Below are 121896 nucleotides of genomic sequence, written 5' to 3'. Positions count from 1 at the left end.
ACACCATTTCCCTTGTGAGTGAGGAGTCAGCACTACATGTCATTTGCTGTGTCTTCTTCCCTCAGAGTAGAGAGAGGGTTGGGTCACAAAGGCCACCTCATAATGTTGGATTAGTCTGAGTTCGCAGGACTTCTTGACCTCCAGCAAAAGCACTGATCCAAACCACATGAATATAAAGAATGTACAATATGCAGGAGTTTTAGCTTGGTGTGCCACAAATACAATTCACAGACAATTCACACTAGATACCAGTCTTTGAGGCAATCCAGTTTCGATACTGAGTCACTTTTGTGTAGACCCCAGGTTTTTTGGGAAGGGCACATGATTGTCCCCAACTTACTATACCAATAAGGTACCAGATGTCATGATTATCATAAACCAGAGGTCCACCAGAATCACCCTGGAGAAAAAACAAAAGCATATTTAACATTTTTTACTCTAATTCAGTTGGAAGGTCATTGCAATTATCTCTCTTCCGCAGGGAAAAAAGAAAATTGGTACAAAGAACATGCTAAACTTTAAAGTACGTTGCTTTCTAGAAAGACTAACATTCATTTGGAGTGGCTGCATTATTTCTGGTTCAGCATCCTTGTATTTTTTTTTGCTAGTTTGGTTAGATACTTTATGCATGGCTTAGTAAGCATGTATATAAAGTGTTTAATATGAGGTGAGTACTTGTGCATAGGTAAGGGATAAGGAATGTTGGAATGGCTTCTAGTCTTCTGCTTGTCTAACAGAATGAAAGGGGATGCCGTTCATAGAATATAAAACACAGGCAGAAATCAGGTGGAGAGGGAAATAAGAGCATAACCAGGTGCACTATTTTGAATGAGATGCCTTTGAAATATCCAACTGGAGTAAAATCTATAGGGGTGGGCAAAAGTAGGTATTGTTTAAGTATCTACCTTTACTGGTCATTGGTTAAATTACCTAAAAGATAAATCATAAGTAAGGATATGAAATAATAAGTATAAGACAAATAATACAAATAAATAATACGATAATTAATAAATAAATAATAATACAAGAATAAACTCTTTCACATACTCCCAACTGGAAACCTACTTTTGCTCACCCCTGCATAAGTCTGGAGATCAAAGGGGAGGTTGGGGGCCTAAAAGTATAAATTTATGAATCATCTACAAAAAGATGATAGTGGAGCTATGGAAGAGAAATGGATCCTTTGTGGAGAAAGTATAGAGTAAAAAGAGGAACAGGCATAGGATAGACCAAAATTTAATGTCTGGGATTAACAGAATGATCCTAAAAAGGAGACAGAGAAGGGGAAGACAGAGATGTAGGATGAAAATCATTACAAGCCAAGGGAAGACAATATTTCAGGAAAGAGGGAACGGTAAGCATTGTTAAATGCTGTTAAGAGGTTAAAAAAAAAAGACCAAAAATTATCTGTTGGAGGTCATTGGTGCATCATTGAAAACATCAGAGAGAGCTGTTTTTTGTAAATTGATAGAACAGAAAGCATATAGAAATGATTTAGGGAATTAGTGGAGGTTTGGGGGAGAAGATTGAAACAATGAGCACAGATAGTTTCCAAAACATTTGCTGGTAAAGAGGAGACAGGATGCTAGCTGAAGGCATTCTGGGTCAAGAAAAGGTTATTTGTTTTGTTTTGTTTTTTCCTAACTTGAGAGTTCTGAATGGGGAAGGATCTAGTTAGAAAAGAAACATGGACTATGAAAAGAGTGAGAGGAGATAATTGCTAGTGAAAACTTTCCCAAAATGTCAACAAGAAGAGAGACCTGAGCAGAGAGGTGATCAGCCTTAGAGAAGAGGCAGCTGCTCTGTTGTGGCCTAAACTGAAGGTGGGTCAAATGGGTCCAGACAAAGGCAGGTCTGCAGGCCTGGTGCTGGGGAAATGGGGGACTTCCCCTCTTATGACTATTAGTTTTCTTTGAAAATTGGGAAACAAAATTATCAGTTGAGAATAAAGGGGTGGAAACAAACAAACAAACAAAACAACCCAGAAGCTGAGGAATGTGGAAAATGTTGGGAGAATTCAGAGAATGGTAGATTTGGAAAAAAAGAAACAAAAATAGTAAGATTGTCAGTTTTATCATCTGGAGCCTTTAGTGGAACCTATGTGTTGTTATATTTTTTTTCCAAGAACATTGGACTTCCTAGGTTCAGACAGAAAGAGTGTGGATAGTTGAGTAATTCCAGGCTTGGGACTTTGTCAGGCAGAAACACTGGAAACAGAGAGCAACAAATGAGCTTGGGGTATTAACAAAAGTGTTTAAAAAATGATAGATATAAAATAAAGATAAAAATGAGAGACAGTGAAATCTAAGCTGGACAAATGGATGATGGAAGAAAGGAAAGAATTAATGGAATGTAAGAAAGTAGAGAAGCAATGGTCTATAGGTCTCTATAAAGTTGAAGAAAATCAATATTTTGTTCAGCTAACAAATATTTGTACCAGGCACTGTTTTAGGTGTTGGTAATACAGCAGTAAACAAAACAGAACCCCCAAAATCTGTGCCTTCATGGAGCTTATATTCTAGTTTGATGGGAGAGACACAATAAGCCAGCTACATATAATATATTGTGTATTGGATGGTGATAAGAGCTAAAGATGAAAATAAAACAGAGAAGGAACACACAGAACATATGTGTAGGTTGTGTGTGTTTGGCGTAAGGGTTGGTAGGTTGGGGTGTAACACGGAGAGTGTGGCCAAGGGGCAGGAGTCATTGAAAGGCAGGCAGAGAAGATTGGGGAGGGTGTTAAATAGGAAGATACTGAGAATCAGTGTTTATGTAGTTGGAACAGTGTTTGGTGACAGGGTTCAAGATGTGGCTGAATAGGGGTGAAAATCACTGGAAATGGGAAGATCTAGGAACTAAGAATTGGGCATTCAAATGGGTTAGTGTTAATACTACAGGGCTTGGCATGGAGATGAAAACTGCTTCAGTGCCAAACCCGCTGGAGTGGGAGACAGGAGAGACACTCGGAGGCGGGTGAAACAGGGTGTGTAGGAAATGAGGACACAGCTGAATGGAGTGGTCTTCAGGGGCAGGTTGCTGTGTCTTCCTGTTTTCAATTTTGTTTAAGAAAATAACTAGACAATAAGAGTAATTGTGTGAGCCAGAAATAGAAGCAACAGACTTCAATTTCCTAATTTGTAATATAATTATAGTACTGCTTTGATCTCATATTAAATAAAATAATGTATAAAATGTGCTCAGTACTTTGCTTGGCACACAGTAAACTTTCAACATCATAATTTTTGTTATTATGATTATTAAGTAAACTGAGTCCCTGGTGAAATAGGTGCCATTTTTTTTTCCTACCAAGTGAAATATATGCCAAATTTAGAAATAGCTAACGGAAACTTTCCTTTTGATGTTTTGACCTTGACTTTGGACTTACCTTACATGCGTCTATTTTTCCTTCCATGAATCCAGCACACAGCATTCCTGAAGTGATCAGGCCATCGTACACATCCTTTCTGTTACACACATCAGTGCTTATGGTTTCCACCCTGGCTTGCCGAAGTCTATTTTGTGTAGGTCCTATTACACAAACAAACAAAAAGCACATTCTTCAAATACAGTTGTATCTAAGACATGGAAGACACATAAACTGTATATTCCTAGGAGCAAAAGCACAATATTATTTTATTAACATTAATTGTTTCCTAATCTTATTTTCTGTTTTATAAATGTTTACATTCAAGGAACCATAAACATATACAACCCAACATTATATCATTGGATCTTCAGAAGCTATTGGAACCCTTACAACTACATGCAATATATACATATGTATATATGTGTGTGTGTGTGTGTGGATACTTTTTTTTCATGAGGAGAGGGTCCATCACGCTGATCTTGTCCAAATGGCACATTTTTCCATATTAAAGACCTTAAGGCTCAGGGAAGTTGACTGATTTTGCAAAAGCTATTCAAGTAGAGACCGAGATAGGAGCTGCACAGAGCTATTTGCCCTACTCTCTGCTGTAGTGTGTTATTTAGGGGCATCCTGAAGCATGGGAAACAGAACAGATATCCAGTATATGAAAATGATCGACATTAGCACAGTGGGCCAGGAGTTAGGAGGGAAAAATACTGCACACTGAGCACAGGAAGGGAGGAGAAGGCAAGTAGCACAGGGCTCCTGGTGAAGCTGTCACTGAGTAGCCCTGAGCTAGCAGGAAGGGTAGGGAAGACGGAAGGAGACTTACAACCTCTCACAAAGTCAAGTTGGAGATGCATGGGGCATTTGGGAAATCTTACATATAATCAAGTTCTGTCAAAAAATAATAATAAAAGCCAGATTAAGATATATTAGCATTTGTCTCCTAGTTTCTCCAGGATATCTTTGATAAAACCTTAAACATTTCTTATTTCCCACTTTGAAATATTTAATTAATCTCTCTCTTTAAAGTGGAATGAACTAGTACCTAGAGATCTTAAGTTCTGGACTTCAGTTTATCAAGTTTTAGATTTGATGTCTTTTAAACCCCCTAGGAAGTGGGACATAGGAAAACAAATACAGATTCTATTATTTAACCAAAATGAAAATCCACAGAGCACTTTCATGTGTATGGTCACCATAAATCTTCATTAACACAGGAAAAATTTAGACCAAAAAGAAAAAGAAAAAGAAAAGCATATCATAAGATTGTGGCTTAAAGTATATGTTAAACAGTAGTGTTTACATATAGGAAATGTACAATTTAGAATCAACTACTCCTTTGTATTCCCATAGCATTCTATCTCTTCCGATAGCACATAAAAGTCTGTTCTTTTCTTCTGTTATCCTCTCCCCCTTTCTTACCACTGCTTTGATTAATTGTGAACCCCTCAAGGATAGGGACCTGATTCCTCTTACTTTTTTAACCCACAGCCCCCTGATCTCCTTGGAGCCATCAACATTATTGGAAGCATCAACATTATTTTTAGGAAAAATCCAAAGGGGGATTCCCTAAGCCATCTTGTCAGAATTTAAGACATACTTATACTGGTAAATCATGTTGAACGACTCACCATCATCTACAATGGATCCAAACCCTGTGACGAATACACTCGTTTTAGGTGGCAACTTTACCGATGAATCTGGGAGGCAAACTCTCTGGACTACATTTGAAAACTCAACTCGAGTAGTAAGCTGAACCAAAGCAATGTCGTTGTCATTTGTTTCTCTACGGTAATTTTCGTGAACGATAATTTTCCCCACATTTCGTTCCACTGAAGGTGGTTTTATAGTTGTACCAAAAGTAGCAATCCATTGACGTGGGTCTTTATTTCTGTAAAACATTAAAGGGTAAAGTTTATGATGCTTACTGTTACATTTTTAAAAAGACTGAGGCTGTATTTCTCCACAACTATTGGGATTATAAACCTGAAGGGTCCCTGTGATGAGAGAATTTGCAAGTAAAGACCTAATTGAAAAAAAGGTTAAACAAGCTGATAATATAAGTGAGAGTATGAAAGCTTTTAAATATTTTACATCTTCTAAAGTTAAAAAGAGCACAGCAACTAAATGGAATTTCAATGCTTCATTTGGGTTATTAACAGTAATGGGTACCATACAATTGGTTTTCAATCTTTTAATTTTTTTATTAGAAATTCTTTAGATTCTCTGTCTTCTATAATTTCAATGAAATGTATGGATATTATTTTTTGTTTGCTTGTTTAGGATATTATACATGCTCAGAGGCATCTTCCCTCTGTATCAGACACTCCATCCGTTCTTATTTGATGACTCACTTCTTCTCGGCTCTTGTTTACTGGGTCTTACTGTTATCCTTGAGACAAAGCGTAATTTGTCTCTTGTGTATACAAACTCTTAAGTGTACACAGGATTGTTTTTCCACCTGCACCCAGACTCTGTCAGGATATTTAAGGACTAAGCAGTCCTGACTCAATATCATGCTGTTAGAGCTCTCACCGCCCTTTGATCTGGCCTGGTCAGTCCCTCTTACTGTTTTTGAGGCTCTCCCTTCACACAGATGCTTTACTCTTCCACAAAGTTACATTACAAGCAACTTTTATGTAGTATTACCATCTCCTCATCTTCCTATTCTTCCCCAAAGCCCAGTTCCCTCTTTTTCTAATTATTCCCATCAAGAATGACTAGAAATATATTACCTTAAATATATAGAAACTTGAAATTCTCTTTGTAGAGGAAAATTATATAGAAGGAAATTCCACAGAGGAGAATTCAAAAAGGGGATTTCCTTGTTCATGTGGGATTACTGTGTTGGTGAATCATAAATGTTTCAGTGTAATGAAAACCTGAAGGATAAGCGGTTTTCAAAGTAGTAGGCACTGCCCCAGGGATGAACTGCCAGAGCCCAGGGGTGGGGACTGAGAGTTGCAGAGGGCTCCTCTCTCAGCTGTTTTACTTTTTTTACACTTTAAAGGAAGTTTTTATTCAAAGCTGAAATCTTATGGCTGAAGAATTCATTTGAAAAGTAGAATTTTGGGAGACATAAGACATATGTGACTTCAGCCCTCAAGGAGCTTGTAAACTAACTGAGTAGATAAAACAAAGTACCTCATCTCTCCCTCCATCATCAACCAGAAGAAAAGCCTTATGTAACAGGCCCTGTTCAACATGCTTGTGGATAATGACACTGAGACTCAGAAGTTAAATGGCTAGCCTAGGTGAGGGATACATCCAGATGGTTAGTGTCAGAGAGAGATGGCCCAGGTTTCATGCTATCCTGTCAAAACCTTTTTCCCAACCCACACTATTTCACGAAGATTGGAATCCATTTTTGTGGACATAAGGGTACTAACATCTATTTTAAACACGATTTTTAAAAATATAATGTTTCCATAGGGAAAAAAACATAAAAATTTAAAAACACTTAGGATACTTGTAACCTGTATTTTTCCTTCACAACAGTGTATGTCGTCGTGCAACTACATGAAATTATTATCACCCGCCAAATTGAACCCTTACCAGGATCATTCCATTTCCCAACTCTTTTAGATTGTTATTATCAGCATAAAATATGCCATCATTCATATTTTAAGAAATACTTCCTGTGAGTCCATAACCATCATCACCTGTCAAATTTCTCTGTTGCCATTTATTTAAAAATTCCTTGAGAGTGGCATCTAGACTCACTAATCCTCCTGTTCTCTCTTCAGTTCATTCCCATCCCCATCATATCACCATGATTTCTCTTATCAAGGTTACCAGTTATCTCTTTTTTACCAAACTTAATAGCCAATTCCCATTTGGGCCTTTTAGCACAGAGACTACACTGGGCCTGCCGAAACATATATCTCAAGCACTATAGCTTATGTTCTTCACTAAGTATTAATAAATTGGCATCTCTTTTCTCTTCTCTCATGAGAGAGTGACAGACAATCACCTGAACTTCATTAGGTCATTCCCATTACACATCTACCCCACAAAAAAGGTGTAGGTACTTTGGTACCATTTGGGCATTTCCCTTAGAAGGACGGTCAAGAGCGCCTAGGCTCACCGAAGACAGCTGTCTTAAAAGGAGGTGTGAACAGGGCCACTGGCAGGGCCTCCTTCAGAGCTTTTATCTCTTGAGAGTTTCAAAGGAAAAACTTTCTATACCCTGATAGTGAATCCTCAGGGAAGAAAGAAGGTGTGTCCCTGGCCACCTGGGGCAATAGGGTGCCTCTGTATATCCATCTACATGAACCGACATAGCCAAGCTTTAAGAGCTACAGCTGTGAAAGCTCAAGCAGACTGCTCCTGTTGGGTCCTAAATGACCAGTCTTCCATACTGTGAGGGCAGAGAGACAGCATGGCAGGTCTCTCCCGTCATCTGCACACCTCTCTGGTCCCCACAACTCACAGGGGTTCTTGGACGATGCAGTTGGGACAGCTTCAAGAATGATACCTTTGATTTTGTCTTATTTATAAAGTGATAGTGGATGTTGATTATGGGAGCATAGAGGGATTAATTGGGAAAAAAATTTCTCCTTGCATATGTGGAAAAGTTTAAGCTTGTTACATGTTTAATAATCAGTCTTTAAAATAATTTATGATATAGTAGAAAAGATAACACTAATGTCATGATAATACAGGAAAATATATGGTGAGAACCATGAGAGTGATATAAACCAAACAGCCTAGATATTTGGAGCAGGGAAAGGAGATGGACACGATCAGGGCATGGAACAAGCATAATGCACTTTAGGGGACAGAGGAGGGCCCACCCCTAATGGAGCAGAGGATAAGCTGGTGAGATTAGACTCTTCCCAAGCACTGAATGCATTGATGGTAACTGATAACTAAATGAAGAAGACTCACACGGTCCTGGTGAACTTACTTGCGGAAGCAGTGAGCTGCCGTGAGCAGCCACGTGTTACTGATGAGGCTGGCTCCACACTGATGGCCCGCCCCTCTGAGCTGGAGGCTGGCCTGCCACGGCCACTCCCCTTCCATAGCTGTTTCGCTTCCTTGGACAATCCTTTCTTTAGAACTGTATGCTGGGAATGGCATGTTTGCAGATGTCATCCTTATTCCACAACCTGTCACAGAAGTATACATTAGCTTGTTTTCATGAAAAGGAGCGGAGAAAAGCATATTCTGACTTGCACTGAATGCTGGTGCTTAAACAACCCATTGCACCTGCTACTTTAACCCATTCCTAGCACTCAGCCTCTGAGGTTATCTGTAGGGGTCCTACCGATCTTATTGAGGTTCAGAAGAAATATCTACTAATATTTCAAGGCATCCAATCCAGGAATCAACTTCTGTCCCTCTATATAAAGCATATAGAGATGAATAAATAGATAGGTGGATAATTTATTGAGCATCAAAGATGTATAGATCCTGCATGGTGACTACCCGAAGGAAAAGGGGATGGAAGGGAATAGAAGAGGGTGTAGTGGGGGATAAATGGTGATGGAAGGAGACTTGACTTGGGCTGGTGAACACACGATGCAATATACAGGTGATGTATTATCAAATTGTGTAAATGAAACTTATATAATTTTATTAACCAATGTCACCCCAGTAAGTTAAAGTTAAAAAAGTATAGATCCTCTGCTGAGAGTTTTAGACACCTTTACAGCAAACCAGTTTTCAGATGAGAAAACTCACCCTTGGAGATAGGACATAAATTGCTGGAGGCCATCCAACTGGTAAGTGACAGAGTTGGATATAAAATTAGGAGGATCCACATCAAAGTTTGTATTTTTACTACTAAGAGAGACCCCATCAATGTAGGTCATGATTCTCCCTTGACATGAATCTATATGTTGTGTTTTCAAAACCCTGAATGTAAACAATAACGACCATTTTTAGTTTTCTAACCATCGAAAGACTAGTTTTTTCTTTTTCCTGGGGTGCCATTGGTTAGTAGCATTAAATGGGTTTTAAGCGTACAACTCTACACTACATCTGAACATTGCACGGTGCTCGCCCAGTCTCGCCTCCTCTGTCACCGTAACGCTGACCCGCCTTATCCTCTCCACCTTCCTCCGCCCTGCTTTCTCTACTGACTGCTTTTCTGTTGTCTGCGTCTATCAGTTCGTTTGTTTAGGTTGTTAATTTGTTGCTTTCTGTTTTATTATATCCCACGTATGAGTGAAATCATGTGGTTCTTGCCCTTTTTTCTTTTTTTAAAAATTGAATTTATTGGGATGACGTTGGCCAGTAAAATTATATAGGTTTCAGGTGTCCAATTCTGTAACACATCATCGGTGTTGTATTGTGTGCTCACCACCCCAAGTCGAATGCCTTTCATCACCATTATCCCCTTTTACCCTCTTCTAACCCCCCCCCTCCTTTCCCCTCTGGTCATCACCCTGCTGTTGTCTACGCCTATCAGCTTTTTGTTTTTGTTTTTTGACTTAATCTATTCACCTTTTTCACCCAGTCCCGCAACACCCCTCCGCTCTGACAGCAGTCAGTCTGTTCTTTATTTATGAGTCTGTTTCTCTTTGGTTTGTTAGTTTTTTGTTCATTAGATTCCAAATATAAGTAAAGTCATAGGGCACTTGTCTTTTTCTCATAGGCTTATTTCATTGAACATAATGCTCTCCAGGTCCATCCATGCTGTGACAAAGTGTAAGATTTCCTTCTTTTTTACAGCCAACAAGTACTCCATGGTGTAAATGTACCACAGCTTTTTTATCCACTCATCTGCTGATGGGCACTTGGCTGCTTCCAAATCTTGCCTATTTTAAATAACACTGCAGTGTACATAGTGGTGCATATATTCTTTTCAATTGCTGTTTCAGGTTTCTTCAAATATATTCCCAGAAATGGAATTGCTGGGTCAAGTCAGTTTCATTTTTAATTTTTTTGAGGTAACTCCATATTGCTTTCCATAGTGGCTGCACCAGTCTGCATTCCCACCAAAGTTCACAAGTTCCCTTTACTCCACACCCTCACCAACACTGGTTTGTTGATTTATTGATGGAACCATTCTGACAGGTGTGAGGTAACATCTTATTGTGGTTTTAATTTGCATTTCTCTAATGACTAGTGACACTGAGCATCTTTTAATATGTCTATTGGCTATTTGTATGTTCTTTTTGGAAAACTATTCAGGTCTTTGCCCTTTTTTAATTGGATTGTCATGTTTGTTTGTTTGTTGTTGTTTGTGGGGGTTTTTGGTGTTGAGTTTTATAAGTTCTTTAACCCCTTATCAGATGCATCATTGGCAAATGTGTTCTCCCATTCAATGGGTTGTCTCTTCATTTTGTTGATGGTTTCCTTTGCTGTGCAAAAACTTTTTAGTTTGATGTAGTCCCATTTGTTTATTTTGTCTTTTTTCCCCACCTTGCTCAAGGCATGTCGGAGAAAACATTGCTTCAAAAAATGTCTGAGATCTTACTGCCTATGTTTTCTTCTAGGATTTTTATGGTTTCAAGTCTAATATTTAAGTTTTTAATCCATTCTGAGTTTATTCTTATGTTTATTCTTATGGTGTAAGTTGGTGGTCTAGTTTTATTTTTTAATGTATTTCTGCATCCGGTTTGCTAATATTTTGTTGAGGATTTTACCGTCTATGTTCATCAAGTATACCCTATAATTTTCTTTCTTTGTAGTGCTGTAGTTCTTAGAGTAATGCTGGCTTCATAAAATGAGCCTAGAAGTCTTTCCTCCTCTTGAGTTTTTTTGAGTAGTTTTAGGATGTTAGCTTTTCTTTGAATGTTTAATAAAATTCACCTGTAAGGCCATCCATTCCAGGACTTTTGTTTGTTGGGAGCTTTTTAAGTATTGCTTCAGTTTCACTAGTTATAATCCATCCCTTCAAATTCTCTGATTCTTCCTGATAAAGTTTTGGAAGATTGTATGTTTCTAGGAATTTATCTTTTTCATATTGATTGTCGAATTTGTTGGCATACAGTTGTTTGTAATATTTTCTTACAATCCCTTGCACTTCTTTGGTGTTAGTTGTTACTTCTTCCTTTTCATTTCTGACTTTATTTATCTAGGTTCTCTCTCTTTTTTTCTTGATGAGTATGGTTAAAGTTTTGTCAATTTTGTTTATTTTTCCAAAGAACCAGCTCTTGGTTTCACTGATCTTTTTTATTGTCCTTTGTTTGTTTGTTTGTTTGTTTAGACTTTATTTCTGCTCTGATCTTCGGTTCTTATCCTTTTTCTAAAACAAGTTTTGATTTTTTTTATAACAAACCCTCAATTGATTAGGGGTTGATCTCAAATCAACCTTAAGATTCAAAAGTATATTAATGTGCTTTTTAAAAGTACTTTTTAATTATTTCTATTTTTATGAAGAATACAAGTATTTTTCAAAAAGTAATTTTATTCAGAAACGGGTAAAAAGTAGTTGCCTGAAATCAGATTTACAAGTCCATCATAATTCCCTCATGGTTAAATAACCTCAGCTTAAGGTGAGCCTAAAATTTAACAAATAGTGTTTCTAGGTTAATATGGTGCCATATCAGTAGTGTCTAATACTTCCTCTCCCAACTTCCCCTTAAAATATAGGCATGAAGGTAATAATTAAATAATATCTACTGGTTATGAGCCAGGCCCTGTACATATATTCTCCCTAATTTTCACATTTCTTTATGGTAAGTATTATTTTCATATTGAAGATGAAAAAATTAAGTATATGGTATTTTTCAAAGGTAAAAGGAGTAAAATTATAAAAATTAAAGAAAGATAAGAAAAAATTACAAATTTTGGTAGAAATTTTTGATAACTGCAATATTCAGTGGGTTGGTTTGAGAAGCAACTTCTTGGACTACCCACTCTCTATCCTGAGAGCTAGAACTGGGTGGAGAACCACAGGAAGTTTGACAAAGCCAGTGGCTCACTGTTGTGATTTTCCCAGCCCAAGGAATGACGCAGCACTGCACTCTACCCAGCCAAGCAGAAATTATAGTTCAAACCATCCCACTGTGACCCATCTTTGCTTTATGTGTGTATTCAGAAGCCACAATTCCCGGTGCCCTATACTATCTAGGGGGAAAAAAGGAGAAGAGGGAAGAGAAGAGAAGAGAAGAGAAGAGGAGAGGAGAGGAGAGGAGAGGAGAGGAGAGGAGAGGAGAGGAGAGGAGAGGAGAGGAGAGGAGAGGAGAGGGGAGGGGAGGGGAGGGGAGGGGAGGGGAGGGGAGGGGAGGGGAGGGGAGGGGAGGGGAGGGGAGGGGAGGGGAGGGGAGGGGAGGGGAGGGGAGGGGAGGGGAGGGGAGAAAGGAGAAGAAGGTCTATGAAAATGTCATTACATCATGCAATGGTCAGAATGTGTGTCCCCAAAATTTACATAATTAAACTCTAATCCTTAAAGGTGATGATATTAGCAGGTGGGGACTTTAGGAGACGGCTTAAGTCATGATGGTAAAGTCCTCATGAATGAAATTAGTGCCTTATAAAAGAGGCTCCGGAGAGATCAGTAGTTCCTTTTGCCTTGTGATAATACAACAAGAAGTCTAGGACTCAGAAAAGGGCCCTCACCCGTCTATGCTGGCACCCTGGTCTTGGACTTCCTCCAGAACTGTGAGCAATACATGTCTGCTGTTTATAAGCCATCTAGTATGTGATATTTTGTTATTGCACTGAAAGCAGACTAAGACATCTCATTAAAAGCAATTTAAACAGAAAAAGATCACTGGCATCAGTGAATAATGAAGCTGGTGGTACAGAAGTGCGGCTGGTGTCATTTTCATATACTCTACTTGTAAAGTCAGAACTTAAGCCTGCATCTAACTGTACAGGATGATTAGGAACCCCCCCCCCATCATATAATATAAAATCTCAGAAAACATATATCACTGCAAGTTATTTTCTACAAAAACTTTTGGGACACATGTGCTGGATATCAGCAAAGATATGCAAGAAAATGTAACCTTAATATAACAAAAGCAGACAACCATAAGGAAAAAATATGCTGTGATAAGACCACATATAACAACATTGCTATCTGTAATTAAATAAAATTCAAGAAATCATACAAATGTTATAACAGATGTAAAATCCACATGGAAGAAGTAAAGAGAAAAAAATGCCAGCAGACAACTGAGATAAGTGGTTTCAGAAGCATACAATTGGTAAAATCTTCTAGAATGCAAGGGAAAGTAACCAGAGCTGGAACTATAAATAATAATTGATATGAAAGGCAGAAAATGGACATTCAAGTAATAAATAATTTGTATTCCTGAAGAAGAAAAAATAGCACACGAAACAGAAACAATCATCAAATTTAGTCAAAGAACATTTTTCCTGAACAAGAAAAAAAATAAGTATCCACATTGAAAACACTTAGTGTTCTAGTCAAAATTTAGTGCAAAATGCAACAACATATGGATCTCTTGCCAAACAAATTATAGAATCAAGATTTCCTACATTTACCCAGAAACAAAAAAGATAACCTACACAATAATAAAAATCACACCAGCCTTATATTTCTGTTCTATAGCAAAAACACTAGAAGAAAACAGAATATCCTGTATAAAATTATTTGGGAAAGAATAATCTTTTAAGACATTGGGATAAAGAAAATGGAAAGAAATTCTTATATATACAAGTACTCAGAAAATATACCATTTATATAATTTTCTTATTTGAAATGACTTGAAGATACAGTTTAGCAGGCAAAAGGTAACTCTAGATCAATACTCAAGAATGGGAAATAGTAAAATATAACAGGAGGCTTTAGTGATGGGTAAATAATTGTAACTATGGGGATAAAATATATCATAATGTTTAAAAAAGAATATTGATCAAGTATTTAAAGATTAAGTGATAAGTAAAATTGTGAAGTTATTTATCAAAGACTGGAAAGTCAGTAGCAGTTGAGGAGAGGAATTTAGGCTATAAGTTTTTCCTTATGCATAATTCTTACTTCATCCTTAAGTTTGATAACTAAAAAATGTTCATGTGTGGATTTAACAAACATAACAGTAAGCAAGAAAATTAAAACAACACGTGTTTATAGAAAAAGGCAGAACACAATGGCAGAAAAATATTTACCAAATACCAGAAAACATGGATTAGAACAAATATATGAGTATTGACAATATTTGGAAATATGTTAAATGTCACATGTTACACATAGTGAATATTTATTGTTTTTTAATGTCCTAACAACATTTTTAATGGACATATGCTTGCCCATAAAATACCATAAATACATACCAATGTGGGGCCTGGGGAGGCAAAAAATGATCATACCAGATATTTCAACATAAAGAAAACAGAGAAATTTTAACAGGAAGAAACCTAACTAGTTACAATTTTAAAACAGTCTCTGAACTGTGATAGTATATTAAAAATAATTTATTTAAATAAAATATTAGAATGTTAGAAATATAGTTATATATGTTATAATATCAAAAATACTATGTATTTTTTTACCATATTTTGTAAGCCACAAAATTTTAAATTGTATTTGGTGTAAATTTACAAATTTAAATGTCTTAATAATATACAATAATAAAAAGCTAAATGTTCAGTTTACAAAACATAAAATGAACAGAAATGCTTGCTATTATCATGGTGATTATTTTGCAATACATATGAATATCAAATCCTTATGTTGCACACCTGAAACTAATATGATGTTATGTTAATTATACCTCAATGAAAAAAAATCCTTGGTAAATTTTACTAACATTTTTATGGCTTTTATTCATTATCTTTGCTATGAAAGAGGCAGTTAATTGTGGGTGTTGGAACTTACGGCTGTTGAGAAGATTCCTCATCTTTTTGTTGTCAATAGCTGAAATAAATAAAATATGAATTAGCAGAGAGAAGAGTATGTTCCTATTGTCAGGTAATTTTGTTCAAATGGACACTATAAGAAATGCTTATTATCCAAAGCATGTATATTTCAAGAGAGCATGAGGTGTTTTTTTATAACCAAGTTATAAATAATCCTCTACTCTGATTTAATCCAAAATGTATAATTTTATTTTATTTTTAAAAAGAGAACATTTTGGTTTTGATTTTTGCTGAGAAATTAGAAACTAAAGTTAGAAAATTAGGAAAGAATGGTAAAGTTCAGTGTCCCTGATTGCTTTCTTTGAGAGCTCCAGTGTAACTCAAGGAAGCCATCTCCAATTCTTATCACAATTGGTGTTCACTGTATCAGGTGCACTGGCCTGTGTGTGTAGTAGGCCAGGGGCGGTTGTGCTGAAAGGGCAGCTCCAGATAGCTGAAGGCATCACAGGCCCCCCACAGCCCAATTTTCAGGCCCTGGCTTGTAAAGAGTGGGAATTACTTAATGCAGGTGGGTGGCTTTTGCAGACTGGGGATTCTCCCTCGTGGTGATTCTGGGGGGAGGCTGAAGCTCTCTCACATAGAGCCAGTCCAGGGGCCCACCCATACCATGGTCTCCTCCACTTTATGCCTCCCTCGATGAAATCTTTTTCCTTCAAATGCATCTTAGTGTTCATTTAAGCTCCTGTCACTCAAATTTTGGTGACTAGGTGTTTGTTTTGGTTGGGTTGTTAGAGAAAAGATGGAGAAGTATATAAGTATATAAGTTGCACAGGGACGTTGACTTTCCCAAAAGAAGGATGCAAGTCCCAAATTCTATTAGTGGTTTCTTGGACATGTCACTTCTCTTTATTTAACAAGAGATATGTATATGGCAGAAAAAATACATGCAATAGAATTCTGGTTATTGAGTATGGTCATAAATATAGTAATTTTGACATTAAAGCAACCTGTATAATAACAATTCAGTATACATAACCAAGAAGGCTGGAAAAAAAATTTAATTGTAAAATGAGAAACTCTACACTTTAACATCTGTTCTATGGTAGATATTTTACTTTAGCATACATGATCATGCACTAGGAGCAATTATATTATCAGAAATTTAGATTTAGTTTGAGATTGCCATTTATAGTGTCCTGGAAAATAGCATGTTTTAATTTGGAATATAATTGATTGATAATAACGGTAGATACCATACTCTTCATCATTTCTAATTACTCCTTGAAAAAGTTGTCATGATTGTGTGTAGGGATTCCATCTCAAAATGTATTTCAGGGAGCTTCCCAATTTCTAACAACACAGAAGTTAACTGTAGACTCCCTATTGCTTAAATTCATGGCTGCTGGGAGGGGAAATATTTTTAGGTCTAAAGGGCAAGCCTTATTTTTTGGTATTAAATCATAAGTAACTGACCTTGGAAATACTTAAGCAAAAGCAATGAACAGAGCTGGGACACCTATGGTATATGAGACATATGCTAGAGTTTGGGGGGAAGGATAAGAAAATAAAAAGACAAAGTTCCTGATGCTGACACATACAATCTTATTTAAAACACATCATTTTGCTTTCTCTGATTATGTATTGGCATAATAAAATAGAAATGCCTCGCAAGCAGGATGCCAACTACCTTTGAGGTAGGTTTAGTTTAAGTTTCATAACTTTTTTGGACTGAATTGTCTTCCACTTTTTGGGGGAAAACAAAAACAATAACTTTCCTAATTTTGTTCTGTTAGGAATCAATGAAGATATAAATTTTGATACTTGTTTTAAATTGGAAATAAGGTAGAGAACCTCTTCACAATTCATGTGAAAGTTTCTTTCTACAGGGGTAAACCGTCATAAAGATGTCCATCGCTTTGATACTACAGAAGCTAACCCCCAGAACTGGCCTGTGAAGACCTCTGGGAGTTAGAATACCTGTGTCAGGTCTGGCCCCAAGGCTGGCTCATCCCATGTCTTACATCTTCCTTGAGTCTCAGTCTCTTTAAAATGATAAAAATAATCCCCATTCTTTTATGCTTTTGAAAAGATCTAACATGATAATACATGGGGTTAATTTAGAAAATATAGCCAAGGCTCAAATCAAATGTAAAACAAATATTCATAAAACTAAACTGCGACTCATAGTAAATTTTTATTTTACTTTTATTCCACACTGATATGTGTATATCAGTGGTGAATTCTTAAAATGAGAGAATACATTAACCTAAATTCTTAGGAGAGGATTGCAAGGGAAGGGGGTCACAAAGATGGTAAAAGGACTTACATGTGAGTGTAAACGATGGTTTGTTTATAGTCAAAGGCAAGTCTTTTGTCTTCAGACTTTGGTATAAAATCCTCTCAATTTTTTTCCTGATTTGCTCAGCACTAGCAGTAGATGGGTATCGAAACATGAGCACCACAAGAATGTTCACACCGCTTTCATCTGGACTGAAGAGCAAAAATAAGCAGATAAATAGAGATAATAAGAAAGCTAGTTTTCTAATTGTTAATTATTATTTTTTTTAATGTATCTTTATTGATTTCAGAGAGAGAAGGCAGAGGGAGAGAGAGAGAGAGAAACATCAATGATGAGAGAGTCGTTGATAGGCTGGCTGCCTCTTGCATGCCCCCTACTGGGGACTGAGTCGCCATCCAGGCATGTGCCCTAAGGATCGAATCACAATCTCCTGGATCATAGGTCAATGCTCAACCACTGCGCTATGCTGGGCCTGGTCGTTAATTATTTTTAGGCATTAAAATTCACACTAAATTTAAAGAAACACAATGGATGGCATATGTGTATATCAGATTTCTACCTAATTTCTAGAAATACTGGTTAAGATATATAGTTGGAAAAAAAAATGTTGCGTGCTCTTACTTAGCTCTCAGTCTGGAGGGGTTGTAGGAGGAGATGTTTATAAAATCATGCTTTATGTTCACTTAAAGGATTTGCTTTTTAAGGTATTTTGAACCAAAGTTGTAACCATCATTATTCTTCAGGGGTGGTGTGGCAGAGACAATGCTTTGTGTTCACCAAACCCAGTTGCCTTCGCCTCCTGAGCATAGATCTAGGTTTCATTTCCTAGCCCCCCTTGCATTTTATTAAAACTCTCTAGTGAATTCTAAATAATGGAATATGGGTAGAAATGATGTACCCGCTTCTAGGCCCAGTACCTGGAAAACTCTCCTACTATCTTCCATGCCTTCACTCTTCCTTTATTTGCCAACCAGATGCAGAAAACCCAGGGGGCAATTTCACCATCCTGCCAGCACCCACACCCCCTGCTGCCACTTCTGACTCTTTGAAATGAACCACTGAAATGAAATCAAACTTTATTGTCTTAAACCATTGGTATCTGGGGGATTATTGGTCAGTTAATACATGTTTGATAAGTAGATGATTAGAGAAAGCAGTTATAAAAGGAAATCTTTTGATAAGGGTTTCAAATGTATTAACTTATACTGTAATGCACAGATAGAGAAAGCCTCTGTCACCTTTTGAGGTTGAATTTAATTGGAAATATAAAGAATAAAGGAAAGAAGAGAGGGAAGGAGGAAGAAAAGTGAGAAAGGCACAATGTATGGAGGGGGAGAAGGGAAGAAAGGGTTAGTTACTTTACCATCAAGAAGTAAAGCAGACAAATAACTATTACAAATACATATATTTATATATCAAATAATATCCATAGAATAAATTTAATAACTTTCATCCCAATGTATAGAAAAGATATATTATTCTAATAAATGTCAAGCCTTCAGACATAATATCAGAAGTGCATTCAGGATGGATTCTAGTAATTTATTTTAGCCTCTAACAAGTTTATGTTCAATTTATGGACATTGCCTTTCATCAAAATATAGAAATGAAAGCATTAAAATAAAAAATAATAGAAATGCAATGTCATTTTAAAAAAACAACCTTATTGCAGAAAAAGTCATTGGCTGATTGTTGGGTAGGCTTAAAATGAGGACAGTCAAAAAGAGCTGGACTAAGTTCTACCAAAGCTCTCGCTTAAGGAGCAGGGTGTGTTAGCTGCACCATCCCTCCTCTTCCTGTATTTTTTTCTCTTGGGGAGTACCTTTATTTTTAATGGAATACATGACATTGCCTCTCGTCATAGAGCACTCTGCATCTTTCTGTTGTGACTGGGACATGGCTGCGCAGCATAGCCGGGCTGCTCAGGAGTCGTGACGTCTTTGTGCCCCTGCAAACGTTTGCTCAGGGGAACTTAGCAATTGTGCTTATCCAGTGCCTCTTACTGTGCTGGTCTGAGGTTGCAAGCCGAGTTTACCTACCTTATTTTGATAACATGAGATTTGATAAACCGACTTGCTCCAGCAGAACGTCGAAATATCCTAGACATCTGATTAGAAAAAATATAAAAAGCATTAATCTTAAGAAAAATGTTACTCCTTGTCTTATCTAGAGACTTGAGGCAATGACAAGGATTTCAGTTTATTCTCAGATATGCGAACAGCCTATCCATAGTGGTGAGACTAAACCAGGCTCTAACACTTACAGAACTGAACAACTTTAACAAAACTGTTCAATTTTGCTAAGCCTCTGTAAAATGGGATTATAACAATATCTACCTCAGAGTTGTTTTGAAGATTAAATGAAATAATGTATATCACACATTTTATACCTTGCCTAGCATATTGTAAACTATTGATAATGTTCATTTTGGTTATTGTCAAATGAATTAAAATATCTGTGCTATTTTTTAAGGCAGCATCCCCACTTTTAAGAAAAACCACCATAAGTTTGCCTTGTTCTCGAATATGGCATCTAGACCATTGCTGATACTAATTTGTTGATTTCTTAAATGATTATCCCACTGCTACAGCATTTGACATAATACATAACAGCATCTATTGTGTGCCTCTGACACCCTCACTTGTTAGTCATCTCTCTGGCAGGCAGGCTTTCACAACTGATACTGGATTTAGAAGTAAGTTTCACCACACTCCACGCTGTCAGCATTTTATTACTCAGCTTTTCCGGTCTGAACCATGGAAAGACTTTGAGTGTTCAGTGAACTGATTTCCTAAAGAATTCTGATTCCAAAAAGACTGTTAAGGTGCTGCCTTAAGACAAAAAAAGCACTGGACTGAGGCTCAGAAATGACACGTCCACGTAAGTTTAGGTAGGCCCACATCCATGGTAAATCTTGCCCCTCAATTACTATGTGCTCTGGGAAGAGGGAACACTGCCTTCTTCCCTATAAGGTTCTTCTCTCACCCTGAGCCCTCTAAACTAGTAACACTGCGCAGTGGATTTTACCTCCTATCTCCTTTCCTTGAATCCACTGCTATGGTCTAAAATCAGCTCCCTCGAAACTTGTGCCTTTGCAGCAGTCCCCTCGCTGTCACGTTTCTGTGGTCCTGCTCTCTTTCCTCCCCTCCGTTTCCCCCACAATGCTAGCACCGGAATATCTCTAAGTGCAAATCTGAATGTTATGCTCCTGCTTCAAGCCCAACGCCCCCTTCAGTGTGACCCCACAACCTTACCCTTTCACTGGCCCTTGCCCCGTCCCTATCTGCACAGCCTATTCCCTTATCTACTGCATGACCTGTTCTTCCCTAAACCCACTAAACTGGTTCACACCTCTATGAATTCACACGTTCATTTCCCTCTTCCTACAATACGCTTTTTTTTTCAGGCAAACTTCTTCAGTGACAATTCTGTCATTCCTTAGAAACTCCAGTGACATCTAAGCTGTCTCCGACGCACCCTACTCAGGGTGGAACGCTCCTTTGTTTGGGCCACCGCAGCACCTCGCACGTGACCATTACAGCAGCTACCCTGCGGGTTTGCAGGTGTGTCTCCTGCGCTAGGCTGTGAGCTGCGTGACAGCTGGGAGTGCCTCTGGTTCACTCCTGCTTGGCCCGCAGGAAACACTCAGTGCATGTGTGGTGAATAAATCAGTGAGTGGATACAGGAGTAAATGAATGGAGAATCCACGCTAGGAGGAGGGAGTTAATAGCGCATTGTTTTGTTTCATCAGCAAATCACGGTGCCAAATGTAAGGAGAAGCCTACAGGAAACTAAAATAAGGTGGGAGCCGAGACCCCAGTGGTGACCTTCAGATGGATGGTCATTCCAGGGCTTTGACTCAGTTCTGAGTTATATCGCTTATGATTTCACTAGGCTTCTCTGAGCTCATTTTATTTCCATTTCTCAAGGAACAGGGAGAAAATCTGATTTTAAGGTCTCTAGCATTTTATATAAAGGTCCTCTGAAATGTTGAACTGTGTACATAATGGCACTTTAAAAAAGATCAAGATTTTGTGTTATCATGGTATAAAAAAATTACCAATAGCATAAAAAATAGTCCCTTGAGGTGTCAGCCTCTATTCCAATACAGTACAGTATTGATTGGTGTGACCACTAAGAACAGCTCACATGTATTAACATACTACATACGAGGCATTGGACTGATTCCTTTGTTCAAACCTCACACTACCTTATGAAGAACGTATTTTATTTATCCTCAACAGCCCCATTTTATAGATAGACACTGAGGCTCAGGACACTTAAGTCAACTTGTCCAAAGCAGCATAGAAAGCAGTGGTTCTGCACTATGCTATACACCTTAAACTAATATAACATTGAATGCTAACTGTAATTAAAAAATAAAATGAAAATTTAATGAAAAAAACATACAAACAAAAATGCACGTATATGTGGAGTATTAGAAAAACATAACTAATTCTGAGGTTGCGACGGCAATGTGGTTAAGCACATTGTCAATTTCTGGATCTGTCTCCTATTAGGTGATTTTAGAAATATCATTTGTTATCTCTGTGCCTGGGCACGCTTACTTGTAAAAGGGAAATTATACAGCAGTTACCTCGTAAAGTTGTTGTCAAGTTATAAAGCATGAGGAACAGCAACAACAGAAAGTAGTGGTTCTTTCGCATGAACCCAGGGAATCTGGCTCTAGGTTTTGTGTTCTTGAGTCCATTATGTGACACTGACAATCCTGTGTTACTTATATACTTGATAATAGGTGTTTGGGTGGGTGGGGGTGCAGAGGTCCCAGGGCAGGAAACCCTTAAATGATTTTATTTCCTGACTCTAAATCTCATAAAAGATAACCTCTTGGGAGGTTTCTCTTTTCTGCTTCTGTGTTTAACAAGGCTAAGAAAACTGCTCCTCTCCCCACACCTACTTATTATACGCAGTTTCTGGAGATGTTTAATTTATGTTTATAGTTTTCTAATAAGAACTCACTAGTATTACATTTAGTCCAAATTACAAAAATTAATTGTATTTTTCCCCCTTTTATGGTCCAAACCATAAAGAACAGATTAATTTATTTGAAATTATTCTATTTAAAACAAAAGTGTATAGCTCATAGTAAAATACAAAAGTTCTCCTTAAAATCAGATACCAATTGTAGACCTCGGTTTGAACTCCAGCATTAGAAAACTGTAACATGTTTGAAACAATAGCGCAGCTCTGACACCAGTTACTGTCTCTGGCAAGACTGAGCTTGCGCCATCCCTTCTGGCTGGGCACTACATGCAGATTAAGTCTTCATGGAAGATCACTAGTTACTGGAATCCAACTAGGGAATCCCTTTCCGGGTCCACCTGTGAAAATCAGTAAGGAAAATTCTGCAGATTTCCTGTTACCGTCAGGGAAACACGTACCAGCAGAGGGCAAATACCAAGGAAATGAATTCCATCTCCCTTTCTTCTCCAAAAAAGCTTCCTACTAGCTCAAAGGGATTTTTCTTTCCTCTGAACTCCTAAAATACCGATCATTTGGGTCGTATATGTGACCATTATATTCTGCACTGTGGCAGCTCTCACAGTGAGCAGGAGGAGATTGTAATAAAAGTTGGAGGAATAGTTAGAGCCAAAGCATTCAGGTCCTTGGAGGCCTTCATGAGGAACTTAGATTCTTTTTTTTTTTTTTAAGAGAATTTTTTTTCATTATTTGTCAATTACAGTTGACATTCAATATTATTTTATATTAGTTTCAGATGTACAGGATAGTGGCTAGACATTTATATAATTTATGAAGTGACCCCACCATAAGTCTAGTACTCACCTGGCCATAAAAAAGAATGAAATCTTACCATCTGTGACAACATGGACAAACCTAGAGGGGATTATGCTAAGTAATGTAAGTCAGAGAAAGACAAGTACCATATGATTTCACTTATAATGGGAATCTAAAGAATAAAATGAATGAACAAACAAAACAGAAGCAGACTCATAGATACAAAGAAGCTGAATTTTATACTAAGAACATTCAGAAGCCACTTATGAAAATTTAAGCAAAATAATAGCATAATATGTTTTTAAAAGATTATTCTGGTTGTTATGTAGCCAAGATATCAGAGGGAGCCTGAAGTGGAAGCAGTGATAACTGTGAGCTGCCTATATGAAAAAACACATTAGTTAGGTCTAGGATAGAGTTAGTGAATTGGTAGTAGAAACATGACTTGTGAATGGATTAGACATGAGGATAAAGGAAATGTAGGTATTCTAGCAACTAGACGAACAGTGTCATTTGTTGAGTGGGGAAGAATAGGAATAAGAGAATGGAATGGGGAAGCAACTTTCAAGAATTGGACTTAGATATAACTTTGAGGTGCCTGTGAGAGTTCCAGGTGGAAATGTCACATAGACAATGGGCCTTACAAGTCTAGGGTTCAAAAATTCTGGGTTAGTAATTAAAATTTTGGAATTAGAGCTACTGTATACCTATCAGTACTTCCCTTTTTTCCTGCTAAGAGGACCCCTCTTTCCTATAGAGAACTCATTCTATATCATTCAAATGGAGCTAAAGTTACCCCCTCTTCCCATCTCCCAAAACAGTGGTACAATTTTATTTTTAATCGAAATGATTATTGTAGGGATGGGCAGGTATTCCAAATTGGCCAACTAGATTGGTTCTCCATACTTTCTTCCAAGGACTATTAAGGACAATTGTCTTTTCCTGTTTCAGTTAATAACCAGGAAAAGTGTAGCTATTAGCTCTCTTATCTGCCACAGGCTCAATACATTTTTTAAAAAAATTAAAAACTGAGGACATTGTTTGAGCCTCTAAATCAGCCATTTTTGAAGTCAAATGAATCTCTAGATTTTCTCGTCTTTCCTCCCTTCCTTCCTTCCTTCCTTCCTTCCTTCCTTCCTTCCTTCCTTCCTTCCTTCCTTCCTTCCTTCCTTCCTTCCTTCCTTCCTTTTCTTCCCTTCCTCCCTCCCTGCCTACCTTTCTTTCATTCTTTTTTTCTTTGACTCATTAATTGGGTTTCTGTTATTTTCTGCCCAAAGCAGCCTATTTGTCTTGGGAAAGGATGAGATCATTTATAGAGCAATAGAAGAAAGAAGCAAAAGACGGATCATGCCTTGGGTGATCTGGAGGGCTAGGTCAGTGGGACCTTCACTGTCTATGATCAAGTATAAGCTAATGAAGTTTTTTTTCTTAAGTTATTTCTTAAGAAGCTGAGTTTATTTAAATGATGATGAATTGTGATGCAAGAGGAATTGCAGCAGATATTTGTCCCCTTTCCAGCTCCTATGAGTCTTGATTGTACAAGATTTGTAGCCCACACCTGTGCTGCTCCTGAAGCCTGCCCTGCCTGACCGAGCTCACTTCTCAGGGACGTCTGGTTGCTCGTGCTTACCCTCCCCGGGCAGCCCTGTTGTCATACCACAGACAGCTCAGCCCTCTTGTCTCTGTGCAGAACCACCTCTGTGATGTAATTTAGGCTCCAGATGTCCCTCAGAAATCAGTCTGAGGCTGCACTTATGAAACCACATCTTTGTCTAGCTTCTTACTCTGTCCTATTCTGTTGCCTGACTTCCTTACAGGGTTTTCCTGAAAGCTTTTGGTTAGTGAATCACTTAACCAAGAATCTTCATCACAGACTGTGCTTTTGGGGATCCAACCAGGGATAAATTAAGTTGGAGCTAGAGAATGCTCTGCTATGCATCTGTTTCAATGTGTCCATTGTTTCGAATATAGGTGCCCACACATCTTCAATTTTCAGGTGAGATTTTTAGCTTGTAACCAGGAAAAGACTTAATGAATTTACTTAAATGGAAAAGTGTTTTTAGAGATAATATTGTGTTACTTCTTTAAAATAGAAAAAAAAAAGAAAAACGTTTAAAGATTCAAGCTTAGTTGTAGTTTCAGAACATACAGAGCACAATAAAGGGGGTTCTAGTGGAAAGCTATTTTTTTTTTAAAATCTTCACCTGAGGATATGTTTAGAGAGAGAAAGAGAGAGAGGGGAACATTGATGCAACCTTTTTGGTGTAGGGGACAATGCTCCAACCAACTGAGCTACCCAGCCAGAGTGGCAGGCTATTTTTAAGACATGAGGTTAAAAAGTTATAGAGCCAACATCAGTAGCCTTTTGATATTGAAAATTCTGTGCAGTAAATGGAAGTCCTCCTCCTGTCCAACTAATAATTATCATATCATTTATGGTATTAGCTCTGGATTATTCTGAGCATTGATTTCCAAAGTGAAGCCAATGTTTCTTAGAGGGTGTGGAAAATATCTGAACTTATATTTATTTTTATGTAAACAAACAAGTTTTTAGAGCACTGGCCCTGAGGTTTAGAGTAATACCAGGAGTGCACTAACTACCTGATGTCCCCAAGGAGAATGTGGAAGTCATTTTAAGGGGTGGAGTGGAGGGGGTCAAGGAATGGGATTGAGGATGGGCAAAATAGGTGAAAGTAGTCAAATGGTGCAAACTTTCATTTATAAAATAAATGTTATGGGGATACAATGTACAGCATGGTGACTATAGGTAATAATACTGTATTGTACAATAAGTTTTCATTTAGCATTTTTGATAGGTTTTGTGACTTTAAGGGAAGCCAATTTTACCACAGGATAATTGATATAAATAAGAGTTAAGTTCCTGTGGCATCTCATCAACCTTATAACGAAATGACATTATTGAAGGACCTTCTCTATATTTGCAAGTTGCCAAGAGAGTAGATCTTAAAAGTTCTCATCATGATTTTTTAAAAAATTATAACTATGTGTGATGTTAAGTAGACTTACATTGGTGATCATTTTGCAATAAATACAAATATCAAATCATTATTTTATACACCTGAAACTAATATAATGTTATATATCAATTATGCTTTAATAAAAAATAAAATAATCTGAACATAATTCTGAGTAAACTCACCAACCAATAAAGTGAGAAAAAAAATAATTTTGACACCATAATTATAAAAAACAGTTACATTTAGTGACAAACACTAAATAGCTATGAAAAGGAAAATACTAATTATTGACTTTCAACATTTAAAATCAACCTATATAAAAATAACTGAATAAAATGCAAATACTTTCCTACATTGTTAATCATTCAGAAAAACATAACTGCAATGAGTGAAGTGCTGGAGGGCTAAATACTCATCTTTTAATTAAGAAATAGTGTCTATAGCTAATCATAGACACATTACTTTTCTATAGACAAAGTACTTCTTTTTTTATGAGACCAAAAATGGAAGACTATTCTATTTGACTTTCTGCTGTGATAGGTAAAGATTTAGCTTGCCTACTGTATTTTTTAAAACTAGAACTGCCTTGATAAATGCATAAATTTTCAAAGGCAACTAAGATATTTCAGGGCCATTATTAATTTTGAGGTTGCTATCAAGAATTAAAGACACATATCCTTGTATGTGACGCTTTAGGTACTTTTAAAAGCAAAATAAACAAAATGATAAGACAAATACGGCCATCCTAATTCTAATGTTATAAAAATGATTAAGGAAAATGAATCAAGAAAGAAAATCAAGTTAAAAGTAGGAAAAACATTTGTTTCAACCAACAATCTCCTCAGGTGTTAATTAGTTGCCTGCTCTAATCTACATACCTTTAATGGTACAGAATATAATTTTAAATCTTTTACATACATTAAGTTATTTAATCTTCCTAATCATATAACCTAGATACTATATTATCCTCATTTCACAGAAAAAAGAAATTGAAGGGTGGAGAGGCTAAGCACCTACAACAACCACATTCAAAGTGAAACAGAAAAACACATTTATAAACTTTAAAAATTTCTATTGGGCTTACCATTCTCTCAATCTGATGACTCTTTTGTGTAAACTCTTTTGAGGTTTTTATTCCATAATTTTCTCTGTATTTTATGTTTGTAACTTGAAAAGAGGCAAGGTAATAAAATGACTTATCATCTGAAAGGAAAAAATCAAATATCCATGCTTAAGCATATCAGTTCCTTATCCCCAACCCCAAAATAGCTTGCTATAACGTACATTATATATTCTTAAAACAAAAGTTATTGTGAACATTTTTCAAATATTTTGTTATTTCATCATTGTGCCCAACTAAAAATAAAAATTCAGGCCTCAAATTATACTTTCAAAGTAGCTCATTTACAGTGTTTATGCATATCAAAAGTTTCATACAATTTGACATTCAATGAAAAATGGAAAATAAATTTTAAAAGAAATTGTGGAAAGTCATATAAAAAACATCAATGTTCAAAAAAATTATCAATGTTCTCAAAGAATTGTAATATAGGTATGTCATAGCTAAGCTGTATTATGAAGATACATTGAACAGCTATCATTTTTGTCTATACTACTGATAAGCTTACTTAAGTAGAAGCCTATATTTATTGTTTTCACTTTCTTCTTGCCCATTCAGTTCGCAATTCTCTGTATCTACCAGCACACCACTGAAACTGCCATTGTCAAGGACCACAGCTGTAATATCAAATGGCCAGCTTTGTTTTCTTTCTTTTTTTCTTCTTAATTTCTTTGCAGCCTTAACCATGTTCCTTGTAACTCCATTTTTAGCATTATGAAGCCATCTAATATTCTTCCTTTCTCCCTGGCCATTCCTTCTCAGTTACCTTGGAGAACTCTTTATTCCTACTTCTATCCTGAGCCACCCAATGTTCTATGCTTGGCCTAGTCATGTTAAATAACTCCTTCTGGGTGATCTTAAGCAGGAGGGCTCAACCATCAATTATCTTTTTATGTCAAAAGATAAACCAGGGCATATTTAAATTTTCAAGTTTATTTGTGCAAACACCAATTCCAATGGGGCAGTGCCAAATCATAAGTTGTTAGGAGCACTCCTACAGGAACTAGGGGGGATTTTTATAGAGAAGATGCAGAAGCAAAGCATCTGGACTACTACTATCACCTAAGCCTTCGTATCATCCCTTTAAACATAAACAATTTCAGAGAACATCAACATTAGATAAGGCCACTCTTGACCATATAGAAGATGACAAAAATAAGACCATTCCACAGCTAGGTTAAGCTCAAACAAAAACACTGTCCAAACAAATAAGACAGGACATTTCCCTATCCTGACTGTTGTGAGCCACTGCTGCTTCTCTAACAATTACATCTTTAGCCTCACTTCATTGTGTTTGCTTTCTAGATAAGATGTACTGAGATATGGAATCACAGCATTAGTCCAGCATCCTGACAGCATCCAATCTAAAAAAAAACCCTGCCCCAAATTGGTGACCACAAGTCAAAATCTTATAATACATCCTTGCTAATAGTGACTGACTAACCCATCCCAAGTTTCTCCACAGCATGTGCTTTCCTTCCCTGCAACATGCAATAAACCCACTATAGATGTGTTCCTGGTGATCACTGTTTGGAGGGTATTGACAAAGCATTCATATTCTAAAAGTCATTGTATTACTTGATAATCTTTATTTTAAATTTTCTTATATATCAGAGAGTAAATAATTGGTCAGAATTATATACAGTGAAAACTAATCATTCTTTTTGAGATCCTTAGGATAAAAATAACTCCATCAAATACATTTCAATCCTGGTGATGCAAATTTTATCAAGTCTGCCAGAATCCTTACTTCTGTTTCAATTATTTCCCATACTTCATTATTTTTACTCTCCTTCTTTATTTCTACTCTTTAGAATTACTATTTTAAAATTAATTTTCTTCTTCTTGGCGTTATCTTGGTTACTACAATGTGATTTTCTTCACTGACTTGGTTTTCTTTCCTTATGCTGTAAAATGTGTAAATTACTTTTTGAATGTGTGTCATCTTAGATCCTTTATTTTATCTCCTTCAACTTGTTTATCCTTTGTCATAGACTGTTTTCTCCTTTGTTTTATAACTTTCCATCTATAATCAGGCAACTCAGAATTGACCTCATGGAGGGCCCATGTGATGGATTTCTCAAACGCTTAGGTGTTAACCTCTGTATTGGTTTCCTATTGCTGCTGTAACAAATTTGCACAAATTCAGTGCCTTGAAACAACACACATTTATCCTCTTACAGTTCTAGAAGTCAGAAGTCTGAAATGAGTTTTACAGGGCTAAGGCCAGCGTGTTGGCAGAGCTGGCTCCTTCTGGAGGTTCTAAGGGGAGCATCTGTTTCCTTGCCCTTTTGGCTTTCAGAGGCTATCTTCATTCCTTGGCTCGTGGTCACACACCACACTGTCTCCTCCCCCAGCTTCTGTTGCCACGTGGCCTTCTGCCCTCTTTGTGCTTCTTGACTCTTTCTTATAAAAACATTTGGGTTACATTTGTAGCTCCTCTGAAAAATCCAGAATAATCTCTCTCTCTCTCAGAATCCTCAATTTAATCACATCAGCAAAGTTCCTTTTGCTATATAAGGTAACATCCACAAGTTGTAAGGATTAAGACATGAATTGAGAGAGGGGCCTTGTTCAGCCTACCACAACCTCTGTGATATTTTGTAAAATACTTTTTTGCTATTATTTTTATTATCCCCTCACTTTTTTTTGAACACCTGCCATATTGTAGATGGAGGACATTTTAAAAACAAAACTAGTTCACTACATTTTAACCGAAAGAAGATATTAACAGCAAAGACACAATTGCTAGGGTAACTTGGTTTATCCCTTTATGACAGTCTAAGAAATGGATATTATCAATCCCCCAATAAAGTGGGTAGGAAATTAAGCTGGGCATGTTGGACAGTGTTCATGTCTTCCTGGGAGGTTTTTCAAGTATGGTTTATTGTTGTAAGTCATATGATTCTGTAAAATTTTAGGAAATGTCTCAGTCACATGTGATTATAAATACATATATCAAATGAATCTTGGTTGATTGTCATTTGGTTTAACTGTGGTAATAACTATCCATTTTTGCACATAAAGTACAATTATTGCTGTTTTCTCTTCTTCCTCCAGGCATGAAACAATCTCTTTTTCCTTCAAAAATAGTGTTTGAACTTTAACCCTTTAAAAATATTTTTAGGTAACTTTTCTCACATCATCAGCTTTTCTTGGGGCAACTCAACATATTGATTTTGAGAAAAGTATATTAAACTCAGCACGTGATGTCATTGCCTTTATTCTAAAGATAATCTTTCATGTTTTTTAAAAAAATATGTATATCTTTTACATGTGTATATCCATATTTCAAGTTTCACTGGCTGGAAATATGTAACACAGAGCTCAATACTGGAGCAAACTATAATTTAACATTAGAAAAAGATTAGTAATTAAAATGTTAATATCATGCAAATGACATTTTTTATACAACAGAGAATTTCAAGATATTAAGTCATAGAGCACTTAGGCAATAGAAATGTGACCTGGATACTTACCCTCAACAACATAATGACTAACAATACCAATCGTAATTCCTATGATTGCGACAATTACCAATGTGAAAAGAGCTAGACGAATAGGGTCCCAGAATTGAAATTGCTGTCTTCTTTGAAATTCAACTCGTGGGTAATCATCAGCTTTTGAAAATTGAACTGGTCTGTGATAATGGAAAGAAGTAAACAGTAAGACAAAAACATATTCATTTTGGCTTTACTCTATGTCCACTTACTTTATTACTCTATGAAAACAGTTTATACTGCTAAATAACAATAGGATACTTAGACATTGAAAAGAACACAAGGTTTTAATTTGTATAGCCTCCCCCAACATCTCATTCACAATGTAAGTTTTGGTGAAAGCTCTACTGGGGTTGACATTCAAGTGAGAATATCTTCCTACTGCATTCTGTCTGATGTATTGGCAGTTTGAAATTTGGATTATATCATCAGTTGTATTTGATTAAAGATAAAAGATCTTAATAAGAATACTTTTTAAATTTCTTAATGGCTTGTTTTAAAAGTAGCAAAATTTTTTTGAAGATCTGATCATGGTTCTTCACATTTTATTAGCACCTCCCTGTGAAATAACAAATTGTGAATTGTATTTGATAAGGCTCTAGTCTCCATGAATACTCTTTTTTCCTCTTGCCTCTTACCTGTTCCAGCTACTCACTATCTGCCCACCCCAAAATATCTTTTTATTATTATTATTTTTTAAATATATCTTTATTGATTTCAGAGAGAGGAAAGGAGATGGAGAGAGAGAGATAGAAACATCAATGATGAGAGAGTCATTGATCGGCTGCAGCCTGCAACCCGGGCATGTGCCCTGACCGGGAATCGAACCCTGATCGCCTGGATCCCAGGTCGACGCTCAACCGCTGAGCCACGCCCGGCCAGGCCCAAAATATCTTAAGCCACTTAAATTTTCTCCAACTTGAAAGTTGGCATTATTTACTTTATTTTCTGAACCCCCAAATGGGATTCAATATTTAATATCTTGCAAGTGAATTTTTTTGTAAGCATTATTGGTTTTAATTTTATCTAACAAATATTTATTTAAACTTTATTCATTTAATGAGATAATAGAAAATCCTTAGAATAGTACCTACAGCGTTATAATGATGTTTCAGAAAGTGTTCTAGAGCCCTATAGATATACAGATTTTAAGATATACTCTTCGCCAATAGGACATCCACACTTTAAAAAGAGATACTGCCCTGGCCAGGTAGCTCAGTTGGTTAGTGTGTCATCCTAAAATGCCAAGGCTGTCGGTTTGATCCCTGGTCAAGGCACACACAGGAAGCAACCAATGAATGCAAAAATAAGTGGAACAGCAAATTGATGTCTCTCTCTCCCTAAAAATCAGTAAGTAATAAAAAATGTAAAAATAAATAAATGAAAAGAGATACAGACGCAGAAACAAGTATTTAATGCATAGTATGAACTTTGCCAAAATAAAACTGTAAAAGAAAACAATTTTTTGGAGGGCTGCAAGTGTTGGAAGATTTTATCAAGAAGGCAACATAATTAAAACTGAATGATAAAAGTTTTTCAGGTATAAAAAAGGAAAAAAGAGGAAAAAAAATAGCATGTGAAAATACAAAAAAACCCACTAAACCAAAAACAAAATTAAAAACTGGTGATACGAAACAGTATTTGTTACTAATAATTAGCACTGGAACTAAAAATACAAAAATATGGCTTTTACCCTCAAAGAATATATGGCCTCCCAAACTATGTCGATAATTGTGAGCCTTTCAAAACACTGCTGGGCTAGAACTAGGATATGGTAAGGTGGGTGGGCTGGGCCAGGTCATGGGCAATCTCATAACCCAAAATAAAGAGCTTGAAATTGACTCTGCGGGAGATGGGAGCCAACAAAAGTTTTAATCAGACTGATAACAGAATAATCACAGAGGTATGGGCACTGGAGCCAAAGTGCAGGTAGGAAGACCGGTTTAGAGGTCATTCTGAAGGTCCAGGGGGGAGGGGGAGGACCTGAGCTGAGGCTGAGGCAGGAGGATGGAGATGAGATAGACTTAGTGCCAACGCTTGGGTTTCGTTGTCCGATTGCGTAGCTGTGTGACAAGAAAAGGGTTAATGGCTCCCTTTTAATGTTTCAATATCCACGTAAGTGATTGTGCTCTAAGCAAGACGAGGAAGGTTAAGTGAGCAAAAGGGCTGCCAATGTGGCATCAGTGTTGTTACTAATGAGCGATGTGGTGTCCTTACCCTTGAGTCTGAGCCAAATAGAAAATATCCATTTTATGCCCTTTGTCCTTGACTCATTTTATTTTAGTTGTGTCTCTGACACCTGTTTGCATGCCTCTCATAAAAGTAACTGTTAAGGCTACTGCCACACAACCCAAGAAAACCAAAAACATTTCTTATGTCCCCATGTTCAATGTCTTCCTTCTCACCTAAGTGATGCATATTACTATTTCCAAAATCTATGGCATTGTGTTTTCTTGATTATTTAGTGTGTGAATATTTTGGTTGCTGCAATTTTTTTTTTAATTCTGACTTTCTTTTTTCCTAACTTTTGTCGATCTGATTGCTGTAACCTGAGCCTTCAAGAACCAAAAAATGAGAAAAATAAATTTCTGTCAAATTTATGGGGGTAATAACCATGTATTAACTCATGATAACACTGCACCAGAGTAAAGGAGATGTTATCATGGTCATATTTAATATTAAAATGAGTTTTACCTGCTGATCAGCTATTCTCAGTTTGATATACTGAAATGTTGACTTTTGTTTTATGTGGAACTTGAAATAAGTTTTACCAAGTACTCATTTCAGTGTTTTGAAGTAGAGCTGCCAGGGGCCATATGCAGATACCAGCTAATTGCAAAGGAAGTGGAGTTCACCCTAAATAAACAAAAATTCAGGGCAGTCTTAAAGGTGCAATAAACTTTCAGAACTTGGCTATAGTGAGTTAGAAATATATATATGTATATATTTTATTTAAAATATTACAGATGTGCCTTTTTCTCCCCAATGACCCGTTCCACCCAGTCCCATCCCCCTCCCCAGTCCCTCTCCCCACCATTGTCCGTGTCCTTGGGTTGTGCATATATGCACATAAATTCTTTGGTTACTCTCTCCCCCTCCACCCACCCGCCCTCCTCCATCCCTCTGACCTTCGTCAGTCTCATCTATGCTTCCATGTCATTGAATCTATTCTGTTCATCAGTTTATTAAGTTCTTTAGATTCCACGTATAAGGGAGATCATGTGGTGTTTGTGATGTTTCTCTGCCTGGCTTATAAATATATATTTTTTAAATGTGCAACTGGTTCAAACTCTAAACAATATTTTTTTATTTTGATGACATTTAAAAACCCTTTATATAGTCCTATATATAATTGCACATGACATTTATTCATTTATTCTGAATACAAGTCTAATCTAAATGGAACTTTTTAATGGTGACCTGTATTGCATCTATTTAAAGGGGAGCATTAAGCATAAGTTTGTTGTTTAGTGTTTAGTTTTTTGTGGGGAGGGTTGTTTGTTTTGCCTTGTTTTAGTTTCTTCCTGATAAAGTAAAATGAAAATAAAAATGGGGAAACATATAAATGGAGAAGGAAAAGGCAACTTAAACTTTCTCTCCACTAAAGCAACCTTTGTAAGGTTAAATAAAAAATATTGGTATGTGTTTGGAAGTTGTGACTGCTTTTTCATGACAGAAATAAGCACAGATCAAGTGGGTTTAATCCTGGTTTTGCTGATATCAGCATGTTAGTTAAATTCTGGGTTTAATCCTCTCTTCTGTAAAATGAGGAATAGAAACCTTTTACAGCTTTGTTAGGATCCAAAATAGTACAAATAAATAATGCAAGTAAAGAACCAGAGGATAGTCTGTTTATTTCATTCACAGGAGCTAACAGCTTTGTTTTGCTCTACTCTGTTCTGTTTTGGGTCTTTTCTTTAAATATAATTCTTTACAGCAAATTGGTAGTTACAAAATAGTCACAGTGTTGTAAAGTCCAGCACAGGGAATATAGTCAGTAATACTGTAATAGCTGTGCATGGTGCCAGGTGGGCACTAGATTTATGGGGGATCACTTCATAAATTATATAACTGTCTAACCACTATGCTGTACTAACTTACAATAATAGTGAATGTCAACTGTAACTTAAAAATATAAATGTAATTCTTCAGATGATCTGACAGTTTATAGTAAAGTATATTTATATATTTTCTCCAGAGTTATCTGTAATTCAGCACAATTACTTTCAAAGTTACTCATGTATTTTTCTTTATAATTTTATGAAAATCATTGTTCCTGGATTTCCAAAATTAATAATAAACTGATCTCTAACTGCATAAACATCAAGGACAAAACCAATTTTTTTTCAGTGCAAAAAAATGCTCAGATTAGTTCAATTGGTCCCACATACTAACCACTCAGCAGAATTAAAATATAAGCGTGATCCTCAATCTGAGCATAAGAAATCCAAAATATTTAAAATAAAGTCCACACCTTTTTTCTAACAACCTCTGGGATAATGCCTTATTCTTTAATGTTTCAGTGTGGACATCAAATAAAAATGGCATTACTATGAGATCACATTTGTGTAGTGATTACAAAATAACTACCAATGTTTGGAAGTTCATTTCATTCTAAAAAAAAAATCCACCCATTTAAATAAACAAAACACAGGAACTAAAACCTTTTGGTATTTGATATAAATGAAACAATGGTTATAGTAATGAAATACACATGAAAAGAATATTAGAAAAAGCATGAAATTCATCATCAGAAATCTAAGGGCTCACACCTTGTTTAGTCACATATTGACCCTGGTATCTTGATGTCTCTGATTCTAAGAATCCCTTGTGTGTTAAATTAAGGTGATAATAGCCCTCACTTCTGAAGGTTGTTATGAGGATTTTTTAAAATTATGTAGAGATAATTCATAATTTCAGAAGAACTATAGGAATAGAAATTTTCAGAAAACATACCATTGAGAAAAGTAACAATTATACTACTTTTTATGTAACCCTAATATCTAGAATAATTCCTTACATGAATTTTGCTACTCTTTGAATAAATGAATGAGTGATAAATGAAAGAAAGGCTGTTTAGATCCTAGATCTGGAAAAATCATTTGCATACAAAACCTAAAGAATTCTAAAACATAAGTGTTACTGTTAAATACTCAACAAACAATTGTTTCGTAAACACCCACCCTGCTTTAGACACTAGGTACATGGTGAATAGAATGCAAATGCATGATCCTTGCTGTCACAGTGTATAAGGGGAGACAGATAAAAGAGAGATCCTTGTGAGCGGTGGTGAGAGCTAGGAAGGAGATGAGTAAGATGTCCACGATCGAAAGTAAGAAGGTCTGGGTGGCGTGGGGACAGGAGACTGCTTGGAAAGGTGAGTAAGAAAGGCCTCCTGGGAAGGTAACATTTTTGCTGAGACATGCAGGATAAGAAGAGATCTGCCATGTGTAGGATGGTGGCAAGTCTGTTTCTGCCCTAAGGAAAGTGTGTGAAGTATTTGCACTGAAAAATAACTTTTGATGGATGAACTGGCTATTGAAAAAAAATATTATGGAGAAGCAGCTGTAAACCAGTGAACATTCCATGGCTTAATATTTTGTTCAGAGGAGAAGCATTTCAGGTTCTTTAGCAAAAAAAAAAAAAAGTCCTTTCTATATTCCTACAGAGGTAGCTCCTGCTTACATTTTTCCTGGGCCTAAGATGCTATTTCATTCTTACAACTTAACTCAGCTACATATAGCAGACTAACTACATTATCACAGACCAGAAAAAAGTACATAAAAAAAGCTCAGTCGTATACCTTTCTCTCTACACAGCCTCCGATATTCTGTTCAAGAGAGCAAACATAATCGGTAATACTGCCTCTCCAAAATGTCACCTGGCTGATTATCGATTAAGCCTGAGTTATTTCATCTTTCAGAGGCAGCACCTTTGATGATAAGCACTGTAATGACACCTAAATAATAGGTGAGAAAGCCTGGCCCCTCCCAATAACTATCGCCAGCTGTAATGAGCTATGATTAGTATATTGGTATATCAGATATAGCTGGTCATTGAACATATGACAATTGCTTATTAGAGAGAAGCTATAGCTAGTTCATTCTTGAACTTTTAAGAAGTTTATTTGAGCAGTTGGAATAGAGTTGGTTTTCTACTTTGTTTTTATACTTTTCTTAGAATGGAGGTTTTTATGACAAATTAATTAGACTTCTAACTAGTGTAGTTTAAGTAGAAGTGTGCAGAAGTAGGCTACCTTCCTCATATATTTGTTAATTAAATGGTATGAGTGTCATTTATGTTAGGCACAATGGAGGGATTGTTATATGATTAAGATATGTCCCAGTCCCTCAAACCTCAACCTACATATATTTTACATATATTTTAGATTATTAATCTTAATATGAGAATCCGTGGGCCAAAGGTATTAAAAATCCAATTAAATATAAATATACATGAAAAAAATCATAGTATTTTTTACCAGATTAAAGAATAATGAATTACAAATAAGTCATGATAATGAAAATAGCCTATTCATGCCTAAATGAGTCTTACTCCAGAATTCTCAGAGTTAATCTATTTTTACCCTTTTAAAGAGTTAAATTAAAATATATTCGTATAGTATATAAATATATAAAATATAATATATAGACATGCCCCAGTCCCTGAAGACTCAACATAGGTATATTTTTTATATTGTTAATCTTCATGTGAGAATTCAGAAAATAAATCTATTCATACATATATTATATATGCGTATATATGTATATATATAATAGAGCCATTTAATAATACATATCATTAAAATGGCCATATTTTATTTGTTATTGCAGAGGCAAAGCTTGATATAAGCCTCTATAAACTTGGGTATCATCTACTTTCTCTGAACTCCAAACAGATTAGAAGTTTTTCCAGTAATTTTTCTCTATCACAGTCTTACTATGTGACTTCTGAGTTCATGGTCAAAGGTCCCAAGACTACATATTAATGTTATGGCAATTGGTTTATTCATGTAAACATATCATTTCTAGACAAAGCTCAGCTAGCACTGAACTTGGAACATTCCCAGAGCCACATTGACATGTGATTTGGGCAGCAAGATTGTTATATGTCCTTTTCATATATTCAATTCTATGTAAGAACATTTTATTATGTGCCAAATATTTTCTAAACACTAGGGATACAAAACAATTTTTAAAACCACAAAAAAACACACAAAATGGCATAGGCTTTGTATTAATAGGGCTTATGGTAAAGTAAAAAGATATAAAATAATAAAATCAATATACTGTCATAGGGAAAATAATAGATTTACCAAGTACTGTCATAAAATATGGAGGACTGAGTAATAAAGCTGTTTGGGAAAGGGACAGAAATGGGTACAGGAAAGACTTCTCAAACCGGGCACATGATACTGGTTAAGTACATCCTGTACCTATGACTTATTGCTCACAAGCACAACTTCTCATTATCATAACAGGAATAAGACCATGAATTTATTTGGAGGTCAAAGAAAACTCATTGATTAATAGCATTTTTCAGTACCACTCAATAGAAAAAATTATAAAGTAGACAAAAGGAAACAATTTACATATTTTAGATAAAGAATGAGAAGTAATAAGAGTTAAAGAGAATTTGGAAAACTGTGTTAATGGTTTACACAATCTAATTTAGTTCAGCTGATAACAGTGCAGTTCTTTTTGAGAGATCTCTTTCTGTGGGAAGACTTTGGCAATTCTTGAACACATGAATCAGAGACATTGGCAAACGATGGATTGTAATAGGAGCTGAGTGTGTTGTTGCAACATTTAAAATGCTACAGCTATCTAGTAATAATGACACTGGTATTTTTATGATGGGGCAAATTCTGTTTAGGACTCGATAAGAATTCAAAGACTAGGAACAAATCAAATGACTCTGGCAAGAAATATCCTTGGTTTTGTTCAATAGGGATATGAGGGCGTATTCTATAAATTAGCATAAGTGACGATAGAAGAATAAAGAACTCGAACAGTGGTGGGGAACGGGGGGAATTTCAAATATGAGTCAGTCATTGAAATTAGCTCCCCGTCGGCTGGCCGGGACTGTTTGGCAGGCAGTGGGAAGGACGCAGTTGCAGCGTGGGCAGAAACTGCCCAGCATCCTGCTCCTCCAATGGAATGTGTGACAGCTCTCTACATTGGAGAGGGAATATTAGTCCTATTAAATCCTATTTAAATAGTGCATTAGAATAGTGAAAAGCATATAGGACATTTCAGAATATCAGAGATAAAAATGTCATGGTTTTTGAAAATCCCTTTAAAAAATATTTTTAGACCTCTGAGTTCTATATCCAGCACGAGATCTATCTTCCTTTATACCTGACCTTTAAAATCAGGATTACCGTCTTGTAAGCACCCAGAAGCAACCTCATCCCAGGCTATATTATCAGCAACATAAGCTCCACTTCTGAAAGCAGCTACACAAGCAACAATATGTAGTAATTTAACTTATTTCTTACAAGTAGGAGTAACATTTCTATAGTTTCCCCATGTTTTTCAAAAATGTTCTTACAATTATATTTTTAAAAATTCCAAGGAATAAATTTAACTAAGGATGTAAAAGACTGGTACTCAGAAAATTATAAGACACTGAAAAAAGAAATTAAAAAGATACAAATAATTGGAAGCATGTATTGCATTCATGGATAGGAAGAATTAGCATCATTAAAATGTCCATACTACCCAAAGCAACCTATAGATTGAACATAGTTCCTATTAAAATACCAATGATGTATTTCACAGAACTAGAACAAATAATCCAAAAATGTATATGGAACCACAAAAGACCCCAAATAGCCACAGCAATCTTGAGAAAGAAGAATAAAGTTGGAGGAATCACACTACCTGATATCTAACTATACTACAAGGCCATAGAAATCATACCAGCATGGTTCTGGCATAGAAAACAGACATATAGATCAATGGGACAGAAAAGAGAGCCCAGAAATAAACTCATGCCTATAAGGTCAATTAACACTTGACAAAGGAGGCAAGAACATACACTGGGGTAAAGACAGTCTATTCAATAAATGGTGCTGGAAAAACTAGACAGATACATGCCAAAAAGTTATACTAGACCACCCACTTATACCACACACAAGAATAAACTCAAAATAAATTAAAGACTTTAATGTAAGACTTGAAACCATAAAAATCTAGAAAAAAACATAGGCAGTAAAATCTCAGACTTTTCTCTTAGCAATATCTTATCTGATATATCTCCTCAGGCGAGGGAAACAACAGCAACAAAAAACAAATGGGACTATATCAAACTAAAAAGGTTTTGCACAGCTAAGGAAACCATCAACAAAATGAAAAGGATACCTACTGAAAGGGTGAACATATTCACTAATGATACATCTGATAAGGGACTAATGTACAAAATTTATAAAGAACTCATACAACTCAACACCAAAAAACACAATTAAAAATTGGACAGAGGACCTGCATAGACACTTCTCTAAAGAGGACATACAGGTGGTCAATAGACATATAAGATGCTCAACATCATTAATCATCAGAGAAATGCAAATTAAAACCATAATGAGATATCACCTCACATCTGTCAAAGTGGCTCCATCAATAAATCAACAAATATCAAGTGTTGGGCAGGATGTGGAGAAAAAGGAACCCTCGTGCACTGTTGGTGGGAATACAGACAGGTGCAGCCACTAAGGGAAAACAGTATGGAGTTTCCCCTAAAATATTAAAAATGAAACTGCCTTCTGACCCAGCAATTCCACTTCTGGGTATATATCCAAAGAAACCCGAAACACTAATTCAAAAGGATATATGCACCCCTATATTCACTGCAGCATTGTTTACAATAGCCAAGCCTGGGGAGCAACCCAAGTGCCCATCAATAAATGAGTCGATAAAAAAGCAGTGGTACATATAAATAATGGAGTATTATTCAGCCATAAAAAAGAACAAAATCTTTTCATTTGCAATAGCATGGGTGGACCTTGAGGGTATTATGCTAAGTGAAATAAGTCAGTCAGAGAAAGACAAATACTATATGACTTCACTTATATGTGGAATCTAAAAAGCAAAATAGAAACAGACATAGATACAGACAACAGACTGATGGTTGTCAGAGGGAGAGGCTTGGGGGGGGACTGGGTGAAAATGGTGAATGAATTGAGAAGCACAGATTGGTAGTTGCAAAATAGCCCTGGGGAGGAAAAGTACAGCATAGGGAATACAGTCAATAATATAGTAATAACTATTTATGGTGCCAGGTGGAAATATCAGGGGGAACACTTTGTAAAGTATTGTCTAACCACTATGCTGTACACCTGAAACTAATACAAAATAACATTGAATGTAAACTATGATTAAAAAGGGAAAAAAAATAAATTATAAAATGTAAAATTCTAAAACATACACATACAATGTACCAGGCTCTTCAAAATCTTCTGCCTCACGAAGACTTTGTGGTTACCATGACTGCCAAGCATACTGTTAATAAGACACTTTTAATTTTATTCATTCAATATATGTTCATTGAGGACCTACTTGTTTCAGGCACTATTTTAGGCGGTAGAAATATAGCAAGACTGAGAATATCTTCTCTGACATTACATCTTCTGGTTGAGAAGACAGTGAGCAATAAAGAAATCTATGCATAAATGTAAAGTGCTGGGTAAGGTGATAGAGAATGAGTGGGGGTGAGGTAGGGTTAAGATAACCAGGAGAGACCCCTCTGCAAAGGTGACATCTAAGCAGAGACATGAACAAAGTGAAGACTGGAGTCATACAAATATTTGAGGGCAAAGTATTAAAAGCAAAGGGAAATGTAAATCCAAGTGTCCTGAAATGGGAGCAGACTTGGTGTGTTTGCAAAAGAGCGAGCAGGTCGATGTGGGCATGTGCAGGGAGCAAGCAGAAGTGGAAAGAAGATGAGGCGAGAGTCATGAACCGGATCATAACCTGTCAGGTGACAGTGAGGACCTTTGATGTTATTGTGTGTGAAAAGGGAAGCCATTATGGAGTTTTGATCAGTGGGATGGAATGGCACCGTCAAAAGCTCACTCTGGAGAACACGCTGTGGTGAGGGCGAGGTCAGTATGAAAGGCAGCAGAGGCAGGGAAACGGGGGAGGGGACCATGGCAGTAACAGCTCGGTGAGATCAAATGGCCGCTTGGGCTAGGATGGTAACAGTGAGGACATTAAAGTATATAATTGCATTCAGAATATATTCTGAGGGCAGAACGAACAGACTTTGCTGATGAATTGGTTGCAGAATGTGAGCAAGAGAAGAGGTAAGAAGAATTCCAAGGTGTTTAACTGGAGCAAGAGAAAGAGACATTTTGAGGTGGTGACACTCTTTTCTCAAATTAATACTTATAAGGAACTCTAATGCATAAACCGCTTTACAGCAGAGCTGATCTGGGATGGAGAGGATGTGTAGAACCCTGCCAGTATATAATCACCCCACTGAGGCACATTTGCAAGAATTAACGCTGAATGTTGGCATAACCTCAAGGCCCTCACGGCGCAGCCCCAGCAGCCTGATCTGCCGCACAACCTCTACTGGTCTCTCACATGCCGTCCCTCAGCCTCTACCCGCCATGTACCCAAGGAGCACTTTTTCATCTTTCAAGTGTCACCCCTATAAAGCCTAGTCTCCATAGGAAACTCCTAGGCAGACTTTGGTCTGTAAGTAAGGAACCAGCAGGAAGGCGGTAGATATAGACACGAGCCATTTATTCCCTCTCTCTCCCAGAGCCTCAGAATAGGTAGGAAAGGCTGAAATCTAGAGAAGATAGTCTGACAAAGGGGACTCTTTCCTCTGAGGTTGGTAGCAGATACCAATGTATTTGTAAGCATGGGGGTAGGAATTTGAAGACTCCTTTCTTGATTTTACCCAGAAACCCATATAGAATCTCAGAATTCATAAACATAATTTATAATTAATCCCTTTCAATCACCAATGGCAAAATCCCATTCATTATATCATGTTGGCCAGTGTATTCTTAAAACCTTTTCTTCCTAGCTTCCCGAGGAAACTTCTCTCACCTTTGAATAACCTGACAGTAGTTTTTAGGAACGCATTCCTAAAGTTTACACCCACTACACTAGTTATATTTCTTTAGGATCATACAAAATGAATCCAACCCTTCTGTCACATGTAATTCATTCAACAAGTTTTATTGAGCATCTCCTGGGTGCCCAGCACTATTATAGGCACTTTGTACTTGCTGATGAACAAACCTAGGTATACCTGTTGTCACAATAAATTAAAATCAGGTGAACTGATTTAATTCCAGTTCCTTCCACCAGTTAGCCAAATCCCCTTACTGCCTTGGGAAAACAGTCAGGAACATGTTAAGAAAGCATTTTCTATACATCTTCCAAGAACTGAATAATTTTAGTAGGAATTACATGGAAGGTGACTATAAATGATGATAGCACATCTCCACGAGAACTTTATGCCTGCTGTTTTCATTCAGAATTTAAGGGTATGGCTTTGTTTTCAAATCAGTCAACTAAGTGATGCCTCTCAAAATTAGAAACAGAAAGCCAAAAATTATGCTTAATAAGGTTATATTTTATTCTGACTCAGCAACACACACACAAAAAGAATGAGTTGGCCAAGGGTTTAAAGTACAAAAGAGAAGTCATTTTGTGAGGACTCTACAAATATCTTTTAATAATTGTGACCAATATTATTAAAATAAAAAAGGGGACATCTGTAATGCTTTCAACAATAAAGATAAATTTTTTTAAAACATTTTGTATCACGCTCACATGACTTCCTCATTGGGAATATGTCTGTGCTTGCTCTTAATGCCATTGAGATGTTATGAGGAAACCCTGTACAATTCATTTGAAGTGGGTGAAGTGAATCCATCAGATAAATGGGGCCATCAAGATGAGAATTCAAATACCTGGTTATCCTTGGTACTAAAGAAATGTAAATAACCATGCTTAGGGTAAATGAGGTATAATCCATGTGTAGCATAAATATTCATGCACTAATCAGGTGTTCTCCAGGAAGGAACCCTGAGGGGAAATTCTTTTTATCTCTTACACATGTCTTAACATATTTATATTCAACCTGAAGGACAGATACACATTAGATATTCAGTTTGGGCATAGTTTTCTCTACTTCTTGCCAACAAGCCTTCATTTCTGGGAATGCCTGTGATTAGTAATACCTTCTTAATTACATTGGTTAACTGAGGTTAACAACCTTCCTGAAAACAAATACACACGTAGTGACACACACATGCCAATGGAGACAAGTAGCAACAGAAAACAAATACAACATTCATTTTAAATGCAATTTTGAATGCCCAAAGGAACCTTTGAACCTCAGCAATAGTAAAACTGTCACTAGCTGGATGGTTCAAGGAGGGTTAGACCATCCCATTTCCACAGACTCAATTATAACAAGGAGAGAGAAAAGTCGTAAAAATATACTTTACTTAAATCTTGTACTATGGCATGAAAACTTTTCATTGCTTATTACTTTGAAGTGTCTGTTTTAGAGAGTAGAGGAAACCTATCATTTTCCCAAATGGAGATTAGAAGTTTGTAATTAGGAATCTTTATTTTTCTTCAGTATCAGATGGGAAGAAGTTACTCTCAAGGGAAAAGAAATACGTAGTATTCAAATCATGTTCACAGACTAAACGAAGTCAAATGTCTTTTCGTATTCATCCCCTAACATGGTAGTGGGTAAAGGTAACTTCTTGAAACTTTGCACAGGTTTTGCAATAATAAAAAGAGAAAGATATCACCAAAAAGAAATCTGAGCGCCTGTAGGGGAATTCACTTTAGAGATTTAATATGGCTCCAGCAGTCAAGGCATCTGGGAAATGTTGGACTCTGTTTAACTCCCTGTGACTGTTTAACTCTCTGTAGCCTCAGGTGTAGCTGAGTACCAGAAAGCCAGAATGCGCCCAAAGTTGAACATCAGGCCCAGGAAGGAGGTTAATGAACGTATAGAGTGTGAATAAGTGCCTAATGTTATCTGTTAACTTAGAAATGCATTGTTCTTTCTGGTGGTCTACATGACTACCACCATATGGTTTTACTATTAACCCCATGTGAAAAAGAGACCCTGACCTGGGAGGGATGTGGGTTTCTTCCTGGCTAGCCACAACCAGAAGCAAGCAGCTGCTTTGCCCAAGTACTTAAGTTTCTCCTATTAAAGCTCTTATGAATTTGAATAAGGCTACCTGTCCGTTTTTCAGAATCCATCCTGAATTTAGACTTTTGGGGCTTTCCCCCAACAGCACCTAATAAAGTAATAACCAATTTATTATTTAGTGTTATCTTGAATAGGAAGTTGGACACCTTAATTGAAAAACGTTTCTGGCTAGTTTTGCCTCTGCCTCTTAGAGTTCTCAATCATCAATTAACTTAATTATAAAAAGAACTATTATCATTGCTACATGCGCAAAAATTTTATTAAATCACATCCCTACATCTATGTAGCCCCCCAGGTTATTAGTGTTAGTTAATCCTGATAGTTCCATCTCCTTAGCCAATGGTTGTTCAAAAATGGACATGCATTCAGTTCTGGCCACGGATGATATGTGAGGGGAAGTTAGTTGGGAAAACTTCTAGGAAAGACTTCTTTTCTTCTAAAATAGGTTAAACTAAGAGGTGGCTCCTTTTCTTTTCTTCTGGACACTGTGTGTCAATGTGACCCCTGGGACTGCTCTAGCCACCTTGCAACTCTGAAAGGAGCCAACCAAGAAAAACACTGACTTACTAACAACAGCAAAGTAGAGACTTGGGTCTCATACAATATGTATGAGCTACTATATCAAACAGCACTGAGACTAGCCATGCCTTTGGGTTTCCTGTTATATTAAGTAATATTTTTTTCTTATTTAAGCAAGTTGGAGGCTGAGTTTTTAATTCACTGCAATTAAAAACATTAAATCAATACCCATATTTAAATGTTAATTATACAGCCTCAGATATCTTCCAAGAATATGAAAAAGTTTCTTTTGAAACTTCAAGAAAGATTTAATTCAAATTCTATTTAATTCAATTTTTGATAGTTCAGACAATGGCTTTTATATTACATGCATACAGAAACATTTAAAAAGAAAATACTATAACCCTCTGAAGAGAGAAACTTATGTCTATATTTTATGCAATTTGGAAGCACCCATTACATAGGCATGATATGCTAATTACAAAATATTTCTAGCAATTTTTTGAAATCAGATCTTCAGTTTTATGCTTAGTAAAAAAATTCTGACATCTATATATTCATTCAAAAAATAGTTATTGAAAAGTTTTACTCCTTTGGGGTGGAATGTTTAGCCAGACTACTCCTAGACTATACAGCCTATGGAGAGATGCAGACATTAAAAAATATAGGAATATGTGTATAATTACCATGAACTGCTAAAAGAAATGCAAAGTGCATGTAACAGGGAAAACTTACCTGGAGTAAGGAATCGGGGAAGGTTTCCCTGGGGACATTTAAACCAAAACCTGAAAGATTTCTAATTAGATAAAGGTTACAGGGAGCAGCTCGGGCAAAGGAAGCTGAATATGCTGGCTGTGTGTTAGGCGAGTAGAAGTTGTCAAGTTTGTATACTGAAATAAGACTAGTGTGGATGAAAGAGAACCTCCTAAAGTCACTGTAGAGATATGCAAAATAATTCCACAAAAATTTTTGTGTTTGAATGTGCAAAATTAGCTTTATAAATCTGGCCAATATTATAGCATATAAAATTCATTAAAGAACATTAATGTAAATATTTATAGTTGCATCACATTACTGTGAATATTTTTTAAATTTAGTAATTGTGAAACTTAGAAAAACTCAGCATTCACAGGGATACCATATAGACAAAAGGTATACAAATTATACAAATACTGCCTGTGATGATTATAAATAAGCATCCTGGCATATTATTAACATTCTTTTGTCCTTTCCACCTGCGCTTTATAGTCTATTACCCTGTTCAGCCCTTGATTGCATGCTAATTTATTTTTTTGCTTATGTGTGTAAAGTTTAATTCTCCAAGATTGTAAGCTCCTGAGGGCAGAGATTTGTCTTCTGCCTTTTAAAAAATATTTCCAAAATGCCCTTGCATAGCAGTTAGAAAATCTTGTTTACTTGGAAAACTTCAACTATGTACAGAATCACAGTGTACCCCAGATTCACAAGTTGCCAGCATTTGCCAAAGACAAGGAGAACATAAACCAATGTCTGACAGACAACAATTGAGAAAAACCATAATAACTTTCCAGAATCAAATCAAGAATCTTTGGTCTGAGGTTATTATTTTGTAGACAAATAATAACACCGCCATCTAACAGTAAAGAGAAAAGTGAGACCTTTTCATTAAATATTTGGTCTTCAGATCATGTAACAGGCAGGGCATTTACTTTTTTCTTCAAAAAATGAGCCAGGAATTCTCTTTTCAAATACTGACATAAGAGAAATTGAAAATAAGGATGCAAAATTATTCCCTTTCTGTTTAACACACCTAGCTGACTAGATCCACACTGGTTCCATGCCCTCCTATGTCAAACTTTCTTTCTTTCTTTTTTTTTTTTTTTTTTTTAGTTTTATAAGATAGCCCAATGGCCTCTGAATAAATTCTCTTTTTAACTCAGGTTCACTTCTTACAACTAAATTAAATTTAGCCATCTTCATCCAACAAAGCATAAATGCTTCTTGAGAAATCCATTTTGCTATTCACAGCTGCATTTGAGATAATATTTTAGGAGGCAAAAAGAGACTTGAAATAGTCTTAGTACTTGAAAAGGAATTCATAAACTGTTATGCACAAATTCTCCTGACAAATATTTTGTTTATTTGTTGACTGTTTTTGGTATACCATCCCTAAAAAAATCTTCAATATTTTGTCTACTATTTAAAGACCAAATACTTATACAAAGTGTAACTAATTATAACAAACTTGAACTTGCAATGAATACCAGCTCTATTTTATATATACAGAGTATGGCAAAAGTAGGTTTATAGTTGTATGTGAAACAGAGTTTATTCTTTATTAAATATTTATGAAATATTACATTATTTTCCATACGAACAACTGTAAACCTACTTTTGCCCACTCTGTATATGTCAGATGCCAAATAGAATGTGTTATTACTCTGTAGTTTCTCGCAAACTAAATAAATATATATGTATTTTAAAACAAAGTAGCTTTCAATAAGCAGTCAATGTTTTTCTCTTAGCTTGTATGATTGGTATTAGAGGTTTATATTTCAGTGGTATTTTGCAATCCAGTTAAAAGGGAGGAGCTATGATTAATAAATAAATGCCCTAGATGAAAGAGATCAACAATGTTCTCATTTACCTCTGATATAATCTGCATATTAAATAAGCAAAATTAACATGTCCCAGAATCCTTGTCACATTTCTGACGGGCCATGTATGAAAGAAGTAATGAGTAGGTGAGACTACCGCATACAAAGAAATTTAAGAGCTTCTCATTCTTGGAATTTTCCCCTCAAAGGCTGAGTTACCTTATCATTGACTAGTGAATAAAAATATCATACAACCCAAAGGCTATTTCATTAGATTTATAATTTTTTCAAATAGCTGTGTTTGTTTTTTTTACTTTTTGAAGCTCTGAGTTTACAATAACTGGTTTTCTGATGGCTCTAATAAAATCATTGAATCCTCAGAAATTTAAAAAGACATACCACGTAGCTATGAAATCACATAGCATAATTGAACTTTAACTTCTGAGCTTTGTAAGAAAACTTAAAAATTGTGTGCATAGTTAAAGCAATGTAAGCATTAAATTTTGTATTTGTAAGAATATCTAGGGTTTTATTATTGAATTTCAAACTCTGTTAATCCTAATTTTATATCCATAAATAGATTAACAGAAATTTACTTCTATATTTCCATGAAAATCCATTAATCAACTTATAGTATTATATCTGGCTACAGATAAACTCTAAAAAAGAATTACCAACATAAAGCTTAAAGCTATATCTATAATAATAGTCATATTTTGTTAAGTATATTGTGAGATTTGAAATCTAGTTTTCATGTATATTCTCCTTTGCAGTTAAGCAGGTAAACATTATAAATTCAACATTAGCATATGAATCAAAGAAAATACAATTCTAAAAAGTAAATTACATTATCAATAATGTTTATTTCATTTATTCTAATGTATAGATAACATAATTGAAGTGGATAATCCAGTCCCAGGCACGTAGAACAATACATAACCTGTTGAATGAAAGTGCATCTTATTTAAAATTTATTCAATCACTTCCAGAAAGATGATTATGAAGATTTTTTTTTTTTGATGGTTAAATCTGAACTCAGCTTTACTATGTTCCTTGATAATAAACTGCAACTCTACCTAAGCCATCCAAATTTCCAACTAATAAAGGGTCCTGAGAGAGTCAGGACAAATAGATCCCTACAAGACAAATAGATATACACAACACTACTGAAAAAAGCGATTCAAGGTTCATAAATTTGCTAATGAAGAAGCACTTAGCTAATAAGCCATATCTTCATGTTGCCACCATTTAGTTATAAGTAGTGTTTAATGTTCTTTAAAAACTGTTGTGAGCAAGAGAATGAAGGCAGCTGACCAGCTAAATGAATTACAAGAAGGATAAGTGAATGGTTTTCTTAATTTTAAAGAAGTAGTTAATACTGACTAAATCCTTACTGCTCTTGTTGAGCCAAGGGATAAAGAATACAAGAGCAGTCCTAAGAAAAATGTAATTGCCCCCAAAAAGATGACTCATAAAGGCAAGGGATCTAAGTCTGCGTTTACCTCTAAGGAGGACATATTACTTGAGTTAACTTTGCTAAAAATGTGAAAAGTTCTTATCTGATAATATCCCAAGTACCCAATCCTAATATCCCATGAGTTAATGTATTCTTAAAAATGATATGATAAAAGCAATGAAAACAAATGAATTGATCCTACCTCTACCTTACCAATAGCAAATTAGTGGCCAATACCACCTAAAGCAACCGAAGTTTGAGATTGGAAATGAAGGTATAATCAGATACTAGTAACCATCAGGATGATTATGGAAGAACGAATGAGAATTGGGAGGGGAAAGTAAGTATAGCATCAGAATAGGACAGGAAATGTCTCACAGGCTTAGTAGAGAGGAGAGCAAAGATGACACGACTGATGTAGTTTTGAGGCAGTGTTCACGCTAATTATCAAATCCAGTCTTTAAATAGGTTTCTACAACTTGTTCGGGTCTACATGCATGACCAAAATCATGAGTTCCGTGTGAACGATGGGAGTAGCACAACTGACCTGATATTCAGTCTATTTTTAGAAACTTTTATCAAGATGAAACTGTAGATTCTTACTTTGTATCACTTCTCTTAAGATTTGACACTGCCATATTGAACCAAAGACCTTATTTATTTTAGGTCCTTGTGCCTGTTCAGGTTTACTTGTCTGATTATACAGGAATCTCTCAGTGAGTCTGAGGGAGCAGATAAAACAGTTAAGGATGTTGTTTGACACCTTGTGGATAAAACAATTAACTGGATTTTCCCCCCATTTTTCTTTACAGTAGTGTGTAGACACACCCTACACTCTATTGTGCACTGGATTTTTTTTTCTATTTTTAGGAGTTAATTCTTGCCAACTTGCTCTATTATATTTCACCTGTTGGGATGTGTATTCAAGATTGGTTGACATTCTGGTATTTAGGCCAGTATATTTTTGATTATACAAAGAATTTTTCACATGTTACCTTGATCATTTTTGAAAGTATGTAATTTTAAACTTGCATTAGTCATCACATATATTATATTCTAGGATAAATTTAAAAAGACCTGGAAGAGACTTGATAAATTTGAATCTATGAAATTTCTGGTATTCAGTTATTTTTTATCTAAAAAGGGGTCAATTTTATATCATGGCCACCAGTAGATCATGCTACTGTGTATTTTCTATAGATATATTTTAAATTTCATTTTAATTTTACATAAAATACTTAAGATGTGGGTTGCTCTTTTCACCTAGTGATAATGCTATATAAATTGTTCCATGCCTCAAAGTGGCCTGTTTTCAAATTTTAAGCAGTAATAAACAATTAATTATTAAAACCTTAAAAACTTTGCAAAATTGTTTAAAAACAAGTCAATATATTTTAAATATTGGCAACTATAGAGAAGCAAAAGAGAGTTAAAGTTTACTCATATACATTATTGGAAGAAAATATAATGTATAGAACCCAGTGCAAACATTTCTGATTTGTCTTTGAATTGGTTTTTGAATCTGTTGTTTTAATATGAACATTCCTGAGATGCTAAGGGTTGAAATGCTTCATCATAAGTAATGAAGCCATATTGTAATTATATAATTCAAGAGTTTAAAAATTTTCTTTTTGTCCCTTAATATCCATCCGCCAACACACCCAAACCACACAGTACTCCAAGACACAATATCCCTTTTAAAGACTACTGCAAATAGCTGCTTAAAGCAATGCAGATTTATCTTCTTCGTCAAATACTGGTTTCCATGCTGTCTTCCTATGTTTGTTTGTTGAACAGTGTTAAGAGGTCCTATTTAGATCTTCACAAGGCTTTGTTAAGCATAGTAGAAAACTTTTTCAGTAATTGTTTTAAAAAATACATTTTGTAGAGTGTTATCATATAAACAAAAAATCTATTGTAAAGAAAAGCCGTTTATCACTACCATCATCATCAAATCTAGGAATTATAAAATAAATGAATGAATTGGAAAAAGGTTTTGGGCAAAAGTATAAAACCTTTACCTCATTTTAGCACATTTTATAATTAATTTGTTTAGTTGTTTATTATGTCTCCTTCTTTAGATTATAAACGCCATAAAAGTAGAGAATATGTTTGTTTTATTTATATGTGTGTCTATATTTGTGTTTGTTTATGTACATGTGATATATGTATATATGCACACATAATATACATGCACAACATATGTACTGTACGTAGGTATTTACATATATTATGTGTGTATAGGGTGCCACTAGTAATAAGCATTTGTTGAATTAATGAACAAATGAAACTTTAAAACACATTCTATAAACACTTATCTGATGCTTTCACTTCTTCTGTAATAAATTCCCATCAGCAGCACAACATAGGTTTACTTAGAATAAATTCACAGTTCAGCTTTTTATTTACCTTCTGAATTACTGTATCTCAAATATCTCATAGGCCTTCTCTAATAGGTATGTAAAAAAAAGTAAACTTGAAATTTTCACTTATTCCTAACCTTTCCTCTTTCTCAGCACCTGTTCTTATCTCTAGGCATATTTTATTGTAAGCTAACACATAAACGTTGAGAGTCTATGATGGACCACACAATGTGTTTGGCACTGGGAATACAGAAAGCTCTCTGCTTAACTAAGGAGATATAATTGAAAACAAATAATTAACCATACAGAGAGGTGCCAACAGAAGTATATACAATGTATTATGCAAGTTTGAATAGGAAGGCTATGCTTCAAGAATAATTAAGATTCAAGACGTGAGGGTAGGAGACAAATTTCATAGTAACTTTGATTAGAATCTTGAAGGAAGACTATATTGTCTTACTGAATGTAAGAAGGAGCATTCACTGTAGGCAGAAGAAACATGTATGTAGGTGGTCCCCTTGCCACTCCCTTTATTTAGTTCTGCAACTGTACCCAGAAGACAATTGAACCATCAAACTGCTTTTGTCCACCCTAGTGGTTCTAAATTGCAAATTTCATCATTTCTTCCTCTTACTTAATTTTCACTCAACTCTCCTTATGTAGTTCAGAGATTTAATCTGGTACAAAAGGCCTTCCATAGTCTGATCACTTGTTTCATCTGATCATTTCCAACAGCTGTTTAAGAGTACACCTCAAGTCTCTTGGCCTTTGCAAGGGCTATGTTCTCACACCCCAGAATACCTCCTTCTTTCTGCTTCTACTAATTCCTACTTGCTTTTCAAGACTAAACTCAATCATTATATATTCAGAGAAGCTTTTATGAGATGGAGTGGGCACTCTTGTAGCACCTTATTTATACTACTTTTTTTTTTACACTTATCAGAATCTGCCATCAGGATGTGGCTTGTTGATTGGCTTCTTGCCTATAAAGTCTCTACTTGCTGGTAACCATATCTCTAATCTCTGCCTCACTGTGGAGGGCACCAGATATAGGGACCAGTAAAAAAAAACAACACAAAACTCTAGGATAATTTAAATGATTCTCTAGTACCTTTAAATGATTCTCTAGGTAGTTAATATTTTCCATATTAACTATTAACCCTTTAGAAATCATAAAACTTAAGTATTCCAAAGAATTTTAATGCTATCTAATACAATGTTTTTAAAAATATTTTTGACCATGACCCACAATAAGAAATGTTCTACATCACAGCACGGGGCACACACATAATGATATATCTGAAACAATAGTTTCACCATATACTTATTACTTTACTACTTATGATATAGTAGAAATATGACAAAATTAATGTTGGATAGTATTTTATCATTATTTAACACAAAAGAAGAAAAACAAATTAAATAGCACCAAAATAAACCAAATAATAAATCAGTAAAACAAAAATAGCTTTGCTCTTATCCACAAAAATGATTTCAAGTCCCCTTAATGGTTACAACATCCTCCCTGTTTATTTTACTGTAAACTCTCCCCACATTTTATAAATTAAAAAAGTGAAGTCTTGAGAGGTGACCTGTCCAGACAAGTGAATGCAAAGCTGGATCTAGACACATCTAAATGTCGTGCTAGCACTCCTTCCCCTGCACCGCAATGAGAAAGACATATCTTCTGCGTGGAAGCTTTCTGTGTCTGACTCACCTGCTTTTTGACACTATATCTCTTAGGCAAAATACCTTTACTAATGAATTCAATTAGTAATCATCTTGTCTTATCTCTATGGCATAATCCATAGTTTTTGACAATATCTGTGTTAAAAATAATACTGATCTGGAATGCAACTAAAAAGGATACTTAAAATCTTCGGAAACTATAAACTCTGGATTGAAGCTGATGAGGCCTCAATATACAAATGTCATGTCTGCAATGATGCTTTCAGAGTGGAAAAATGAGTGAGTAGAGATGATGTTATAATTTGGGAAGAGGAAAACCAGGTTGACAGAAAAGCCATACCACAGAATTCTGAAAAAAAATGAGAACAATAGAACTTCAAGCTCTCTGCTCACTAATTTTTTAAAACTAAATTTGTTAGCTTTTCATATTTGTATGAATGTTTGTTAAATATAACTGTAAGTTTTTTCCACTGCACATTTTGTCTTACTATGTCCTATCATGGTAAATAAGAAATACACTTTCTTGTATTTAATAAGGACTTCAGATAATATGCTACATCATGCTATCATGAAAGGTTCCGTGGGGGAAAGCTCTGTATGTGACATGCAGTCTTCTTCAGGCTCAGGCTGTTTGTTACTTGAGTGGGCAAGAACACTTATCACTTAATGTCAGAGCCTACAGGCCTAGAGTATTATATTTCATTAAAGACAAAATCGAATAGCTGAACAATTATAACCATCACAAAATCATGAATAAATTTGATACATTAGTCAGTGCAGAACGTGGAAAATTGGTGTCTGTAGAGAGGTCAAGAACCAATTTGAGAAGCAAAGTTAGACTAAGCAGGAATTTAAATGAAGTCACTGATCAAATATCAGTTATTCATTTCTGAGTCTGTAAAACAATAGCCTGAAATTACCTAAATATAAATATATGCAATTCTTTGCCTTAAATTTATTAATTGATCAATTACTTTGGAGTTCAATTATGACACAATTATCATACAGTCTAGATTTTGTTGATTCAATAGTTTTTAGATACCAATGTTTTAATTTTCATCATTTCAGTCATATGATATATACAGTATTCCTGTATATATAATACTTTGTATTACTTAGAGTTGGAGAAATAAAAATTCTAATAGACTCTCTTCTTACATTTATAGTTTTTCCTGAGTATACTTCAATAAGCAACATAAGATAAAAATTTATACTGAGCTACTGGTCATACTAAAGAAATTACATGAACTATATTAAAAACTTTACTCTTTGAAGCATAGTTTTTCTAAATTTTTAAACATAATATAATTAATTTATTACTTAATACAATTTATATTTCTATTATTTAGAAAGGACTACATTGGTTCCTTTTGTATAAAAAAAAATTCTTACATTTAAAAACAACAAAATAAAACTTTAACACAAAATACAATAACATGTGAAAAACTCTTATTTGTAAAGCACTCTCCACCAGCCAATACCTGTCCTACCTGACCCAGGAGTTGTAAACCTCTGTCCCTGTTGAGAACCCTGAGTGAGAAAAGCCTCATGAGTACTTACGCATACATCATGGACCCAGAACTGGGGCAGCTTCTATCCAGACACCATCTGATCTATATCAGCCAGGTCAGGGCTAGGAGGCTGGAAAATAATGACAGTCATTGGTAACAAGAAAGGAAACAAGTCCCACAGGTTCAGTGACTGAGGTCTGCAGCCAAGATATAGTGTGATAAGAACATGATCAATGTCACAGCAGCCGGTTCCGCAGAGGAGCTCCAAGCAGTGGAGGGCACACAAGGTGATATTTCATAAATCCACACTTTCCAGTTGGGTAGGTATGGTCATTACTGAGGCGTGGCCACAATTTGTTTAAAAAAAAAAAAACACACAAAATATTAATGGTACATTATAAATATTAGAGCACATTAATGGTACTTCTTCATTAGAATTTCATGTCTCTTCCCTTTGAGGGAACCATGAGTTATGCGGTACAGGAAACACCTGGGCTACAGGCCAGGGCGCTTGTTTTGCCACATTGGTGGTGTGACCATGGGAGAGCTGCTTAGCTCATTGGAACTTATTTTCCTCATAAAGTACAATGGCAGGACTTAATACTATCCATTTTATTTTTTTCTTTATTTTAAATATATCTTTATTGATATCAGAGAGAGGAAGAAAGAGGGGGAGAGATACAGAAACATCAATGATGAGTCATTGATCGGCTGCCTCCTGCCTGCTCCCTACTGGGGACTGAGTCTGCAACCCGGGCATGTGCCCTGACCAGGATTCAAACCTTGATTTCCTGGATCCTAGGTCAACGCTCAACCTCTGAGCCATGCCCGGCCAAGCAATACAGTCCATTTTAGCTCTAAAGAGTACATATTTTATTGCAAGAATTGATTTACCCCCCAAAAAGAAAAAAAAAGTTAAAAAAAAACCTTTTTTTCTTTTACATTGTGAGAAATATTGTATATGAATTCCTCAGTATTTATACATAGTCACTTTAGATAATTGTATTCATCCATAGAGATTATAGTCTCAATACAGGAGCTACCAATGAAGATCAGTAAAGTTGCAGGATGGATCATTTTAAGAGCTACTTTTAAAGTCGTAGAGCCAGGAGATGTTAAAGAAAAAAAAAAGCTATAAACACACATTTTGTTGTTCATACAGAATATCTTTTTTTAAAATTTATCTTTATTGTTGAAAGTATTACAGGTGTCCCATTTTCCCCCCCAGTTGGCCCCCTCCCCCTCGCTCCCACCCCCTCCCCAGGCCTTCACCCGGTTACTGACTGTGTCCATGGGTTATGCTTATATGCTTATAACTTCTTTGGTTAATCTCTTTCCTCCCTTCACCCCCCTTCCCTCTTTCCTCTGAAATATGACCGTCCATTGCCTGTGTCAATGTCTCTGGATCTATTTAGCTCATCAGATTCTTTTATTCATTAGCTTCTTCTTAAAGAAGACCCTTCAGCTTTTCCTGTAGTGCTGGTCTGGTGGTGATGAGCTCCTTTAGCTTTTCCTTGTCTGAGAAGCTCTTTATCTGACCTTCAGTTCTAAATGGCAGCTTTGCTGGAGCTCCAGTGGCGCAATTGGTTAGCACGCTGTACTTACATGACAGAATACCTTTATTTAAAATACTGCAAATATGACATTAATCTAATTTTAAAATTTCATTATAATATAATGCTAAGGCATTAATATGAAACATATCTCCTAAAACATTTTGCAAATGAAAAAACGGAGTCAGACTGTCAGTATGTATAATCAACAACAATATGACAGCCCGGCCTGGTGTGGCTCGGTGGTTGAGCATCAACCTAGGATCCAGGCGATCGGGGTTCGATTCCCGGTCAGGGCACAGGCCCGGGTTGCAGGCTCGATCAATGACTCTCTCATCATTGATGTTTCTCTCTCTCTCTCTCCCTCTCCTTTCCTCTCTGAAATCAATAAAGATATATTTTAAACAACAACAACAACAAAACCAAAAAAACAATATGACAAAAAGATGTGACACTATATCTTGAGAAGGAAATAAATTTCTGAATAAATATTTCACAAAACATAACAGATCACTTAACTAAATTGAAAATTATAACTTACTTTAGCAAAAGTAACTCTGTTCTTTGGAGGTCTGATTTTTCTTAAAAGTAAAAAATTAAAAAATGTGACCAAAAAAGTGCTAAAAACTAATCTATTTTAGTTTATGATTATGACCCATTATTTTAATTTTCTCTATAGTAGTATTTGTGCTAACTTGAAATAAGCATTGTGTAAATATGCTTTTAAAGTGGTTTAAATGGTTAAAATATTTCTCATTAATAAAATATTCTCATATCATTTGTTAAAATTCATAAAAATATTCTCAGTTCTTTATATTAGTAAATAGTAATACAGTAGAAAATATACTCTGTGGCTTAAGTGAAGAAAATTATGCTATGCATTTTCAAAATGAGTACAAGAACCAGCTTTAAGAGTTCTGGAATCAGGCGTAGTATGTACATATTTCTCTCCCAGTTAAGAAAATCAGCATTTTCATACTAAATCATAAGACTGGGGGAGGGGGGGAGGATCCAGAGATAGAGTAATATTTAACTAGTGAAAGATCACAATAAAAGATATTTTATTTTAAAAACAACACTGAAAAATAAAGGTTCAACTGCTTCCTACATGCACCTTTCCTGCTATGCCTTTCTTTCCAATGATCTTCAACGTGGCTTTAAAGGTTCTATTTCTTTGTTTGTTCTTGGCCCTCTCCCCTCCTTTTACTTTCAGTAAATGTGTGAAATAATTTATTTGTATTCTCTGGGTGGGGTGGGACAGTGGAACACACCTGGTCCTGGACAAGATGCCTGGGTTCAGTTCCTGGTGCTATCATTAACTAACTGTGAACTTGGGAATGTTCTTAACTGTCTACGTTTCAGTTTCTCTCTCTGTAAGATGAGGATAATACTTGTATCTAGTTTAGATGAGATAGTAAATTTAAAGGACTTAAAATTGTTCCTGGTCCATAATAAAGCCCTCAAAAAATTAGGTATTTTATTCTCTCTCTACTCTCATCCCCTCCCCCCCTCCAGGATTAGCACTATATTGCTAATTGTTTACAATAGACTTCAAAAGTGATATTTTTTAAACTCTTCTCTCTATATGGTTCTCTTTTCAACAATATACAATGTCTTAAAGACATTGATGTATTATGTTCTAATTAACTTAGCATATGAAGATTTTTAAATTAATGTTCTTTATAAGGCTGAAAAACTATCAGCTAATTCTGAGGGTTAGCAGGCATTAGTAATTTGTACTGTAGTAATGAAATTGCTAGGTGTGAATTTTATTTCATTGGTTCTCAGCACCCTCAGCCACATGTGGGCAGGCACCATACTGGTTCCTACTGCTGCACTGTTGACTAATTATCAGTTAAATACAATGAGTATATGATGCAAATCATCCATGAAGAGAAATCAGCAATAAGATGACATTACACCAAGACATTAAGGGAAAAGTTAAGATACTCCCAAATTGATTGTATTTCTTCAGCATCCAAAACAAAAGAAGGAATAGAAAAATATAGAGTTTATAAACTGATTATGTATATTTCCCTGTAATTGCAGACTTGATAATAATTAATTAAATTTATGAACTTTTTCACCAGCAAAGAAATAATTTAACCTCATACTTACTAATAGTCTAAGTTTTGAGGGTTGACCTTATATTTTGCTTTGCATTTTTAAGGCAATTAGTGTACTATTTTTCCATTGAAGAAAAAACATAAGGGGATCTAATGAAGGATCACATCTTCACTCATGTGAGCACTGCCAAAGGGTGATAACACAGAACAGAGGTGACTCTTGAGGGAGATAATGAGTCCCATGGATTAGAATGGATGTGTCACTGGCCTAAGGAAAAGGAGACCAAATTAGGTGGCCTTTCCCTAATACATTATAAAAATTAATAGAAATTATTTGTTCAAAAAACAAATGTAACAAAAACTGTAAGACTAACTCATCTCCATGAATTGTTTCATGTCTACCCATTAAATTATGGAACTGAGAAGATCAACAAATAATATATGTGCATTTTTTTAAATTTCAGAGAGTAGATCTTGGAGTAGTTTGAGCCAGTGTTCAAGACAACTTTTTTTTTTCTAGATCCTAATTGTTTCTTTTGGAAACCTTTTATTTTTAAGCAAAATATATGTTTCACATACAAGAGAAATTATTGTATTTCAATATAAATAGCTTAATTGCTTCATTATAACTATCTTCTAACTAACTATGTAGATATAGCCTACTATCCTTCAATTATAAAATACTAAAATAATATCTTTGCTGATAAATATCTGTAATGGTAGCTAAGACAATTTTTTCTGTTTTAAGCAGTACAGTGAGACTTCAGGAACTATAACACAGCATTCTTTGGATGGTCTTCTCATGGTTTTGGAGGTTTCTTTTTTCAGCTGTGTAATAGTAGAATCAAGAAAACATCAAAGATGAAAAATATGTCAATTTTTTATATTCTAGAAATTTTCAAAACCACAAAATCTTACAAAATTTCAGTTTTTATTCTTTATAATTAAGCATTCTCTATGTTTAATGATACTTCTATTTAAGTTATTTTATAAATAATTATAAAATATACTTCTGCAATCTTATATATAGAGTTCACTTTTTTATACTTTGTGATCCATCTATAATATAGCTAAGTGTCGGGAACACAGCAGATATGCAAGTGGTTATACTGGAATAAACTGACTAATATCGGTAGTACTGAGAATCAGCTTCTAATAATCAAGCAGCCATTTGTTTTTATTATTTGAATTACATTATTGGAAAATATTTTAAATACAAATTGTTTAATTCTTGAAAAATTTTGGAAATTCTTCTATCTTACTCTCATTATATCTATAGTTTATGAATTGCCTTCTTTCATGATATTTTCAACCCTGGCTCCCTACAAAGAATAGTTCTTATAGGTAAGTGGCTTAATAACATGTGTGTAACTTTTTCACATGGCTGATAATGTCTAAAATATATGTTCCTGGGGTTGTATGGTAGCAACTGACTAACATCTTAAAAATAAAAATAAAACAAACTTGAAATTCATTGCCAACTTGATGAGCAGCTTGAATGCTAGATGGTAGGGTAGGCTATAAGAGCAAAATTATAATAACACAGAATTCTTAACACCAACGATCCTTCCACCCAAAGAACCTCTCTTTAAAAATTCTCTGAATGTAATGATAACATCAAAATCAAATGACAGAATATCAGGTGGCCAATAATACCATGCCAAAGAGTGATATAAGGAATTATTTCCCTGGGACGTCATAGAGTATGTGTGTGCTCCTCCATTATCACAAAGATCAGATAATTAATGCCCTGGATCATTAAATGGCCAATAAATAAGGAATGGCCAAACTCATTAACAGCAACAGAAAACCCCCCACAATATTGAAAAGCTTTCTGAATGGCATATTTGATATCATCATGCAAAACTATGAAGGTCATAGCTCATGACTGTAGGTGAGATTACGTTTCTTCTATGTGGATTTCCCTACATTAAACTGATAACTGGGAACTCCACATCAAGTTTCTGCTTCATCTCCCAAGTAAATGCATCCAGTTGTCTAGAAATATTCTTCCCCAAGAACTGATGCATTTCCTGAACCAAAGGAGTCATCATTGTTACTCATTCTCCTCACTGGTATTCATTCTGTCTTAGGGCCACAATATTTCTTCTAGCCATTTTCTACTCTGAACCATTAATTGTCAGAGAGACAGCTGGTGGCTTGCTGGGCCACAAGTAGAAGTTCCATTCTGAGCATTGACAAAATGCTGTTGCACAATTAGTTTCTTTGACCTTAATGAGTAATAAAAGTAATTTAACCTTAACTAGTATCACAATACTAGCAACTTGCTCATAGAGGGTATATTCTTACTTAAGAATATGATGTAGGGGGTCAATGTGGGGGGAAAGGGGACATCTGTAAAACTTTCAACAATAAAGATAAATTTTTAAAAAAAGAATATGATGAGGTTACTAGTTGGAAGTGGAGAAGCTGAATCTGTTTCCTTTAGGAGAGTCAACAAAAGTGTGGGAAGAACCACAGGGATCCTATAGCACTGATCCACTACATCCTAATATTCCTTCACCAGATGTGTGAACTGAAGCAATCTTTCATAGGTACATAGCTACATTAGTTTTTAAAACAGAGGTAAGTAACTGTTTAAAAAGAAAATCTATGAGAATGCCAGAGGAGTGCAAAAACAAACAAACAGGCAAAAACATTCTTTCTTCCTCTCTTTTCCAGGATGAGATGTAGAAACACAGTCAAGGAGCTAGGGGCCCTGGTGGCAGAACTGATGGCCACCTCATAGTTGTGTATCTGAACAATGTGAATAACATCTCTAGATCTAATTTTCTAGATAGATTGAAGGATGAATGGGTAGGTAGGTAGGTAGACAGACAGATAGCTAGATGGATAAGATAAGATAAATTTTAGGGTTTGTACTAAGTCCTAGATCCATGGATATGTTTCCGTTAGATTTACTGAAATTACTATAAAATTTGTTTGGATATTATCTGTGTACTTTCTTCTAAGAAAATTTTCATCAGCTTCAGCATAGGTTCTGTGATGAAGGACCCATTAAGAACTATTGAAACAGATGATCTTTTAGGTCCTGTTGATTGATTGTATCCTATTGTCCTAAATGTAGGACCTAACCTGCCACAAATCTAATGCTCTGATAGTTATTTATTTGCCTTGGCAGTTTCTTCTTCTTTGAAAGTCTCAGGAGAAAGTACATAGGGAAGGTTGTTTCTTTATGTGCAAAAAAGTTGTTTCCAAATTCTCAGTCTTGATGATGTTTGTACTCCAGTGCTGTTTTCTTCCTTCCTTCCTTATTTTCTTTTTCTGTCTTTATTTCCATACATGCAACTGTACTGCCTTATGAGGATAAACATTAATGTCCCAGACTCTAGAATGAAAATCAAGAGGAGGAGAGGCAAGAAGAGGAGAGACAAGAGAAAGAGAGGAAGACAGAGAAGGGGAGGCAGAAAAAGATACACAGGAGAAGGAAGGCTAGGGAAGAAAAGGAAAAGCAAGAGAAGAAACAATTCCATCTCGATCACAACAGTTACATTCTCTTGGCCATATAGTTAAGAGCTTTCACAGTATCCTTAATGAGGGGACAATAAAAATTTACATGAAGATTTTATCATTTACCTTCTATGGTTGCACTTTTTTATTTTTAAATAATTGAGCAAGTATCTCTATATTGTTCTCATTCCAAAATGTGTGGTCATCCCAAATAATCAAATCACTTTGTCATCTTTAGAAATTTTCAAACTAAGAATCCTTCTAGAAATTGGACTCTTACTTTGATTTATTTGTGCATACTCATTAAATAATGTTTATTGAGCAGGTACTATATGCCAAACAGTGTGCTAATTGCTGAGCACACTATAGCAAAGAAGATTGATTTCTGCCTGCAAAGGCCTTACAATTGATGAAAGAAGACAAACATCAAGCAAATAACCATAGTAAAGTATGTTGCGGTAGCAGATGTACAATTTGCTACAGGAGCATACTTAACTACAGTGAAGATTCCAGGGTTCAGAGAAGCCAAGCAAACAACATTTCCTGTCAGCAAATATTCATATACATTTTTATTTCATTCTATATTTGAATTAGTTTAGTGTTACTGACCTTGTATTTCATGTTTTGCCAAGTAAAATAGTCTTTAATCCCTATATAAAAGCTTTGTGAGACATATGACTGTGACTCTATAGAATATTTTAGTCATATCTAGTTTATACATTTTCAAAATATATATCCACTCCTTCCTAGCCTCAATTTAGTGATTAGTAATAAAGAATGGGAGAGAAGTAGAAAGGAATTTTTACCCAATGCTTTGTTTTATATACTAGGTACAAAAAAGCTTAAGGATTCAGAGCAGGTTCTGGAAAAAGAAATCTAGTTATCTAGGGTCAAATTGTATTTATAGCTTCAAGTTATGCATTGTTCCCCAACATACTTTCAACTCATGGTTATTTAATTTTCTTTTAGGCATTATAATACCTTAGACTCAAGAGTTTTGATAACTATGATAAAGAAAATTTATTATTTTCATTTATATTTTTTTAACTTCCTGCTATCTAAGGTAAAACACATTTGATTTTGATTTTGTTTTCCCCCCAAAATCTTATGCTGAGGAGAAAAGGAACTGTCACTATGGAATTTTATGTTTTTGTTAGCAATTTTCAGTCCACACAGAGAAGAAATTTAGAAAGATATAGCAATCAGGTTAAAAAGCATTTTGATCCTTTTGCTCTTTAGTAAATAATATAGAATTAAGAAATTTCTCCTAAATTAAACATTTGCAGTTGAATTTTACAAAATAGGTATAAAATAGTGTTATTTGCTTCCAGAATTGTTAGTTTTTTCGTGTGAAATGAATGTGTTCCAATATTTTCCCAGTGATATATATATATATAAGAACTGCACACATTTTCATGTGATTTGTTTCTTGGGTAACTTCAGGTTTACTGTGTAAACTTTGACTCACAATTTAGATTAAGTGATTAAGTGGCCTTATTCACCCAATCATAAACTAGTAGATTTCAGTAAAATGTTGTGATTTTAAGGGAAAGTGCAGTTTTAAATTATATAAATAAACAAATTTCAGAGGCTAAGTTTAGCCTATTTGGGCTATTAAGGTAATGTTGCAAGTAAAACTTGGAAGTGTAACTGGAATATTTTCAAAGTTGAATTTTACTCTTAAATTTTTTATTATTATTTTTAAAAGTTTTTCTATGGAAGGATGTAATCTGAGACATTCAATCTGGGAATGAGGAAAGAATTTGAAAAAGATTCACCTCTACTCTCAATTTTTGAATGATGTCATCAGTATGATGATGCTATTTGAAGAGCTCAGTTTTTTCAGTTTGATAAATGAAGATTGCTTGCCCTAAGCTGCGTAAATCCCAGAGGTGATATGACTAGTTCTGACAACACTTTTTTACACAACCCTGTTGATTGCATTTAAAACAGGAAATATTTCCTGCTGTCAGAAATTTTTTTAATGATTATTTTCCCCTAAGAATAGTTTATTGATTTTTCGAGAGAGAGAAGGGGAGAAGAGAGACACATTGATGTGAGGGTGTAACAGGGATCATCTGCCTCCTGCATGCCCCCTACCAGAACTGAGCCCACAACCTGGGCATGTATCCTGACTGGTAATCATGATGCCCAGCCAGCTGAGCCATACCAGCCAGGGCATTTCCTGCTGCCAGAAATTTTAAAGAACCACTCCCAAGAGAAAACTTTAACTTTTGCCAATTTTCCTTCAATTATTAACATTTAGAGCAAATCTAGACTAGTCTGATATAGTCTTCAAAGAGAAAGGCTTACATTCCATGAGGGAGGTGAGGCACAAGGTCATCAGCAGAGGTGTAGGAGTAGAACTTATTGTACGTGTATTTTTTTAATCTAATATTTAGAAATAAGCAAAGTATTACTAATTTTGAATATTTTGATTAACACTGGAATCTTCATTCAGCCTTGGATGTCAGGTCATATGTTATATTTGGCATCCCAGATACCCCAAGGAAAGACTAGGAGTTCAATTGGCAATGGCATTGACATTTGTTGGCTTTGTTTCCTCGTATGTTGTTGTATTGCAATTTATGTTTATTTGTTTAGGTGAATTATTTATGAATAAAATTATCTGGTTTTAGTTGTACTCTCCTCACAAAATAGAAAGGATTAACTATAAATAATAAATAAACAAACAGAAGTTTGACCTACTGGGAAGTATTGCCTCTTTCAGAGGAACATAGGAGAATGTGTAAACTTTTGTTTCTTATACCTTTAAATAACATAATACATCCATCCTCCTTCTAAAACACAATTAAACTTTAATTACTACTTGGATTACTACCCACTCTTCTAGTCTCTTCTGATCCGTACCACTCAGAGTGAACCACTGCCTCACTTTTGTATGATCATTCCTAAATGAGAAAGCATGAGCTATGAAGATGATATGATCTAACATTTCTCAGTGTACACTTTCAAAGAATCATTAGGTGATTCTCATTTGGAATCAAGTACGCTGAGATACTCTCTTCTTTATCAAATGATATTGTATCTGAATAACACAGACTAATCTACTTTACATTCTTGCGTATTAGCTATATCTGATTGTCTCTGACTGAAAGGAAATGTGTCAAACTGATCAACATGCCACAAACTCCCCAGGCAGGATTTAACCCAAAGAGGCTATTTTGTGACACAAACACTAAAGAATATTTATTTTTTTCATAATTTTTAAATTGAAGGAAGTCCTTTAAGATCTCAGGTAGATGGTTCCTGTACTAGGTCCTCTGGATTTTTTGTTTTCAGAACGAGTATTTCTTTCATGAATTAATTCATTCTTATGGATTAATCCATTCTTTATAGAACTTTCTTCTATTCAGACAATTGTTTCTGTATCCTCACTTCACTCCCTCACTGAAGTTGTAGTCCTATAGATGCCCACTAACCTTTTGTTTCATTAACCTACCGTGACTACATTCACTCATATATGTTTTAAAATGTTTTATTGACCACCTACTATTTGCCAGACACCATGCCTATCACATTGCTAAGTCTAAAATGGTAAATATGACACCACCCTGCTCTCAGAGAATTTTACAGTCTAGTTTGGTATCTCAAAACCAACAATGCTTTGTGCCTCCAAGCTTCTCTGTCTTTATCAGTGGCACTACCCAATATCCCAAACACCTACACTGAAAATTTGAAAGGTATCCTTGACTCAGTCCTCAGTTTCATTCTCTGGTAATTATTCTTTCAAACTGTCTCTTTGGTCCACGCATTCCTTTCTCTTCCTAGCCTGGCTTATACTATTATGGCAGCTTTCCATCTGAACTCCATGACTCTTGCTCTCTTTTCTTTCAAATTCACCTTCATGCTCATTAAAGACTAACAGTCCAAAAACATGTCTTTCATCATGTGACTATTTAAAAAATCTTTTACTGGCTTTCTGTTTTCTACTTCACCAAAAATGTGCTCAATGAAATTCAAACACTCTAAGAATAAAATTTATTCCAACTATATTTCCCATGATACATCATATTATGACCTTTAAGTCTAATCAAGCTTTCTCATCCCTAAAACATGTAATATTCATTCTGACTTTGTAATTTAGCCTCCTTCCCACTGGGTTGTTCTCCCTGTTCTTCTCTCTCACTTAAATATGAAGTTTGGTAAAAGCTCAACCCAGTTACCACTAAAGTGCAGTCCCTATGTACTGACTGCTTTGATTCAAATTTTTGTTCAGCCATTAACTTTGTGACCTTAATTAAGTCACTTAATTTCTCTGTGCCTCAATTTATTCATCTATTTTTTAAAAAAAGATGATGGCATTTACCTTTTAGAATAGTTGTAAGTAGCAAATGGAAAGAGTGAATGTAGATAACCTGGAAAAATACCTAACAAGAGTAATCACTCCGTAAACATTTCAGTGAACATTACATCATCCTCGTGTCCTCTCAGTTGTTCAGCCGCAGTGGTAAATATTCCAGAGCTCTAGCTTCTCTGATAGACCTCTCTCACTCTTATAACCTCTGGCACGCAATTTATCCCTTAATGATATGCAATTTTGAATTCTAAAGGCCAAAAACTGGATATTTTGCTTCTGAGATGTATTTTAGTGTCTGGTATAGGTGGCTAATTAACATTCACTGACTGATTTGTGGTTTTTTTCCATTAGAGACTATAATTCAATTTTACCCTATACATAACTTCTGGAAAGCTGAAACTATGATTTTTCACTCTTTTTACTTTTACCTTACAAGTAAAAAATTCTTTTTCAATGCATAAAAATTGGATTGTTAGTTTTCCAGAACTCTTTGTCTTCTTTAGCTGCTAAGAAAAAGGAATCTTCTAATAAATTACACTTAAGAAAACATCAGGATAGCCATTTCCTCTAAACGCTTTTCTTTCTTCATTTGTGACTGATTTAACTTTTGTAGTGGCTTATACTTTACTCACAGCTGGCTTGGTATCTTTATTGGTAATGACAAAAGAGCCTCTGATATGTACTAGCTGGGTGCGCCCACCGCTGCCCTCCGGCAACGGCACACCAAGACTGGGGTCGGCCGTCGCATGCGCAGCCCGTTCTGCAGGAGAGAAATAAGGGGATTACGTTGTCTGTTAAGATTTTAAAAACAAAAGGAATCTGATTAAAGCTGGTGTGGTTATTATTGCCACCGTGCCCCAGCAATTCTAAACAACGCCGTTGATAAAATATTCCTTCTTGCTGGGGGTGGACTACTCCCACCAATACCCCACTCACCCCTTAACTTTACATCATAACTCTAAAGTCATTCTTGTGGGCATGAGACTTTTTCCTGGTCAGTATTGGGGATCACCTGCATAAATACACATACCTGTTGGTGTTAAACAGTCATCTTTAGTACCAACAGCTAATGGCACTGATTTTGAAAAGAACATCTCTAAAATATCTTAACCATCCAGATTAGAACTACCAAGAAACTGTTCTAGAATATATTAAGTAGTTCCCCTGGGATCCTATGAATTAGCTAAAATTTTAAAACTGAAACTAAACTAGACTTCTGATACTGACAGAGGAAAATAGAAATTAAGGACTGGTTTAGTTTCTTTGGCCTCTACCCGAGCACATAGACAACAGAGATGATAACACCTCAAAGCCAATACCCAGGCTGAGGGGAATGTGTCACCTAAAGACTCCCCACGTTGACTCTTTGGAGTTTCTCTTCTCATATCTGGCCCTGATCTGAGTCCCATCTCTCTTCTCCCTCAACTATCCTCGCCATCTAAAAATGTACTTCTTATTCTCCTCGAATTCTGGCCAATTTCTTATTCCATTCCAAATTTACGTAACACTAAAGTTTATCAATAGTCATCCTTTTTAAACCATGTGGTTTCTTTTCATTTTTCTACAGTGAGTGTACTAATTCTGCCTTTATCTCTTTCACTATCTATGCATAATTCAAGTACTTCTCTGTGGAGGAGTTTCTGTATGCCCATAATTCATGAATGGTATCAGTCATGATGCAATGTGGCTGGTCAGGATGTCCTCATGAAAGCTATAGTGAGAGGCCTAATTAGCAGCAAGATGAGAAACTTAAGCTTAATGACACATCTCAAATAGCACAAGTTATTCTCTCTTATCTACTTTTTGGTATAGGATAGATACCAGTTGTAAACAGAGATTTAATCATTACTATTACAATTTCCAGAAATTTATTATAAACAACTAAAATTTTATCAAATGCACTTAGATAAAGACTTAAAAGAGGATTATTTATTCTTGTTCTATATGAAATATCAAGTGAGATATAAATATCAAAATAAATAAATTTATCAATATAAATATCAAGTTATATTTTATATCAAGTGAGAAGATGATGGTAAACCTGTTTCAACAGGATTATAGATATTGGTTACAGATTAATATGTATACTTTTTAAATAGGTTTAATCTTTATTAATGTCCCCTTTTTTTCACCCTTCATTGCCCATCCACTCCTGCTCCCACAAGACTTCCCCACACTATTGTTTGTCCAATATGTATACTTTTTATACAAGCTAGTATTAACAAAAGTTCTTTCCTCTGAGCCATGTTTTTTCTCGTTGTTGAAATGATGGATTTAAATATTATTTAATGGTTTTCTGTATGCTTGTGATAATATGATATGGCAGGAAATTGTAGGGGAAATTTAACTGTTGAGAGACTGGTAGGTAAAAATACTACTTTTACATAGAAAATCCAAGCTAATTAAGGGGAAAACTGCTAAGCTAATAAAATATTTCAAAGTGACTTGATTCCAAAGTGACTTACCAAACTTAATAGTATTAATATACTAAACAGTATAATAGTACTTACCAAAGTTAATAGTATTAATATACCAAACTTTATTAGTATTAGTATTTATTAGTATTAGCCAACTGCAAATAATAATTATTTCTTTCACAAAAGCAAAAAGTATACAATATAACTACTACTAATAGCCTTAAGACCCATGTAGAGAAAGCTATACACATTTTTAAAAGAAGAAAAAATAACATAAAGATATTCAGAAAAATATTACAAAAGAGACACATTTATATAATGTTAAGATGATTTTTATATGTGAAAACTGGCAACATATAATTATTAAATATAACATTATTTTAAAATGTGAAAATTCATTTTAGGTTTGAGGATAAGGAAGGGGAGGAGTAGAGAAGGTGAAGAAAATGGACAGAAAACAATAAAAAAAAGAAGAAAGAGAAAAGGAAGACAGGAAATTCTGAAGGTTACAAAGCTCAAGTGTTCCTTTTGGTGTACACTTCAGAATGTTCTCAAGTCGTGGCTCTTTAAATGCTTTTTATCTATTTCTCTCAGAGGCTCCAGTTTAGCAATGTTACCCAAATCATCACAATAATTTTTTTATATATAATACAGATATGGTAGTAGCAATAGGACAATACTAGCTGGAAAATTAAGCTAAAGTACCAAATTTAATTTACGGTATTCAATCTGTTCACCTCTGGTTCGATACCTCAAAACACTGACTTAATAAAATCGGGCCCTCCTAGTGGACTGGAGGACTGGGGGAAAGTTTCAAAGAATTGCTGCAACATTGTACATCAGTAGTTTGCACTCAAAAACAAACATTTTTGCATTATTAGAAGGTGGAGATCAGTAGAGAATAAATAGCAGTGTACTGAAAAGAGTTTTGACTGAAAAACCAGATCTTAGTTCTAGAATTAATCACATACTAAGCATGTATGTTTTCTTTTCTACTCCTCTCTGGGCTCAGCTTCTGTCTCTGCTGAAAGAAAACTTGGAATACCATCATCTCTGATCTCTTTCTCCTAAAATAAGTATACTTCCAGCATTTTAATCACAGGACTATGACAAACCTAAGACTATTTGAAAGTAGGATCAAATAAAGTTCTACTCATCAAAATATATATATTGTTAGAGATCTCAGTGTGATTGTGAAAGTAATTGTGTTAAATGCCTGCAGCCAGGAGATGAGCATTAAGACCAAAACAAACAAACAAACAAACAAAGCCCTAGCATTATACTTTTTAAACTTTCTGATATGCACAGTCATTACATGAATAATCACGTTGTTAAATATGTGATGGGCTGAGTCACTGAATGAAAAAACAACACAGATAACTTTTTTCCTGTATTTTTTAAATACGGCTTCAAGGCTAATAAATTAACACTCTATAATTACACAGTTCTGTTATGGCTGACTTCCCCCTTACAACGCATTAAATCAGAGGTACTCAGACATTTTGGTTCAGGACCACTTCAAATCCTTAAAAATTATTGAGGACCCTAGCTCTAGCCAGCTTGGCTCAGTAGAGCACTGGCCCTCAGACTAAAGGGTCCCAGGTTCAATTCTGGCCATTCCCAGTTGGGGTGACGTGTCTCTCTCACATCAGTATTTCTCTCTCCCTCCCTTCCACTCTCTCTGAAAAGCAATGGAAAAAATAGTCTCAGGTGAAGATAAAAAAAACATACAAAATTGTTTAGGACCCTAAACAGCTATTGTTTATGTGAGCTGTTAATATTGACTTTATTAGAAATTAAAAGTAAAAATTTTTTAAATATTTATTTATTTGAAATAGAAATAATAAACCATTTAAACTAATATTATTTTTAGGAACAAAAAATTATGAACCTCATTTTATGTCTATCTACTTTGAACTCTCTATATTGCAGTGTGCTGTTTTGATGGAAGTATTTTAGGAAAATTGTGTCTCATACAAAGATACAGTTGGAAAGAACGAGTATTTTGATAGCCTTTTCAAATAATTGGGAATATTCTCTGACTCTACACCAAAACTTGAAAAGTAGTATTTTCTTAGAGGGTAGTTATTTCCATATAGACTCTGAAGCCATATATCAATGAAATTTTTGAACTTTTTTATGATAAAATTCATCAGTCTCTGTTGCATATTGAATGAATCTCTTACTGTGAATAATTTTATAATATTATGCATTGACTATGTATAAAGCATTGGTTCACTTAGTTCACATAGCTATGCATATGTTCCAAATGTTGACACATTTCATTGTACAATATTGAAAAATCATATTCCAAAGTATCAATGCGAATCTCATAAAAGAAGAGGGACATCTGTAATACTTTCAACAATGAAGATAATTTTTTAAAAAAGTCTTTAAGTACTGGGAAGTTGTCACATTTATAGGGGATTATACACATTTTAAAAATTCTAATTTTCACTTGTGAGTTCGAATTTTATCACAAACAACAAATTATTAGTTGTTTTCCTTAAAGTGACAGGCTCATTTCATTAACTGCAAGTAAACCGTCAGCCAAAGAACCAAGTCTTAATAACCATGATTAGCCTGTCAGCTGCCCTTTCAAGTAAAAATGGTGATAAGTGTTAAGGAGTAACTGTTTCAGCTTTCACCTCAAATGTCTAAGAACTTTCCTCAAGACAACCATTATATTTCAGCATGTAGCTGCGTTTATGCACTCTTTTCATTTTGTTGGCTAGCATATTTAAGAAGATTTATACCTAACAATCAAGATTTAATAAAATTAATCGTTTTTACTGCTTCATCAAGAATATTCTTAAGTGAAACTGGCATTCTTTTTTTCTGGAGTATTTGAAAACAAAAAGTATAATGAGTCCTAGTGCAATTTGGTGCCACTGTCATGGTTCACACTAAGGTGCCAGCAGTTTGGACCACATTGCTTTTGCTCCATCAGTACAAATGTCAACACAGTGAAACTGCAAATGAGACCTGGGTGGTGATGTCAGCAGCCCCTGACATCTCAGGGCTCCACAGGAGGCCATGGTACACACGTCACGAAAAACTGAGTTAAATTTTTCAAGCTAAACAAATGCCTTTACAAACCTTGCAAGATATTTTTTTTATTGTGCATTTCTAAGCAATAAATTGAAATGCCTAATTATTCACTTAAGGTTCAGTAGAGAGTATAAAATTTGAACAGGACAGATTTTAAATGTAAGCGTAAGAAGTAAACTAAAACAAAATAATCACACCATAGGAAACTATAACAGGGCATAAGGAAGAAAACAAAAGGATTTTTAAATATGCATGAATCCCTTTAACCATACCTTGTAGATTGTAGTCTGAAAGTGGTTCTGTCATTAGATAGCATCTACTTCTTTAGCTGGCAGCCATTGGAAATGGTCCTAGAATGAAATTTCGGACTCTTTCCTCTGAGATCCAAAATGTGAAAGACAATGCAGAGTTAACCTCCTTCTTCCAGGACTTAACCCTTTAAGTCTGTCAGGCATGGACCATGATTTCACAAGGATTCTTGCTAATATGAAGGTAGTCACATGCCATGTTCCTTTAGCCAATCATAGGGCCATGCTCAAAACAACAGCAGGTCAAGGAGGCATTTTCTAACACGCCTGTGAGCCCCATTACATCACCCCTGGCTGTCTTCCAGAGAGCTCCGAGGACAGCACGCATCCCACTCGGTCTCACAGCTTCCAATCTGTAAAAAGAAAAACCATTATACTTACTCTACATAAGGGTTATGCAGTTTGTTTTACTGAAGCCTCATAGTAAGTCAGAAGTGAAAATATTGATGAAAGAACTTGAATATGGGTTCCTAATTCCAAGAAATAACTTTTTCCTCCATTCACATTCCTTTATGTTGCTAAAAAAAATGAATGGGAGATATCCCCTATGGTCATAATTTTTAGAATGTTCTTTGCTACATAAAATGGCTTTGTGATTATTAAGTGTCTTTCCAATGAAATATTACAACATGGAATTAATATTTATTCAGTTCTTACGGCTACAAGACACACTTTTAGGAATAAGCTTTTGAAGAATTGAGCAGACATTTTTATTACGTAAGTTAAATTATTCACAGTACCTTTAGTGTTTGACGAAACAGATTTAATCAAAGGTTCTGAAAGTTATTGAGCAAATACCCCAAGACAGTAATTTGTAGCTACATTTTGACTTTAATTTATTGCTAATTACCAAAGAGGTGTGTTCAGACTAGTACACACTCTGTTCTTAGTATGCCTCTGGCACTAGTATACTGCACCTGATACTGAAAACATGAATCAAGGAAAAATTATATGACTCCGTAACAACTGCTTGTTATGGGACAACAACTCAGAAACTTTTTGCTGAATTCTCTACCTCCTTCCAACCACTAAATCTTGCAGATTATTAGGGCTCAACCTTCAGATATCTTTTCTATCACATTTATTTTCTGACTCTCATCCATTTCCTTTGTTTCAAATATACTACCTATGTGTTCATGATCTTGCCAAGAGCAACTGACATAAATTTCAATTATATCAATAGAAAATGAGGTTGATAAAAGTATAAATTTTGACAACCTAACAAATGACTTTTTATAAAAGCAAGCTAAAAATGTTATACTAAATTGAGATAGTACTTTATAAAATATTATTTATTGTATTATGCAAAATTATGACACTAAAAATTATAGTTTTGCAATTTATTAGTTTATAAAGTACCATCAGTATCCCTATGATGTTTTATAAGTAATAAATGTTTTTAGAGGTAAAAGCTTAAGGGGTTTTGCATTTCAGTGGACTACAAATTATATAGCTGGCCTGTTCCTATATGATAGGGCTATGAGATTATCTATGTTAATCACTTAGCTTACCACCTACTACACAGAAAGTTCTTAATCAATAATAAGAATTGTTATTAAGAAGATGCTGTCACCCTGGCTGGGTCACTCAGTGGTTTGGAGCGTTGTCCATACACCAACAGTTTTTCAAGGCCCTGTCAGGGCACATACCTAGGTTGCAAGTTAGATCCCTAGTAGGGGCACTTATGGGAGGCAAGCCATCGATGTCTCTCTCTGTCTCTCTGTCTCTCTCCTTCCCTCCCTTCCTTCCTCTCTCTCTAAAACATCGATAAAAATATATCCTCAGGTGAGGATTAAAAAAAAGTTATTGTCCACACCTGGCAAAATTATTTTAAGATCCAACCAATTGGTGTTATATGCTGGTTATGTAGAAAGACAGGCAGACATATTTGCAAATGAAATTAAATATTTGAGAAGAAAGAAGGTGTGAAAAGATATAGTTCAGAAGCATTTTCTGATTTAAATGAGATTTGCTGATTTCCTGTACTGAGCATCTTCAGTTGTTTCCTTTAATCCTCACAGTGTTGTAAAGCCCACACTACTACTCCCATTAAACTGGAAAGCAGATTGAGAGATCAGGGAGGCTGAGTAAATTTCTCAAGCCACAATATGAGTAACAGAATTTGGATTGGAATCTAGTTTTTCTTTTCTTTTTATGATATATATATATATATATATATTTTTTTTTTTTTTTTAATTTTTTCCATTACCTTTTATCCCCTCTGTTCATTCTACCACCTCCACCCATCCCCTCCACCCCACAATCACCACGCTGTTGCCCGTATCCACAAGTTCTCTCTTTTTGCTAATTTCCAAGTAGTTTTTTTTCATTACCTCATAGTGTCTCACATTTCCCATGGTGCACTCTTAGCTTGGGTTAACGTTTCCTCACTTTGGTGAATGCAAAATGGTTGAGTATCTTTAGTAAACCTAATTTGAACAGGTAAGAATTAAAAATAGCTTATTTCTCTGATTCTTTTATGAGCTGAATTTCCATAAATATATATATTTTAACAATGACTACAGTCTTCTATCAGGATCTCACTCCCTTCCAGCTTTGTTGGTTCATAGCTGGACCCAGTTTTTGTTGATCGCTTGGATTCTAGACTGTAATTTTCAGCAGGATGCTCCTGATAATCCTCCAGATGATTTCCTGGCACCTATCACATAAGCATAGACCATAGAGTAGAAATTTCAGGCTTCATTGGAGGAAAACTTGCTGATACTTTTCAAGGTGGGGGCTGTGTTTTCATGGTACTCCACCTGCTTAGCCAGCCCATCCCACTGAGGTGGCTGCTCCCAGTTCCTCATGGGATCTCAAGCAAGACCTGACAGCATGTTGTCTCACTCTTTTCTCTGTGCCTCTCGCTCCAGACCTGGCTCTTTCTTTGCCTCTGAGACACACTAGAGGTGCGCTGGCTTGCCCAGCTGGTTCTGTGAGACTGAAGTCTATATGGGGACAAGTGGGAAGTGTCACTGGCTTGCTTCTGCTCACTAGCTCACCCCATGCAGAGTGACTGCTGCTGTGGGCGCTGTCTCTGCTATCTTGGGACCAAGCTTCCCCATGGCTGCTGAAAAGGCCAGGTGGTAAAACCTAAAAGTATGTCACTGTTGATTCACCATAGGTTGAACTTTGTTCACAGGCAGGTAGGAGGAGATAGGCTAAATTCTTCCTTTCTCTCCCTGGTCAGACTGTTCAGAAACACAGCAGCTCATGCAGACCTCTGGAGATACCCTCCTAGCTTCATATAAAGCTCCAGCACTTGGTCATCTACCCCTTGCCTTTGCTCTCCATGCCTTCCCGCTCCATGGGCCCCCTTCTCTCATTCCTTCTCCAGAGTAGCATACCCTCAAAAGTAAGGTCTGTGCCACAGGCTCTGTTTTCTCAGAAATCCAGACTAAGATAGTGGGTGGCCCCCAAGATTCCTTACCATTAGCCTCTCTTCCAATCCACCTCATTTAAAAAGATCAGCAATGGCTTTAAATTATAGAAACAAAATCTTTGATTGAGAGACAAAAGAGAAAAACAGAAGAGAGAATCATATTTACTGGGCTCCAAGAAAGGAGAGGAGGTTGTCTCACTAGGAGAACCATGACAAATCCCCTAACTTCTGTGCTTCATAGGTAACAGGTGGTATGGTGGGTGGAAGGGAGTTATACATGCAACTATTCAAGCCACTAGCACTGAAAATATCTTACTTGATTTGCAAGAGGTGGAGTTTAGGATTTTTTTAGGTACAGACATATCAGAAATAATTCTGATGTAGCAATAGGTGAGTGTATGGATAAACAAGTTATCCCACGTGTAATTGTTTATGTGCTTGCTATCACAGTTTATGTTAATTCATAGTATTCATGGTCAAATGTCCAGAGCAAGTTTGCTAATGTACTATGTTTAAAGACTAACAGCCTGAATTGAGAGAAAAGAGCACAACATGGTCACTATTTCTCTCATAGAAAGGAAATGAAGTGAAGACAACCCTGCCAAACTTTTGGAAGATGGAAATTCAGACGCATGAAATACTTTAGTGGAGCTTTGACTTTTATCCTATAATTAGTGATCATTTAATTGATATGTCTGCAAATGTCAGAATAAAGACAAAGATAAAGACAAGGCATCAAATAATGTGACGTGGATATTAAAAATTCAGATATCTTCTGACATAATGCTATATATTAAGTACTTTGGGTCACATCAAGCTTCTCGTCAAATGTTCAGTTTCTCCATTGATGACCTGCTTCCTTAATATGTAGGCACAGACCTTATTTCTTTAAGCAGCCTTGTTATACCTTTAAGCAATCTCATAATACATGCTCTCTGCCTTATGGTGGCTGAGGTTATAGGAATTCAAAATGTATTGTCACTTAGATGACTAGGTATCCAAGTGACAACACACATTACCTAATTTTAAATATGTTAGAGGTTTAACCTGTCTGGGTTTAGGGGAAGCTCTGATTAATGTCTTTATCATTTGTGCACTGAAATGAATAGCTATGCCATGTACTTATCTCTCAAAGGCAAAGTTCTTCCACATGTTTAAGCTTCAGCCTTTTAGAACGATGACTTATTTCCCTCTTATGTGTTTCATAATTGGGCAATTCTTCTATGACACCTCTTTTATCAATAAGAAATTCTCATTTCAGCAAAGATGAATATAAAGAGAAAGTGAAGGGTCTTCTGACACTCTTCTAATTTAACTAATTCATTGAGAAAATGAAAATGGCTGCATGTATGTAACATAATCCATTCATTTGCCTTGCTTTTTGTACATGAAACTAGTGCTTTGTAGATGCGTTTACTTATTCAGCAAATGTTTACTGAAGGCCCACCATGTAGAGACACTGGCCTAGATGCCAGGTGATGGTAGTGAATACAGCAAAGTCCTTACATCACGATAGCTTATAATCAAAGACAGGAGACAGGGAGTGAACAAATAAATGGATAATATAACGCCAGGTTGCTTTTGGTGCTATGAAGCAAGTTAAAGCAGAATAAGGACCAGATAGTGAAGTGAGCATGGGCCCTGTTTTAAGGAGTGAAATGAGGAAATCTCTCTCTGAGGATGTGAGATTTAAGTGGGGGCCTGAAGAACAGAATTATTTGATAAATTTAAAAGTATTTATTCATTGAATAGCTCACTAAATAAAATTGTATTTTATTAATTTCAACAGCAACTATATGTATTTGAAAGGGCTAGGTAATATATATTCGGTTTAAAGTATCGTTTGGAGCACTAATGGATGTGAGGATTCCTTATGATAACTACACATTTCTCTCCTTTGAGGGCCCCAAAGCTGGGAAGCACTCCCCTAGATCAACCCTATGTGCCCAGTCCTATCCCCTTACTCCTTCATGGCACTTCTTTCTCAGTGAGCTCAAATGTACCATGTTCATTGCTTCGTTCAAGTTCATTGTTCCCCTCACCAGCCTCTCCCACACACTCCACCTGTCCAAATTCCCCCTCCTCATCAAGGCCTCGCTCCTGGACAACAGATCATCTGGACGGGGTAGCTATGTGCTAGGCATTGTATTGAATGCTTTGCATTCATTATGTTATATACAAGCCTTGATACTATTGTCATTCCTACTTTGTAGATAAGGACAGGGGCACTTGGGGAGTTTAAGAAACTTGCCTAACTTCATACAGCTGGGCAGTGGCTGGGACAGGATTCCAACACAGGTCTGATGACTCCAATGTCCACACTTTAAACTACTACTCTTGTGTGTCTTCCCAGACCATCCTGGGACAATTATTCCATCTTCATGTGGCCTTAGCTTCTTATAATACTTACAGAAATTTACAGTTCCCAACTTGGTCCTGTTTTGCTTTGTCTGCTAGTATTTCATATACAGGGGTGGGCAAAAATAGGTTAATAATAATAAAAAATAAATAATACAAGAATAAACTCTGTGTTTCACATACAACTATAAACCTACTTTGCCCACCCATGTATTTTAGTTTATTCTTCCCAAGTTTGTAGGCAAAGACCATATTTTGTGATTCTTGACCAGACTGAATAACAGTGTTGACTGTTCTGAACACATGTACATTCAGAAAGTACTTGTTCATTAATCACTGAACACGCATCTCATTTTATTATCCTTCTCCCTACTTGAGATATTTTTTCTCAGTAAATTTAACGAAGGCCTCTCATCTACCTTTCTTGTCTCCATAATTCCTTCAATGTCCTCTGCTTAAAAAAAGCCTGACTGCCTGTAGTTCTGCAAACAGGCTGTATGCTCATTTATACCTCCAGTCAATCCATTGTGTCTGGTTTTCCTTTGTGATGTTCCCTTAGTGTAGGAAATATTTTTTCATGGCCTGAAAAACTTTAGCTTTTAAATTCAGCTAAAGTAATCTACTCTTGGATGAAATGCCTAATCTACCAGAAGTTTTAGGTGGTCCCCTGTGCTTCTGTAGCAATGTCTATATTATACTGTTATAAAACATATCACTTTATTTAGAACTATGTATTTGTTTATTTGTTCCACATGAGCCCTGGGAAAATGTGGATTGTTTCTTATTTATCTTTATGAGAACTTACCACATAGCACTGGCATAGGGTGATCCTCTGTAAATATTTGCAGAATGAATGAATGTATCAAGCAACAAACATGACTTTATCCCAGATACTTAAAGTGTAACAGTTTTAAGTGCTGGAAAAGAGTCTAAAACCAGGGCAAAGAGATAATAGAGTTGTTTTTGTGAAGTGCAGTACTACGTAAGTTGATTCTTCAATTACTTTTATGAAAGGTTCTATGTCTTTAAATTTATGAACTGTGTTTATAAACAAATTTTGGGGGATATGTAAAAGGAAAACTAACTCTGTGGCATCTTGAAAACAAAACAGCTATTAAATTAACTGAAGTTTTCCCCCTTTTGACTATCTAATAGCTTCTTTGCTTGATATAAGATATCCACTATAATAGTTAGGATACATTCACAAGTGGATTGCTTCAGACCAAAAAGTAATATTCCCACCCAGCCGGTGTGGCTCAGCTGGTCGAGCATTATCCTGTCCACCAAGAGGTCTAAGGCATGATTCCCCTCTGGGCTCGTGCCTGGAACGCAGACTGGCTCCCCAGCAGGGGGCGTGCAGGAGGTAGTCAGTCCATGCCGTGGATGTTTCTCTCTCTCCCTCCCTTCCTCTCTCTCTCAAATCAATAAAAACATACTTTTTACAAAAGTAATAGTCCATTGTACTCTGCTGATTCTATAGCTGGGAAATTGTACTTATTTTTGTGAACCACATTTGAGGGCAAACACTGACAAATGGAAATGGATCCCAAGGATGATACAGAGTGTGGAGCTTATATAAGCACTTGATGAAGGAACAAGATTTGAAAGGAAAATTTAAAGGGCACAGGAACACTGCCCTTGATGAGCCACCAAGAGAAGAGAAATTGACGGTATCTTGTGTGATTCCTGAGGACAAATGAGTGGATGTTAGAGGAAGGCAGCTCTCAGTCCACCAAAGGCATGTCACGCACAACTGGACGCCAGGATGTAGCGGCAGAGTGTTGGGGGACCGAGGGGCAGGGAGACTCAGGAGGCTCCCAGAGAATCTGGCAGGAGGCAAAGGCTTGAGAGGAGAGAAGACAATGGCAATCTCCACCCCAAAGAGTCCAGGTCCCTTTACTGTTCTTGGGGAATTAGGAAGTGCTCATTCAGGTACAATCACAGGGTGGGTAAAACCCAGAGTAGCCCTTAGGGCGTAAAGAGAGACAGAGGGTTGGAAAGCAGCAACTATAGTACCTCAGGAAAGCTCCCATCGGTCTGGCTGACGTACGGAGGCAGGAATTTTATGGAGAAAAGTGCACAAATCAACGAAGCTGTGCAAAGACCTGCCTAAGATCTGAGAATAATACATTGAGATTTTGCACATATATGCAGCAAACTTCCTTTTTTAAAGTTAAAATGCCAGTGAGTATATGCAGTTTAAATGCTAATGTTTTGTGTATCTATGATAAATGTATACAGATGGTATATATGATATATATACATGCATATGATGTGTATATATATATATTTTAAAAATTTTTAATAAAAATGTGGGAATAGGTACACCCTAGAGATATCAGGATTGCTGGTAAAGAGAAACTACACTAGGAACTGTCACTGAAAGTTACATAAAAAATAACTCTGCATATGCTGTGACATTTTATTAACTTTTGGTGGCCAGAATGGAACGAACAGCATCAAGGAGTCAGGAAGCCCCTGTGTTCAGTAGTGTTCAGGCAAAAGAAGGATGATTCTGTCAGGGACATTACGAGCGACAGTCCTCAACTGGGTGAGAAGTTGGTTCACTGCCTTCATAGGTTTCTTATTTACCTATCGATCTATGATTCAGATGCCTGAATTTGCTTGTGCAGCCAGTTTGTGTACTAAGAGGAGGTGGGTTATGCGTGGTCTGGAGGTATTTGTAAACATGAGGATTTATACTTGCAAGAACCTAAGTTGAATTTTTATGATCTGGTGATATTTTAGAATTGCTTACAAGACTGACTTGCACACAGCATTAATGTGTCCATGTGATCCCCATGCTGGTATTTCAATGATTTCTGTCCTCTGTGCTGTGAAACCCTTAGCAGCTTTTCACATGAGGTGTCCCACGGAAATACGATGCCAGCTCATAGCCAATAGCTAGCCTTAGAAAATACAGCATAACCAAGTAGAAAAAACTACTCGGAGAGGCAGAGTTTGTTTTTCGTTTTTTTGTTTTTTTAATTTAGTCTTATTCAGGGGATAACCTGAATATCTATTTTTAAAAAATGCAGAAAAAGTCCTTAAAGAAATGATGGGAATTTTGAAAAGAGCTTTTTATTAAAGTTGATTAAGTTTCCTCCTTTAGGTGTTTTACTATTCATTAACCAAACCTTAACCTGTAAAAATAATGTTGAAATACACTATCCTCTCTATAGCCCTTCACTGGACAGCCAGGATTTATATAGGTCTTCAAAACTATTTTAATATAAGGTTTTGCTCTTGCAGTACAGGCCTCAGGAGGAAGTGGATATAAGCAAAGTGCAGCACAAATGAACAGGTTCACAAGCACAAGGATGCCCTCCTAGTACCACACGTGTACCATGTGGGTCAGCATATTAATGTGCTGTGCACGATTTGGCTCAAAATTTGATGAAAATGGCAAAATGGACATATATATATACATTATTTTAATGCAAGACAGACTTTGATTAGTGTTCTAACAAAAATGCAGATGACATGCTACTGGGGGATGGGAGGAGAAAGTAATTTTTATCAGAAAGTCTTTTTTAGGTGGAATTGGAGCTAGGATTGAAGAAAATTAGAATTTTAACAGGCTTGCTGTGTTGCTATAAGAGCGACCCACAGGAAAGACTGAGAATTTAGATACAATTCAGATAATGGCTTTCAAAGTAAGATTTTTAAATGTATAAGTAAATTGCTAAGTTAGGAAATGGTCAGAAGATAGAACTTGAGAAAAGAAAATAGAAAAGGTGAATTTAAAGGTAAGAATACATTTTCAAGAACAGTGATACCACAACAGAAACAGACTCATAGGTACAGAGAACAGACTGATGGTTGCCAGAGGGCAGGGGGTTTAGGGGACTGCGGTGAAAAAGGTGAAGGGACTGAGAAGTACAGCTTGATAGTTACAAAATAGTCATGGGGATGTAAGAACAGCCTAGGGAATATAGTCAATAATATTGTAATAACTATATATGGTGCCAGATGGGTACTGGAAATACCAGGATGAGCACTTTGTAAGATATATGACTGTCTAACCGCTATGTTGTGCAACTGAAACCAATATAATAATATTGAATGTAACTTGTAACTGGAATAATAATAATAAAAAAGAACAGTGATGTCATTAAATATATATCTTATATTGAAAAATAATTTAAAATAATGCTTTTATTTAAATGCCGAGCTATTGGGGGAATTTGAAATATAATTCAGTTTCTAAAAATTGAATTAACACATGCTGGCCAGCATGGCTCAGCAGTTGAGCTTCAATCTATGAACCAAGAGGTCACTGGTTCGATTCTCAGTCAGGGCACATTGCCTGAGTTACAGGCTCGATTCCCAATTGGGGATGTGCAGGAGGCAGCTGATTGATGTTTCTCTCTCATTGTTGTTTCTATCTCTCTATCCCTCTCTCTCTAAAATCAATAAAAACATTTTTAAAAATTGGATTAACACAAATTTTATTAACACATTTGTGGAGAGTAAGACTATGGGTTATGATAAATCTACTACGCATAAATCTATCCCATTTGAGTTTAAAGAAATATAATTATAGCCTTTTAGTCTTTGTGGTTATGCAACGACTGAGGCAAAATTCTCAATCTTGTCATATTTTATATCAAACCATGTGTTCCAATTTAAGGGGGAAAGTATGTTCACCATATTCAGGACTATCTCATCTCTACACCTGACTTATTTACAGGAAACTCGTCATTAAGACTGGCATTTTTTAACAAGGCTTGATTTTCCCCTTTGGTTAGAAAGTAACCCTGCCCATTATGGAAAATATAAGACAGGCTGTAGAAAATAATAATCATTCATAACATCACAGAATAAATTGTTTAAATTATCCTGTATTTCCTGTTAGTCTTTTTTTTTTTTAATTTACATATCAGAGACAAACTACAAAACAGTTTTGTATAACTTTGTTTTCTCTTAGCATTATGACATAAATTTATGTAACTCTAAAGACTTCTCCCTACTACTTCCCTTTCCCTCTTCTACTCACTTAAAAAGGAAATTAGCTCTCCAAGACTAGATTTAGCTTTTGATCACTATGTCATGAAGAATCTTCTGCATGTTATACGAGCCCTCCAGCTCTGCTTCTGCTCGGTTTTGTTCTGAAACTGCCGTGTTAATCTACCTACTAGTCATCATCCTGGTTCAATAACAGAGCCCTGGTTCAATACTGTTTACGCCATCGAAACTATTTGTTCTTTTCTACAGTAGAAATTAATGCCAGGAGCCTGTTTTAAGGAACTGGGTTAGGCCAGGGAAACGTATGCCTTTCCAATTTTCCAAGTGCTCGCTCCCATCTCTCAGCCCCCTTAAAGCTAGAAGGAGCCATGTGAGGAGTTCTGGCTAATGGTCTAGGAGCATCTGTGCATATATTTTCAGTTCTGTTACTAGACCTATTAGCAGCTCTCTTCCCCTGCCAAGGAGATCATGGAGGCCACATGTTCCCAAGGATAGAGTCAAGACAAAAACAGCCTGGATTACTGATCCAGCTGCCTTGGAGAGTTTCCTAGTGGCAATAGTTTAATGAGTGACAAATAAATGTTGATGTGGTAAGCTGTGGAGATTTAGGTGTGTCTAGCCTATCCTGACTAATCCATGATGATGTATTCAGTCACGGTGCTTGACAATGTGTCTTTGGATGCCCTTTGCCGTCACCTCCACCCCTTCACCAGGAAGTCTTTTCCTGGCTTCCTCTTGTTCATCTTAAGGGATTATCTCAGCCTTTTTTGCCCCCAGCCCCCTTTCTGGGTTAGTTGCCTCTCCCACATGCTATGTCATACATAACTATAGAGATTAATGATTACTGGATGTTTATGCATTGGTGCAATTATTTTGTGGATGTTGGTAATATACACTTTAGAACAATAAGCATAGATAAGTGGTTTTAAAAGCTTGGTCGGCATACCCCGGAGGGTTTCAGATACCCTTTCAGCAGGTCTGTGAAGTCAAACCACTGATGCAAAAGCAATGGTGGCCAAAACTGCTGGCGCCGCAGCCAATCAAGACGGGGCATCAAACGACACGGGAATCATTGCGTCACTGCATTCTTCAGTGCCACACATTCACAGGGACAAAAACCTAATTTCATTTAAGAACTCCCTGGTTGAAACATTAAAAAGTATAAGCTGTATAACATTTTCATGCTGAGTGTGTCTTCAGTAATATTCCGAATGACAAACAGAAATATAAATAAACACTTGCTGCACACTGAGGGACAGCTGTCATGAAAGACAGCATTTCAACTGTATGATCTGCATGCTGAGGTCACCACTTATGTCACAAAACAAGATTCTATGTGAAAAGAATAACTGACAAATCATGGTTTTTAGAATCAGTATTTGGCAGGCATTATCTCGAAAATGAATAAAGGAAACCCATCACAAGTGAAGGAGCCAACAATATTCATTGCTGATAAAACCTGACATTTTTCATGAAAATTAAAATTCTGGTAAATTTATATGTGCCTTTGTGAACTTACCAACCCACTCATACTTAAAGACTTTATAATGAGATTCGTTCTGATATTAATGACGGTTATTTTTGATATTGTGTAATAAAAGATGGCAACATTTGGAACATCTGCATAACTCTAAATGACTCATAAATACTGTTATAAAATCATGCATAGATAAAAGATGCAGTCAAAATGCAAGAAGACTAATGAATTTTAATATAACAAATCACAAAAAAATTATTGAGATGGCTAAATTCCACATTGGAAGAAACTACCACTTGTTGGATAACTAAATTTCTCTTTCATCATTTCAGAAACCTAGATTTATCCCTCCTTTTTAATTAATACTTAATTAACATGTAACTGAGTTCTTTACTGAAGTAACAAAGTTGGATTATCATACTTTATGTTAATTTCAGATATTACATCTAAGGGGATATAAAATTGGTTCATTCTAAAGAGCCTTTTGAAATTAACTGTAACAAAATAAAGCGATTTTTACAAGACAAGGCATATAACAGCAGTTTTTTCCTAGTTAGGAAAGTCATTTGGGTGAAACTATACTGGGTGAGTTCTGGCAATGAAACTCAATCCCGCTTCCTGTTGATATAGTTGAGAATTCCTACATATGTTCTGTAAATCTTCTTAAAGTATGGAAGCAATAAGATAATATAAGATGACCCCCAAAAAGGTGAAAATATGACTTTTTATTGGGAGAGACCATTGCAAATTTCACAAACCAAATACAATTTAGGGTCTAGTTATTTTTGGTTCATATGTAATTTATTTAATGATCTATATCAACTTCATATTAGGTTTTCCTCTAATAGGTTGCCATAAGGAATATGACATATGTTCATATCTCTTTCATCTGAAGTTTATTAAGGCTAGGGAAATCTGAGACCTATTCTTAGGCACATTTCTAGTATTTGCCTTTTTTGCTCTATCTCCTATCTTCTAGGTCCTCTCTGTATGATTAATTTCTCTAGTCTGAAGGGCCCAGAGTGTATGGTGAAATGACAGTCAATATTTAGTTTTGCTCGGAAGGTTGCATGGAAAGCTGTGAATGAAGAGAGGGACAGTGAGAACCAAATTCACCAGGCTATGATTCAGAAGGCATTTTTATATAGGATCAAGTGAGAGATATAACATACTCCACAAATATAAATGGTTTTGCGAAAGTGTTACTGGTGTTGTTTCCCAGTGTGAACTCCATACCAGTGTTAGGTACCACCCAAAGCTATAAGGGGTTTACTCTTTTCAGAATATGTAAGCAAACAAGATAAGCTCAACAGAACCCAAAACATGTGAACTCTTCACACCTCTGGTCAGTCACTGCCTTGTGGACATCTGTGGTGGCCTGGGGGGCAGAATGACGTAGGGTGGATGTTGTTCTGCATCGTTGGCCAAGGCTGTTAAAATCTTTGTGTCCCAGCTTCTTCGTCTGTGACCTTGGGATAACAGTGGTATACTTCATAGAACATAAGGCTTAACTGGGATAAGACATGTAAAGTTATTAAAATTGTAAGAACTCAATAAAAGTTAAGCTTTATTGTTTCATTTCTCATTTTAATGAATAATACAATATTTGATGTTAATTATAACCAAATGAGTTAAATATCAAGGGATGCTAAGACTTCTTTAAGAGTCTTTGGTCTTTGAACATTTTAAAAACGGAGATCATATGTGGTGGAAAAGAACTTAAAACTGCCATTCAAAAGCAAGTTTATGAAACTCTGAGGCAAGTAAATTATATGATTGTATGTCATATATATTTATTCCAGATATTATACAGAAAATGGTTATCATTAGAGTAAAATCCATATTTTCTTGGAGGAGAAAATACAGTAGGTAAAACATTTCCTTTTATATATCCAATCTAGATAGCTGAAGCTTAAATAACATTTACATACTGTATAAAAACTCTTTTGAAGACCCTGAGTCAAATTTTCAATAAAGACTGATAAAAATTTCTAGTCTTGAAACATGAGTATTACACACTAAAGTCACTCGATTTATGAAGATCGTATGGTTCATAAAGCAGGACTCTACGCTCACTTCCACAAACCGAGACCAAGAAATGTCCCGTAGTTGACATTTCTCCCCTAAAAAACAGCCAACGGTGTTTGGGGCCGCCCATTGCATCCCCGAAGGTCCGCACGGTGTGAGGGTCTGTCTCTTGTCAGGATGCAACTGCGCTCCAGCTCCAGCTCCCCTCCTCCCTCCTCAGCCCCCGGCCACAGCTTCCAGAGCCATCATTCCATCAGGCACTTCTGAGACCGCTGAATGCCCTGTCCTGTGTACGGTTGGCTGCCAGTCCCCAATGAACCACGACCCTCAAATCGGCCAGAATGATTCCTCCAAGGTGGAAGCCACCGTCGGAGCCTGGTCAGCCTGCATCTGTGGGCCTCCCTTACCTGCCTCTCTCTGGGCCTCCATGTCCACAGGATCACATGGCCCTGGACCACTTGTGCCACTTCTTCTGCGAGTTAGATGAAAAGAAGCAGAGCACCCTTCATTTCTTGAAGATGCAGAACCAATGCAGCAACCAAGCCCTTTTCCAGGAACTTCAGAAGCCATCCTGAGACGAGTGGGGCGGCAGCCTGCAGGCCATGAAAACTCCCTGGGCCCAGGAGATGAGGCACGTCCTGGGCTCTATCTGCACGGACCCCCATCTCTGTTGCTTCCTGGAGACACACTCCTAGACCCAGAGCTGACACTCATGAGAGGATAGGTGACCATCTGACTAAACTCAACAAGCTGCTGGGCCCCAACCCTGGCAGGGCCAGTTTCATCCTGAAATGTGACTAGGAGGAGCCTTCTGTGCCCAGTGGCCTTTGAGGGAGCTGCCCATTGCATCCTGCTGGCCTGGCCGAGCCTCTCCTTCCTGCCTCCAGGTAGCTCTTTACCCTGTTGCCCTTTCCCAAGTGGGAGCAATAATTGAAAAAGAAAAGAGGGAAAGTCACCTGTAAAAGACTCATAAGAAAACAAACAAAAATAAATTTGTCATATTGAACAAAGAAAGTGTACTTTTAAATTTGTTTTAATTAAAATACATTACACATTTTCATGGGTCATAACTACTCTTTATATACATTACAAATAATTTCTTACAGAAACTTCTATCAACATTGCAGAATTAGTGCACCTGGTATCTGTAAATCTGAAATGTGTTGTTTCACCCAGTATTGCTGATGGTGAAATTCTTTGACTGAAGGAGTTGATCAGCACCCCAAATTGAAAAGACTCTAAGTCAATGCCTAAACTCTGATGAGATTTAGTTCACAACCACACCCCTTCCACAAAAACTACATGGAGGCAGATAGAACATGTTCCAACCCAACACTCAGAAGATGTAGGTTCCAGTCTCTTACAGTGCTGCCTGGTAACTTGCAATAGACAAGAACATACTTTTGTGTTTCTATAAAGTCTGAATGGCTAGAACCAAGAGCTGAGTGCTATGATGAGGTAACCATGATATAGGTGCATGAAACAGGAAACAAATAGTAAATCAGTTTTGTATAGGAGTACTTTCTTTGCTGAGGCCTTTCTTGATTAAACATGAGATTTCTTCTTTTGTAGAGTCTGCTTAAAATTAAGGTTCAAAAATATTCCATCAGGACCACAATTTTTTCTAAACAACCATTATACGTACTAATTGAAAATGCAGGTTATATAAGGCTTAGGAGTAATAGATAAAAATGACCTAAGATAGTTTCTACAAGATGCCTTCTCTTAGATACCAGTCTTGGAGGCAATCCAGTTGCGGTAGGCAGTCACTCGCATATAGACACCTGGCTTGTTGATTTTACCACAATCTACTCCCCAGCTTACTATTCCAACAAGGTACCAAATATTTCGAGAATTGGGATAAACCAGTGGTCCTCCAGAGTCACCCTAAATAAAACAAAGAATATTTATCATTGTGAGAATTTACTCCCAGATACTTAACTTACCCTAAATGAAAAGCCCACATGATATTTGTGATTCATGCTTCATAGAGACCATACAAAGGTACATGGGGTAACCCCTGCTTCATCCTTAATCATAGCTGTGGTTGACCAGAATGTAACTGTGATCGGCCAGAATATATTCTCTGGGGCTCTTTGAGGCTTCCATGAGGAAGCTTTGGGAGGCACATATTATTGATATACTTGGAGTACAGGGCTTCATCTCTGAGAAAAGTAGCCAGACCCCTAACCCTGAGGAAGCTAAAAAGGTAAGAAAAATGAGCTGAAAATAATTGAAAACTTTGTGAGGCTGATTCTTTATTGAAATATGATCCAGAGTACGGAGTGTGATGCTAGACTACCTTGTTTGGGATGCCAGCTTTCCCACTTAATAGCTGTGTGACCTTGTGCAAATTACCTTCTCTTGCCTCAGTTTCATTATCTATAAAATGATAACGATACCGTAGCTGTATCACAAAATTATGAGGATCAAATGGACTAACATTTGCAAGGAACTTCAGTCTGCTGAGCTCAGAGTAAGTCCAATGTAAGTGTTGGGTAAATGCTTATAAACTCATGTTGCATGTAAGGAAGAATCACTTTATAGTGCCACAGCTGAGGGAGTTTGGCAGGATTGTCAAAGTACAAGTTAATTAAAGTATAGAATTCTCTTCATGCTGATAATTTTCATAAAATAGCAGCAGTTGCTTATATATTGTATTTTCAGTGTGAAAAATGTTCAGACTTACCTGGCAGGCATCAATATTTCCTTCCATATACCCAGCACATAGCATCGTGTCCTGTATCAGACCATTATATGCTTCCCAAGAATTACAAGCGTTTGTATCAATAATCTTCACAGGTGCTTTCTGAAGTAACTCCGGGTATTTACCTAAAGGAAGCAAACATTCTCAGCAAAAGAGCTGCTCTGAAACAGAGCAGGATGGAAAAATTTGTTTTGTCCGCTGTGTGTAAGATCTATATCTAACTCTGGCCTATTCTTAGGGTAAAAAAGCCCACTTAGCTTCATCAGCAAAACCAATGAAAAAGAAATGTCCAGAGAATAATTCGAAACATCTTCCTAGTGCTGCCTTCCTATGCTCTGGTCTCTCTTTTTACATATTTGGGCCAGAACTTTCTCAGTTCGGTTCTCCAATTTAGGGAGTTTTCACAAGTTGGTTTCCTTGGAATGTTCTAAAGCAAGGCAATTTGCAGTCGTAACCCCACACGCAGCATTTCCTGAGAAACTGCTGGGAATACAGGGCATCGGAGGAAAACAATACCTGTGACTCTGTACCTCGATCACTAATTTCTCTCGTTGCATTTGTACCTTACACACTGTGTTAAGATTTCATTGGACTTACCATTGTACGAAAGTGCTCCCCATCCTGTAACAACAACACCTTCCCCTGGTGGAAAAACCTGGGTGGCTTCAGGAAGGCAAACTCGATGTACATCATTCCTAAATAAAACTTTTTCAGTGAGCAGTACAACTGCAATATCGTCATGATGTTCCCCCGGGATGTAGTCTTCATGAATAGTAATTCGTTGAACATAATGTTGCATATAAGGGGGAGTTACTCTGGTGCCAAAGCTGATAGTATAGTTTTTTGGATTTAGTGTCCTAAGGAAACAAAAATCATGTATTTTGTATTTGGTTCAAAATGATAGAAATACAACCTGCATCTATTATACTCCTTTTATAACATTATCTTTTCCTGGCTTGATAATCCATTAACAGTGATACAACCTGATTTTTAAATTAATTTTGAAAACCTTCTTTGACTCCCTACACAATACACTATATATATAGAAATGAAGCTATAGAAATAAAAATAAGTAACCCATGCCTTCAGAACATTTAAGTCTAATGAAAGATGGCATAAACACAGGCAGTTATGACAGCTAAAATGATTGTGCATATAACAGTGGGACCACAAACAGGAGGATTTAAACCTGCATGGAACATTTCTTAGGAAAGGTAGCATTTTGGGTGAAACTATAGAATTGAGTCACATTTGCCTACAAAACAAGAGGGGGACAGGTCTGTGAAGAGCGGGAGGGAGGTATGAAACAGGATGATGTGTTTTAGCAACTACAAGTAGTTTGGGATGTCTGGAGTATAAAACGATGTGAGACAAGAATCACGTGAGATAAATATGTCATATGAATGAATGACTCTTCCCATTCTTACTGGTAAGGTAGGAAAGCTTTAGATTGGCTTACCATATCATTTGTCCTCCAAACTTGGCAGGACACTTTTGAGAATGAAAGAGAGTACTACTGATCATTAAACTGGGATAACAGGAATCAACTGGAAATCTCCAGGGCCTTTGATCTCCCTGGCTTTGGGCAACATGATGAACTTACTTTTGAAAGCAGTGAGCTGCAGTCACCAGGTATCTGTCACTGATCAAAGATGCCCCACAGTAGTGTTGGCCATTTATTTTGAGACTTGCTTGCCAGGGCCATTCTCCTTCCCGAGCACTGGAACCTCCCTTGACTCTATCATACGTAGCTGACATCCTCGCTCGTCTCCCACAGCCTGTCAGAGGGAGTCAGTTTTGTTCCATTGAGTATAGAAAGATAATGTTGATTTGATGACAAAGCTGAGAGTGAAGTGAGATATTCTTGTAGGGTTCTGTCTGACAATATCTCACACTGGTAGGAACAGAACAGTCTGTATAGGAATCACTAGCAACCCCTGAATCACCCCCACACCCACCATAGCACCTCCAAGACGTCTCAGTGCTTGAAGAGTGTGAAAGCTGTAGGAGGCATATAAAGTCATGGTTAAGCCCATGGCTTCTGCAGCCATACTCCCTGGTTTGAATTCTGGTCCCACCCTTTACAAGCTGGTTGAATTTAAGCAAATTATGCCACTTCTTTGTGCTTCGGTTTCCCCATCTCTAAAATGAGATGATAAAAATGCCTATTTCTAGAATGGTTATGAGGGCTCAGTAAGTTTTATGTAAAGCACTTAGAACAGTGCCCAGCCAAGAGTAACGAATCTTGACTTATGTTTTAGATCATCTCATATATTTAATTAAAAAGTATATGGACTTACGGTTGTTGATAATCTTTTCAGCATTGGCCTTACTGATTTCTGAAATAGAACAAAAAGCACATAGTAAATCTAATACCTAGCATTAGTCCACTGGCCCTGGGACCAATGGAGTGAGATGGTAGGTCCGGCAGAGTAGGATTCAGACTCGCAGGATAAAATGTCAATAGGAATGAGAGAACATTGGTTTATTAGAATTGTTCTTTTACTGTATGTGAATGTGATATGGAAATACTATCTTCATAGTTCCATATGAGAGACTTCTTTTTACTTAATTGAAATTGTATTCTACATCATCTGGAGTGGAAAATTGCCAGTATCTTCTCTTAAAAGAACAGGAAGTCTTCACAAGTGAACCTGATTCCTGCTAGTATACAAAAATAACTTTTAAAAAGTAACCTGTCATCGTAGCAGATCCTAGGCAGTTTTTGAAAATTATAGGAAATCATGAAAAGAGTAGCAAGACACACTATTACTTATAGGAACTGTTCAAAACCTTACTATCCACTCTCAAATAAGAAGCAACTTTTTCCCACCAGAACCCGTTTTTAAGGTGTAACATTATTATTTTAATGTTTTTGATAATGAAGAATATAAATTGCCCTGATGTAAAACAATGACATTCATTTTTTTAAAAAATATTGAGGATCGGCTTTGTTTCTGGTGCTTGTGACATGTGTCCAGGATAAAAAGACGAAAGTAACAGTGCTGTTATTGAATATGTAAGCTTACCCACAAGCTTAAGAGAATTAGGCTCCGTCGTCAAGGATCCCGAGTGGTCACTCAGCATGTCACGTAAGATGCTTTCAATTCTTCTTCTTGTGTTTTCCTTCATTGATCTGGAAGCCTTGAATACCAGCCATATATGCGCTGTCATACTGTTGCTCTCAGGACTGGAAACAACATAAAGGTGTCATATGTTGCTAAAAAATTAAATTTCCTTCCTTATTTCCTGATCTTGATTTCTTGGTTTCTTCTGATTTTTATGGGTTTGTGTAGTACCTTCCTAGGGATTATGCTTCTACCTACATTTTCTTGGTGACAGTATGCATGCAGCTGTATTATTCAGTTTAGAGGTTAAGTGGTTCTAGAAATCTGAAAAGTAGGAATGGCCTGAGGCACAGGGTAGAAGAACTGGGCTCATTTATTCAAACATTCATTAATCATTTTTTGAGCAACTGCTATAGACAAACGACTGGACTAGGTGCTATTGGGTGATGTGAGGGTAGGACTAAGACATGTATCCCACCCTCAAGAAATTTCTAGATTTCTAAGAGAGATAAAACATGTATATAAATGACTATAATAAATGAGGCAGAAGTGGTAAGATATTTATCTTATCTACTGAATAAGAAACAAGATAAGTCATTTTTTCACTTAAAGGATCAGAGAAATTTTCATGGAAGAGGTGACATGCACACTGGCCCTTAAGTATTCTTTATTGCTGCTTCATCATCAAGCAGAAAATGCCGTCAGGTGGAGAAGAGGCAGAATAGAACTCCAGAATAACTAGAGAGCAGTAACATTAATTAGCATTTATTGGTCACCTGCTGTGTTCTCAATGCTTGGTTATCACATTCATTATCACACTTAGTCTCCACAGCAGCCCTGCAGCATAGGGGTCCTCGTCTTCACTTTATAGACAAGGAAAACTTGAGGCCCTGGAGGTTACCTAAAGTGCTCGAGGTTACACAGCTGCCGATCGAGGGTCCAGAACTCCATCACCTGGCTCTAATGTGCACGCTCCCTCCGTCCAGTCAGCCGGGGCAATGGCATCTAGGAGCCTGGGCTTAGCTGGAGGAGGGCCTTTAACGCCAGCCGAAGGGCAGCAAAGAGAAGCTGAGTGAAATTGTGCTTGAGGAAGATGAATCTGACTGGGGTGCTCAGGGCAGATTTGTTTGAAACTGGGAGAAGGAGGGGCAACCCAAGAGCCTAGCCAGTGGACACGTAGGGATTGTCAAGCAGCCCTGAGGCTAGTGTCTGAAGTGGCATTATGATGCTTTGGATCTCCCTAATGGGCTACCAATCTTTTGACGTGTAAATCAATAATCATTCCCAGGAAGCACTCAGCTCAAGCGAGTTTGATTGTTGTAACAGGGTGTGTCCAAATTCGAATCTGCTTCTCCATCGCTTCCTGCAGATAGCTGAACTTACATGCTTAAGAAAACGAAAAAAGGAAGACTTCTGGTAGGTTGCAGTTTTTTTCTGAGAGGTATGTGGGCCCTTTAATTTTAGTCTCCTATGTCTTTCCAATTCTAAACTTGACCCCCAACACTAATGCTAGTTGAGATCCGATTTATTCTGCAATCCCTGCAGTCCCATGAGTTGCAGGAGCAGGGAAAATGCAGGTATAGACTAGTGGCATTGACAAAGGCAAAAGCAACAGTTCCCTTCATTTGAAATGTGTTTATTTGCAACTTGTTCCATGAACATCTTCTTTGATTCTGAGTACAGTTTTATGAGTGAAGCAGTGTAGGTGTTATTATCAATATTTTACAGCTAGGGGAGCAGACTCAAAGGGATATAGTAACTTTCCCAAGGCTCTAGGGCGACTCAGTGGCAAAGACTGGGCTCAGGTTGTCTAATTCCTATTCTAGGATTCCCTCCATTATTCCAAACCCACATGCAGAGGACACAACACAGGTATTTTACTTCTTGTTGTGACTAGAAGGATTGCCTTGGTGTCAAAGCACAGTATAGATATGCTCTCTTCTACCGTATAAGAACTCTAGTTCTATACGGTGTTTAGCTGACTTGCAAGGAGAAAGACGAGAGAAAACCAGGTCTGTATTTATTCTACTGCTAAATAAAAATGTCCGAGCATCAAACATTGATCTAAGGGACCATCTAATGTTTTCTGAACATAAAAAGTTAGTAAACCAGAGGGATACATTTTCTGTAATTTAAGGATTGATACATTCTCAATAGATCTAATGAACTCAGTTATACTTCCTGATCTTTGCTTTGGTTTTATACTGAACAATTAATCTGACACTTAGCTTAGGATACTGCTGAATATTAGTAACTCATTGGCTAATTACTGTAGCATATCTATAGACTGTTTTTACAGGAGAATTTTAAGCATAATAATACTATGATAGTTGATCTCTTTTATGTTATTGATAATTACTTACACCAGTGTGATGACTTGAGAATTGATATATTGTCTGTAAATACTAGACCTCTGAAATGCATCAACCATCTGTTAAAGAGAACATAGGGTCAAACATCAAATTCCAATAATATATTTCAGAGAATTAACAATTAAGTTAATATAGGAAAATACTAATTTACCTTAGTCTCGAGAATTTTGCTAACATAATTATTTTCTGGTGATGTCTCTCTTTCATAGTTTCTATTATATGGGATATCCAGAACCTTAAAGCTACCTTGGTAGTAGTAGACCATCTTTTCTGTGAGATAAAGAAATGATCCAATAATTATTTAAGTGTAATGGATTTCCAATTCAGATGTAGATTACATAGTAATACCAACTAGTAAGTATTATGCTCATATTAGATATTGGTAAATGCTATGAATCTTTCTAGCATGGTTGGTTGGATAACCTGGGCACTGGGGAAATTGCTTATAAGACCAAGAATGAAGTATATATATATATATCAGACAAAAGTCAGAAAGAGTTGTCACATCTTGATTGAGACAGATAGGACCTTATAATATAAATAAAATCTCTCTCTAGAATAATCAATTGTCAGACTTAATAAAAATAGTTACCATTTATGAAGTATTTACTATGTGAAAATACTTTATAAAAATGATATGAAATATATCCATTTTTAGAGAAATGTAGTCTTAGAGATATGCAGTAACTTATCCAATATCATATAACAAGTAAGAAAAGCCAAAAATCAAAACTTTATTTGTCTAAGTCCAAAGCCCACACCTAATCCATTACATTTCCTTCCTAAATTTTCATAGATACTAAGCTATTTTATATATGATGTACCTCTAATATGTGATAGATATTAAACATCTAGGGATATGCCAGATACCATATGACAGTATGTAGCATATCATAGGCACTAAATAAATGTTAATATTATTTTGCAGTATAATCATTACCTTTGAAAACCAACTTGTGAAAGAGACAGGCTCAATCCACATTAAATCATTTCATTACTAATGAGGTATTAATAAGGATAATTAAGTGATAAAGTTAATTGTTCTGTATGAATTCAGAGAAGAGAGTTAACATACTTAAAATGAAATATGAATTTTTTTGTTGTCATAAGTGTGATGAAAATATTTTACAATGAGAGAGGTGATGGGGGAAAAAAGCCAGAAAGTTCTAAATAAAATGTTGAAAATGGGTTGATTATATATAATTTGTGAATGAAAATTATTAATTGTAGTTAACTTGTCTGTAAGTCATGGATCCTTTACTACAGAGACCAAGCTTTGCAATAGTAGTTTATTGGGTTTTACTGTAAGTAGCAAAAGTAGACTTTGAAATCATTCAACTTTATTTTTCATAATTTACTATTCACAATGAATCCTTCAGTTATTTAATTAGATTCTTAAGTATTTCTACCTATTACAGCAATTAGGCAGCTATGAATATTTCTCAATGTAAAAAAAATAAATTGGCAATATACGAACAATTTTTATTTCAACTGCATGGAGCATTTTTCCCCAGGTACAGTGGATGAACTGAATATACAATGTCTAAGATGTTTAGGACTAAGAAACCATGCTCTGGAACAAGGAAATCAACTCTTGAGTATAATAATTTTTTTTTAACTCTATGCAGCAATCCTAATGGGCCACTGGGATTGCTCACTATACTGAGGTGACTGTGCATACAGCCGTTGTGCTCTGTTGGTACCTGATGAGATTAAAATAACCCCTTGGGGATGGGACATCCATAAGGCTAACTTGCACCTTATGGTTAACATTCCCATCTCTGTAGGTGGTTCAAATACCAATATGGATTGAGAAAGATGGGTAAGGGGCAGAAAGAAGGAACTTGTTTACAACTTTTCCATAATTCATTTACTTATAACTTATTTCTTAAAGAAAACTTATACAAACGCATGATGTTGTCATTTTTTTTCTTTTGGTTAGTTTATACGAAGAGTTCTCTAGTCAACAGCAGAGTTTAAGCATCAATATGAGAACATGTATATTTAAAGCTGTCAGAGTATAAGCACTTCTACTCCCTCCTGCTTTTAATTCCAGAAAAAAGAAGAAAGAAAAAAAAAGACAAGGGTGGAGGGCTCAATTCCAAGGGGGAAAAAAACAAGAAAATAACCATGACTCCAAACCAAAAACTACGAAGCAAACATGCCAAAAACTGAAATATACACTAAGATGAGAAATGATATAGAGCAGAGTTTCATCTCACAAGTTGAGATGAATAAAAGTTTTCCTAAAAGTTCTCAGTGATTCTAGGATTCGAGTAATAAGACTTCAGGTTCTATAAAAAGATAAGGAATATTTTTATAGACATATTTTGACACTGCAGAATGACAGCAGTGGAAATCAAAGTGAAACCATACAATTGTGCCATTTTTGTTATGTATGATCTAATCTCCCTTACGTAGAGCTACTCTGGGGTGGAGAAGGGAAGAAGTCAGGATCACTCTACCGTAATTTAGAGGGTGTAAACTAAGGAGCTATCCTCAGGGCCACAATGACTTCTTAAGTGTTCAAAACTGAAGGTAAATGTGGCCTAGTGTTAAAGAAAATAACAGACTGGATAAGAGAATGTTTGAGGGGACAAACCAAAATACAACTGCCAACTCCCTTAGCCTAGGAGCCACCCCTAGACTCACTTCCCACAGTAATCCTTTGAAAACAGTCTTGCCCAAATCAAGAAGAGTAAATGATAATTACAAAGGACCCAGTAAGAAACTTGTATAATTATCACTGGAACAGAGGAAAAGTTGTAACTACTACTTCCCATTGTCTTAAAGATATTGTAGAATAAAGAGCTCAAAATATACAACAATTTAGTGAAGAAGAAAGTCTGGAAAATTCAGTAAAGAAATGGAAGAGGGGCCCTGGCCGGTGGCTCAGCTGGTTGGAACATCGTCTCCTACACCAAAGAGTTGCAGGTTCGATTCTCAGTGAGGGCACGTATCCAGGTTTTGGTTCAGTCCCTGGGCAGGGTGTGTACAGGAAGCAATCAATCAATGTTTCCCTCACATCCATCTTTCTCTCCCTCTCTCTCTAAAAATCAATAAATATATCCTTGGGTGAGGATTTTAAAAAATGAAATGGAAGGGGGAAAAAGAGTATCGTAGATAAAAGCTACATTGGAAGCAACTGATGTAGATTAAAAACCTTGTGACATGGAGAACTAGCTTGAGCAAAACAAGATGAAATGGAAAAGGAAAACAATATACAGTTATTATTGGAAGAATGAACAGCTTTGGAGACAAAGGACATCCGACAAATGCATAATTGATATTCCTGAAGCAGAACTGAACAGATGAATTTGAATCGGTAGCTTAAAAGGGCCCGTTGTGCTGTAAGAAAAATTGATACGTGATGCAAGCAACACTAAGACAAGCTGGGCGTGCTGAGGCCGAAAGAGAAAACATCCTGCAGGGGGAAGTAAAGATTTGTGCCATTTGAAACCAAAGAAGCTTAACTGGCCCCGGGCAGCTCTGGAAATAGAGGTGAAAGTGTGATTAAAACTAGGAAGACTGGCTGAAACAGCTGGAGCCCAGCGTCTTTCCGAACCGCCCTTTTTAGATCGGGAAAGCTGGCAGGCAGGTGAGAGCAGGTGCCTCACGCTCAAAGTTGTGTGGTGGATTGTACCCCACTTGACTAAAGAAAGTTAGCAGTCCAGAATATGTCCCCCCAAAACAAGGGACGCTTTTTCCCCCATCTTGGAATTCTGACCAATCCAAAAGAAAGACCTAAATATATTGGTAATTTGGGTCCTCTTAACAAAACAGCAGTTGAGAGAACAGTCTATATGAAATGCCATTGTCAGCAAACACTCATTTCATGGAGACCTTCCAGTCAGCTCTTTAAACCCCAATCTTAAATACTAGCAGACACTAAAAGATGAACATATATTTGTGAAAGTATCTAAGATAAAATACACAGGATTTTTTTTTCTGTAAACACCTGTGCTGTTTGCAGAGGGCCAACTGTATGCATATATCCACGTAAGTTCTTTGGTTAATCTCTTCTCACCCACCCCTGCCTTCCCTCTGAGATTCATCAGTCTGATCCATGCTTCTATGTCTCTGGATCAATTTTGTTCATCAGTTTATTTTGTTCTTTAGATTCCATATATGAGTAAGATCATATGATAGTTGTCTTTCCCTGACTGGCTTATTTCACTTAGCATAATACTCTCCAGGTCCCTCCATACTATTCAAAGGATAAAAGATGCTTCTTTTTTACAGCTGCGTAGTATTCCATGCTGTAAATGTGCCACAGCTTTTTATCCACTCATCTATTGATGGGCATTTGGGCTGTTTGCAGATCTTAGCTATTGTAAATTGTGGGGATATGAACATAGGAGTGCATAAGTTCTTTCTTAGTGTTTCAGGATTCTTAGGATATATTCCTAGAAATGGTATCACTGTGTCAAATGGCAGTTCCATATAAGACAGTGATTTTAAAAAAACAAACACTAAGGCCAGAAAATAAAAATATAAAGATAAGAAAATTAGAGGCTATTATAATATCCAAATTACAGGATTTCCAGAGAGAGAGTAAATAGGACAGGAAATTATCAAAGAAATAATATGAGAAAATTTTTAGGAACTAAAGCATATGAGTTTCTAGACTGACAGCATAATGAATGAAAATAAGATCTAGATGATGTCATATTACCATGAAATTTCAACATAGTGGGGACACAGAAAAAAATCCAACAAGGTTTCAGAAGTTGAGAGAGAAGGAGAGGTTTTATATAAAATTTCTGGAATAAAAATATCATCAGACTTCTTGACAGAAACTTTGAAAGCAAAAGGACAATAGAACTTTATCTTCAGAGGGAAAATTTTTTCCAACCTAGAATTCTATACTATTAATTAAGTTTAAGAGTAGAATTAAGACATTTTCAGAAATGCAAATTGTCCAAAATGTATACTTTTCATAAATCTCCTAGAGTATATTCTCCACCATAACTGAGTGAATAAAATAATAAAAAGGAAATATGAAATGCAGGCATTAGAAATTGAAGCCCAACAGACAACTGAAAGTAACCCCCAAGGTGTTACTGAGGGAAAATCCCAGATGAACTGCTATGTAGCCAGTGTGAGTGTGTACAGAATCCTCCTATTCCATAGTAACTGAAGAATTGAGGTACAACAATATTATGAATCAACTTAAAGAGCTGAAAGTGGTTGCCTCTGAGAAATGGGAAATAAGGCAGGAGGACCTTCATTTTTTATAAAAAGCTCTACCAATATGACTAAATTATGAGAATATACAGCTTTGTAGGGGGAAAATCCAATCATGGCAAAGTCATAGGAAAAAAGTTAATAGTGAGCATAGACTCTATTTATATATAAATATATATTCAAAACTAAAAAAACTGTAGTCATTATGATTACAGATCAGAAAGAAGGATTATAAACATTGACAATGTGAAAGTAATAATATTAGTAATAAACTGCAGGGAAGTGTGGGGAAAAAATGAGAAGTGTGCTGATTTTTTTTATCTTTCATTATAGGATATAAATACAATACTGTTTGAAGTTAAAACACATGGTTTTTAAATAGTAACTCCAACTATTCTTATGTTCTCAAAGTCTTTTATTTATGTTAAAGGGATTTTTATATTAATATTTTGTTAAGAATAAAAATGTTAAAATGCAATATACTTTGGTTTCTCTTCTTCACATAAAGTAAGTAATACTGTAGTAATAAAATAACATATATAATACCATCTTGGTAGAGAATTTTTTTGCCTATCAAATATCTATGCATTCATATCTCTTTATGGTATACATTCTTTTACCCATGATCCCAGAAAGAAACCTTTTAAGTAGAGATAATTCATTGCTTGCAGTTTTCTCTTGTAGAAATGGAAATAAAGTTTACAAAAAACTGTAATAAGTAAAAATGTATTCTTTACCAACCTACTGCCAGAAAATGAACCAGGAGACCAATAGTTATTCCCAGGATTGCCAACACTCCGAACACAATAAGGGCAATTATCCATAGGGGCAAAGATGTACGGGAAGTTGTGACTGGTCTGCAAGTAAAAGACATAAATATGAAGGATACAAAAAAAAAACCAGTCCAAATATTTATTTTTCTTTTGCTCATGTCTAGAAGCTCCACAATTTAGGCACAGTAATGGCAAAAGACCTTTTAAGAGTGAGAGAGAGAGAAGGAGGGAGGGAGGGAGGAAAAAAGAGAAAGGAGACAGGGAGGGAGGGAAGGGGAATATAGAAGGGAGGGAAGGAAGAAAGCCCATGAGTTTACCTTAAAGCTCATAATCGAACCTCTCTGGATCTGTGCTATGAAATTATTTCTCAGGAGTCTGATGATTGGTGCCAAGTTATCTATACTTAGCATCTAGTTCCTTCCCATGATCAATGGATAGTCACAGTTAGTATCAATAAGTGAAGAACTTGCCACGTTGCAGGGGACTGAGGGTAGGGAATGGAAATGTGTAGAAGTTCTTTAGGCCTAAGCCTATCATAATTTTTAAAAAAATATATCTTTACTGATTTCAGAGAGAGGAAGGGAGAAAGAGAAACATCAATGATGAGAGTCATTGATCGGCTGCCTCCTGCACTCCCCCGACTGAGGATGGAGCCCACAACCTGGGCATGTGCTCTGATCGGGAATTGAATTGTGATCTCCTGGATCATACGTCGATGCTCAACCGCTGAGCCACACCAGCCAGGCCTATAATAATTTTTTAAAGCATGATCATAATTCTATTTTATTATGTCATTATATACAAAAACACACAAATATGAAGTGCTATATTGGGCCGGAGCAGTGCTCATCTCTCTTACCAGTTTGTTTATGGATATGATTCAAAAAGATCTTTTATAGACAAGAATGATCAACATACAATAAATAAGTTAGGTATTTTCACTGTTTCATCTATACAATAAATATGTGTTGAGAGCCCCTGCTTAGGTTGAAATAAGGATGTGTGAAACCTTCCAGACAAAGAGGCATGGAAACATGCCTAGGAAGAGGGAACAACATGCAATACTCAAAAAATGACCAGCAATTCATTTTTCTTACAGCAAACTATGAGTCATGGGTTGGCCAAAGGTGATGCTGGACAGTGTGAGGGTTAATTTGGTGTGTCAGCTTTAGCTAGGATATGGTGCCAAGTTGTCTGGTCAATCAGTAGTCTAGATTTTGCTGTAAAGGTATTCTGTGATAAACATTTATAATCAGCTGACTTTAAATAAAGGAGATTACTCTTGATAATAAAGGGAATATTTGGGCCTCATCTGATTGGATGAAGCATTACAAACTAAAACAGGCTCCTGGGAGAAGGAGGAATTCTGCTATGGTATTGTAACATGGAAATCCTGCTTGAGTTTGCAGGCTGCCAGCTTGTCCTATGAATTTCAGACTTGCCAACCTCACAATTGTGTCAAGCAATTCCTTAAAATAAAATCTCTCTCTCTCTCAGTCTCCATACAGATAGATGATAGATCTAGATAGATGATAGATAGGTAATTAGATACAAATTCATGAGCATATATAGGGTATCCCCCCAAAATGTATATACACACTTTGAATAATTATAAAGGCAGTGTTTATTAAAATACATTTCATTTTCATTTAACAGTCATCAGCTATAAAATTATGTATACATTTTTTGGGACACCCTATAGGTATATATGATATACTATATCCAATAGGATCTATCTATCTATCTATCTATCTATCTATCTATCTATCTATCTATCATCTATCATCTATCTATCTATCATCTATCTATCATTATCTATCTATCTATCATCTATCTATCTATCACCATCATCTATCATCTATCATCTATCTATCTATCTATCTATCATCTATCTATCTATCTATCTATCTATCTATCTATCTATCTATCTATCATCTATCTATCTATCTATCATCTATCTATCTATCATCTATCTATCTATCATCTATCTATCTATCTATCTATCTATCATCTATCATCTATCTATCTATCTATCATCTATCTATCTATCATCTATCTATCATCTATCATCTATCTATCTATCTATCTATCTATCTATCTATCATCTATCTATCTATCTATCTATCATCTATCTATCTATCTATCTATCTATCATCTATCTATCTATCTATCATCATCTGTCATCTATCAAAAGAGTTATCCTATAAGTTCTGTTTCTCTAGAGAATCCTGACTTATCAACAGAGAGGCAACAACGACCCTTGATGTCACACAAAGGTGTTGAGATTTTGTCTTACATAGCAGGTCTCCTTCAAGTGTGACTGGAGAGTGAAATTAACTGAACACACCTGGGAGTGTTTACTAAATATGCAGATTAGCATGTCCTTCCTCAGATCTAATGAATTCAGATGCATAAAAGGGCCTGATAATTTGCACTTTAACTCTCCTGGTGCTTCAGATTCTCGTGTAACAATTTGCTCTCCTCACGGCGAAATATTGAAAAACTAGCCAGGACATATCGTCAGGTTTTTCAGATTAGAAGTAACATCAGTGGCAGTGTTTATGATGCATTAGATTTAAGATAAAAATAAATTGGGTGGATGATTTCAAGAGAAGAATCTTTTTTTAAACCTCTATCAATTTGTTTTACTATCTTTGAAAACTATTCCATACTTTTTTGCCTCAAACCTCAAGTACCATCTGCACCATCCTCAGTCTTAGCTGATAACCTTGCTTCCTAGCCCACTGAGAAAACAGAAGGCATCAAAGGAAAATACTTATAGCTCCATTATTACATATTTGAACTTCTCTTTATCTGTATCCCACATTCTGCTTTTTTCTCATATTTCTATAAATAAACTATACCCCTGTCTTAGGCCAACCTCTCCACCATCTCGTTTCACTTTTAAACCTGTGTTTCTACCTGTTTCTAACCTATGTGCCAGTCATTTCAAACTACTCCAAGTTCCATGGACAACCCAACACTTTCACACCTCCACGTCCTTGCACATTCTGGTCTTCTATCTAAAATGTCCATCTCGAGTCTACCCAGAGACCTCCCACTCAAACTTTATCACTCAACTCTGTCATCTCCTCTTCACTGAAGTCTTCCCTGGCCCAGCCTATTAAGGATGTACTCTGAAAGTAGTTTTATTTTTATATGGCAGTCATTTTACCTCTAGTTGTGACCATGTTGTTGTCTGGGGCCAGGCCATTATTTGTTGTTGTTTTATACCCAGGGAATAGGGTGGTGTTTAGCACATTATAGATACTACTTGTTGAAGGAGTGAATGCATGAAGCCAAGGGATATTAAGGACAACTAGATCGTGAAGGATAGATATATCAGAGGAATACAGGTTATGGAAAGTCTTCAGTGCTAATCAAGAGTTTTGACTGACTATCATGAAGACGTGATCTATCAAGAAGATGAATCTGTGAGCAGTCTGCATGATAGTAATTTAAAGGAGGGATAAAAATGAAAGGAGAGGACCAAAGAGTTAAGAGACTGCTGTAATCTGTGGGAATGTAGTGATGGGGTCCTGGATGGTGATAGCAGGAAAAGAAAGTGATGAATTTGAGAAAGCTTACAGTATATTTGTCAGAATTTGGTACTTAGTTAGCTATATTGGTAAAGGATGGGAATATGTTAAAGATGACACAAGTTTTTACCTCAAGAAATAAAGGAGAGTAAGTGAAGCCTAGAAGAGGTAACTTGAGGAGAAAAATGGTAAATATTTTATATGTTGAGTTTGAGAGAGATTTAAATTTCCAGTGCACAACTGAGATATCAGACTGGTAGTTAACATAGTCATGGATATCAACTGAGGAGTCATTCAAAAACAGGGAAGAAACAAAGGTGTGAAGTTAGATTAGTATATTATAGTGCATATTGTATAAAATACTATGCAACATTAACATTTCTCTTTTTAAGACAAACATTTGTTTCCATTCTAACTACAGCTAATTCATCTCAATTTTTTATACATTTCCTGAATTTCATAGTCTTATTGTTTGATGTCCCTCAAAATACTTTAAATTGTCAGCATGTTTCTTAACTGTCAAATTTAAAATATTGTTCACCTTTCACTGATGGGTAAGCACTTACCTCATCTCATAAGCATTCAGCTCCACCAAAACTACTTTTCTCTCTGCTCGGTTTTCTACACCCTCAGTCCACACCCTTTCTTTACTTTTCTGTCTCCCATGAACTCTTACTCATTTTTTTCATTAATGGTATCTTAATTGGGAATATATTTGTGCATCTCTTATTTTGACTAGCTTTATTTTTAAACCTTACCTCATAACAGGACTTCGTATAGATTTGGAAACTTTTTTTCTCTTATTTCTACAGTTTAAGAACTTGTATTTATGTAAGAACATAAGTAAATCTATTAAAATCTGATCAAATAAGATGCCTGAGAATTCACTCAGGCACTATACTTTGAAAGAGGTCTAAAATAACTTGCTCATTTTCAATTGTCCTTGACTGTAAGCGCTCTAGAATTTTATATTTACCTTTCCTAGCCTCTTTGTCCATTTTGAATATTGCTTGTTACCAGCTCAGGTACTTCTCTGGGTTGTACCAATCTTTAACTCATAACCTAAAGATTTTATGAACCATGACACAGATTAAATAGCTGCTTTAAAATGACAGACTTCCCAGGCAGAAAAATCTCTCTGCTATTTAGCCAATATTTCTGGTAGTTCATACTACAAATTCTTCTGGGAAATCACATAAGAGAAATGGCTGACAGATGATCCAGAATATTAATTATATCTTGTCATAAAAACTCCTGACCATGAACTCTCAATGCTACCTTGGCAAAAATCTAAAACACAGCTTTCTTTAGAGATTTTTCCCATTTTATCCTATCGGACTAACTGTAAGAAAAAAAAATTGAAATTGATAAAATGTGATTTTGAAATCTTGACTTCCACTCCCAGTATTCCTTTCCTTCCTCTTGGCTGTTCATCATTCAGGCAGCCAAGTGCAGCCACAGGATGGACCAAAGTCTCCTCAGGTGCACCTGCAGAGTCAACCATGTTGCCAAATCCACTCAAGCTCCTCCAGGCGATCAGATTAACACCTCACTCAGAGGAGCTAATCACTGAATTAGGGCCTGAAGCTCTCCTAGGCAACTAGAAGTGCTGAGAAACAACGTTTAATCCTTTGAAATCTTTTGGGTTAGGAGTTCACACAAGTGTCAAAATGTTGAAAGAGAACAAGGAGGTGCCCTATAAATTAAAAGAAAGTCGTCCACCCAGCATAAAGGTGATGACTATATTACAGGCAAAACAAAACAAAACAAAACAGTCATGCTACTTCCTCTCCACTTCTAAATGTCTATGTTCACTCTTTATTTTTTATTCTTTTCTTCTGATAGATCAGAGGTGTGACTAATACGAAAACATCATGGTCGGAGTAATATAACATCTTTAATAAAAAATATGTGACAAATTTTTTACTCTGATTCAAGAAAAAAGTTTTCTTATTTTCCTATCCCAGTGAGTATACTCTTTCTAATCACATTTTTACATGAATCCTCATGTGAAATATGTGTGTGTGTGTGTGTGTGTGTGTGTGTCTTAAAGGGCTCAACTGTTGACTCGAGGTGAACATTTTTAGAGAAATATTTGCATAAGGCATGCATTTATATAAAACAGTTATATAAACATTAAATATTTTATAATTAGGTTCACTTAATTTTGCTATTTTGTATACATTTTGATGAAAATTCCTTGTGAGCGAAAAGTAATTTTTAAAAATGGCATTAATTATCACTGTTCACATAATAATTATCTAGTTAGATACTATAAAAATAGACAGCACATGTCTATACATAATTATACTATTCTAATTCATGAACATTTTACAGACAAAAGTACATGGTTTTATATATGGTTATACAAAAAACAGCTATGAAGCAATACTACTGTAAGATTCAAGACAATTTTCATGAAAGCACTTTAGAAAGCACAAAATGTTAAAAAATACAAGGAACTCATAATCATGATCACCACGAATAACAATTTAACATTTGACTTATAAGAGAAAAAAAATTTCTCTTTGCTTCCTCCTTTCCACTTTATAACAGTCATACATTCGTTAAGCAGCACGTCACCTTTCTGAAGCACTCCCCGAATCACTGTACAAAACTACAAATTCTAAACCAAAAATATGCCTATGTGATAGGGTTGTCTCCATGCAGGAAATTAAAAATTCTGTGGCAAAATCACAAGTTCCTCTTAAACTCAATTATTTTATTACAACCCTTGGGTGGGAGTCATATTGGGAAAATAGTTTTATTTATGTCAGAATTTTAGGCAAGCAAATCTCCACTTACCTATACATAATGTGCTGCTATATTGGCTGTTGATGTCAATAGAGATAAAGGGAACTTCTGCACTTCTTTTGTCCTGATCAGTGGTTCTCAGTAAATGTACTAACCACAGTGATACCTGGGATTTTAAGGGCTGGGTGCAAGAGCAGAGGGTAATTAAAAGGAAACTTGTTTAACAGGTGTTAGCGGATGTGCACTTGTGGTTTAAAGGAAGAACTGAAAATTGCTCTTTGAGTCGGATACTTTAGAAAAAGACAGTAGACAGAAGTTGGATTGGTTGCCCAAGAGGTCCGCCCAAGAAATACCGCCACATATTGGTGAATCAGTGTTCTGACTCAGATTCCATCCATTCCTTTTATGATACAAAGCTCCTCCTCAGTGAAACCAACTCTATTCACCAGAGCAGTCTTTGACAAATGCCTTAAATATATGTTGTTGCTTTTTTAACGATAATTCTGCTACAGCATTACTCATTTGTAACATGCTTAATCTAAAAATTCTCACTGGCACTCTGTACATAACTATGTAGGAATAGATTTACAGATGGAGGTAGGTTTTGGTATAAGAAATATCAGTTCTCTTTTGGTAATTCTTTATAAGAAATGGAACTAATTTATCTAGTCAATGGTTATGTTACTAAGGAAATATGGAATAAGTTTTTGATTAACACAAAATTTTTATAAAACAAAAGATCAGGAGATAATTTAGATATTTTGGATACAAATATCTAGGTTCTAAGCACCATCTTTCACATCTTTAACCATTCACTCAATCAATTCATTTATTTAATGAATATTTTTCATGTACTTCCTGAGGCTACCCATTGTTCCTAGTAGTGGAAATACAACAATGGATATAATAAAGTTCTTGCCTTCATGGAGCTTATACTCTAGTGGGTAAGACAGACAAACACTCAAGAAAACAGCAAATATATAATTTAATGTGATATATTTATACATGCTATAAAGTAAATAAAGCAGAATAATTGGGTCAAAAGTAATGTGTGTGTGGGAGAGGGAGGGAATAGCTGTCTTTAGGTTGGCCTAGAAAGGCCTCTCTGAGGAGGAAGCTTTTGAACAGAGACCTTAACGATAATATTAATTTTCATGACATTTCTCTATCTTCAAAACTCTAAATTGCTTTTAGGATAAAATATAAACCTCTCCAGTTAGTATTCAGGTCTCTTTAGAATGCCATCTTTTTTTATCCATGATGTTCCTTAGTAATTTGGTGTAACAGAGAGGACGCGACGTCTATTCCAATGCCAGTTCCACTAGTAACTAGCTGTTTGATATATCTCTCTCTGATCTTCAGCTTCCTCATAGGTAAAAATGAGATCTAACAAGAATGAACCTGTAAGGTTGTTGTATCAACTGAGACCATATATACCAAGTGCTTGGCACAAAGCCCAGGACGTTGTATTATCTTAACAATGACTTTACCTAAAGATTGACTTCACTTGAGCCATTTCTTAGAGTTCCATTTCTTGAAGGGAAATGCCTTTCTGCCTCCATCCATTTATTCATGCTGTTTAATGTTCCCAGGACTGCTATTTCTACCTACCCAATGTTTGTTCATGCTTCACAGGCCACCTGAATTGCCACTTCCTTTTTCTGGTCTCTAAACCACCATCAGTACTTATTTTGGATTTAATCATCTGCTGCGTTAAATTGATTCCTATTTAAATTTGTCCTTGGGATGGTCCTATCACCCCAATGAAAGTGCAAGCTGCTTGAACTTTGAAGGCATGGACTGTATCTTATATTTCTGTTTTCCATAATAATCATCAGAGTTCTTAGTATCCAGTAGATGTTCAATAAATAAATTATATGTTTGAAATAAATGATTAGCATCCAAAATATAAGTAGACATTCTAAAAGTTAATAAAACATTTAATAATATTAAGTGTAGATAGGATTTAACAATATTCACAGAAGAAATAGATGTGCAATTAACATATAAAATATACTTACAATCATCCATTAGTAATTATAGAAATACACATTGAGCATTGACCTAGGATCCAGGAGATTGAGGTTCGATTTCCAGTCAGGGCACATGCCTGGGTTTCGGGCTCCATCCCTAGTCAGGGGGCGTGCAGGAGGCAGCCGATCAATGACTCTCTCATCATTGATGTTTCCATCTCTCTCTCTCCCCCTATCGCTTTCTCTCTCTGAAATCAATAAAGACATATTTAAAAAAAAAAAAAAAGAAATACACATTGAAACAATAATAAAGCACACTCAAATTAAAAATACTATTTCAATATTTGGTAAGCATGTGGAGAAACAGGCTCTCATATGTTGATGGTAGGAGTAAGAATTGAGGTAACAATTTTAGAGGGCAATTTGGTAGCATCTATTTAATTTAAAAACTACATCTCTCATTATCAATCAGTTTCACTTCTAGGTATTATCTAGCTATCTATCCTGGCTACAAAGTTTGCAAAAGCAAAGAAAATGAAAACAGATTATTGGTTGGTAGAGGAATGGTGAAATAAACTATGGTGTTTCAATATTATGGAATGTTATTTAGGTGTTAAAAGGAACGAGGTTATTAATAGGGTGGGCTGACTCACTCATCCTCCATTTTAAGTTTTCTTTCAATGCTCCAGAAATTAGAAAGTTAAAATTTACATTTCCCAGACTTCCTTGAAGCTAGGATTCTGGATGCAAATTAGATTCTGCGAGCTAGATGCACTCACATGAAACTTGGAAGGGTGAAGCAAGAATCCAAATGAGACATTTGGATTTCTGTTAGTAAAAGGTCATAGAGCCCTAGCTGGTTTGCTCAGTGGTTAGAGTGTCAGCTCACGGACTGAAGAGTCCCAGGTTCGATTCTGGCCAAGGGTGCGCACCTTCACCGCAGGCTCGATCCCCGGCCGGGATCCCATGCAGGAGGCAGCCAGTCAATGTGTCTCTCTCACCCAGATGTTTCTCTCTCTCCCTCTCTCTCTCTCCCTCTCTCTCTCTCTCCCTCTCTCTCTCTCTCCTTCTCCCCTCACTCTCTCTGAAAAGCAATGGAAAAGATGTCCTCCAGTGAGGATTAAAAAAAAAAGTTAAAAATAAATAAATAAAAGGTCATAGATATAGGATGCTTCCTGCACAACATTCCACTGTCCATTGTCCAGCTTCCTGGGAGCCAAGAAGCAATTTTCGAGTAAACAGAGACCAGAGCAGCTTGTAGGTGTACGAAGGCTATAGAGGTAATATCATTGGTGCTGGTGGCTTTCTGATCCCTAGATCTTAGGTATTTAATTTGATAATGCCAGTTGCAGTCTCTTCCCATGGGTATCAGTTCTCTAGTATTCTGTCGGTCATCCTTGAGGCTTAGCTTAGAGCCTTGCACTTCCAGCCCTCCCAACAGTTTTTGAAGTATCTGGTATCCTGCTTCAACTTGCTTTCTGTTTAAAATGCCTTTACTTCTCTAAACCCTGACTGATATGTTGTTGATGTATGTAGAAAGACTTCAAGAAAAACAGTAAAAATATGAGATGCAAAATGGTAATTCAATAAGATACCATTCCTACTTAAATAGTAAATAATATTTTACATTTTAATGGGTGCTAATATAGATACTTAAATTCATGTATTTATAAATGACAAGATAAATAAATATATGAAAAACTATAGAAGGATTCACAAAACAATGATTATCCTTGAGGGGAAGGAAAGAGACCAGAATGGAAAATGATGATTAAAAAATAACTTTAGCTTGATTTATAACGGTTTCTTTTTTTCACAAAGATAACATATTGATACATTGGCTACATAATTTTAAAAATTTAGATATACGTATGAAATATAAGCTTATCCTTGATATGGATCTGAATAAAAAATAAGTTGGAACTGGCAATAAAATATAGTTTTTCAGGGAGTCAGGGCCAAATTAATATTGACTAAAAATTAATTGTATTTATTGGCTTTATATAACATTCCAGGATGAGATGAGGGTTTAAAGACAATAAGCATAAAATCCATGAGAACACAATGGATAAAGTCTCACAAAGGTTTGAGGTAATTTTTAAAAGATGGTAAGAATGTAGCAGAAAGAAAAAAAAAAAGTGACTGAAGGACATTCTAGACAAGGAGTACACTATTCGGAAAGGCCCATCATAGCATGTTTCAGAAACCTCAGTAGCGTGATTGGATCACAGGTTAAATGCAAGGGCATGCTGGGAGATAAAAGAGAGACGTATGTAGCAGCCAGATCCTGATAGTGCATTTCAGTTTTGTTCAGTTGAACACAATGACAACCTCCACTGAAGTAGCCACAGGACCAAGAACACATAGATGGAAAAGAGCTCTTGAGAAGTTCATGACTAGTAACATATTCAGATGCATAAACAGATAATTTTTACATCTTGTGCGATGTGCAATGACAGGTATGTGCCTGGGAAAATGTGGAGCACCAGCAAATCATAATAAAGAATTTTGGTTTTATTCTTAAAGGATGTTGAGGCCAGGGATGAAATAGGATTTTTTTGTTGTTAAATTTGTTGTTGAAAGTATACAGATGTCCCGTTTTTCCCCATTGACCGCCTCTACTCCGTGCCCACCTCCAGCCCCGGGCCTTCACCCCACTATTGTCTGTGCCCATGGGTTATGCATATATGCATGTAAGTTCTTTGGTTAATCTCTCCCCACCCACTCACCCCCGCCTTCCCTCTGAAATTAGTTTGTTCCATGCTCTGTGTCTCTGGATCTATTTTGTTCATCAGATTTCTACATATGAGTGAGATCATGTGATACTTGTCTTTCTCTGCCTGGCTTATTTCACTTAGCATAATACTCTCCAGGTCCATCCATACTGTCCCAAAGGGCAAGAGATCCTTCTTTTTTACAGCTGCGTAGTATTCCATGGTGTGAATGTCCCACAGCTTTTTTATCCACTCATCTACTGATGGGCACTTGGGCTCTTTCCAGATCTTGGCTATTATAAACTGTGCTGCTATGAACATAGGGATGCATATATTCTTTCTGATTGGTGTTTTGGATTTCTTAGGATATATTCCTAGATCACTGGATCACTGGGTCAAGCGGCAGCTCCACATTTAATTTTTTGAGGAACCTCCATACTGTTTTCCATAGTGGCTGCACCAGTCTGCATTCCCACCAGCAGGGCACTAGGGTCCCTTTTATTAATTCTCCCTGATTACTACAGCCTTGTTCCTGTTCTGATAATGGCTTGGACAAATTCCTCTAATACTTTATCTTTCATCAAATGACTGGGAAGGAAAATGTGGGGACAATCTCTCATTACCCTGGCTAGTGATTTTTGCATTGTTTATTATTTTTTGTAAATGAGATAAACCTGACTTAAAAGTCATTGATGTAGGCTTATAAAACCAGAGATAGTTATTTAATGGAATTCTTGTATAATTTGTACCCCTATATTTAGTAAAAATAAAGTTTTGTTTACTTAACCATGAGTGTCAACTGTGACAAGTTTTATTTTTATTTATTCATTTACTCATTTTTTTTATAAGAGAAAGCTTATTTTAGAAAGTCACAGAAGTAAAAGAAGTGAGCTGTAGAAGAAATGGGCTCAGAAAACAAGTTACAGAGGCAAAAGAAGGGCTCTTGGAACTGTGACAAATTTTAGATGAAAATAATATTTTAAGAAACAACAGAAGAAAGTATGATATAATTATTTTATTTTCAGAATTAAACATATTAGAGAATCCAACATATTAAAATAACATGTAATTGTGTTTTCTAGAATCCTTTAATTAACTACTATAAACTGCAAATCAGAAATGTCCTTATATCACTGCAAAATGTTTCAAAAAGAGCTTCTTCTGAAACTTCTGCTTGCATTGAAATTATGAAAAATGAAAACAAATAACAAATCTTCTTGACCTCAGTCACTAGCAGGCAATACTTAAGGCATTTAGCAAAAATATCCGGCACAATGACCAAAAAGCTAGTCTGTAATATCATGGAATAAAAATTGTGTTCCAATGCATCATTTAGTGAAGATTTCTTTTAAAAGCATAAATAAGAAATACTTACATTCAGTGGTGTGCTTGTAAGTATTTAACAACTTGGTCCCAGGGCCATGGTGTAGGAGGTACTTTGTAGCATTGGCCAACTTTGGTGGTGTAAATACACACAACCAATTTCAAGCTAAGCACATGATATTACCAAGCATGGATTTTGGAAGAAGTGAACAGTAACACTCTATTATATTTATCTTTACTGTACGGATACAATAGATGCAAATAACCTCAAGACAATAAATACTAGTAATATGTAGTAAAATAATTAAAATATGATGAGTTTGGGGTATTTAGTATCCTTAATTTTCAATTATGGTGTGTTTCACAGCTGGTTAACACAATCCCTGAAGTTTTAACATTCAGCTCATACAGTGGTGCAAGCCAGCTTCAGCACACCATTGCTGCATTTTTAAATATTAAATTCAAAAAGATTTCACAAGTCTGGATATTTGAAAGGACTGATAAGATTCCACAGAGAATACTTACATAAGGCTTTTATTTAAAAGCAAAGAACATGTACATCGAGAGAGAGTACAGGCAAGCATAGGGAGGCCAAGACATACACGAGCTGCAAGTTCCCCACAGTCATTATTCAGACACATACACATTTTGTGTTCAGTCTGAATCACCAAAACCTGTTAACTCCAAAAGAGCTCAAGGCAGAAGTTTCCAGCAGGATCTTAGATCAGTAATCAAACTGGCCCAGGGGTTGCCATGAAAGGTTCAGAACTTAAACCTCACATGAATCCTAATGGCCTCATATTGGCCAAGAGTCAAAGCCAAGTATCCAGGAATTTCCAGAGATAAGGAGAGAGCTCATCCAGTCCAGTAGTAAACCCTACGCAAATTCTAATAATGAAAATAAGCAAGGCTAATATTTCAAATATTGATACTCAGAGTGACTCCATGACTAATGTATTAAAAGCGAAGGGCTGCCCGGCTGGGCGCAGCTCAGCAGTTGAGCATCGACCTAGGATCCAGGGGATCGGGGTTCGATTCCCGGTCGGGGCACATGCCCGGGTTGTGGGCTGCAGCAGATCAATGACTCTCTCATCATTGATGCTTCTCTCTCTCCCTCTCCTTTCCTCTCTCTGAAATCAATAAAGATATATATATTAAAAAAAAAAAAAAAGCGAAGGGCTAACGGGAAGACTAAGGTGAATTCTATTTTGATAAACTAATGTAAATTGCCTACAAGAACTTTGAAGTAGAAATTTCAGCTATGTGTAACTGAAGGTCCAGGGAGAAGTCAGAGTTAGAGTTAAAGCATTTGGGAGTCACCAGCAAAGAGTCGGTACTGAAAGCATTGGCTGGATAAGGTTGTGTAGGTCATGAGGGCAAGTAGAGAAGAAATCTGAAGCCTGATCGCTGGGGCACTCCAACATTTACAGTTTGGGAAGATGCAGACGACCAGCAAAAGAGACTGGGAGGAAATAGCTGAAGACAGAAAACTGTTTCTGTCCACACATCCACCTTGCTTATTTCCGTCTCAAGGCCTTTATACTTGTTTCCTTTGAAGTTCTCTTCTCTCAGATGTTTTGTATGTTTTGCCTCTTCGTCATTTAGGTCAAGTTCAAACGCTCCTCCCTTAGAGAAGTAAGTTAGACTGCCCAATCTCAAGTACTCTCCATCTGCCCCACTATTTTCTATTATAGTACTTTTTATTGCCTCCATAACATTTATCACAATCTCAAATTATCTTATTTATGTTTACAATCTTCATCCACTAAATGCAGCATCCTTGAAAGAAGATTCTTTGTCTATATTTGACAGTTCCTAGAACACACTAGGTGCTAAAAAAATATGTGTGTCCTGCCTGAGAAAGGAGTCGAGAGAGAAAAACACTTCAGTCGAGAGAGAAAAACAGTCACACCTGGTTGTGGATTGGTTTTATGCAGGTCATTTAGGTCACACTTTATAATAAAAAAGTAATATTATAAACAATTGAGGAGAGAAGTAGTTTTAGTTTATTTTAGGTACTTTAAAAATTTGGGGCTACTTTTTTAATATTAGGAAATTATTTTCAGAGATTAGAGCTACTCAGTTGGTTCCACACAGTTCTCTGCCCTTGAAAACCTCACATTATTTTTGTTGCAAGTGAAGGCAAACAAATGACAAAAGGACAACAAGCAGAAAATGTTATTTAAATAATTGCAGCTTAAGAATTATTTTTAAATTTCTGATTAGTTTAGTACATAAACTCTATGAAGGAAAATTCATGTGAGGGTTGCAATTTATCAGTGAGGCTGAAGATTAACTTTAAGCAAATAATTTTCCCTCTCTAGTCTTTAGTTTCTCAATCTATAAATTGAGAGGCTTTGTCTAGCCCAAACTCAGAAACCTCTTCTCCACTCAAAGATTGTATGATTTTATGTGGCACACAAATTATCTCACATATAAGTAAAAAAATGAATGTACATTTTATGTCTTATGTATTCCAGTTTAACAAAATGCAATTAAAATTTATAGAATGAAATATAATTTATTTGGTAGGTGCAACATTTATGTTCTCATACTAAAAAAAAGTGTTTTTTTTAATTCTAAAAATAAATTAAGGTCAATTCTGAATATAGTGGCAGGATAAATCAGAACTAGGCAATTAATAAAAATATTCTGGCCATCTTTTTTTTTTCTTACTGTTTCCTCTATTAGTTAATAGAGGAAGTAAATGGATAGTCTTTTAGATATAATAAAATATACCTTTATCTATGATAAAGACCTTTATGTATTTGTACATAAGAAAATGATTGGTATACCAACAATCAAAAGAAAAAGATTTTGAAGCAACAGATAAGAAAGCCCTGCAGTTGGTTGTCTTTATGTTTTGTTCCAAAGTTACTTTTCGTTCAGAGTCCAGTCTTGGAGGTAATCCAATCACGATACGCAGTCACTCGGGTGTAGACACCTGGCTTATTCTTTTTAGCGCATCCATCGCCCCAGCTTACTATTCCAACAAGGTGCCAGATCTTTCTAGAGTCAGGGTAAACTAGTGGTCCACCAGAATCATTCTAGAAGAAAAAGGAGAAAAAAAGCTTCTTATCCTGTCCAAGATTTTCCTTTTACCTCTCTTCTGGAGTTATCAATAGCCCCTGGGCATTGAAAACAATCCACGCCCTTTAGGCTTAGAAACTCTGGAACTTGGGTTTATTCAACAGGGTGGTGACTGGAAGTGGGGCGAGGGGGGAGAGGGCATAGAGGGGATAAATCATAATGGAAAAATAAAATAAAAATAAGCAAAACCCAGGGAAACTCCAAACCAGAATCAGCTGTCTCCAGCTGCCACTTGTTGGATTGGGCAGACTAGGAATGAATTGAGAGTGAGCCCAGCCTTGACTGTGGAGGCCACTCAGCTGCTCTGTGATGAAGCCTCTGGGGAACGGGCGACCTGTGCACCTGCTAAACCCGCTGCATCTCCAGGTAAGAAGGAGGCAGCATTGTAGATCTGCAGGTTGCCCAGAAAACAGGGCACACCTGTTTAATTACCTTGTAGCTATTATTATTTGTGTGCATTCGTAGACTGAAAACTCCATGAGGGCAGGGATTGTGTTCCCCACTGCATCCCCAGCACCTAGGCTGGTGTCTGGGATATAAACGGGGGTAATCAATATTCTTTATATGGATTGAAATAAGAAGGAACTCTGTGGAAATCATTAACACAGAAAAATATCTTGTGGTGATAAAAACTGCCATTTAATTCGTACTTTGGGAGAAAATGATTTGATGGCGAATCTAGACGTACCTGACAGGCATCAGCGTTTCCTGACATAAATCCGGCGCATAGCATGTTATCAGTCACTAAGCCAGATAATGCATTAGGCGCATTGCAGACTTTGTTACCGATAATCTTCACAAAGGCCTCTTGAAGGACACTTGGAAGGGGACCTAAAGGCAACAAATTCTGCATATTAAGGGGATCTTAACTTTGCTGAGACAAAGAATGCCCCAAATAAAGCAGAGTCTTTCGGTCGCCAGGAGTCAGGCCAGTCCCAGGCCAGGCTGCTCTCTTTCCCACATTGATTCCAGCCGGTTCCCTCACACAATTCCAGTTTTTCCAATTCTCATTCCCAGAGAGATTTCGGAACTTGAAGACAATGCCATGCTTTTGGTTCCAGCACTGGGTTTCTTTTCAGTATATTTAGGGATTGGTTAATTGCATGAGAGAGTGACTAATTGATTGATTGATTGATTGATTGATTGATTGATCTTTTAAATAATTATTCCCATGAAGCTATTATGTTTTTACAGAAAAACTTACCGTTCATATAAAGGGCTCCCCATCCTGTAACTACAACACTGTCATTTTCTGAGAGCTTCATTTTGGCATCAGGAAGACAAATTCTACGAATGTACTTTGAAAAAGAGACTTCCTTGGCAAGCTGCACAAGGGCAATGTCATCATGAACCCCAGGACTGCTAAAATTTTCATGAGAAATAATGTTTTGGACTTTCCCTGTCATATATGGTTTATTTACTACAGTTCCGAAGTTGACAGTCCAATCTTCTGAATTCGTTTTGCTGGAAAACACAATTCAATTTAAATATTTTCAGTTTCTGTGCCACAGCAGTGTTCCTAGTGGTCATATCATGACTTTAAGGCATGAGATTCCCAAATAACATTGTAAAGCACTTAAATTCTTATTTTTAAAAAATGGCTTTGACTTGCGGATGTTATAAATGCTGCAGTCATATAAAAATAATGCTAAGGACTATTAGAGCTGTCAGCCTTCTGCAAATCCCCCTAACTAGAGTCACTGTTGTCTTCTCCTCCTACTTCAGTCCCACCCAGTTTCTGAACATTTGACTTGAGTAGGAATCATCCCAGCAGCCTCAGGGGATGGGGTCTAGAATCACTCATTGCCAGACAGTCTGGATTTCGAGAGCCATTGAGAGGCTCTGGCATCTGAAAACGTAAAAAAATTGCCACTTGTTCTCACCTAGTCACCCTATTATTCTACGAAGTCAATACATTTTGGCTTCTGATTTAGATTTTATGACCCATTTCACCAAATCCCACTGAAACTCTCAAGTTAGGACCTAACATCCTGTTTAACTATTTTCACTCTCCCTCAAAAGATCAGATTCTTGGTTTTTGTTTGTTTGTTTTAAGGTTTCAAGACCTTCTTGTAACAGTGACACTCTTCAGCCCTTCTACCATTCTAGAACCTTCCATGACTCCACGTGCTTCACAGATCTGTTTGTTAAACTTCATTCCCTTAGACTCAGCCCCAGCGCCACCTCCAGAAATTTATATTTAAAAGGTTTAGTGATATGCTTAAGGGTCTACACTTTTGATAAGTCTCCCAGGTGGTCCATAATCCATGGACTACTTTTTGAAAATTACATCAGAGGGACAAATCTTTGTAAGTGACTTCTTCAATAAGTAAGTCTCATGTCATTTAGAGATGTTCCCAATCGATACAAATTTTCTAAGCATATTTTCTAATGTTTTATTTCACAAAATTTTTCCTACTTCAAATTACTCTTTTTGTTTACTATCCACAGAATATAACTTCTCAACACATTTTGAGAAGACTGTTTTCCCAGCCCAACACACACATTGTTCTTTTCCATCTACTCACCCTATTAATCAAATCTTATATCTGTAGGGGCCATATCAAATTTTATATCTCCATATCTCAGTTGGATATGCTGTCTTTATTCATCAAATTTCCATAGCTCTTACTTGTGTTGTATGTAAGACATTTACTATACTATGCTGTCTTATACCTTGAATACATCACATTTTAAATTCTTTAACTACATTGTAAACCCCTGAAGGGCAAGAAAAGTAAGCACCTAGTAACTGGAGTCAGACATTCCTGAGTTCACATTCAGTTTCTGTCATTTAAGGGCTATATGGTCTTGGCCTAGTTATGTCACTATTTCTGAACCCCAATTTCCTCAGCTTTAAATAAGCTTACCTTCTGTGCAGAATTATTGTTATGATGAAATAAAATAATGTAAGTAAAACAGATGCTGTCAGGTCAGAGTAGCTATTTGGAAAATGAGAATTGTTTCTATTCACTTTTCCTTTCTTTGCCAAATTTAAATATGCCTGCTTCCCTTCAAATTTGCAGGTAATTGTAAATGTACATGGCCTTGATGAATGCTCAGACACTTAGGTTAGCCCCCACAAACTACCAAAAATGGGCCAGCACCCAGAATCCTACAGATAGTCAGAGTTTTGCACTTACTTAGCAAAGCAGTGAGCTGCAGATAGTAACCACCTGCTGCTGATCAGAGACGCTCCGCAGTGGTGTTTGCCCTGCCACTGCATGCTGGCCTGCCACGGCCATGCCCCCATCTGGGCATTTTTTCCATTCACGATTCGGTTGCCTGCTCTGATACTGTTGAACAGTTGTCTCCCACAACCTGAAGAAAGGATTTTTTTTATACAAGAGCAGGTATCTTTGATAACGCTTTATAAGATATGTGTCTTAAAACATTACTTTAACCCCTTTGGTGATTGTCCAGCATCTCCTGAGTGATGCTTTTTCACTCCTGGAATGTACTGTCATCATGGTTTGGGTGACTTTCACATCTCTTCTTTTCCAGTCTACAGCATCTTTCAACCACTGGCTGTTATTGTATCTATTTCTTATCATTCTCATCTCTCCAACTGCAAAATTTTTTGAACGTGTATACTTTGCTTCATTAATGTCTGCATCTTGAATAGCAGAAATATTCCTTATAGATACTCCACTGAGTGCATGAATGCAGGGTTATGTCTTGGGAGAACATGATACTCCACAGAGAATTTGTTTAAAAGGTACAAAACTGTTTTTCATCAATAATAAATATATTTGATACAGCCTAGTTTTTTATATTCTTATTATCCTAAATTGTCCTTTTTTCCCTTCAATCTTTCCTATTTTAACTTATTCAGAGTGATTTCCTTAACTCATAATTCAATTCTTTGGAATCAGTTCTTATTTCATCCATTTGGACAACTCCTTATAAAGTTAAAATTGATATGCCAGTGTTTTTCAAAAAGAAATTCCAGATATATATCTGATATATCCAATAATTCTGAAAGACTACTATGGATTTTCATGTAATATACATCAAGGTCCTTTTTAGGAAAAAGATGGAGAAATGTTTATGAGTGTGTTAAATTTACAATAAAATTTCTAAACTTACATTTGTTGGTAAGCATTTCAGCATTATCCTTGCTGATTTCTGAAATTTAAAAGACATTAAATTGATAAGACATAATTTACCAAGCAATTGCCTTCAGTCCGAGGACATAAAGGCTAAGTTTTCCAGCCCAATCATGACCAACATTTAACAAATCCAGACTGTTTCATGTATTATTGGTCCCTCTTACTGCTACTTGTTATATTTTGACCGTCTCTCCACATCTCTACCAGGTATAGGAAAAGGGGAAAGGAAATAAAAGACAAAGCTCTCAATTGTATAATAGTTGTAGTAAAATACTTAGAGAGGTAAAAGCTGACATTCTTACTATTAAAAAGGACTGGGCATTATCTTTAAATTTCTCTATGATAATTCTTTTTACTTTGACGTACTCAGAGTTATCTATATTGTAAAGAAAAAGGTCCAATTAAAATTCTATTTTATTGGACCTGTTCTGCTCTTTGGGATCATCTTATTACTAAGGCTAAATTCTAAAATTTTGAGACTTTAATTTAAATTCAAGTCTCTTTTCTATTGGGAAGAGACTTTAGAGAGAAAGAGAAGAGTAGGGAACTAAAGGAAGACACACTGGAAAGTGCTGCCTGAATCCCGGGGACACAGGGGCAATAACTAGTGGAGCCATCTATCCCGACAGCCACCCACAGAGAATTGCATTGCCCCTTTGAGAACTTCTAGTTCAAACTCACTTCTCATCAGTGGCCCATTGGTGGTAGAGTCTGTATTCGGAGTCAAAGGAGCTGTAACTGCCACCTGGCAGCCTTCATAGACTTCAAGGACACTCGGATCAACTGTCTGTCCAGAAGCACCACAAAACTGGGTTCTGTAACCACATGCTTATCACCTAACAGGCCTTTAACAGCACAAGTGAGAATTTCAAGACCTTCACTGGACCTGGAAGATCTTTACAAACTTCACTTTCTGTACTGTGGCAAAGTCCTATCGTTTTCTTCCCTTGTTTTCTAGGGAGTTAGTCCAGACGGGTTTTTTTTCTTTAATACTGTTACTCCCATTCGTCCTCAAGAAGCAGTGAGAACTTCCTATGCCCAGCTTCACTCTTACCACGTCACTGTTTACACTGAATGATCAAGAAAATTCTAACTCTGTTTCAGGTAATGAGATCCTGACAAGAGTAGGGGCTGGGGAGGAATAATGCTTCAGTTAGGACCCTTCACTGCCTTTTCCACGCATTGACAGCAAACTCTCTCAAACTCGCATGCTCACCGTTTAACCATTTCAATCACCCTTCAGGCAAAAATTCTTTGGCGCTGTCCCTTCTACAACCAATTCACTGTAGAAGTGCCAGACTTGGGGAAGCATATTTTTTCCTAAATGAATTCCTGAAACCCTTGGCTTATTTTTTTCCTAGTACTCTTTTTGTTTTTTAAAATAGTTCATAAGCACAAATATTAGAAAATAAAGGAAATACCCATAAGTTTAATGGAAGATGGAACTGCATTCCAGGACACCGTGTTGTCTTTCAACATCTGAAGTAAGACAGCTTTGATTTCAGTCTTCATGATGCCCCTCTTTGCTGGAGGAAACTTGAATGTCAGCTGCAACTGTACACTGGAACCATTGGGATGAGGGCTAGAAACAGAAGAGATGTTCTAGTATGTTGCTTCTTGATTTTTTAGATGTTTTTTGAACCCATTGAATGTCCCACATTTTAATTATTATATTTTCTTTATATATATTAAAAATAATACACAGAAATTGTTCCAGCATGTTTAAAGTGCAAGGGTTCCCCAAAATCTTCTAACTGGTTCAGAGGTATTGTGCATGGAAGAAGATGTGAACCACAAACTAGAAATCAGAATACAGGGTG

The 121896-nt window shown here is 36.1% G+C and overlaps 3 protein-coding genes across 3 annotated transcripts in view; all 3 read right to left on the bottom strand.

Moving 5' to 3' along the window:
• Window positions 1-241: 241 nt before the first annotated feature.
• LOC107537225 (transmembrane serine protease 11F) lies at window positions 242-87034 on the bottom strand. Its single transcript, XM_087827435.1, has 11 exons — window positions 86872-87034; window positions 85791-85905; window positions 30728-30888; window positions 27213-27331; window positions 19433-19500; window positions 17421-17584; window positions 15114-15152; window positions 8286-8487; window positions 5008-5267; window positions 3389-3531; window positions 242-400 (listed from the first exon to the last, which is right to left on the bottom strand). The coding sequence occupies exons 1-11, from the start codon at window positions 87032-87034 to the stop codon at window positions 242-244; spliced, it is 1593 nt and encodes a 530-aa protein (XP_087683561.1).
• A 1155-nt stretch (window positions 87035-88189) lies between these two features.
• Window positions 88190-100672, bottom strand: LOC107537219 (transmembrane protease serine 11B-like protein). Its single transcript, XM_016213197.2, has 9 exons — window positions 100540-100672; window positions 94763-94881; window positions 94603-94670; window positions 92201-92361; window positions 91472-91510; window positions 90775-90949; window positions 89769-90028; window positions 89154-89296; window positions 88190-88351 (listed from the first exon to the last, which is right to left on the bottom strand). The coding sequence occupies exons 1-9, from the start codon at window positions 100670-100672 to the stop codon at window positions 88190-88192; spliced, it is 1260 nt and encodes a 419-aa protein (XP_016068683.2).
• Window positions 100673-115759: 15087 nt separating this feature from the next.
• LOC107537218 (transmembrane protease serine 11B-like) overlaps window positions 115760-121896 on the bottom strand; it is a 13021-nt gene continuing 6884 nt past the window's right edge. Inside the window, exons 5-10 of the mRNA XM_087827379.1 lie at window positions 121498-121658; window positions 120054-120092; window positions 119108-119285; window positions 117169-117428; window positions 116653-116795; window positions 115760-115921 (exon numbers count right to left, since the gene is read on the bottom strand). Of these exons, the coding sequence (XP_087683505.1) occupies window positions 115760-115921; window positions 116653-116795; window positions 117169-117428; window positions 119108-119285; window positions 120054-120092; window positions 121498-121658 (943 nt within the window). The remainder of the gene's footprint in view (window positions 115922-116652; window positions 116796-117168; window positions 117429-119107; window positions 119286-120053; window positions 120093-121497; window positions 121659-121896) is intronic.

This window comes from Miniopterus natalensis, chromosome 1 (assembly GCF_054644295.1).
Source record: "Miniopterus natalensis isolate mMinNat1 chromosome 1, mMinNat1.hap1, whole genome shotgun sequence".
Classification (NCBI taxonomy): Eukaryota; Metazoa; Chordata; class Mammalia; order Chiroptera; family Miniopteridae; genus Miniopterus; species Miniopterus natalensis.
Note: the sequence above shows the minus strand (reverse complement) of the source record. Positions and strands in the feature narration are given on the sequence as shown.

What these genes read in the sequence shown, in the direction of transcription:
- LOC107537219 (XM_016213197.2), bottom strand. Translation starts at nt 100,672, where the DNA reads ATGTCTTTTACTTGCAGACCAGTCACAACTTCCCGTACATCTTTGCCC. An exon ending in GCAAAATTCTCGAGACTAAG is followed by an intron (nt 94,671 to 94,762) that starts GTAAATTAGTAT and finishes TCTCTTTAACAG; the next exon opens with ATGGTTGATGCATTTCAGAG. An exon ending in GAAATATTGATGCCTGCCAG is followed by an intron (nt 88,352 to 89,153) that starts GTAAGTCTGAAC and finishes TGTTTTATTTAG; the next exon opens with GGTGACTCTGGAGGACCACT.
- LOC107537225 (XM_087827435.1), bottom strand. Translation starts at nt 87,034, where the DNA reads ATGGCTTCTGAAGTTCCTGGAAAAGGGCTTGGTTGCTGCATTGGTTCT. An exon ending in GTCATCAGATTGAGAGAATG is followed by an intron (nt 19,501 to 27,212) that starts GTAAGCCCAATA and finishes TTTTCTAATCAG; the next exon opens with ATGTCTAGGATATTTCGACG. An exon ending in ACCATCGTTTACACTCACAT is followed by an intron (nt 15,153 to 17,420) that starts GTAAGTCCTTTT and finishes TATTTATTTCAG; the next exon opens with CTATTGACAACAAAAAGATG.